This window comes from Schistocerca gregaria, chromosome 4 (assembly GCF_023897955.1).
Source record: "Schistocerca gregaria isolate iqSchGreg1 chromosome 4, iqSchGreg1.2, whole genome shotgun sequence".
Lineage (NCBI taxonomy): Eukaryota > Metazoa > Arthropoda > Insecta > Orthoptera > Acrididae > Schistocerca > Schistocerca gregaria.
Window position 1 is genome coordinate 519,355,612 of NC_064923.1, and position 121,896 is coordinate 519,477,507.

General features: G+C 40.5%; 1 protein-coding gene across 1 annotated transcript; it reads right to left on the bottom strand.

Moving 5' to 3' along the window:
* Window positions 1-48,280: 48,280 nt before the first annotated feature.
* On the bottom strand, window positions 48,281-121,373 carry LOC126267341 (ribosome-recycling factor, mitochondrial). The gene is made up of 6 exons (XM_049972463.1): window positions 121,237-121,373; window positions 98,394-98,638; window positions 97,680-97,817; window positions 75,473-75,683; window positions 73,224-73,380; window positions 48,281-52,040 (listed from the first exon to the last, which is right to left on the bottom strand). The coding sequence occupies exons 2-6, from the start codon at window positions 98,626-98,628 to the stop codon at window positions 51,963-51,965; spliced, it is 819 nt and encodes a 272-aa protein (XP_049828420.1). The 5' UTR covers window positions 98,629-98,638; window positions 121,237-121,373; the 3' UTR covers window positions 48,281-51,962.
* Between the last annotated feature and the right edge of the window lie 523 nt (window positions 121,374-121,896).

Below are 121,896 nucleotides of genomic sequence, written 5' to 3' on the forward strand. Positions count from 1 at the left end.
ATTAGTTATGTGATCTACCCATCTAATCTTCAGCATTCTTCTGTAGCACCACATTTCGAAAGCTTCTATTCTCTTCTTGTCCAAACTATTTATCGTCCATGTTTCACTTCCATACATGGCTACACTCCATACAAATACTTTCAGAAATGACTTCCAGACACTTAAATCTATACTTGATGTTAACAAATTTCTCTTCTTCAGAAACGCTTTCCTTGCCATTGCCAGTCTACATTTTATATCCTCTCTACTTCGACCATCATTAGTTATTCTGCTCCCCAAATAGCATAACTCCTTTACTACTTTAAGTGTCTCATTTCCTAATCTAATTCCCTCAGCATCACCTGATTTAATTCGACTACATTCCATTATCCTAGTTTTGCTTTTGTGGATGTTCATCTTATATCCTCCTTTCAAGACACTATCCATTTTGTTCAACTGCTCTTCCAAGTCCTTTGCTGTCTCTGACAGAATTACGATGTCATCAGCAAACCTCAAAGTTTTATTTCTTCCCCATGGATTTTAATACCTACTCTGAATGGGGGAGAGGCTACAACCCTGTCTCACTCCCTTCCCAACCACTGCTTCCCTTTCATGTCCCTCAACTCTTATAACTGCCATGTGGTTTCTGTACAAATTGTAGATAGCCTTTCGCTCCCTGTATTTTACCCCTGCCACCTTCAGAATTTGAAAGAGAGTATTCCAATCAACATTGTCAAAAGCTTTCTCTAAGTCTACAAATGCTAGAAACGTAGGTTTGCCCTTCCTTAATCTAGCTTCTAAGATAAGTCGTAGGGTCAGTATTGCCTCACGTGCTCCAACATTTCTACGGAATCCAAATTGATCTTCCCCGATGTCGGCTTCTACTAGTATTTCCATTCGTCTGTAAAAAATTCGCGTTAGTATTTTGCAGCTGTGACTTATTAAACTGATAGTTCGGTAATTTTCACATCTGTCAACACCTGCTTTCTTTGGGATTGGAATTATTATATTCTTCTTGAAGTCTGAGGGTATTTCGCCTGTCTCATACATCTTCCTCACCAGATGGTAGAGTTTTGTCAGGACTGACTCTCCCGAGGCTGTCAGTAGTTCCAATGGAATGTTGTCTACTCTGTGGGCATTGTTTCGACTCAGGTCTTTCAGTGCTCTGTCAAACTCTATACGCAGTATCGTATCCCCCATTTCATCTTCATCTACATCCTCTTCCATTTCCATAATATTGTCCTCAAGTACATCGCCCTTGTATAGACCCTCTATATACTCCTTCCACCTTTCTGCTTTCCCTTCTTTGGTTAGAACTGGGTTGCCATCTGAGCTCTTGATGTTCATACACGTGGTTCTCTTATCTCCAAAGGTCTCTTTAATTTTCCTGTAGGCGTATCTATCTTACCCCTAGTGAGATAAGCCTCTCCATCCTTACATTTGTCCTCTAGCCATCCTTGCTTAGCCATTTTGCACTGACTGTCGATCTCATTTTTGAGACGTCTGTATTCCTTTTTGCCTACTTCATTTACTGCATTTTTATGTTTTCTCCTTTCATCAATTAAATTCAATATTTCTTCTGTTACCCAAGGATTTCTACTAGCCCTCGTCTTTTTACCTACTTGATCCTCTGCTGCCTTCACTACTTCATTCCTCAAAGCTACCCATTCTTTTTCTACTGTATTTCTTTCCCCCATTCCTGTCAATTGTTCGTTTATGCTCTTCCTGAAACTCTGTACAACCTGTGGTTATTTCATTTTATCCAGTTCCCATCTCCTTAAATTTCCACCTTTTTGCAGTTTCTTCAGTTTTAATCTACAGGTTATAACCAATAGATTGTGGTCAGAGTCCACATCTGCCCCTGGAAATGTCTTACAATTTAAAATCTGGTTCCTAAATCTCTGTCTTACCATTATATAATCTATCTGAAACCTTCCATGTATACAACCTTCTTTCATGATTCTTGAACCAAGTGTTAGATATCATTAAGTTATGCTCTGTGCAAAATTCTACTAGGCGGCTTCCTCTTTCATTTCTTAGCCCCAATCCATAGTCACCTTCTACGTTTCCTTCTCTCCCTTTTCCTACTACCGAATTCCAGTCACCCATGACTATTAAATTTTCATCTCCCTTCACTACCTGAATAATTTCTTTTATCTCATCATACATTTCATCAATTTCATCATCATCTGCAGAGCTACTTGGCATATAAACTTGTACTACTGTAGTAGACTTGGGCTTTGTGTCTATCTTGGCCACAATAATGCGTTTACTATGCTGTTTATAGTAGCTTACCTGCAATCCTATTTTTTATTCATTATTAAACCTACTCCTGCGTTACCTCTATTTGATTCTGTATTTATAACCCTGTATTCACCTGACCAAAAGTGTCATTCCTCCTGCCACCGAACTTCACTAATTCCCACTATATCTAACATTAACCTATCCATTTTCCTTTTTAAGTTTTCTAACTTACCTGCCTGATTAAGGGATCTGACATTCCACACTCCAATCCGTAGAACCCCAGTTTTCTTTCTCCTGATAACGACATCCTCTTGAGTAGTCCCCGCCCGGAGATCCGAATGGGGAACTATTTTACCTCCGTAATATATTACCCAAGAGGACGTCATCATCATTTAATCATACAGTAAAGCTGCATGCCTTGGGTAAAATTACGGCCGTAGTTTCCCCTTGATTTCAGCCGTTTGCAGTACCAGCACAGCAAGGCCGTTTTGGTTATTGTTACAAGGCCAGATCAGTCAATCATCCAGACTGTTGCCCCTGCAACTACTGAAAAGGCTGCTGCCCCTCTTCAGAAGCCACACGTTTGTCTGGCCTCTCAACAGATACCCCTCCATTGTGGTTGCACCTATGGTACGGCTATCTGTATCGCTGAGGCACGCAAGCCTCCCCACCAACAGCAAGGTCCATGGTTCATGGGGGGAGGGCAGGTTTGTTAATGACACTGAAATTCATGTAGCCGTGCAACAGATGGCCGAAAAGTTAGCTGAAGACCTAAAACGACGATTTAGAAATATTGAGGAAAAGTCCATTATCGCGGAAACAGTTGTATTGGATCCCCGGTTCAAATTATATGGTTTTTCTGATAAAAATTCTGCTGAGAAGGTGAAATTAAGCCTGATCAGGCACTGTGAGAAATTTGTGACGAATATATTCACTTCTACTGCAACATTCTCAGTTCCAACCACTGAATCTACTTCCAGTCTCTGGCTCGAATTTGATGAAGTGTTTTCCAGGCTGCAGAGTAATCCACACCCGAGAGCTGCTGCAATAGTGGAAGTAGACAAATACTTACAAGAGCCCCTGCTACAGGGACAAGGCAATCCACTTCAGTGGTGGTCTGAACGGCTGTCAGTATACCCCTCGCTCTTTTAACTTGCAAAAATACGACTGTGTATTGTCGCAACCTTCACGCCCTGTGAAAGAGTGTTCTCGAAGGCAGGACATCTTATAACTGACAGAAGAAATCGCCTGACAGGGAAAAAAGTAGAACAAATCATGTTTTTAAACGGAAATCTCTGAAGATTCACCAAATCCGTTGATGTTTGTTCATAAATATATATGTGTATTTTTTAAAATTTAATTAGGACAATCCTCAAATTGACATTTAGTGTAATTATTTCAATAATGTGTACGAGATAAACATTCCTACATGAATTATTATCTTTCAAGCGTGGATTCCACGCATTCTTTAGTTCCAGACTCACAAGGTAAGCATTTTATTTTCATGTTGGCTGTGCGTGCTCACACAGCCAGCCTCTTCATTTGTATTTTAATATTCATTTGTCTGCAAACGCTGCCAACGGTAGCTTACCCGTAGACACGAAGTATAACTGCACAAATAGTCACTGGTAATGATGTCAGCACTGCAGGAAGCAGCTGACGATACCCTCCCCTCGCCCCTCACCGCCTCTGCCCCTCCTAACCCTATCGTTCCCCACAAACACCGCGCGATTCGTCGACAGGCAGTAGAGGGAGGACTGAAGTGAAGGGAGAATGATTGACGTAGCGCCGATGTACTGGGTGAGGGAGAGGGGAAGAGAGTGAGTGAACTAGAAAAAAAGTGTGGAGTGTGCTATCTGTGACGAGTTTGAAGTACCAGTTCTTTGAAATTGAGTGGTTAGTTCACACTTCACTGGAGTGAAGTGTTCATTTGAACGACTCATTCACGAGCTCCCCATCATTAACGTAGTGCGCTATTGTCGAGAAAGGTGGCGGATATTTGATGACGCTCGCAGCAGAGGACAGCAGACTGATCTTAGGCGACGCCAGCTCAGGGACGACGAAGATGAACAAGAAGATGTGGGTGCAGGACGACGTAGGTCACCACCGCCGCAAGCTAGCCGCTGGAGAGAATGCTCCTCAATACGCCATCAAGGTCTCCATCGCCGTTTAGAAGCTCCAGCCGATCACCTAGCTGCCACAACCTGGGAAACTAAATGGTGCGACCTTCCTTGGAGGTGAGGCCGCCGAAGAGAAAAATCCTCCGCCGTCGATCACTGCAAAAATTATAGGAAACTACGTCAACATCCCCATCGATGGCCGACCAGCCCAAGCTCTTGTGGACTCTGGGGCATCATATTCAGTCATTTCGGAGAAGTACCGTCGCCAGTTGCAAAAAACCATATCCATCGACAGAAAAACTTCTCTGCTGAAGGTAGCTAATGGGAAACATGTAAAATCTACAGGAAGATGTACCATTCGTGTGGGTATAAGTGGCCATACACAGCCATTAGAATTCATCATCTTACAAGAGTGCAGTCATGACGTCATTCTTGGATGGCACTTTTTGAAAGCTTCTCAGGCAATTATAAATTGTGTACACTCGAAGATTATACTAGACGAGATGAGATACTGTGGATAGGAAGATGCACATCCGAGTGTGTGGGGACTATGTGTGCTGGACGAAGTGATCATTCCTGCAGGCAGCGCTAGAAAGGTAACTGTCATGGATCTTATAGTGGAATGTAAGAGAAGCATACCACTGGAGAAAGTCATCCCAGCCTCTGTTGTCTCGTTTAAGAACGGAATCTTTGAATTGTGGATAGTTACCTGTCGCCTAGAACCACAGATCCTTCTAAGACCCATGTGCGTAGCAAATGCTGAGGCGTTAATTGCCGAACGGCTGAGTGTCATAGAAACCTCCCATGCCGAGTCTGTGGGCAAAATTAGCGCTACCACTACGAGACAAGATCTTCTAGCTCGACTATCACCAAAACTCACTAAGGAACAACAGAAGAATCTACTTGCCATTCTTCAGGAGTTTTCTGAATGCTTCAACCCACAGGTGAAGAGAAAATTAGACAAATCGATGGTGAAGCACCGGATTAGCACTGGAGACCATCAACCAATAAGCCAGAGAGCATACCGTGTGTCAGCAAAGAAACGTTGAATAATTCGCGTGATGAAGAATGACATCATTCAGCCTTCATAGAGCCCGTGGTCATCACCAGTGGTCCACATCAGGGAGAAGTATGGCAGTTGGCCTTTTGTATTAATTACAGGAAGCTTAATAAGATAACTAAAAAGAATGTTTACCCTCTTCCACAAACTGACAAAACAATACTTTTATATGGATATGGTGCCTGTTCTTTCAGACATGTCCGAAAGAACAGACACCATATCCATATTATTATTATTATTATTATTATTATTATTATCGTTAATTCCCTATTAAGGAGAGCATTAAAACACAATCAATATTCACAATGACTACATGGTACATTTCAAATTCATGGCACTTTTTTCTGTCTCTTTCTTTTCTCTTCCCAAAAACCTCTCATAAATTCACTGTGTTTCATCTTCCTCTCTTCTGTCCACTTCTTTCCTGATTTCTACTCTTTTGGTGTTTCTTTGAATTTCTGATTGTTGATTTTTTCTCTGTATTTTTCTCTGTTTGATATTTCTTCTGTGGAGATATTTAGATTTTTGAGGTCTTCCATGGTTTCCTTTACCCAGTTAGTTTTCACCTTATTCGTCACCACTATGTTAAAAATCTTCTTGGTCAGCCTATTTTCATTCATCCTATGAATGTGCCCATAGAATTTTGCCCTTCTTTTTCTGATATTGTTTGTAATTGTCTCTGCCTGTTTGTACAATTCCTCTTTTGGTCTCTTTATCCAGATCCCCTGTCTCTGAACTGGCCCATAGATCTTTCTCAGAATTTTCCTCTCTTGCTTTTCCATTTCCTTGATTTTAGTTCTTCCTCTGATTACTGTTGTTTCTGAGGCATACAAGGTCTGAGGTGAGACTACTGTTTTGTAATGTCTTAAGTTGGCATTGACGGAAATATTTCTTTTATTGTAATGGTTCCATGTAAGTCTGTATGCTTTTCGTAGTTTTGTAACTCTTTCTTCATTTGCTGTTGAATTCAGTCCTGTTTTCTGTATAATCTCTCCCAGGTATTTGTAACTTTCTACTTGTGTTATCTTTCCGTACTTTGTTATCAATGGGCTTCTGTCTGCAGATTCTGTGTCCACATACTGGGTTTTTTTCTTATGATATTTGTAGGCTTGTTCTAGCTGCGGTTTCATGTAATATCTCTAGGGCTTCTCTGGCTTCTTTTCTGTCATTTGTAATGATGGCTATACCGTCGGCAAAGGCCAGAAATTTTATGTTGACGGTTCTAATTTTCTCTCTCCCCATCTATACCCCATTGACTCCTTTGTCCCACGTCCTGGTTATTTTCTCTAAAACAGCCTTAAATAAAATGGGTGACAGGCCATCTCCCTGTCTCACTTCTGTCTTGATTTCGAAAGATTCTGAGATATCGCCCATGAACTTCACTTTTGACTTTGTATTTGTTAATGTTTCCTGAATTAGTTTTCTGGTCTTATTGTATACCTCCATTTCTTCTAGTGTATTAAAAAGTGTTTCTCTGTCTATGAAATCGTAAGCCTTCTTGAAATAAACAAATGTTACTGTGGTGTTTCTGGACTTTCTCGTTGTTAATAATGTTCTCAGACACCAGATCTGCTCACTGCATGATCTTCCCTTCCTGAACCCTCCTTGGTATTCTCTGATCTGTGGATCTATCTGAGGTTCTAGGCAATTTAACAGAGCTTTTGATAGAATTTTGTATGCCACCGGAAGTAACGAAATTCCTCTATAGTTATTAGGGTCTGTTTTGTCTCCTTTCTTGTGGAGGGGGTATATTAGGTCTGACTTCCATTCTTCTGGTATCTTTTCTGTTTCCCAGATGTTTTTGATTATACTATGAATTTTGGGTGTAATGTTTTCATGGTCTAATTTCCAGATTTCTGCAATCAGTCCATCTTCAACTGGTGCTCTGTTATTTTTCAATGTTTTTATTATTTTCACGATTTCTTCATATGTTGAGGGTTCGGAGTCCCGGTTGGGTTCTGGTTTTGTAAACTGTAATCTCTGTTTTCGTTTATCACAGTTATGTAACGTGTCAAAGGATCTGGCTAATATTTCACAGTTTTTCTTCGGATTTGTCTCCAGTGTTCCATCTTGTCTTTTGAAGCATAAGCTTGGTGGCGGATATTCTGTCATATATATCCATATAAGATACAATTCTAGCAATACCAGCCATGACCTTCTTTTGTGCAGATGCACACACATTTCCCGAACTCTTACAGGACTTGGTAAGAATGTCTTGCACGAGTAATGAGTGTGTTGGGGTGGGACACTACGAATGTAGTGTGTGGACATAAAAGGTGAGAATGTGGGTTTTGTGGGAGGTGTGCATGAGATAGCCCCTGCAGTCGCACTATCCTCTGTGCCCTCGGTGGCTCAGATGGATAGAGCGTCTGCCATGTAGGCAGGAGATCCCGGCTTCAAGTCCCGGTCGGGGCACACATTTTCACCTGTCCCTGTTGATATATATCAACGTCTGTCAGCATCTGAAGGGATTAATATAATTCTAATTTCATACAATAGATTGTCTGAAGGGGGCTAAGTTTTTCTCAACCAAGGACATGCACAGGATACTGGCAAATCAAATTACACATGTGGCTGATCGTGAGAAAACTGCATTCATCATATGGTTCAAATGGGTCTGAGAACTATGGGACTTAACTTTTGAGGTCATCAGTCCCCTAGAACTTAGAACTACTTAAACCTAACTATCCTAAGAACATCACACACATCCATGCCCGAGGCAGGATTGGAACCTGCGACCTTAGTGGTCGTGCGGTTGCAGACTATAGCGCCTAGAACCACTCGGCCATCCCAGCCGGCTGCATTCATCACTCCTGAGGGCCTGTATGAGTTTAAGGTAATGCCATTCTGTTTGTCAGATGCACCAGCAACTTTTAAACGGATGATGGATAATCTTCTACGCCACCTGAAGTGGACGCTATGTCTTTGTTATTTAGATGACGTTATAGTGTTCATAGAGACATTTGATGAACGTATAAAAAGACTGAGGGCTGTTCTTAAGTGACTCCAACAAGACGGACTGAAACTTAATCCAAGAAAGTGTCTCTTTGGAGCAAAAGAAATCAAAATACTTGAACACTTTGTGTCAAACGAAGGTGTGGGACCAGACCCAGAAAAAGTGAGAGCTATAAAAGTATTATAGATGTGAGAAGCTTCCTCAGATTATGTTCTTATTACCATTGTTTTATCAAAGACTTTTGTGTCAAAGCTGAGCCACTCAAAGAGTTGTTAAAAGCTGATGCTAAATTTATCTGGGGTGGTGCTCAACAAGATTCTTTTGATCTGCTGCGAAAAGCTCTGATGACTGACCCTGTACTTGGTCTGTATGATTAGAAAGCCCCTACAGAACTACATACAGATGCCAATAAGATCGGTGCTGTTTCGTGCAAATCTCAGATGGCAAAGAGAAGGTTCAGCCTATGCATCTAGGACACTTACAAAAGCCGACAGAAACTACTCAACTACAAAAAGAGAATGTCTTGCTGTGATCTGGGCCATGTGCAAATTTCGACAGTACCTCTATGGAAGACCATTCACAGTTGTTACAGACCATCAATCACTTTGTTGGTTGACAGGTCTTAAGGATCCATCAGGATGACTTGCCAGGTGGGAACTACGTCTTCAAGAGTATGACATTACCATAGTGTACGAAAGTGGAAGAAAACACAAAGATGCCAACTGTCTCTCAAGAAACCCTGTGCAAGACCATCAAGAGTTTGATAAAGATAATCATTGTCTTGCTGCACTCTCGGATCTCTCTGGTGAGCAGAAGAAGGACGCCAAGATACCTCAAAATATGCTTGCATTAAATCAGGCAGAGGATTTGAAAGGACAATTTAAGGTAGTTAATGGATTGCTTTGCAAGAAAAACATTGATCCCTTTGGAAAGAGGTGGCTACCAGTGATTCCTAAGCACACCTGCCTTTACATGTTCTACAGAAATTCCATGACACAACTGAGGCTGGACATTTAGGTTTTATTAAAACATACAATAGAATCTGCAAGAGATTTTTCTGACCAGGTTTATTTAGGAGTGTCTGTCACCATGTGTCGCACTGTCGAGAGTGCCAGAGGAGAAATACAGTTCCTCAGAAACGACCAGGCCGACTCAAACCAATTATACCAGTCGAAACGCCTTTCCAGCGTGTTGGGATTGACCTTCTCGGACGATTTCCAACGCCTGCTAGTGGCAATAGATGGATTATTGTTTGCAGTGAGGATCTGACACGCTATGCCATTACAAAAGCCGTGAAAACAGTCGAAGCATCCAAAGTAGCCAAATTCATCATGAAAGACATTGTATTAAAACACGGTGCCCCAAGGTCGTTAATTACGGATCGAGGGAAAGTTTTTCAATCGAATCTTGTGACAGAGCATTGGTGCAACATTACTCATCACAGGACGACTGCCTACCATCCGCAAACTAATGGGCTTACTTAATACCTTAATAAGACCTTGGCCGACATGCTATCAATATTCGTCAATGTTGAGCAAAGCAACTGGTATGAGGTGCTACCTTTCATGACATTTGCCTACTTCACTGCCAAACAAGACACTGCAGGATTTACACCATTTTTCCTGGTGCATGGGCGTGAGGCGACTACGACGATGGGCACTGTGTTTACGTTACATCCTTCATGACGTGGACGACGACTACATCGGTGAGGTGTTAACCAGAGCTGAGGAAGCTCAGCAGTTAGCTCGACTCCGCAAGCTGCAGGCTCAAGAAAACGATCGCCGAAGGTATGATACGAGGCGGTGCTCTGTTTTCTGCCAGCCTGGTGACCTCGTCTGGATCTTCACTCCTGATCTGAAGGTTGGTCTGTCTGAGAAGCTCCTAAGGCGCTACTTTGGACCTTATAAGGTTGTAAGACAGTTTTCTGATGTTACTTATGAAGTTGAAGATTTCGACCCCGACACAAGACGACGAAAGATCAGAGAGATACAGTCCATTTCCTTTGAATGAAGTCCTACAAGGATGCTGCAACCCAGGGTAAATTCAAAGCTCCAGCAACAGGCAACAAGCAGAAAGGTGACACAGAGCGTAGCGGCAAAAGAAGTTCTAAGAAGATCACCGCCAGCGCGAGCATCAGTCATTGGGAGTCAGAGTATGCAGGACCGATGACTTGTTCCCGAACTAGGTAGATGTTACACCGAGACGCTGTGCGCTTAAGGAGGGAGCAATGTCGCAGAGGAGCGCTGTGTTATGGTGGTTATGATACTAAACTGTTGCATGGAAGGTCATGAGTTCAAAACTCACCCGGACTGAACAATTTTAATTTCTATATTCAGTTCGAGTACATTCTAGAAGTATCCACAAATGTCTAGAACCATTGTATTGGAATGTCCTGTAGCTGTATATATATTGTATGTGTTCTGTGTGGAGGCAGTTTGCTCTGCACTCTTGTATGTGCAAGTGCTGAATAAACCTTCGTTAAGTAAAGTTAGTGTTCGTCATTCAGCTAATTACACCTTCTTCTAAGTGACAATATAATTACTAGTCTACATTACTTGCTAAAATAGCTTTGTTGCAGGTGAAAACCCCTACACCAGGCTTTAATCCGTATGAATTCATATAAAACACAAGTATTATGCTGTTTGAAACCCTCAATAGTGTTGTAAACAACATAAAATACTATTATTTTTCATTGAAAATACATTTTACTTTATGTCGGGCATAATGGTTACAGATGTGGCTACTTTGCCCTCTTTGCCGCCATTACATAAATTCCACACTACTGGCTAAACGAATCTAGCAATGTGTTACAGACATATCATTTTGTACCCTAAATACACCTCTTTTGAGATGTTACCATCAGTTGACTGTATTATGAAAGTTTGATTATAATAGTTAATTAGATACACTTACGTTACATCAGGACGTCGAAAAACACGAAAATATTCAATAACTTTTAAATAAGTGATCAGAACAACTTCCACCTTCAACACATCTAAGATGGGATACCAATGGAAATAGCTGAAGTGTCTGCCACTGTGTAGCAGCACCGTACAGTACAGTAACAGCCAGTGGCCACTATGTCCACCCTTCCCATACTTACATATTCAACAAATGGTTCAAATGGCTCTGAGCACTATGAGACTTAACATCTGAGGTCATCAGTAGCCCCCTAGAATTTAGAACTACTTAAACCTAACTAACCTAAGGACATCACACACATCCATGCACAAGGCAGGATTGAAAACTGCGACTATAACAGTAGCACGGTTCCAGACTGAAGCACCTAGAACCACTCAGCCACAATAGCCGGCCATATTCAACGTCATTTGCGAGTAGCAATCAAAAAAACTTATTTGTAGACATGCATTCAGGGCTTTTGTATACATCTGCTCACACTTCATTGCTTGTTCGTGTATTTTTGGTCGAAAAAAATGGCTCAGCCTCAACATTTGGCAGAAATAGCCCCACATGGCTTTTTTCTGTTGGTAAAAATAAAGAAAACTTTAAATGGTCGTTGTTTTACATGCAAAAATGAGATTAAAAATGTATCGCTGAGAGAGCTAAAAGCTATCCGAAAGATTGATTGCCAAAAGTGTTTTTAAGCTGAAAAAAGCGCTGGCATAAGTGTATAAAGTCTAATGAGCGACAGTTTTAGCAGTTAAGATTAAGTAGACGAATAAATGTAATTCCCAAACAAGGAAATCACGCTATTTTTTTGAACACACCACGAACATAGATGAGGCAGCACATCGAAGATCTACAGTGAACACCTCAATTTTGGTCAACAGCATTTAAACGATGGTGGTCGGTGTTATCCAGTTTGGCTTGTAATGGCAGATATTCGGGCATGACTGCACAGACATACCGATTCAGTGTGGAACAAAAAAGGCTTTCTGGGATCATCTCCTCAGCACAGTGTGGGGAATTTTACCTGTAATTCAGTCTGTTTGTCCTCTGACGAGCCTTACAATATCTAGCTATCATTTAATGCCAGTTATTTAACACAAAAATGCATTCTCAGAAAACTACCTAGAACAGAGAGTTAAGAACCCCACTCATGATGGAAATATATTGGATCAAATGGCTATAAATACACCTGACCTCTTTGAGGACATGCACATCAGAACTGCTATCAGTGACCATGATGCAGTAGTGGCAACAATGATTACCTAAGCACAAAGGACAATTGAAACAAGCAGAAAGATATGCATGTTCATCTCAATGAAGAACTTCGAAACTTTCAGCATAGGGCAGAAACATGTAGAGGAACTCTGGCTTGACTTTAAACTGGATAGGCATGTACACAATAGAACAATTCATAATGAAAGGGTACCTCCATGATTAAATTCACAGTAAAGAAGCTTCTCAAGAAACAGAGATTACTGCATAATAGCTGTAAAACAAAGTATAAGGCTAGAGACCCCCCCCATGAACCATGGACCTTGCCATTGATGGGGAGGCTTGCGTGCCTCAGCGATACAGATGGCCGTACCGTAGGTGCAACCACAATGGAGGGGTATCTGTTGAGAGGCCAGACAAATGTCTGGTTCCTGAAGAGGGCAGCAGCCTTTTCAATAGTTGCAGGGGCAACAGTCTGGATGACTGATCTGGCCTTGTAACAATAACCAAAACGGCCTTGCTGTGCTGGTACTGCAAACGGCTGAAAGCAAGGCTAAACTACAGCCGGAATTTTTCCCAAGGGCATGCAGCTTTACTGTATGGTTAAATGATGATGGCGTCCTCTTGGGTAATATATTACGGAGGTAAAATAGTCCCCCATTTGGATCTCCAGGTGGGGACTACTCAAGAGGACGTCGTTATCAGGAGAAAGAAAACTGGCGTTCTACGGATCGGAGCGTGGAATGTCAGATCCCTTAATCAGGCAGGTAGGTTAGAAAACTTAAAAAGGGAAATGGATAGGTTAAAGTTAGATATAGTGGGAATTAGTGAAGTTCGGTGGCAGGAGGAATGACACTTTTGGTCAGGTGAATACAGGGTTATAAATACAGAATCAAATAGAGGTAAGGCAGGAGTAGGTTTAATAATGAATAAAAAATAGGAGTGCAGGTAAGCTACTATAAACATTATTATTATTGTGGCCAAGATAGACACAAAGCCCAAGTCTACTACAGTAGTACAAGTTTATATGCCAAGTAGCTCTGCAGATGATGAAATTGATGAAATGTATGATGAGATAAAAGAAATTATTCAGGTAGTGAAGGGAGATGAAAATTTAAGTCATGGGTGACTGGAATTCGAGAGTAGGAAAAGGGAGAGAAGGAAACATAGTAGGTGAATATGGATTGGGGGAAAGAAATGAAAGAGGAAATCATCTGGTAGAATTTTGCACAGAGCATAACTTAATGATATCTAACACTTGGTTCAAGAATCATGAAAGAAGGTTGTATACATGGAAGTACCCTGGAGATTCTAAAAGGTTTCAGATAGATTATATAATGGTAAGACAGAGATTTAGGAACCAGATTTCAAATTGTAAGACATTTCCAGGGGCAGATGTGTACTCTGACCACAATCTATTGGTTGTCAACTGTAGATTAAAACTGAAGAAACTGCAAAAAGGTGTGAATTTAAGGAGATGGGAACTGGATAAAATGAATAACCACAGGTTGTACAGAGTTTCAGGAAGAGCATAAGCGAACAATTGACAGGAATGAATGAAGTAGTGAAGGCAGCAGAGGATCAAGTAGGTAAAAAGACGAGGGCTAGTAGAAATCCTTGGGTAACAGAAGAGATAGTGAATCTACTTGATGAAAGGGGAAAATACAAAAATGCAGTAAGTGAAGCAGGCAAAAAGGATTACAAACATCTCAAAAATGAGATTGACAGGAAGTGCAAAATGGCTAAGCAGGGATGGCTAGAGGACAAATGTATGGATGTAGAGACTTATCTTAAGAGGGGTAAGACAGATATTGCTTACAGGAAAAGAGAACCACTTGTATGAATATCAAGAGCTCAGATGGAAACCCAGTTCTAAGCAAAGAAGGGAAAGCAGATAGGTGGGAGGAGTATATAGAGGATCTATACAGGGGCGATGTTCTTGAGGACAATATTATGGAAATGGAAGAGGAGGTAGATGAAATGGGAGATATGATACTGCACGAAGAGTTTGACAGGGCACTGAAAGACCTGAGTCGAAACAAGGTCCCGGGAGTAGACAACATTTCATTAGAACTACTGACAGCCTTGGGAGAGCCAGGCCTAACAAACCTCTACTATCTGGTGAGTAAGATGTATGAGACAGGCGAAATTCCCTCAGACTTCAATAAGAATGTAGTAATTCCAATCCCAAAGAAAGCAGGTGTTGACAGATGTGAGAATTACTGAACTATCAGTTTAATAAGTCACAGTTGCAAAATACTAACGCGAATTCCTTACAGACGAATGGAAAAACTGGTAGAAGCTGGCCTCAGGGAAGATCAGTTTGGATTCCGTAGAAATGTTGGAACACGTGAGGCAATACTGACCCTATGACTTATCTTAGAAGCTAGATAAGGATAGGCAAACCTACGTTTCTATCATTTGTAGACTTAGAGAAAGGTTTTGACAATGTTGACTGGAATACTCTCTTTCAAATTCTAAAGGTGGCAGGGGTAAAATACAGGGAGCGAAAAGCTATTTACAATTTGTACAAAAACCAGATGGCAATTATAAGAGTTGAGGGACATGAAAGGGAAGCATCTACATCTACATCTACATCCATACTCCGCAAGCCACCTGACGGTGTGTGGCGGAGGGTACCCTGAGTGCCTCTATCGGTTCTCTCTTCTATTCCAGTTTCGTATTGTACGTGGAACGAAGGATTGTCGGTATGCTTCTGTGTGGGCTCTAATCTCTCTGATTTTATCCTCATGGTCTCTTCGCGAGATATACGTAGGAGGGAGCAATATACTGCTTGACTCTTCGGTGAAAGTATGTTCTCGAAACTTTAACAAAAGCCCATACCGAGCTACTGAGCGTCTCTCCTGCAGAGTCTTCCACTGGAGTTTATCTATCATCTCCGTAACGCTTTCGCAATTACTAAATGATCCTGTAACGAAGCGCGCTGCTCTCCGTTGGATCTTCTCTATCTCTTCTATCAACCCTACCTGGTGTGGATCCCACACTGCTGAGCAGTATTCAAGCATTGGGCAAACAAACGTACTGTAACCTACTTCCTTTGTTGTCGGATTGCATTTCCTTAGGATTATTCCAATGAATCTCAGTCTGGCATCTGCTTTACCGACGATCAACTTTATATGATCATTCCATTTTAAATCACTCCTAATGAGTACTCCCAGATAATTTATGGAATTAACTGCTTCCAGTTGCTGACCTGCTATTTTGTAGCTAAATGATAAGGGACCTATCTTTCTATGTATTCGCATCACATTACACTTCACTACATTGAGATTCAATTGCCATTCCGTGCACCATGCGTCAATTCGCTGCAGATCCTCCTGCATTTCAGTACAATTTTCCATTGTTGCAACCTCTCGATACACCACAGCATCATCTGCAAAAAGCCTCAGTGAACTTCCGATGTCATCCACGAGGTCATTTATGTATATTGTGAATAGCAAAAGTCCTATGACACTCCCCTGCGGCACACCTGAAATCACTCTTACTTCGGAAGACTTCTCTCCATTGAGAATGACATGCTGCGTTCTGTTATCTAGCAACTCCTCAATCCAATCACACAATTGATCTGATAGTCCGTATGCTCTTACTTTGTTCATTAAACGACTGTGGGGAACTGTGTCAAACGCCTTGCGGAAGTCAAGAAACACGGCATCTACCTGTGAACCCGTGTCTAAGGCCCTCTGAGTCTCGTGGACGAATAGCGCGAGCTGGGTTTTACACGACCGTCTTTTTCGAAACCCATGCTGATTCCTACAGAGTAGATTTCTAGTCTCCAGAAAAGACATTATACTCGAACATAATACGTGTTCCAAAATTCTACAACTGATCGACGTTAGAGATATAGGTCTATAGTTCTGCACATCTGTTCGACGTCCCTTCTTGAAAATGGGGATGACCTGTGCCCTTTTCCAATCCTTTGGAACGCTTCGCTCTTCTAGAGACCTACGGTACACCGCTGCAAGAAGGGGGGCAAGTTCCTTCGCGTACTCGGTGTAAAATCGAACTGGTATCCCATCAGGACCAGCGGCCTTTCCTCTTTTGAGCGATTTAAATTGTTTCTCTATCCCTCTGTCGTCTACTTCGATATCTACCATTTTGTCAACTGTGCGACAATCTAGAGAAGGAAGCACAGTGCAGTCTTCCTCTGTGACACAGCTTTGGAAGAAGACATTTGGTATTTCGGCCTTTAGTCTGTCATCCTCTGTTTCAGTACCATTTTGGTCACAGAGTGTCTGGACATTTTGTTTTGATCCACCTACCACTTTGACATAGGACCAAAATTTCTTAGGATTTTCTGCCAAGTCAGTACATAGAACTTTACTTTCGAATTCATTGAAAGCCTCTCGCATAGCCCTCCTCACATTACATTTCGCTTCGCGTAATTTATGTTTGTTTGCAAGGCTTTGGCTATGTTTATGTTTGCTGTGAAGTTCCCTTTGCTTCCGCAGCAGTTTTCTAACTCGGTTGTTGTACCACGGTGGCTCTTTCCCATCTCTTACGATCTTGCTTGGCACATACTCATCTAACGCATATTGTACCATGGTTTTGAACTTTGTCCACTGATCCTCAACACTATCTGCACTTGAGACAAAACTTTTGTGTTGAGCCGTCAGGTACTCTGTAATCTGCTTTTTGTCACTTTTGCTAAACAGAAAAATCTTCCTACCTTTTTTAATATTTCTATTTATGGCTGAAATCATTGATGCAGTAACCGCTTTATGATCGCTGATTCCCTGTTCTGCATTAACTGATTCAAATAGTTCGGGTCTGTTTGTCACCAGACGGTCTAATATGTTATCGCCACGAGTCGGTTTTCTGTTTAACTGCTCAAGGTAGTTTTCAGATAAAGCACTTAAAAATATTTTACTGGATTCTTTGTCCCTGCCACCCGTTATGAACGTTTGAGTCTCCCAGTCTATATCCGGCAAATTAAAATCTCCACCCAGAACTATAACATGGTGGGGAAATCTACTCGAAATATTTTCCAAATTATTATTCGGGTGCTGAGCCACAACAGCTGCTGAGCCTGGGGCCTATAGAGACATCCAATTACCATGAAGCAGTGGTTGGCAAGGGAGTGAGACAGATTATAGCCTCTCCCCGATGCTATTCAATCTGTATATTGAGCAAGCAGTAAAGGAAACAAAAGAAAATTTTGGAGTAGGTATTAAAATCCATGGAGAAGAAATAAAAACTCTGAGGTTTGCCGATGACATTGTAATTCTGTCGGAGACAGCAAAGGACTTGAAAGAACAGTTGTACGGAATGGACTGTATCTTGAAAGGAGGGAATAAGATGAACATCAACAAAAGCAAAATGAGGCTAATGGAATGTAGTCGAATTAAGTCGGGTGATGCTGAAGGAATTAGATTAGGAAATGAGACACTTAAAGTAGTAAAGGAGTTTTGCTATTTGGGGAGCAAAATAACTGATGATGGTCGAAGTAGAGAGGATATAAAATGTAGGTTGGCAATGGCGAGGAAAGCGTTTCTGAAGAAGAGAAATTTGTTAACATCGAGTATTGATTTAAGTGTTAGGAAGTCGTTTTTGAAAGTATTTGTATGGAGCGCAGCCATGTATGGAAGCGAAACATGGAGGATAAATAGTTTGGACAAAAAGATGGTTCAAATGGCTCTGAGCACTATGGGACTCAACTGCTGTGGTTATCAGTCCCCTAGAACTTAGAACTACTTAAACCTAACTAACCTAAGGACATCACACACATCCATGCCCGAGGCAGGATTCGAACCTGCGACCGTAGCAGTCACACGGTTCCGGACTGCGCGCCTAGAACCGCGAGACCACCGCGGCCGGTGGACAAAAAGAGAATAGAAGCTTTTGAAATGTGGTGCGACAGAAGAGTGCTGAAGATTAGATGGGTAGATCACATAACTAACAAGGAGGTATTGAATAGAATTGGGGAGAAGTGAAATATGTGGCACAACTTGACTAGAAGAAGGGATCGGTTGGTAGGACATGTTCTGAGGCATGAAGGGGTCACCAATTTGGTACTGGAGAGCAGCGTGGAGAGAGACCAAGAGATGAATATACTAAGCAGATTCAGAAGGATGTAGGCTGCAGTAGGTACTGGGAGATGAAGAAACTTGCACAGGATAGAGTAACATTGAGAGCTGCATCCAACCAGTCTCAAGACTGAAGACCACAACAACAACAACAACAACAACGCTAGAGGTAGAGAGATGCTGAATGAAACACATTTGGCTGTCAAGAGAGCAATGCATGGTGGCTTCCATGTCTACCACAGCAGAATATTGCCAAGTGATCTTTCACAGAACCCAAAGAAATTTTGGTCATTTGTAAAGGCTGTTAGTGGCACCGAAGTAAGTGTCACTGTTAGTGGCACCAGAGTTAGCGTTCAGTCCCTAACAAATAATACAGGAACTGAAATTGAGGGTAGCAAAGCAAAAGCTGAAATCCTAACTACTGTTTCGAATTTTCTTTTACAAAGGAAAACCCAGGGCAATTCTCCCAATTTAATCCTAGAACCACTGAAAAGATGAATTAAATAAGTTTTAGTGTAAGCAGTGTTGAGAAACAGCTGAAATCGTGAAAACTGAACAAATCTCCAGGCCCCAATAGAATCCCTATCAGATTCTATACTACATTTGCGACTGAGTTAGCCTCTCATCTCACAGTACTTCGTGTGCAGGCATTAGGCAGGTCCAGTGAGGCAGAATGAGTAACAAACAACTGGCACACATGAAAGTTTAAAAGATATACTTTGAGAAGGTCATAACTGCATTCTGTAATATGATGTCAAGTTAGTAATGTTTCCTTGTTACAGAGAATCAGTAGAGATTTAAACTAATCCAAAAGGGAACTAACTGTGGGATATACAAGTTAGTAGACTTCCCTTCATGGATGATGTAGTATTAATAAGTACTTTCAAAACAGGATCAATCTGAATTACACAAAATTAGTACAGAATCACTGACAAAACAAAATTACTTGTTAATAAAGAAAAGACAGGATGCCTGGTCATAAGTAAGGAAATCAGAAGTGATGCACCTTTGGCTGTAGATAGATTCTCTTTCAAAACTATTGACCACTTCAAGTACTCAGGGAATCTTGTTAGGGACAACAATACAACAGGTACAGGAATACATGATTGTCTAGCAACAGTGGACAGAACACTTTACAATTTCATTAAATGTCTAATGAAATGGTCAATTACCAGGGCACATTTAAATGTGTAAATAAACTATCTTGATGAGACTTTGTGGGTATGTAGAGATGTCAAAACAATGCAATAGATATTTTTTCACTTTTGCTGAATTTCACTGGAAGGCAATTTGGCATATTAGGTTAATGGAGAATATCTTCAAAATCATGATTTGTAAAATGGATGTTTGGTATAGAAGTTAAAATTTAATTAACATTCATGAAAATTGGATAAACAGCTTTTGTAATAATATTAAATTTTGGAAACTGCCCCACTGCCATTAACAAATTTTGAAAAATAAAATTTTTTGGTACAGTATAAATTAAAGAAGATTTCACAGCACACCCATCCATGTGTAATAAAGCTGGTTTATGAAATACCATTTTAGGAAAAAAAGCTGTGGCTCATGTGGTATCAGAGTATTTTCAACATAGCCAATTAAAATATCTAAATGTTCATTATTGATCTAGTTGTTTGTTTTATTTGTTTTTGTTGTGTGTTTTAAACTTATTTTTTAGTTTTAAACAGTTATTTTACCTTTTCAATTCATGCTCTTTCTTTTCTTTCTTCTTTCTTTTTACACATGTGTATTTTATTAATTGTAAATGCTAAGTAACTCAATATTATAATACAAAATCATTACAGCAATGATTATCAGGAAGTAAAGGCTAAAAACATAATGTTTCTGTACACCATATACATAAAATGAACAAACTTTCTTCACATAATTCACAAATACACCACCTCCATGTCCCATTATCCTATTGTTCTGATATAAGCTTAATTTTTCCCCAGAAATCTCCCTGCGTCACTTTCTCTACCAGTGAGCTTCATTGCTTTTCACAGGCACTTCAAACTCTTGACACTTTACTGCAAGAGCTTCTACAGTTAACCACTAGGATTTTAATACTCTTGCCCATGGGGGTTCATTTCTTTAAATCTTACACTGATAATTTTAGGTCTCCTACTGCTCTTGTTATCTAGACTCATTGGAGAGTCAGCTCATCTAGAAAACCTTTGTGTGTTCTTCTGATGTGTATTGTTCATCTGAGTCACTTAGGGGAGTCCTTCAGCTTTCAACCCTATGGCACAAGTCTAGGAGTCACAGCCTAACTTGTCACAGACTTTTGCAGTCTCTGGTTCAAGCCTTCCATTTGACTTAGAGCCAGGAGCCATGATCTGTTCTGGTACAATGCTGCAGAATGTGAGCCTCATCAAAACTCCACGAGCAAAGCTAGTATTCTCAACTTTCTCTGCCAGTCACTGGAATAATACAAGTATGTCCTCAGGGACCAGATGACAAACATTGTTTGTCCCAACATGCATCACAACCTGCAGTGGGTTACACCCTGTTCTCTCAAGGATTGCAAGAACAGCCTCTTCAATGCATGAAATGAGGCCCACAGGCATACACATGGAGTGCACGTGATGTTTCTTCCCATCCCCTGCTGCCAATTCCCTAAAAGGTACAATTATAAAATGTATGTTGGACTGTCGATGATTCATAGATCCTGACCCTCTTGTATTTGCCTCCTCTTTGCACAGGCCAATGCATGTTTCCCAACAGGTGATGTGAGCCTCACTAGCTCAGTTTCTGTGTCAGGTAAAGATAGCAACTCAAACTTTTTGCCTGGGGGATTCTGAGTTCTACCTGTTCCTGTTTATCCTGTATAGGACCCCTAGACCTGTCATTGACATGGCATTTGTGAAGTCTGCCTGCTTTATTCCTACACTGACAGTCCCCTGTGGCGACATACTGCATTCTTATACTGGCATGAAAAATGATGTAGCCCACAGTTGCACAATTGTGTTTACAACCCCCCAATATTACACAATTATATGGACAGTTTACTATTGGTAAATGTTCATAAGCCTCGTTAATAGGTTGCAGCCCACATCAGCATACTGCTACAATAGTTTGCTGTTGAACGTCTATGATCAGTAAAAACCTAGCCACACAGTTCATAGTTCTTGCAGAATAATGAGGTAGATGTGACATTATTTTTCAAATAAATTAAACAGACATTGTCATTAATTGTTCTAACATACAGCCCTGTTTGTGTTACACTTATTCCACTATTAAGTTGGTGCATTGTAGTTAATCTAAACAATCCATGTATCACTTCTGAAAATCGGTTGTGGACTGATCTTGGGACCGAAAATCAGTCCTTTATAAATCTTCATAATAATAGGCACTGAAATTATACACCATTCAATATGTAATTTCCATAAATTACAATTAAAACATAACTCATTCAATTAACTGAATACTTCAAAAAATTCCTTCTTTGGAACAGTTCCTTCTACCACAAAGGTTGGGCCAAATTATTTGTTTAAATTATGAAATTAACAGATATAGATATACAAACATTACTTTTGACAAACATGGTAATTCTTTTGGAATTAGTTAAGGGCTGATTTTGCAAATATGTTTTCAAACAGAGCAAAATAAATACTTTAAGAATCCTAGTAGTAGTTCTTACGAATGTTCATATATATGGAATCATATATATGGAATCTAAGTCACAAAACAATCACTGATTTCACTCTATTATGATCTGTAGCAAAATATATTAACTAGAAATGGTAAAAATAAATTAGAAAATTAATTACATACAAAAAACTAAGCACAAAATTAGAGCTGGTGCTATATTCCTTAAGACTGAGGGCTAACCTTTCTCTTTTACGGATGTGGAAACTACACTCATACGTGTTAATGGCACTTAGGTGAAAATGAAATTAAAATGTATTTAAGGGGGTAAATGTCAAAACAAGAGAGGAAGTAAAGAGATCCCAGGTTGCTTTGTCACTTTACCCCCTCATTGGATTGACTAGATAGATATTGCAAATGGCTAACTGGGCAATTCAGTGACCACAAGTGATCCCAGAAAGTGTGTGTAACATTCTACACACCAAAGAATATTACATAAAAAATCTCCTTATCAAAAACTACAGTACATATGTTTTTCACATTTCTACTAAAATGAACTGGCCATATGAAAATTCCCACATAAAATATTTACATGTAGTGTATTGTACAAGGGCACAAAACATCAACAAATTATATTTTTATAAAAATAGGCACCTTCGTCATTAGTGATGTCCTTTTTGGATAAACAAAGATTATATTGTAAGATACGTATCACTTTATACAAATCGTGTCTTGCTTCAAAGAATACATGATCACTGGTTGCAAAAGATTAAATAAATTTTACTGCACCTTGCAGTTCATTTTCAGACAGAAAATTTCACTTTTTCAATGTTTAGTATTTTGCACAAGCGTTTCCGCTCTTTTAATGAGCTTCAACACATTTTCTCACTGCATTAAATAGATCCAAGTGGCAGTTAGTAAGCTTCTCCTCCACCACAGTACATGAAAAAAGTAGGCAAAATAACATATTTTAGTACACTCACTTTTACTTCTAACTAAATATAAGGAAAAAAAGTTTCACATTAATGGTAGATAATGGTCATTACTTAATAAATAAATACATTACATAGTTCCCATAACATCACAACAATTAGCACTAAATTGACTATAGTACAAAAGGTGGGGACTAGTAAAAATTTAAAATCAAGTGCACATTACAATACAAAACATTACTCTAGGTCATAACTCTGTCTCAAACTAGTTAAACTTTAAAGATTTGGGTTTCTTTTCAATTTGCAAAATAACTAAAATTCCAAGTCCTGGTTTGAAGTTCACACCATTTAAGGACACATATCACCTTAATGTCCAAAATATGTACATTACCTCTGGCAAAAGCTCAAGATGTGCGGTAACATAGATTTACTAATTATGAAAAAGAATAGAGGAGATGGAAGTACCTACTCAGATCAAAAGTAAGGGGATGGAAGATTTACCAAATCATTGCCCTACATCTCCACTCAACTCTGAGTACTACTCTAATTCAACCAGAAAATTAAATCCTCACAAAATCACAAAAAGTTACCAAATAGTTGACCTGTTAGAATATTCACATCACTCTAACAACATAGGTATCAGTTACCAGAGAAATTACTTTTATTCATTTCAGTATTACCAATTTAAGCTCGTAATTCCTCAGAACACAAATATAAGTTTTCAGATAAATTATAGATCCGATAATGCAGAATTATATGACTTTACCCCTCACTAAAATATTGCTCTTTCTGATAAGCTCTCATTCCCAGCTGCAGTGTCACGAATTGCACGATATATACGTACCCAATGTTGCTTAGTTCAAAAATAGATCATCAATATAGTTACACCACATTTGTTTGTATACAGTTCTCGTTTTTATTACTCAATCATGTCTGTCAGCTCCATTATTTTACTAACATTTCTTACCTCCTTAGCTAGTGGAGTGTGTTCTCAAAAAATATCCCTACTGCAGAGACAAGCTACCTAAGCATTAAGACCCTAACATTATTCTTTACTTTATTATTCCATTATTGCTTCATCATCTGATAAATAAACTGGTACTCTGCTTATCCAATGCAAAGCTGATTATGCTGAAAAAAACTCCACAGTAACAGATCCTTACACTAAGGCAAAACTCTAACTTAGAAAAAATGTTACTTCACTGTATTCCATCAAATTGCTTAATATTCTAGCCTGAAGTGTGATAGACTTACAAATCTTGCTTATTCTTTTGAGACACATTACTCCAGGAAACCACGTTTATAGTTTTATTTCCTTAATGTTAGAAGAGGCTGCCAAGGCACACTGCTATAGGTAAATAGTTATATCAATATACTGATTGCACTGAACACAAACACTTTTATTGTTTCCAGAATGAGATTTTCACTCTGCAGCGGAGTGTGCGCTGATATGAAACTTCTTGGCAGATTAAAACTGTGTGTCAGACAGAGACTCGAACTCGGGACCTTTTCCTTTCGCGGGCAAGTGCTGTATCGACTGAGCTACCCAAGCACGACTCACGCCCCACCCTCACAGCTTTACTTCTGCCAGTATCTCGTCTCCTACCTTCCAAACTTTACAGAAGCTCTCCTGCAAACCCTGCAGGACTAGCACTCCTGAAAGAAATGATATTGCAGAGACATGGCTTAGCCACAGCCTGGGGGATGTTTCCAGAATGAGATTTTCACTCAGCAGCGGAGTGTGCACTGATATGAAACTTCTATTGTTGTTTTTGTTGTGGTTTTCAGCCCAGAGACTGGTTTGATGCAGCTCTCCATGCCACTCTATCCTGTGCAAGCTTCTTCATCTCCAAGTAATTACTGCAACCTACATCCTTCTGAACCTGCTTAGTGTATTCATCTCTTGGTCTCCCTCTGTGATTTTTACCCTCCATGCAGCCCTCCAATACTAACTTGATGCCTCAGAATATATCCCACCAATCGATCCCTTCTCCTAGTCAAGTTGTGCCACAAATTCCTCTTCTCCCCAATTTTGTTCAGTAGTTCCTCATTAGTTACGTGATCTACCCATCTAATCTTCAGCATTCTTTTGTAGCACCATATTTCAAAAGCTTCTATTCCCTTCTTGTCTAAACTATTTATTGTCCATGTTTCACATCCTCAGATGGCTACACTTCATACAAATACTTTTAGAGAAGACTTCCTGAAACTTAAATCTATATTCAATGTTAACAAATTTCTCTTCTTCAGAAATGCTCTTCTTGCCATTGCCAGTCTACATTTTATATCCTCTCTATTTCAACCATCACCAGTTATTTTGCTCCCTAAATAGCAAAACTAATCTACTACTTTAAGTGTCTCATATCCTAATCTAATTCCCCCAGCATCATCTGATTAATTAGACTACATTCCATTATCCTCAATTTGCTTTTGTTGATGTTAATCTTATATCTTCCTTTGAAGACAATGTCCATTCCGTTCAACTGCTCTTCCAGGTCCTTTGCTGTCTCTGGCAGAATTACACTTCTATTATACACAATTAATATTAAGACCTAGTATTCAAGATTTTTTTTACTGCATATTGTCTCTGCTGCTGCACCAAATTATACTAATTTCGTCCATGAACTGATTACTTCAGATGTTAATTACAGTTTTCTGATAAACTGCACCTTCTCCTCCACATATGCTAACACCTTTCATTTTCTGTTTTCCTTATCTATTTGTTTGACAGAAATTCTTTAGCCATGACACCAATTTACTTTCATCATATTTCATAAAACCAAAATAAACACAGTATTTCATAGATTTTTACCAAATACCACTGCTGTTTTTTTATATTGCCTTTTCTTCCATCCTCTTCCGATTCCATTACTTATCACTAACACAACATTATAAATAAATAACACTGGAGTAACCTTTTATAAAATATTCCTATAATAAAGTATCCAGCTGTACAAAATCACATGAAAATTGAAGACAGATAGAATAGGATAAGAGTCTGACTGCCTTAGGAAACACGAAAAATGAGACAGACAGATTGGGTAAGCATTTTCGCCGCATAACTGAATCCATCACAAAATGGTGAAACCCCTACTTGCTTGTAGGTCTTACTCCTGCTTCAATGCACGCTCTATTCTGCTAATAAAATCAATATTACCCAAATTCAGAAACATTTTAAACTATCGTGGATCAACATTCAAAAATCTAATTGGTGATACACAGGGTTCCAGGTCAATAATATTCTTTAACCAAAAAATCCTGTTAATCTTTGTGTAAGCCATATCATAAGAGTTGTCTTGAGCAGTGCATACCATTCTGAAAAGACCATGAAACACATGCTAATGGCTTCTTTATCTCATCATTTACTTTGCTAGATTTTTCTTTGGTTTTGACGAGGACAAGGTCACTTATTCTGAAACTAGTCCGATTCACTCCTTTGTCATGCCTTCTCTTCCTTCCTGCCATTTTCTTTTTCATCATCTCTTTAGCCAATCTGATATTTTCATCCTGTACTACTTCACTTACCTGACGGAAATCCACTTCTTCTCTCATGATGTTGCTGGGCCTTTCATCGAACATAAGCTCAAAAGGGTCACATTCTTTTGATTTGTTCCATCTACAATAAGTTCTGCACAGTCTATTAATCTCCTTCATAACAATATAACTCGTGTTACCTTGTGGAAAATAGGTAGATATCTTTGTGTGTTTTATCTTGTGTATTGCTATACAATGTCCAAATCTCTCAGAAACAAATTGCGGACCACTGTGAGACAAAAATGATTTTGATACACCTACATTGCAAAAGTAATGATTTCAACTTCTCAATTATAGTATTAGAATTTGCCTTGCTAACTGGAAACAGTTTTACATATTTTGAGAATATGTCTAAAACAACAGAAACATATTTACAACCTTCTGTAGATGCAGGCAACATTCCTAGAAGGTCAGCTGCTATGAGCCCTTTAGGTTCACCAGGAAGAACAGAATCCATTAAGCCTTTTTATGGCACACCAGTTGCCTTTACTCTCAGACATTTATCACACCTTTCTAGTCTCTGCTTAACCCTTCTCCACAAGTTGTTAAATAGTACTGTCTCCTGCATCTTTGCTACTATTTTCCTGGTCCCATAATGTCCATAAATTTCATGCAAGTAGTCAATAAATTTAAATCATGTTGTCAGGAAAGCATAACTTCCAGTCCTGATTTTACAAATTTTTCCTCCTAAACAACAACCCTTTATGTATAGTATAGTACTGTTTCACCTTTGGCATGTTGTCTGAATTGTAATACTGCTTAACCAACCTTAAATTTGGATCCTCATTCTGCCCCCTTCTCATTTGCTACCAAATTTTTGTAATGCACTTCTCATCCTTCACTCTCTGCAAATAAAATAACCTTTCTTGTTCTTCACGGTTCTCACTACTGTCAGTATTATTCTTCCCTGCTGGCATCCTGGATAATGCATCAGCCACAATATTGTCTTTTCCTTTTACGTACCTTACCTCCAAATCAAATTGTTGCAAATACAAAGACCACCTAGTTAACCTGTTGTGTTTCAGCTTGCATTTCTGGAGGTAACTCGAAGCCTTATGATGAGTATACACTATGGTCTTCTGTCCAAGCAAACAGTACACAAACTTTTGAAATTAAAAAATAATTTCCAAAGCCTCTAATTCTGAAATTTAATAGTTCTTTTCCTGTGGCTGCAATGTTCTACTAGCAAAAGCAATAGTTTTGTGTTCAACCCCAGTCTCAGTAGGTACTAATTGTTAAATTTCTACCCCCAAACTACAAAAACTTGCATCAGTACCCACACAGAATGGCAGTGAAAAATTTGCTTGTCCTAACATCTTACTATTTACTAGTTTTTTTTTTTTTCAAGCTCTGAAATGCCTCTTCCCACTCCTCTGTCCAATTCCACACCCCATTCTTTTTCAACAAATTGCCAAGATGAGGACTGATCTGATACGAACTTTCAATAGAAGTCAAACATAGATTTAAGATCCGTCTTCTTCTTGGGGGATGGGAAATCTGTAATAGCGGCATGCTTTTCTGCACCAGGCTGAATACCTTCCTCATTAATCCTGTGACCCAAATATGATATTTCCTTCTTTACAAATTCAGATTTACTTAATTTTATTTTCATACCTTCCCTATACCTCAGTACTTTATTCAGAATCTTACAGTGCTTGAACCATTCTGCACTCGCTACTAGGATATCACCTACATAGACTGTGATTTCATTGGTTAATATCTCACCTAGCACCTTGTAAATAGCTCTGATAAACACATAAACTGACAACTTCAGACCAAATGGCACCACAAAGTACTGGCAACACTTACCTTCATTTAAAAATGTTGTAGCTGGTGCGTAGATTCCTTGGCCAAAGTGATATTTCAAAAGCCACAAGACACATCAAAACAAGTCATAAATTTACATCAATGGTACTATTACATAATTTCATCAGTGTTAGCTGGTCTGTCACTCTCCCCTACTATGATTTCATTTAAGTTCCTGGCATCAGAACCAACCAGACACCAATGTTCTCCTTCTTTACAACTACAAGTGGGTTATTATACCTGCTGGTTGATCTTTCAATAATCCCCCGTGATACAATCTTCTGAATTTCTTCTCTCACAGCTTCCTTTTTTGGAAAAGTAATAATATAAGGCTTCTTGGAAAATGGTTCATGATCCTTAAATTTTAATTTGCACTCAAAATCTTTTACCAAACCTCACCTATCTGAAAATGCCTTACAGTTGCTCAAGAGAATACCTTTTAATTCCATCCTTTGATGACTTGTAATACCTTCCATATCCTCAAATCTCTTTATTATTTCCAACTTTACTCTCTCCTCCTCTTCTTCCTCAGTAACCTGCCCAGTGCTAAAACTCTTATTGGCAAATCTAATTCAGTTTGCACACATTTGTCCATACCTTCCAAAAATGATACTTCATACCTACTTCCGTTTCACTTAATACTAAACTTTCCAATTGCAAAATCAATATTTACACACCATTTCAACAGGAAATTAGTCCCAAATATTACATCAATGCTGAGACTTTGAATCACCAAGAAACTGCACTCCAACAGCTGTTCTGCCAATTCCACAGTTAATAGTACTCTAATTTCATACTCTTTATATACTCTGTGTTCTTAATAGATCCAAAAAAATGCTTGTGAAATGCCATCAATTCACTAACACCATCCAGTAAACACTTAACATGTATACCTTGTACATTTGCTGTTACTAAAGGATGCCACACTTCCTTTTTACTTACCATGTGATCTTCTTCATACAACAAATCCTCATTAATCCTTGCCTGAAGAAACTATCATCCTGCTTTCCAAAACAATTATCATACACAGTCAAATGACAGATAGCATGGCCCTCTTCCTCATTACCACTCTCATTAAACTCTAAACTTCATTAGGCCTAATTTTTTCCTCCTCCCTTCTTTCCTTGCTTAACACATTGCCATCATTATTAAGGATAAATTCAAATACCTCATCCTCATCACTACTGGATTCGCCATTGCTGTCATCATTACAACTACTGTCAGAATCAGACCCACTGTCACTTTTATTGTCCTCAAATACTTGGTTACTTAGTTGATCCTTCTTTCCAGTATTAGACAACAAAGTGAAACACCTGAATTCCTTATGTTCTCTTAAAAACTTATCATCCATTTTGACACTTTGGACATCCTGAGCAACAGCAACACAGTCTGTTTCATCATTTAATTTTATCATAGTAAATTCCTCCTCTCTTTTTACAGGATAAACATTGCTACACACACCACCATTCAGCGTCTCACTAGAATTAGAATTTACACTCGTCTTTTTACTATCATTTACATTACCCGTACCTGTGATTACAGCATATTTATGTGCTTGTGGCTCTTCATCACTGCCTACTCTAATGCATGCCAAAACTGGGGCATTGTCTAGTTTAAATAATATGATCCACCTGCAACAGTGGATTGAGTAGCTCATTAACTGTTGTTGCCCGTCACAAGCCTGGATAAAGGAGGGGGGTTGGTGTCAGGAAGGGCATCAGGCCAGAAAAAAACCCTGCCAAAACCAAAACAACGATGGTTACTTCTCAAAGTAAATGTTCCTGAGTAATAGTCTCCCAACTGGATCTCCGGGGGAGATGTTTTGTGAAGAATAGAACAAAAGAAGAGGGCGCAAAAGAAGAAATGAAGTGCAAAATCAGAGTAGGAACTTTAAACATTGGGGCATTGAAGGGAAAGAGTCAAGAGATTGTAGACATAGTGCAAAGAATGAAGGTAAATATCCTGGGTTACAAGAGACTAGGCAGAAGGGTGACAAAGACAAACCATTGGCAGAAGGATACAAGTTATTCTGTAGCAGTGCAGACAAAGAGTCCAGAAATGGAGTAGGGATTATTGTGAATAATGATCTAAAAGAGGAAGTCTGTGGAGTGGACAGAATCAATGACAAAATCATGAGCGTAAAACTTACTATCAGAGGAGATGTCAGTGTGTATGCACCCCAGACAGGGTGTTCGGAGGAAGAGAAGGATGAATTTTGGAAAATCCTAGATGGAGTGACAATGGAAATACCAGACAATGGACATGTTGGTGAGAGGAGTAGTAGTAAAGATAGAAGTCATGGTGGATGGAGTTGTCGAGAAAGAAATGCAACAGGGCACAAGATTGCAGAATACGCTGTATCTTTTGACCTAATGATCACCAATACCTACTTCATTCGTAGAAGAGAACAACTTATAACGTATAGGAGTGGAGATCATAAAAGTCAGTTAGACTACTTGTTGTCCAGAAGGAAACGCATAAAGGAAATAAAGAATACCAAGATTATAAACAGTGAAAGTGTGGCTGCGCAACACAAACTTGTAATGCCCAATTATGAAATGATAGTAGGGAAAAGACGTAAATGTACCAAGCAAGGAGAACAAAGAATAAAGTGGTGGAAACTGAAAAAAAGAGTTGCTGTGAGAAAAATTCAAGGAAACAGTATTAAGAGGCGAGAAATTACTAGAGGGTGTACAGGAGTGGTGGAGTTATAATACCAATGTCATTACCCAATGTAATTACAAAAGCTGGAAAAGATGTGCTGGGTGTAACAACAGGAAAGGGAGCACCAGAAGATGAGGAGGCATGGTGGTGGAATGAGGTTGTTCAGAAAGTGATAAAAGTGAAGAAAGATCCAGAAAAACAAGAAACAATGGGACTTATCAGAAAGACAGGAGGATAGGGAAGCCTACAAGAATCCAAAAAAGATGGCAAAAATAGTGGCAAAAGCAAAGGCTGAGGCAATGGAAGAGACGTATGAAGAGCTGGAAAGAAGACAGGATGGCAGGCAACTCCTACAGATTGCTAAAGCAAGACATAAGGCGACCAAGGACATAACATCAATGAGGCAGATAAAGGATGAATCAGGTCTAGTATTACATGCCCTTGAGAAAATCCTGAGTAGGTTGTGGGAGTACTTTGAAAGGCTAATGAATGAGGAAAATGTACAAGAGAAGTTGAAGATGGTGATATAAATGAAGGAATAACCCAAAGTGTAAGTAGGGAAGACACTGAACATGCGATGAAGAAAATGAAAAATGGGAAGGCCCTAGGGGCAGCCCAAATCCCAACAGAAGCATGGAAAAGTCTGGGAGAACAGGGAACTGATATTCTGTGGGGTCTAATGCAGAAGATCTGGAAAGGAGAAAGAATGCTGCATGCATGGAGAAGCAGTATACTGGTTCCCATATATAAGGGGATAGGGGATATCCAAAATTGTGGCAATTGTAGAGGGATAAAACTAATGTCCGACACAATGAAGATCTGGGAAAGGACAATTGAGGAGAGGCTGCATCTAGAAACTGAATTATGTGAAGAACTGTTTGGATTTATCCCGGGAAGAGGAACAACTGATGCAATATTTGCTCTAAGGCAACTGCTGGAGAGGCACAGAGAAGTACAAGTCGAAATGCGTATGGCCTTTATCGATCTAGAGAAGGCGTATGACAGAGTGCTGAGGCAAGAGATGTGGAGATGTCTGAGAAGTAAATGCCTGCCAGAAAAATATATCAGGGTGATAGAAGGCATGTATGAAGGTGCAATGACACAAGTTAGGAGCAGTGCAGGTGCAACAAAGGCATTTCCACTGAGAGTAGGAGTACATCAGGGATCTGCTCTCAGCCCATATCTGTTTGACCTTGTCATGGATGTACTAGTCAAATATGTGATACAAGAGGCACCTTGGAGCATGATGTTTGTTGATGATGATGTAATCTGTGAGCCCACCCAGGAGGCTCTTCAAGACAAGCTTGAACAGTGGAGAAAAGTAGAGGAAAGGGAAATGAGAATTAGCATGGTGAAAACAGAGTATATTTACACAAAATATGCCAAAGATCTATATATTAACCTGCAAGGAGAACAACTGATGGTGGTCAAGAAATTTAAATACTTAGGCTCTCACATTCAAAGTGATGGAGGACTGGAGGCCGAAGTACAACACAGGATAAATAGTGGATGGATTAACTGGAGGAAATTGAGTGGAGTACTGTGTGATAAGAAGGTTAGCTGCAGAATGAAAGGAAAGCTTTACAAGTCTTTGGTGAAGCCTGTGATGCTGTATACTGCAGAAACTTGGCCAATTCCAAAAGCCCAAGAGTAAAAGATGGAAGTGGCAGAAATGAGAATGTTAAGGTGGATGAGTGAGGTGGCACGAAACAATAGACTAAGGAATGAGTACGTCAGGGGAACAGTGAAAGTGGGGCCCATAGGGAAGAAGATCCAAGAAAGTAGGCTAAGATGGTATGGACATGTGCAGAGAAGAGGAGAGTACTATATGGGGGGAAGAGTTGAAGATCTAGAAATCGAAGGATCAAGGAGAGGAGGAAGACTGAAACTGAGATGGAAAGACAAGGTAGCAGGGGACCTACGGGAGAAACGATGGCTCAGAGAAGAAGCACTGGATAGACATTTATGGAACAGAAGGATCCAGCAAAGCAACGCCAACCCTACATGATGCGAGAAAAGGCTGAGAAGAAGAAGAAGATTATGATGATGATGATTATCTTGAATTACCATCTTCTCCTCCATTTCTGTTCCTTGAATTTCTCCTATCATTTCCATGCCCATTCTGGCTATCCTCCACCCAATAATTCCTTGAATTTCTACTATAATTAGTTCTGTTCATCCTATTTACCTGAAACTCTCACCCCGATTGATTATTAGGATTAAAATTCCTCCTATGATCTTCCACTGATGGATTCACTACCTAGCTCTTTGTCCAAATTTTTCAGTTTGCTTATCCAAAACTGACAGAAACCTTTCACAGTACCCTTCCTACAGTCAAAACTCTCTCCTCCCCAAAATTCATTCAAATTTCTCTGCTGTTTCTCTCTGGACCAATGTTCATCTAAAAATGCTTTCTTAAAGCCATTCCACAAAGTACAGCTATCAGTTATCTGAGCTGCCCATCCATAAGCATCCCCTTTCACAAAACCTCTCACAAATGACATTTTCTTTTTGTAATTCCTTGTTTCAGGCAAATCATTAAATCCCCTAATGGCATCCAGTGGATGCACATCCACATATAGTTCAAAATTATTAAATTTCTTACAACTAACAAATGAAGGACTGTTTGGGACACTACACACTCTATGCCTTATATTTTGTGCCTCTTCTACCTTTTTCTCCATTTAAACCAATTTTGAATCTACATTTTTATTTACTTTTACCAGTTTTCGTCTTCGGCTACTGCATACTTGGTTTCTACCTCCACTTCTAAATTATTTATAATCTGATTCAGTTCTCAAGTTTAACCCTATTTTCAGTATAAAATTTCCTGAGCGCTTTCACTCTATCTTTACACTGTTTTTCGGAAGCCTCCAACCTCCTACTACAATCATCACAAAGTTTCTTTCTGTCTTCTACACATTTACTACTCATTAATGTCAATTTCTCATTAGCATTCTGTACTACTTTCTTTACCTTTTCATCACATCTGAAAGATAAGAGCTAACTACCTTAATTTTCTTTCTAAGTTCGTGCTTCAGTTCATCTTTTACCCTAGCCATGTCAGTTTTAATACTATTAGTTTTATTTTCCACCCTAATAATGTCTTCTTTCATGCTCATGCTATTGTTTATGTCCATTTTGCTCACATCACCACACAATGTAGATGACACTTTTATCATCTCATCCATAATATGACTTGCATCCCCATCATTCACAGTTACAGTAATCACTGATTTATAACCACCATCATATACCCCCGCCCCTGAACCATGGACCCTGCCGTTGGTGGGGAGGCTTGCGTGCCTCAGCGATACAGATGGCCGTACCGTAGGTGCAACCACAACGGAGGGTATCTGTTGAGAGGCCAGACAAATGTCTGGTTCCTGAAGAGGGGCAGCAGCCTTTTCAGTAGTTGCAGGGGCAACAGTCTGGATGATTGACTGATCTGGCCTTGTAACAATAACCAAAACGGCCTTGCTGTGCTGGTACTGCAAACGGCTGAAAGCAAGGCTAAACTACAGCCGGAATTTTTCCCAAGCATGCAGCTTTACTGTATGGTTAAATGATGATGGCGTCCTCTTGGATAAAATATTACGGAGGTAAAATAGTCCCCCATTTGGATCTCCGGGTGGGGACTACTCAAGAGGACGGCATTATCAGGAGAAAGAACTGGCGTTCTACGGATCGGAGCATGGAATGTCAGATCCATTAATCAGGCAGGTAGGTTAGAAAACTTAAAAAGGGAAATGGATAGGTTAAAGTTAGATACAGTGGGAATTAGTGAAGTTCGGTGGCAGGAGGAACGACACTTTTGGTCAGGTGAATACAGGGTTATAAATACAGAATCAAATAGAGGTAACGCAGGAGTAGGTTTAATAATGAATAAAAAAATAGGAGTGCAGGTAAGCTACTACAAACAGCATAGTGAACGCATTATTGTGGCCAAGATAGACACGAAGCCCAAGTCTACTACAGTAGTACTACAAGTTTATATGCCAAGTAGCTCTGCAGATGATGAAGAAATTGATGAAATGTATGATGAGATAAAAGAAATTATTCAGGTAGTGAAGGGAGACAAAAATTTAATAGTCATGGGTAACTGGAATTCGAGAGTAGGAAAAGGGAGAGAAGGAAACATAGTAGGTGAATGTGGATTGGGGGAAAGAAATGAAAGAGGAAGTCGTCTGGTAGAATTTTGCACAGAGCATAACTTAATGATATCTAACACTTGGTTCAAGAATCATGAAAGAAGGTTGTATACATGAAAGAACCCTGGATATTCTAAAAGGTTTCAGATAGATTATATAATGGTAAGACAGAGATTTAGGAACCAGGTTTTAAGTTGTAAGACATTTCCAGGGGCAGATGTGGACTCTGACCACAATCTATTGGTTGTCAACTGTAGATTAAAACTGAAGAAACTGCAAAAAGGTGGGAATTTAAGGAGATGGGAACTGGATAAACTGAAAGAACAATAGGTTATACAGAGTTTCAGGAAGAGCATAAGGGAACAATTGACAGGATTGGGGGAAAGAAATACAGTAGAAGAAGAATGGGTAGCTTTGAGGAATGAAGTAGTGAAGGCAGCAGAGGATCAAGTAGGTAAAAAGACGAGGGCTAGTAGAAATCCTTGGGTAGCAGAAGAAATATTGAATTTAATTGATGAAAGGGGAAAATACAAAAATGCAGTAAGTGAAGCAGGCAAAAAGGATTACAAACATCTCAAAAATGAGATTGACAGGAAGTGCAAAATGGCTAAGCAGCGATGGTTAGAGGACAAATGTAAGGATGTAGAGGCTTATCTCACTAGGGGTAAGGTAGATACTGCCTACAGGAAAATTAAAGAGACCTTTGGAGAAAAGAGAACCACTTGTATGAATATCAAGGGCTCAGATAGAAACCCAGTTCTAAGCAAAGAAGGGAAAGCAGAAAGGTGGAAGGAGTATATAGAGGGTCTATACAAGGGTGACGTACTTGAGGACAATTCTGGAAATGGAAGAGAATGTAGATGAAGATGAAATGGGAGATACAATACTGCGTGAATAGTTTGACAGAGCACTGAAAGACCTGAGTCGAAACAAGGCCCCAGGAGCAGACAACATGCCTTTGGAACTACTGACGGCATTGGGAGAACCAGACCTGACAAAACTCTACCATCTGGTGAGCAAGATGTATGAGACAGGCGAAATACCCTCAGACTTCAAGAAGAATATAATAATTCCACTCCCAAAGAAAGCAGGTGTTGACAGATGTGAAAATTACTGAACAATCAGTTTAATAAGCCACAGATACAAAATACTAATGCGAATTCTTTACAGACAAATGGAAAAACTAGTAGAAGCCAACCTTGGGGAAGATCAGTTTGGATTCCGTAGAAATATTGGAACACGTGAGGCAATACTGACCCCACGACTTATCTTAGCAGAAAGATTAAGGAAAGGCAAACCTACATTTCTAGCCTTTGTAGATTTAGAGAAAGCTTTTGACAATGTTGACTGGAATACTGTCTTTCAAATTCTAAAGGTGGCAGGGGTAATATACAGGGAGCGAAAGGCTATTTACAATTTGTACAGTATGCAGATGGCAGTTATAAGAGTTGAGGGATATGAAAGGAAAGCAGTGGTTGGGAAGGGAGTGAGACAAATTGTAGCCTCTCCCTGATGCTATTCAATCTGTATATTGAGCAAGCGGTAAAGGAAACAAAAGAAAAGTTCAGAGTAGGTATTAAAATCCATGGAAAAGAAATAAAAACTTTGAGGTTTGCTGATGACATTGTAATTCTGTCAGAGACAGCAAAGGACTTGGAAGAGCAGTTGAACGGAATGGATAGTGTCTTGAAAGGAGGATATAAGATGAACATCAACTAAAGCAAAACAAAGATAATGGAATGTAGTCGAATTAAGTCAGGAGATGCTAAGGGAATTAGATTAGGAAATGAGACACTTAAAGTAGTAAAGGAGTTTTGCTAATTGGGGAGCAAAATAACTGATGATGGTTGAAGTAGAGAGGATATAAAATGTAGACTGGCAATGGCAAGGAAAGTGTTTCTGAAGAAGAGAAATCTGTTAACATTGAGTATAGATTTAAGTGTCAGGAAGTCGTTTCTGAAAGTATTTGTATGGAGTGTAGCCATGTATGGAAGTGAAACATGGACGATAAATAGTTTGGACAAGAAGAAAATAGAAGCTTTCGAAATGTGGTGCTACAGAAGAATGCTGAAGATTAGATGGGTAGATCACATAACTAATGAGGAGGTATTGAATAGAATTGGGGAGAAGAGGAGTTTGTGGCACAACTTGACAAGAAGAAGGTAGGACATGTTCCGAGGCATCAAGGGATCACAAATTTAGGAGGGCAGCGTGGAGGGTAAAAATCACAGAGGAAGACCAAGAGATGAATACATTAAGCAGATTCAGAAGGATGTAGGTTGCAGTAAGTACTGGGAGATGAAGAAGCTTGCCCAGGATAGAGTAGCATGGAGAGCTGCAACAAACCAGTCTCAGGACTGAAGACCACAACGACTACCAAGTCAGTTCCCCTTAAGTCTTTCTGGTCATTTAAAAACTTAACCTCTACAGCTTTGTTATCAATCACATCACTCCCCTGTTGCCCATTCTCCCTATTACACTGTCTTGTTCATTAAGGCCACTCAGTATGTATCACTTAATATAAAATGGCTTTTGTTATGAATTGCCTTATTTTTATTCACTCATCTCCTGCTGCTGCTGTGGTTATTCTCACTCATCCAAAACCTACTTGTTAACATCAGATGGGTTGAGTTCACCTGCTGCTCTGATTGGCTGCTGCAGCTTCTCTTCATAATGGCTACCTCAACAAGCTTGATTCCTGGTTGGCTGCTGCAGCTCACATCCATAATGGCTGCTCCGATGAGTTTGATTCCAGATTGACTGCTGCGTCCAACATTTGTAATGGCTGCCTCCATAATGTCGGCCAACAATTTTCTGTTGTTATGCTGTGTTGTTGATGCTTCCCACCTTATTAATCATTCAAGTGTGATCAAACTGTATTTACCTTTCCCTGTAAATTAGTCTGTTCACTGTTCTGAATAATACTGGTGCCACATGTACTTTAAATTCAGTCACTCCATTCAATCTGCACTGTTCACTGTTCAATGTTTGCAAGTCCTTGTTTATTGTGCTCACCCAAAAGGGCACTATATGTGATGTTTGGCTGCATTGTTATACTGGCTGAAAATTGGGTGGTGGAAGTTCAACACTGACCACTGTAAATAATGTAGCCAACAGTTGCACAATTGCATTTCACAGTTCTTTGTTTCCCAATACTACACAATTACATGGCCAGTTCACTATTGGTAAATGTTGGTAAGCCTCATTAATAGGTTGCAGCCAACATCAGCACACTGCTGCAATAGTTTGCTGTTGAACATCTATGAGCAGTAAAAACCTAGGCACACAGATCACAGTTCTTGCAGAATAATGGGGTACATGTGACACTATTTTTAAAATAAATTAAACAGACATTCTCATTAATTGTTCTAACATACAGCCTATTTGTGTTACACTTATTCCACTGCTAAGTTGGTGCACTGTTGTTAGTCTGACCAATACTTGTTTTACTTCTGAAAATCAGCCGTGGACTGACTGTCTTGGGACCAAAAATCAGTCCTTTATATATCCTCACAATAACAGGCACTGAAACTATACACTGCTCAATGTTTAAGGTTCAGAAATTACAGTTAAAATGTAGCTCATCCAATTAACTGAATACATCAAGAAATTCCTTCTTTTTAACAGTTCCTTCTACCACAAAGATTAGGCTGAATTATTTGATAAAATAATGAAATTAACAGCTGTAGTTATACAAACAACTGGCTTTACTAATAAGTTTTCAAATAGAGCCACATAAAAACTGTAAGTTCTTCTTCCAAATGTTTACAATTAGTACAGAATTTATATTTGCCGATAAGTCAACAAAAGAATCTGTCATCATGAAGAAATTACTGATTTAGCAAAGATATTAAGTAGGAATGATCAAAATAAATTAGGAAATGATTTACGCACACGAAGTAAGCACAAAATTAGAGCTGATGCTGTAAGTCTGTAAGAATGAGGGCCAACCTTTCTCTTTTATGGAAATGCAGATTATATGCATGCATGTTAATGGTAATTAGGCAAAAATGAAAATAAAATGAATTTAAGGAGGCAGACGGCAAAGCAAAAGAGGAAGTACAGAGATCCCAGCTTGCTTCATCATACACTCAAATCAAGTTGATGAGTAGTGATAGATCCTGTACTTCCTTCAGAAGAGACAGTATTCACAGGAGAGGTCAGTACTTGAGGTACTTTTGGCATATCTGGTACATGACTCTTGTAGCCCTCCCACCACACATATTCACAATAGCTTCTAATCACTTGACCATAGTCAAAGAGATTTCGAGCAGCTTATGAACAGCAACTAACTCATCCCTTGCCTGAGAACAGCACAAACAATGGGCTGCATTGTGTATGGTGCAATATTTTTCAGCCCAGGACACAAATAACTTTAAACTAAGCTTGGATTTCTTTTAGTTTTGTCGTTCTTAGATCTATTGCATGACCCATATATGTGTCAAATTTTGTGAGAAATGCTTTTCATATGAGTAACAGTATTTCTCAAATTAAATTTCTTTGAAGTTGTGCTATACTGATGTACCAAGTTGTATTTGTAGGAGAGATAAGCTGGAAACAGAAACTGTGGATGTAGATGATCTACAGTGAAAGCAGCTGACATACTGAATAGCAGAAAAAACTAAGAAGGGGACTTGTCACTAATATCCCCTTGACCTGGCCCACACGAGACACCAAACGTATTTGGAAAATACAAACAAAAACTTCAGTTTCATTAATTTTTCCTTGCTGAACTAACTCAGTCATTAATGCTCCCATTTCCTCCACAAATCATCTTAAAACTGAAGTTACATCTTTTTTAAAGAAAAAAGTTATTAAGTCACTTCGCACTTGCAACAAACCCTTCACTCGTCAAACAGCCAATGACATTTGAAGGCATATAACTTCTCACACATATGTTTTGTTCTCTACATAATTGAAAAACCCATTTCAACAAGCTTTCTTGAAGAGGTGGGTGTGAACCATCCACCACCACCACTGCTGTTGCCAGTACCTCCTACAGTCGCTTCAGTGTCCACTTCCTCTCTCCTTATGATATGTTTTCAGCAATTTTACCTTTTTGCTTCGGGATTGTTGACAGCATGGATAATGGAATCTTGAAACCTTTTGCTACAGCCCTTTTCTTCTTTTTTTTCTCCATATTATGTATGCTCAACAACCCACTTCTTTTCTGTGAATGTCAAACACTTACACTTCTTTGTAGTTATTTTTAAAACTGATTTATGTATTGTTTTTAAGTTATACATTGTTGAGAAAACAAAATGATCGTAATGAACAGTTGCAATGAAACAATTGCCACCACTTTGCTTTATTGAGTATACCACAAGACGTATGTTTTCTTCAGATTATCGATGGTTCATACATCATATTTGATTTATTCAAAAGCTCAATTTATAGAGTTTCAAGTTAGCAGAAATTGGCTTTATTAGAATAGAGCATGCAAAGCAATATTGCAATGCATTTTGCATATCTTGAGAATGCCATATGTAAGTCTACATTTCCAAGATATTGTGAGCAATAATACATCATAAATTAACTAGTTTGTAATCATCCAGTTAACTCCCAAATATTTGAAGCTACTGATGACATAAATGAAGGGACTTCCAGGGCACTGTGCACAGGAAGCAGTTACTTTCTTCTGTGACTGTGTAGTCTTACATGCTGGATCTACATCACTACCACTCTTTTCAGTTGTTTCCTCCTTTCTTTACCATGTATTTTATCCCAGTAAGGCGATCTCTGCATGTTTCATATATTGCTGTCTTTGAACTTGGTATTGGGTACCCTGTCTTTGCTACTGTGTTTTTAAAACAAACAAAAATACTTTGTTGTAGATAGGCACAACAAACATTCATCAGAATAGATAAAACACACACACACACACACACACACACACACACACACAAGACCACAGTCTCTGGCTGCCACGGTCAGACTGCGAACAGCAGCGCATGATGGGAGAAGCAGTTAAGTGGTGGGGGTAAGGAGGAAATTGGGGTGGGATGTGTGTGTGGGGGGGGGGGGGGGGAGGAATAGCAAGGTTGGGGGGGGGGGGGGGCAAGGTGGGAGAGGGTATCGAAGCTATGTGCAGTCGGAAGGTTAGATAGAGGATGGGGCTGGGAGAGGGGGGGGGGGAAGGAGGGGGAGGGGCAGAATAGAGAGAGAGCTAACCAGTTTGTGAGTGTGTGGTGCTGGAATGCAAACAGGGAAGGACAATGACTAATGAAGGTTGAAGTGAGTAGAGTTACGGGAATGTAGAATACATTGTAGGGAATGTACCCATAACACTCCTGGCCTCAAACTTGAGGCTGTTTACTGAAATATTAGTAAAAAGAAGCACTTATCTGTATCACTGGAAACAGTTATACTACAGTACGTGGCTGTTTACTCAAACATTACTAAAAATAAGATCAATAGCTACTTTTTTTGTATCTCTGGAAACACTATTACAAAGATGAATTGCTCAGTATATGTTTAAGTAATACAATGGTCTATAAGATAATAAGGAATGGAGAGCTGTTGCACAAGCTATAGTCATTGACAATCAAAATATCGACTTATGAACTGCATGCCTACTTGTCTGAGGCACATCCAAGAACAGGCCATACACCAAAATGACAACACACAATATGGAGGAACACCCACCCACAACAACCTTCAGGAAGCAGTGAGAAGATGATCCTGACAGCCATACCCCAATCTCTCCTCCTTGGGTGCGACATCAGCACAGCTCCTGCGAATCCTGAATTATGCCTCAGTGCATCAGGAATTGTCTATCCAGACAAATCGGAAAATCTGGATTGGTTCTAAGACCAAGTATTGTAGTGTTGTATAGTAGTGTAGTCCAGCATTACACTGCCCGCTCACATTAAGTGACCATCTGTCAAAAGCTTGAATAACTCTTTTTTTTGCAGTGCGGACTGCTATGAGACATACAAGAAGAGCGCCAGTGAGGTTATTGCTGGTACCGACAAGGATTTGGAGCTGTACCACTTTCAGTGCTGTGACAAGCTGCGCTAGGTTTTTTGGTTGAGGATCCATGGGCGAACAGCCTGATGGAGGTAGTCCCACAGATTCTCTATTGGGTTTAAAACTTGGCGAATTTGTTGGCGATGGGGGTATGGTAAGCTCATACTGATGCTCTCTCTGAACCACACACATACACCGCAAGCAGTGTGAGATGTTGCATTGTCCTGCTGGTAGATGCCATTGTGCAGAGAAAAAATAAACTGCATGTAGAGGTAGACATGGTCCCCAAGTATAGATTTATGCTTGTATTGATCCACTCTGCCTTCTTGAATGACAAGATCATCCAGAGTGTGCCACAAAAACATTCCCCAGACATGATTCACCTGGAAAGGCCACCTGTTGCCACTCAGTGGATGTCCAGTTGTGGAACTGGAATGCAAATTCCAGCCTTAGTCGCTGATGGGCAGCAGTCAGCATGTGTGCATGAAACAGGCAGCTATATACTTACGTGTACATTGGGTCTCAACATTGAAAAATTAAGGATTCAAAGCATTGCAGTCTTTATTTACTATGAAAAAAATGTACAAATCAGTTCTCTCTCTCTCTCTCTCTCTCTCTCTCTCTCTCTCTCTCTCTCTTCAGAATTTGCCAAGACGATAGGGTTTTAAAATACACAAAAATACTTTGTTGTAGATAGGCATGACAAACAGACTGTCAAAACTTTTGGCCAAACAGACCTTCATCAGAATAGATGAAACACACACACACACACACACACACACACACACACACACACACACAAGACCACAGTCTCTGGCTGCCAAGGTCAGGCGAGCAGCAGCGCATGATGGGAGAAGCAGTTAGGTGGTGGGGGTAAGGAGGAAACTGGGGTGAGGAGGGGGGGAGAGGAAATGCAAGGTTGGGGAGGGGGGCAAGGTGGGGAGAGTGTATCGAAGCTATGTGCAGTCGGAAAATTACATGGAGGGCGGGGCTGGGAGGGGGCAGAGGAGGGGGGCAGAGGATGGGGGCAGAGGAGGGGGCAGAGGAGGGGAGCAGAGGAGGGGAGCAGAGGAGGGGGGCAGAGGAGGGGGGGGGCAGAGGAGGGGGGGGGGGGCGAATAGAGAGATCTAACCAGTCTGTGAGTGTGTTGGTAGAATAGAGAGCTGTGTGGTGCTGGAATGCAAACAGGGAAGGACAATGACTAACGAAGGTTGAAGTGAGTAGAGTTACGGGAAAGTAGGATACATTGTAGGGAATGTACCCGTAACACTCCTGGCCTCGTACTTCATTAGTCATTGGTCTTACCCACCTGTTACCTTCTCTATTTCCATTCCAGCACTACACAGCCCTTTGTTCCACCTCCCCTACCCTCTCCCCATCTCAACTCTGTATGCTACCACAAGCAGTACTTTACCATTCCCCACACATAACCAGCTATCACTACCTGTCACCATTCCAGCCTACTCCCTACCCCCACCTCCCAGTTCCTTCTCCCATTGTGTGTTGCTGCTCGTAGTCTGGTTTTGATAGACGGAGACTGTGTTCATATGTGTGCAAATTGCATTTGTGTATTGTGTGTGTGTGTGTGTGTGTGTGTGTGTGTGTGTGTGTGTGTGTGTGTGTATGTTCTTATGATGGCCCGTTTGGTTGAGATCTTTGTTTGACAGTCTTTTTGTTGTGCCTATCTGCGACTCAGCATCTCCACTATATGGTGAGTAGCAATTATCCTTTGCGTAATATTGTCATTATTCCATTCTGGACTTTCCACTGTTTGACAAAAATCTCTGCACAATTGGAACTTATTCTATTCATGACTTGCATCATGGTAACTGAGATCTTGAAGCATAACTACTCTCAATGTATTCTGGAACATGGACCTTGCTTTGGCACAATTAATTTTAGTTTTATGGGGTAATGCTGCTGGTCTTCATCAGAACAGTCAAAATCTTCGTGTCTCATAGTCATGGAAATTTCTTTGGATAGCAGTACTGTGCCTAAAATTTTAGAAACATTTATTAAGTCATTAGCCAAATGATTTCTACAGTTTAAGCTTTAAAACATCATTATTTGCACATTATCCATGAATTAATGACAGGCAAACCTGTGAGACATCTAATAGTTGAACAGTCCAATATTTGGTTCTGATGTTTGACATGTAGTAGGCCATGAAAATATCACCAAGACCAATGCAACAATATTATGTTTAGGATACTTGCTATTCCCCACATAGCTGAGATGCTGAGTCACAGTAGTAGGAGTAGTAGCTTTATTCATCTGTAGCTCTCTTTTTACAAGGATATAGGACATGTTAAAGTATTTACAAGTTTAGACCAATTTAAAATAAGCTTATTCGTATACACATACATTTACAGACTTCTAGTTAGAGACAATCATTAGATTTACTCCTGGTATACAATACTTTTATCACAAATAACTTATTAAATAATGTAATGCCACACTATTCACTCATATCTCACTATCAGTCACTTCACACACTATACACACATTGTTTCATAACACTTCACACACACACACACACACACACACACACACACTGGTGATCTCTGGGACAGTTTCTGTACTGTATCCTCCCATTTGCTACCCTGAAAAACTGAGTCAGCGTCCCTCTGTAATGAGTGAGATGTTGAGCTCAGAGAGAGGAAGAGGTATTAGTATTGTGCTACGCTTAGCTTGGGGTAAGTATTTCTAGATAAGGAAAGTAGAAGGAAAAAACATAGTGTGAAGGTGATATCTGGAATTTTGGATTTTTTATAATCATTGTTATTATTTATTTGTATAACTTCTTTTTACCAAACCCCTCGTCTGTTTTATCTAAGTAATCCTTCAATGTATAAAATGTATTGCATAACAGATACTTTTTAGCTACCTTTTTAAATAAGTGTATTTTTGCAATTTCTTTAATCTCTTTTGGTAATTTATTGTTCAGTTTTATTCCTTGGTAGAAAATGCTGTTTTGAGTTTTATGTTTATTTTTTCTTGGTAAATGTAAGTTGTGTGCTACTGTTCCATGGTCATGCCCAGAGCTGTTTGTGTAGTAATTACCAATGTTATTTTTTAAGTGTACAACTGACTGGTAAATGTATTCACATGGAGCAGTTAAAATCCCCAGTGTTTTGAACAGATCTTTACAATGAGCTCAACTACTATTGTTGGTGATGATTCTTATGGCTCTTTTCTGGAGTTTGAAAATTATGTTCATATAACAAACAGACTGTCAGAGAGTGAGCTTTTGGCCAACAAGGTCTTCATTGGAGACAGGCAACATACACACACGTGACTGCAGTCTCTGGCTGCTGAGGCCACACTCTGAATGATACCTCAGTTCATCATCTATTAAACCAAACAATGGAAAATCCAGGATGAAATGTAACAATATTACGAGAAGGAAGTTGTTACACACCATGCATTGGAGATACTGAGTCACAGATAGTCACAGTAAAAAGACTGTCACAAACTAGCTTTTTGCCAGTACGGCTCTCATCAAAAATAGATCTCACGCGCGCGCGCGTGCGCGCACACGCACACGCACACGCACAGGCGCGCGCGCGCACACACACACACACACACACACACACACACACACACACACACACAACTGCAGTCTCTGACAACTGCAGCCACATCATCTGTTAGTTTTTCAAGGTTGTCCTCAACAGGCTGACGGTTACACATTCTGTAAACAAAAAGTATTTACATAAATTTCACTGGAGGAAACAGATTTTTTTTCTCAGCCAATTTCGGCTGAAAAATATGTGGAATTTGTTGTGGTACATCATGGAATATTTCTGCTTCAGGTCCTTTATTTTTATGAACTTTTTATATGTGGCAGCACTATACAAGGCCTTCAAAATGGTCTTAGTAACAAAGGTGCATTCCAAGCAGAGAGCTGTCATGGAGTTTCTTTTGCTGGAAAACCAAGGCATTGCAGATATTCAGTGTACTTACATACTGTCTGCGGAGACCTCACAATGAACAAAAGAATGGGTAGTCATTGGATGAGGCGTCTGTCATCATCACAACAAAGCCCTCCAAACTTCTCTGCTCTCTGACATGCTGGCTGGCCACACACACCACCTCTTCCCCGAAGAAAAAGTTCAAAGCTATACCCTCAGCCAATAACATCATGATGGAGGTCTTCTGGGACACTGAACGGGTTATTATGTGCAACAATAATTTCTGAAGTGTATTGTGCTACCCTCAGGACATTGAAGAAACGACTTCAGCATGTCCGTCACCACATAACTGCAAACGTACTTCTCCTTCCCCATGACAATGCTAGACCTCACACAAGCCTGCACACTCAGGAGCAGCTCACGAAACTTCAGTGGACTATTCTCCCTAATCCACCCTGCAGCTTGTATCTCGCATCTCCTGACTTCCATCTGTTTGGGCCAATGAAGGATGCACTCCAACAAGAAGCAGTATGTGGATGATGTGGGGGTTACTGTTGCAGCAAGACACTGGCTCCGACGTTGACCATTGGAGTGGTGCCATGCGAGCATACAGGCCTTCACAGTAAGATGGTGTAGGACTGACACACAGAACAGAGAGTATGTTGAAAATAGGGTTTTGTAGCCAGAAGTAGGGAAAATAATATGCTGTATTGGTATCCTGAATAAAACCAACCCACTTTCAGAACAAAAAGTGTTGAATTACTTACTGAATGCCTGTCATACATTGGGGAACCAAAATTTTATTACTACTGACTCGTAACATTTTGACCCACCTTTGCAATGCAATTTAGCTGCAATTCTGTATGGCATAGATGCAACAAGTCCTTGCTAGGTTTCTGTAGATATGGGGCACCAGATGTTTTCACACAAGTGTTTTGTGGGGGTGGATATGGTGCCCCACCGCATCCCAAATGTGTTCCTTTGAGTTCAGATAAGAGAAATTTGGTAGCTGAGACATCATTATTGCACATAAAATTACACAAGATCAGATATATTTGGCCTCTCGTTAATAACACTGACTGTCCTATAAACACAATTAACAAAGAGATAAACCAAATCTATAAGAAACATTGTGTGTTCAGTACCTCTTACAGTACCAAAAATAGTGATACCTACAAACATGAAGTGAAAGACTTTCTTGTCCTCAAGATGTAATTTTTGACCCAAGAACATTAATATGTCAATTGAGGAACTTATACAAATTTTCAAAGGAAATTTATTACACCATACACAATTATGTGTTTGTAAAATAAGAGAGCCCACCTTACCCTAAAATATGTTCTGTATTACAATTACTTATTATTTAATAATAAATGTTTTAAGCAAAAAGAAGGGCCTGAAGTGAGAAACTGTCTTGCAGGAAATAGATAATTGTTTTGATTTATCTTTTGTGCAATTTGAAGTTACCAAGTCAGCACTGGAAACCACTCAATTAGAGAATTAAATTTCATTCCTAATAAAAATGCACTAAAATGCTTTGAAAAAATGTGTGTCTCCGAGCACATAATAACCTTTGGCCAATTGGTACTGATAGAACACAATAATACCAAGTGGCTCTTATCTTATCTGTCTATGTATCACTCTGATTACAAATCATAAATAAAATATTTGTGAGTAAAATATAGTTCTGTCAGCTCTGCCAAGATGCTCGTCCTCTTCCACAGCTCCAAAAATCAGCAAAAATGTAAATCTCTACATATTCAAAAGAGGGAATAGATATAAGGTCTGCCTCAATGATACATAGTGATACCACATTAATATTGATGTGTAGCAATCACATATATACATTTGGCAAGCATTTATTTAGGTTGTCAATAGTACTTGCAATTGCCTCACAATACTATAGTATGGGAACAATAGTGATATCAAGAAATAGTAGATTTAATTTTGGCAAAGAGTGGAGTGAAGCACAGAGCGAAAACTAACATCAGCAATAGCTGTGCACACAAAGATTTACTGCATATAATAAGAGATGGATTCATGACGATCACTTCTTGGTAACCCACAAGGTGGTTATATTAAACTTTCACTACTTAAAAGGGCCCCATAATAAATGAGAGACTGTAGGAAAATGAATATTTTTGTAAACATTTGTAAGAACATATTGAGGAGAATTAACAAATAAACTATTGAAAAAAAAAAAAAAACATTTTAATTTCCATGTTAGAGGGTAACATTTGTTCATTGCATATCATGTTTATGTCCCAGGTTACAAACATTGCTCAGTGTGACAACCATCTGCATACGCAACAGCCTGTAATCTCACTAGAGATAACATTCCACAACTTTTTGCAGCACTTTTCAAACAGTGGACCATGTAATGTTCAGCTGTCATGACATAGCTTGTGCACTGCTTGAAGATCACACATTGTGTCCAGCATTCTAAGCCATAGTTACAGTAACATCTTCAACAATTTGTGGCACAATTGCTCATCAGCCTCTCCCCGGAGCAATTCAAGAATCACCAGTTAATTAAAACTTCTGAACCATGTTCTCCAAACCCGGTGTGGAAAGAGTACCTCTCCATATTCCTTTAACATGTTGAATTCGTGAAGAGTAGCAGCACTATTGCTTTTGGTTTGATAAAACAGCTTTAGAAGTAAAGCCCTGCTCACGTTGTCCAGACTCGTGTTGACTGACTGCAATTGTAATGCACACTGATGCTTGTGTTTCAATCCAATGTTGTCATACCAGTACTGGTGTCTAATGGTAAGTCATACACTAACACTACTAACTACACAAATCCTGCAGTCCACAGTCTGATCATCATTCCTATAAACGTGGGTACCCATAGGGTAAATAGTTTTCCATCTACACCGGCTCAGGTAGCAAAAATTTAATTATAATCACTCTGTATTAAAGAAAACAAACAGACAACTAGATTGCGTGTGAAAATAGTTTGAGAATATGAAACTAAGTAGCTAATTAGCTGTGACAGGATAGGTATTTTGATAGGTATGTTACCCTTGTCAAAATACTCAATAGGTGAACGACTGGATGTCGGTGTCCATCAAGCAGAATATTTCGGTTAATGACCACCTTGCCATCGTCAGGTGTGTTGATAACGGCAACGCGGTTGTTTGCCAAAAAATTCTGCTGCTGGACACCAACATCTGATCATTCACCTATGAACTATTTCAGTATGAATATGCTGAGAGAAACTGAAGAATCACATCAATGTTACCCTTACTTATTATTAAATACAATAAACTTTCTGAGTGAGTTTGTGATCATTTGTGAATAAAGTCATCTACATGGCTTAATATATTTCTTCATTTATTACAATGTTTCGGCTGCTCCCAGCATCAGATCAAAACTTAGAACATGTAAAGCAACCTTCAGGGTAAGTTTTAAGAAAACATATGCCTAAGCTGCTACATCCCCTGTAGGCATAGGTTTTATTGAAACTGACAATGATACTGTCTTACATGTTCTAAGTTTTGATCTGAATATGCCAGTAGGTAGTAACATCATAAGAAATATAAGCTACCCCAAAACACTTTTGACTAAAAGTGTAGGGCAGACAGACGGCATCAAACGAAGCAATTTGAGTGTAGAAATGATGGGCTGCAGTTGCATATTTTTGGCACTACATGAACATAACTGAAATCTGACATAAGCATATCTTTAGTCAAAATGAAAAGTAATTCACAGAAAATGTATACGTAAACAAAATGTTAGGACTAACGAATTATCCTGATGAGAAAAAAAAAAAAAAAAAAAAAAAAACTTCCAAGCATCACATAGAAGTACATCAAACTTCATTGACATACTACACAGAACTTCTTTAGAAATGGAAAAAAGTCACACGTTCATGTTTCACATTACTAAATGTCCTAAAAAGATCAAAGTAAGTGAAAAATTAGTATTCTTTTAGACACAGACTTACCACCACTTAATTAATGTAAGTACTTTATAGCAAATGTTCAAAATGAGCACCGTTTTCGAGTGGGCATGGATTATAGTGGCAATGCAGGGATTGGTGTTGGTGTGTTCCCTGAAATACACCAGCAGTAGTCTGGATCACTTCTGCTGTTGCCACAATGCAAGCCTCCAAGTTCTTACTCAACCAGTGTTGCCTGCATGCTGTTATTTCATGGTACCCTACAAGAAAAAATACAATGGTGTCACGTCTGGGAGGAGAGCAGCTACTACTTGTTGCAAAAATACAAGGTAACTGAGAGCATTAAGGCTCTGACATAACATTTAGAGGCCAGTGAGCGAATCATTCACAATTCCTGTCTCCACGTTTACAGAAATGCTCTTGATGACCATGGACATACATCGCATGAGGGTTCTGAAGTGCCCAAATGTTGCCGTTGTGCAATATGAAAATGCTTTCATGGGTAAAGAAAGCCTCATCCATAGCCAACACACATTCAGAGAGATTTGGCTATCATGCTACTCCCACTATCATCTTGTCTCTCCCATTTATCTGTAACTTGACACAAAAGTAGTTTTCTGAAACAGCCTGCGGTGTGGATAACGTTCCCGATAAATCCTAAGAGCTGCCCTCGCATTGCCATTAACAGTGTCGCAGACCACACGCATGTCACCTAGCCCATTTCTAATGAAACCATATTCCATGTTAATGCTTCACAACACTCACTCACTCATTGAGACCTGCACTAGTCAGACCATTGAACCTATTGAATACAATAAAAGTGCACTTGAAACCAATGTTCCACATTGCACATCAGTTCCACCTAGCAACAGCGAGAGTGTGCAGTATGTTTGTATCTGGCAAACACATACACACATTTCAGGCTTGAAGACTGTCACACAGCAGGAGATATTGTTGATACATGTAGTGTGTAAATATGTGATTTCAACACCCAGTTCCTAAACTCAAATTCCTTTCTTTGATGCTCTCTTCCTGCCCAACATGTATATTAAGTGTTGATCTACATGGTTTTACCAACAGAAAGTTCTTTCTATTTTGGTGGTCATCATACATGAATTTTGAGGACTTTTACCATACACTATAAATTTGTTGAGGAATAAAACTGACTTTTCAGGGAACATTATTCATTTCACAATAAAATACACTGCAGATGACATCATAGCTACATACATATTATACCAGTGGACAACACACTTGAGTTTTGCTAAACATGTTGTTTATCATGTAAGTAAAATAATTACAAGATCATGAAACCGTGCTAAAATTTGGAAGAAACGTATAAAAGCATTCTACAATTTGTTCAAAGATGCTCTTCACATGAGAAAATGTACAAAAAACACATATCTTTATATATAACAGGCATAAATATTTCACAGATGGCGCTCATGGAGTTAAAACTGTGAACTATTTGCTGATGCCCTCATGTTGTTATTATTTGACAATTATTTTTGAATGCAGTGCAGCTGCACATTACAAAAGTGAAGAATCACGACAGACATTAGTCAAATAATGGTATCTTATAACAAGACACCATAACAATGTCTCTACATACAGCACAATAGCTAAGATATAGTCAAGCCTTAATCTATAGATATTTTTCCTCATTCAAGACATCAAATAGATGCCTCTAACAACGCACATGGATAGGATAAGACAGAATGCCACAGTGCTAAATAAAATTTCAAAGTATGTTTTGTTCTAAAAAATAAGCATTTAGTTAATTACTTACTTTGTTATATGATACCTTAGGAGCAATTAATTAATACCCAAATATTTCTTTTAAGTTTATTTTACAACAAAAACCCAAGTGTGTACTAATTACACATTTATCAGTGTCTCTAGTCACATTTTTAATATCATTCAAAGACATTTATGCAACTAAAACATTCACACTAGACATCTTAGTTCTTCCTTATCGTAAGAGCTCAGATTCTTTGGCTTCGAAAATCTTTGTTGCTTCTGCCAAATATTGGTCTGCGAAAGCAGCAATCTGCAAATAAATTTTTTTATTAATTCATAGGTTTAGGGTGGAAAAAAATTAAAGCAAGTAATTTTTAAATGCTGATAGGTTTCCTTGCAAAGAAGCAGAGATTCATGTGTCAGACAGCAACTTCAAAATGTAAGATAAGAGGACATTTTTAAGATAATTTTTTAGAACATTTCTCATGCACAAAAACAGTGGTTTTGCTAAAATACTTTAAAATGAGTTAAAAACAGTCTAGACTATAGTAAAATATTTATTTCCAATGGTTATCAGTTTCAGTCAGAATGTGACCATCTTCGGACCATGAGGCAGGTGGTGGTGGTGGTGGTGGTGGTGAATGGAGCAGGTATTGCAACTCCATGAATGTCAACTAAGGTTGACATTTGTGGACTTACAACACCTGGTCTGTATTTTCATCTTATACTTTCATCATGTAACTTTATCCATTGTAGTTACTATAGTTCACTTTCAGTTTAACATCACTTCACTGAAACTTCACACTTGCACTTTGATGACAAATAATGGTACTGTATATGACAACACAGCAAATACTATTTTAGAAAACATGATCCTGTGTAGGCTGTTTGTCTCAAGTTATAATGTTTCAAGCAAATGTTTTGATTTTTATCAAATAATACCTCATTTACGACTCTTGTGAATCTTCTGGTATTTAAATGTTATAGTTTCCTCTGCAGCTTATGCTCCTGTAGTCCTTACACATTCATTAACCTTCACACACTGACTGAACATAAATGTAAAGCTTTATAAGTAAACGACACTGATTGGTGGTGGAATAGACATATTTTCATATTTTTTTTTAAAAAAATTATTTGGTGTCAGCCATTCACGCTGTGGTACTGCCCTTGTAAGTTGGAGGACTGAAACTAAATGTGTTTCAGTTGAAATACTCACGACTGTTCAACCTGATTAATCAACTGAAAACTCTATCACAAATTTCAAACAAAATTTGCAAAAGATGCAGATTTTGGAAATTCATAAGGCATGTGACTCAACTGGCTGGAAAATTGGAAATGATGTTATTGGTACAATGACAGAGGATGTGGAAAGTTATTCACCATTCTATTAAGTTCTCAAAAGTTGAAAACTGTTAAGCTTTGTTCTTCAGTTTTGAATAAACTCAAAGAATTACAGTGGCTTGATGGTATTCACCACAATACTGTTGTTTTGCTTTCAGTTTCTGGGGCCATGTGTATTGGAAAAACAGCCAAGAGTTTACAATTGAGGTACCCTAAAATGATTCACATTATTTGGCTCACTGAAATGTTGCAGTATGATTTTGGAAGGACCTCTTCCGCTCTGACTCCTGTTCATGAGGTTTGGTATGTAGTTAAGTGCATCTGCATACTGTGCTGATAATTTTTAACTGCTTTTTTGTGTCATACAGCAATTAGATACAGAAGTTGCTTCTTCAGATCCTATTTTGTAGAATTTGGATTCCAACATAAATTTTAAATTAAACTTTAGGTACTTCTGGTCTGCTTTTGACTGATGCAGTATCTGAGTTTGACATTGTCCTTACAGCATTCAGAAAGGTAATTTCAACTAAGTTTGGAAGGTAAACAGGGTTTTGACACCATATTAATGCTCTGAATGGTAATACTGCTATAATGCTGCATGGTGGATTAACAGGGAAATATCTGGGTTCATTTAAATATGCAGGGTTGACAATATGATACATCAAATGCACTTTTTCATACTACAAAGTTTTGTTCTGGGATGCTTATTTATGCACAAATGTGTTCGTCACCCAACACAGCACAGTCTCACAAAGTATGAGAGATTTTTCTGCTTTTTCTTTACATTTTTGTCACTTAGTTCTAGGAAGTCACTATTTAATAGGTGATTATTTTCAATTTTTGCCCATAAAATATTTCATAAATTTTCATCACAAAAAAAACTCATGCCTTCGTTACTATCAATACATTATTACTACCTACCTCCAATTTCTTGCAAGCCGTAATACCTTTAACTCAATTTTCAAATCTTTAATTAATTATCACTAACTCAGTTTTATCCCTGGGACCACTTCAAGAAATTTTAGTTACATTTTATTACTGGGTGATAACTGAAAAAAGGTATTTTTGAAACAGTCTTTCTTTAAATTCCACAAACCAGCCTCCAAATTTACATCTTGATAATTGATCTCAATCCAATTTTACAAAAAACAGCATTCATGTCACTCACTATAACAACATCTTCAATTCTACAAAATTACAAGTCAGTACTTACCTAAAGGTAAGTACTTACCTAAAGGGGACAGAATTCTAATTACTGCCTATAGGAACATGCAAAAGCAACTACCCTAGTTTACTGACTATTAGTTTCCTCCTCAGAGATGACACACCATTAGATTGGGGAAGGTTACTAAGGAGATGCAACTCACTTAAGAGCCACCAGTTGTGATGACAAGATGAGACAAAGGTGAGAGGGGATGTATCAGACACTTTTGTCTCCTCTTTGCCTCACAAATGGTGCCACTTGAGTAAACCTTCCCTTCCTTTGTGGCCTTCCTTGACTAATAAGTGTGTCCTCACTGAGAAAGAAACACACAGTCCAAAGATTAAGGTACTTGTTGCTTCTTTTCTTTGTTACTATTGTTAGTACTTAGAATTTCACTTTCTAACCTAAGTACCAGCCACAAATTCTGTTTCCTTGTAATTATAAAGCTTTCACAACTTCTTTTTTAAAAATTTTCATTTTCCTTCATTGTGCCAATAGTTTCTTCTCAGTCATCACAAATCATGACAAATTAGAATGCTCATTTCCACTTCTTGTCATTTACATTCGAATTATGATTGTTTCCCTTATTTTCTCAATATTCAACAGGTATTTTATACTATTTTCTGCAGATAATTCCATTTCTTGCAATGCCTGGCTGCCTTGTGCTGTTCCAGAGTGACTCGGTAATAAATGTGCGGAACTCATGACAATTTGATAAGCTATTTTATGAAACACCAAAAAGAAATCAACATTTGTTCTCCTCATTTCCAGTTGCATATTTTCTATTTCACCACACTGCTTAAGAGAAGTTACAGTTCATGATGCTGTCCTCTTCAGTTTAACATATTTTTACTCTCACCTTTCTTTAATTCCACCAACCCAAAACCCAAGTGGAGGACTATAGTTTATTAGTTTTCTAGGCAGTAGATTTTGTAACTCAACAGCAGCTCTGGAAGGTCTGGAAAAAAATTCAGTTGCCATGACCTTTCTGCTTGACTCAAAATGTTTTCAGCTTAGATGTACTGATATGCGAAAATAGGCAAAAGTCAGAGGATATCTTAGCAGACAGTTGTTCCAAAAATTCAGACTTTCAATCCTAGAGTTGCATCAGTGTCAAAAAATTGCTGCCTCAAGTCAGAAATATGGTATAAAAGTTGTAATCTTATTTCTTACAAACATGGCAAATAAGTTTTTATTTAGGATTATCTCTGATAGAATAGCGAAATTAGCCAACAGCAATAACAATAAAAATAACTCTCTGTAGATGCAATATCATACAGGAGATTTTTAACATAGGTCTCACTATGACTAGCTCTTCCGCATTGCCAGAAGGGTAACTGTCAACCACCTATCACAACAACAACAGTGAACAATGCTACAAGTATTCAGATCTGAAGCTTAGGCAAATTAATATGGGTCAATAGCTATGCAAGATACAAAGAGAAAAGTAAAGTTGTCAGGAATGCAATGAATGAGGGTAGCAAAGAACTTACTGGTAGACAGCACAATAATAGCTAAAGCAGTGAATAATAGCAAGAGCAATAGAAATAGCAGTGAATGTAGTGATAGCAGTTCTAATAACAACTAAACAAATTATCACTGCAGAATAGATCAGTACATATCATACTTTTTGAGACTTTTGAAAGATAATGAATGTAACACCAGTTTGGATGTCTATGGAATATCAAGTAAGATGTAGTGAAACTGTCCCTTTTTTTTTGACAGATCAAATATATAGAAATACACAATATATAAACTGTTGTCGTCCACTCCCCCCCCCCTCCCCCCCCCCCCACCCACCCAATGAACCATGGACCTCACCAATGATGGGGAGGCTTGCGTGCCTCAGCGATACAGACAGCCGTAATGTAGGTGCAACTGCGACAGAGGGGTATTTGTTGAGATGCTAAAGGTGTGGTTCCTGAAGCAAGGCAGTAGCCTTTTTAGTAGTTGCAGGGGCAACAGTCTGGACTAGTAACATCAACCAAAACAACCTTGCTCTGCTGGTACTACGACACAAGGGGAAAAGTACAGCTGTAATTTTTCCCAACCATGTGCAGCTCTACTGTATGGTTAAATGGTGATGGCATTCTCTTGAGTAAAATATTCTGGAGGTAAACAAGATCCTACATTCAAATCTCTGGATGGGGTCTAATCAGGAGGATGTCATCATCAGAAGAAATAAAAATGGTATTCTCTGGATCAAAGTGTGGGATGTTGGATCCCTTAATCAGGCGGATAGGTTAGAAAATTTAAAAAGGAAAATGGATTGGTTAAAGTTAGATATAGTGGGAGATAGTGAAGTTCAGTGGCAGCAGGAACAGGACTTCTGGTCAGATCAATAAGGGGTTATAAATACAAAATCAAATAGGTTTAATGTGGAGTAGGTTTAATAATGTAATAAAAGTAGGGACATAGATAAGCTACTATGAACAGCATAGTGAATGCATTATTGTAGCAAGATAGACACAAAGCCCAAACCTACCACAGTAGTACAAGTTTATATGAGGACTAGCTCCATATATCATGAAGAGATTGAAGAAATGTATGATGAGATAAAAGAAATTATTCAGATAGTTAAGGGAGATAAAAATTTAATAGTCATAGGGCACTGGAATTTGATAGTAGGAAAAGAAAGAGAAGGAAATATAGTAGGCGAATAAGGACGAGGGGAAAGGAAGAAATAGGAGGCTGTCTGGTAGAATTCTGCACTTATCCTACAAATTCTGCACTTAGTCTACAAATTGTGAAAGAAGGTTGTACATGTGGAAGAAACCTGGAAGGTTCCAGAACCAGATTTTAAATTGTAAGACGTTTCCAGGGACAGATGTGGACTCTGACCACAATTTATTGGTTATGAACTGTAGATTACAATTGAAGAAACTGCAGAAATGTAGGAATTTGGGGAGATTGGACCTGGGTAAACTGAGAGACCCAGCTTTTGTAGAGTTTCATTGGGAGCCTTCAGGAATGACTGTCAGGAACAGGGGAAAAAATAGAGAAAAAAAGAACGAGTAGCTTTGAGAAATGAAATAGTGAAGCCAGCAGAGGTAGGTAAAAAGATGAGGGCCAGTAGAAGTCCTAAGGTAACACAAGAGATATTGGATTTAATTGATGCAAGGAGAATATATAAAAATGCGCTAAGTGGAGCAGGTGAAATGGAACACAAATGTCTAAAAAATGAAACAGACACAAAGTGCAAAATGGCTAAGCAGGAATGGTTACAGGACAAATGTTAGGATTTAGAAGCATATATCGACACGGGAAGGATAAATGCCACCTACAGGAAAATTAAAAAGACTATGAGAAAAGAGAACCATCTGTTTGAATATCATGAGCGTAGATGGAAAACCTGTCCTAAGCAAAGAAGAGACAACAGAAAGATGAAAGGAGTATATAGTGGGTCTATATAAGGAAATGGAAGAGGGTGTAGATGAAGATGAGATTGGAGATATGATACTGCGTGAATAATGTGACAGGAAACTGAAAGACCTAAGTCAAAACAAGGCCCCCAGAGTAAATAACATTCCATTAGATCTACTGACAGCCATGGGATGGCCAGCCATGACAAAACTCTTCCAACTGGTGAGCAAGACGCATGAGACAGGCAAAATACCCTCAGATTTAAAGAGGAATATAATAATTCCAATTCCAAAGAAAGCAGGTGCTGAAAGCTGTGAAAATTACTAAACTATCAGTTTAATTTGTCACGGCTGCAAAATATAACACAAATTCTGTACAGAAGAATGGAAAAACTGGTAGAAGCTGACCTCAGGGAAGATCAGTTCAGATTCTGGAGAATTGTAGGAGCACACACGACAATACTGACCCTATGACTTCTCATAGAAGGTAGGTTAAGAAAAGGCAAACCTACATTTATAGCATTAGTAGACTTACAGAAAGCTTTTGACAGTGTTCACTGGAATAGTCTTTTTCATATTCTGAAAGTGGCAGGAATAAAACACAGGGAGCAAAAGGCTATTTACAATTTGTACAGAAGCCAGATGGCAATTATAAGTCAAGGGGCGTGAAAGGGAAACAGTGGTCGAGAAGGGAGTGAGACAGGCTTGTAGCCTATCTCCAGCATTATTCAATCTGTCTACTGAGAAAGCAGTAAAGAAAACAAAACAAAAATATGGAATGTGAATTAAAGTCCAAGGAGAAGAAATAAAAACTTTGAGGTTTGCCGATGACATTGTACTTCTGTCAGAGGCAGCAACTGACTTGGAAGAGCAGTTGAATGGAATGGACAGTGTCTTGAAAGGAAGATACAGGATTAACATCGACAAAAGCAAAATGAGGATAATAGAAAGTAGTCAAATTAAATCAAGTTACACTGAGGGAATTAGATTAGGAGATGAGACACTTGAAATAGTAGATGAGTTTCACTAACTGGGCTGCAAAATAACTAATGATGGTCGAAGTAGAGAGGATATAAAATGTAGACTGGCAATGGCAAGGAAAGCGTTTATGAAGAAGAGAAATTTGTAACACTGAATATAAATTTAAGTGTGAGGGAGTCTTTTCTGAAAGTATATGGAGTGTAGCCATGTATGGAAGTGAAACATGGATGATAAACAGTTTAGACAAGAAGAGAATAGAAGCTTTTGAAATTCAGTGCTACAAAAGAATGCTGGAGATTACATGGGTAGATCATGTAAGTAATGAGGAGGTACTAAGTAGAATTGGGGAGAAGAGGAATTTGTGGCACAACTTGACTAGGAGAAGGGATCAGTTGGTAGGACACATTCTGAGACATCAAACGATCACCGACTTATTACCGGAGGAAAACATGAGGCATAAAAATCATAGTGGGAGACCATGAGAGGACTACAGTAAGCATATGCAGAAGGATGTAGGTTGCAATAGGTACTCAGAGACGAAGAGCCTTGCGCAGAATAGAGTAGCATGGAGAGCTGCATCAAACCAGTCTTTGGACTGAAGACCACAACAACAAAATCATATATAAACTTTAAATTTGTCAGTAATAACTACAATGCTTATATAAATTGTTATTTCATAATCACTGGAAAAATATTATCTGAATAGATGAAAAATTCAGTTTTCGGTAGTTTGGGGTATCATAATATTGTAAATGCTACTGGTGCTTGATGTATCACAATATTCATTTCACATAAGTTTTGGTTGTGTAACAAGGTACTACTGTAAACATACTTCTGTACAAGATGTGCGTGGTCTAACCCAAAGGTCTGGATACAAATATACTGAAGATGAGTATGTTTGGACAAACTGCTCACCTGTCAAACGATGTTGATGATGATGATGATGATGATGATATGTATTTGACTGGGAGGATGTAATGAGAAGATACCACCTATGATCATTACAACATTACAGGGGACCATGTTCCATGTTGAATCAGCAGCTCTAGATTCCATATTCCACTGCCTGAACCTTACGTCATTGTAACTTGGATGAGAATTGTTACCACACCAGTCTATAATTTAAGGAAACTGCATGACCAATGCATAGACTTCCCATGCCACACATATCCAAAATCTACCAAGGACTCATCAAATCGATGCTATGCAGAATCGCTGCTGTGCTGTGTCCTAGAGATGGACTACTAGTAGTCATAATGTTTTGGCTCATCAGGTAAAGCATCTGACTTGAAAGGAAGTGAGTCAATTATTACATCATTTGCAACAAGTTTTGTATTACCAGATTACTACCATGAGATTAATCATGGCAAGCTGCATTATGAATCAGCTCTTATATTAGTTGTCTTTTCTGCTGTGCTTGCCATGGGATCACCAGGAAGAGTGCAAGAAATTTATCAAATTTACTTCATAATATTATGTACTTGGTTGTGTACACCATTTTAATTGTATTGCAGCGTCATTAATTCCACCGTGTGGATTGAAACACACAATCTGCCACAGTAATCTCATAGTCAACTGTTAACATATAATGAGATTGGATAATCTGACGCAATTCACGAAAATTATTACACGAAATAAAGTACAGACTGGCCTTCAGCAGGTCTCCCACGAGTGGGAGAAGAATGTTCAATATAAAGTGCTTAGTAACTACTTTATGTCTACTGTTCTCTGGTGATTTTCACACTGAAAAGCATGGAGCTACATTGTGTCCTATTCTGTAATAATATATCCATCCATAACAAATATTACACTACACTGCTGAGTTATACATCAGTTATCAATACAGCACTGCTTATATGTCATACATCATATAATGGTAACATGAAGACAAAAACCTACCAAAAAAGCAATACAAGATTATGATTCATGTATTTTAAATTAAATGATCTTCTGCTGACAGACCTGAGTAAGTCCGAGAAAGCCTCAAGATTTCTGAACACCAGAAGTCAGCTTAACTTAGTTTTACATTTAAAATTTATAAAAAAGATATACTACGTAATTTCAAACAAGCAATAATGACATTTTAGTACCAGAAGTAGACATTAGTGATTACACATTGGAAAAGGTTCAGTGTGTACTATTGCTTAGGGTCCAGCTGGATAACAGATTAAAATTGAGTCTAGTAATTGGGAAGCTGAGTTTGGCATGTTACACCATTAGAAGCATCTCACACTGTGTCGACCTAAAGACACAAGTGTTGGCTTATTTAATATATTCTCACTCCCTGTTCCTACTGGAATTATCTTCTGGAGCAGTGTACATAAAGTAAATAAAGTGTCTGTCTGGCAGAAGCGAGCAGTATTATAGTATTGTGTAAATGAAACTCTAACAGTAGAAAGTCCAGGTTGGAATATCAACAATTATGGAAAAGACTGACTGATAGTCACTGTAAAGATGACACTGAATAGCAGATGGGCACAATGAAAAGACTGTAACACCCTTATCTTTCATCCAAAGCCTTCATCAGGAAAGAAAAAACACACACGCATTCACATAAGCAAGCACACCGCACACACAACTGCTGCTCTGGTTCAACATAAAGCAAGAAATTGAGAATTCCTACAAGTTCAAAAGAAAATTAAAAATGTTTCTACAAATTATCTCAATATCTACATTCTGAGACTGCAAATTTCTGTTACCTACAAGGCATGTAGATGTTTTGGCTATAAAGCTGTTTCACAAGTAATAACATACTACAAATAGGACTCAGTATTTATGGCTGTAGAAACAATTTTCCTGAAAACTATCAATGTAATTGAATAAATATTAAGCTACTAACCACAGCCAAACTTCAGCCAAATTATAAAATTAAGGAAGCAGCAGCTTTGTCCAAAGTAGTAGCTTTGTAGCGACACTGCCGTGCGCTAATTCAAGCTCACCGTTATCTAAGTCGTTTAGCGACATAGGGGATGAAGGATTTAAATGCAGATTAGAAAGTAGTACCGATGATGAACATTTATCAAGTGATGATGTTCCAATACGGTCTTCGACACCTTCTCAAGAAGTAGTGGTGATGGAAATATGAGATGAATTGCAAAAGCCTGATTGCTCGAGTAAGAGAGTAATAGAACTGATTAAGAAGTTTGGTGGCAAAGGCAGCTTTAAGAAACACAAGAAAAATGAAGGTAATGTTGACAAGGTAGAAGAGCTTGGTGAAACGCAGCTTGCACCGAAAGGTCCAGATGAAGGTAATGCAATTAAGGATGGTACGACTGACAACAAGGCTAAAAGCGAGGCTCTCCTTGAAAAGAAGGCTGCCTGCTCTAGAAAAGAAAGCTCCGCATGGCTAACAAATGTCTCTGTAAAAAATCTTTAGCTATATTTTCTGAAATATCGAAGTCACCTGTGCCGTCTCGAAAGAGCGCCTCCCGATCTTCAAAAAAAAAAGCACCACTTGGCAGAGCAGAGAGGCACTGACTAAGGCTTCTCGGACGATGGAGACGCAGACGCCAGGTTCTGAAGCTATCGGAAGCTGCAGCAACGTGGTGCTGTTGGTGCAGCCGGAATACAGTGGAACCAATATGCTGGGCAGAGGATTTGAGCGGAAGCGCAGCATGCTGTCGATGTGCCTGCCGGCCAGTGAGCTGGAGGAATGCGAGGCGGGTGGCGGCACATCAGGTGCAGACGCGCTGCGGACATGCGCCTCGGCCACCGGGCTGCTGCTGCTCTCGACCGCGGAGCCAGTGCGCGTGTACGCGCTCTGCTCGCCAGACGACAACCACGCGGCGCTCACGCAGCTGGCGCACCTGCTGCACATGCCCGATCACACTGGCTCAGGTCAGCACAGTGGCGGCGTTGGACACCAGTGCAAACAGTACCGCATCTGTAGCACGGGCCGACCATGATTCACTCGTGGCCAAGGTTGAGCTCTTGTGCGCCCAGGTCAGTGCGCTGCTCGCACGTGACAACGACAACAATAGAAGAAGCCGATACAGATGGCGGCGTTCGAGAAGCAGATCTTCCTGCGGTACTACCACTCCGCAAGGCGAGGTACCGTTGTGCTGGTACCACTGACGATTCGGCGATCAGGCAAGGAAGTGCACATCGCCATGCTCGCACCCAAACGCCACCGGCGGTCGACAATAGGCGCAACCGACTGCCAGTTATCCTCCAAGCGCCTGTTTATTACCGATAGGAGTTCCGGCGTAAAGTTTTTAATTGACACTGGGTCGGACCTGAGTATCATACCACGAACAGCCATACATTGTTGCCGGCCGCCAACAGCCTTCCGTCTGACGGCTGCCAACAATTCTTCCATCGCAACATATGGCACATAGAGGATGGAGCTTAACCTCAGCCTACGTCGCGCGTACGAGTGGAATTTTACAGTGACTGACGTCACGGAGGCGATCGTCGGGGCTGACCTCCTGGCGCACTACCACCTGCTGCTGGACGTCGCGAACGCACGCTTGGTAGACAGCGTCACTGGCTTGTCAGTCACGGGTTTCCGTTGCAACACCGCAACCACCGCCCGCTTTGCCCACATTCACTTGGATGTAGTCGGACCACTTCCACCTTCGAATGGACAAAGATATCTGTTTACAATGATCGACTGTTTTACACGTTGGCCGGAGGCAGTGCCGTTGGATAATATCACAGCAGACACATTAACTTCCGCTTTTGCAATGACTTGGTTGGCAAGATTTGGGTGCCCACTACATATTACCACTGACCGCGGACGGTTGAATCAGACCTGTTCTCACAGCTGGCCAAGTTCTGTGGTTACACCCACCATAAGACCACAAGTTATCACCCATCAAGCAATGGAATGATCGAATGCTGGCACCGTTGATTGAAGGCCGCGCTGATGTGCCACGAAGAAACCTGGACAACTGCACTACCAGTGGTCTTGTTAGGCTTACGGACGACTTTCAAACCAGACCTGGGCTCGTCAGCGGCAGAACTGGTTTATGGAGAAACACTGCGCCTTCCTGGTGCCTTTGTAGATACTGATGCCACAGACACAGTTGCTACTGGCCAGCCGGATTTCTTGCGACACTTGAGGGACCATGTATCAAAGATTCGCCCTCCGAAATCCACACGTCGTGGCAAGCCGCCCACTTTCGTGCACCAGGACCTGGAACAATGTCGTCATGTCATGCTCCGCACTGAGGGCAGTAAACTGCCTCTACTAGCTCCTTATTCTGGTCCATATGAAGTGCTACGGCGCAGTGCCCACATCATGGATATCCTAGTGAACGGCAAAACCACGACTGTTGCATTGGATTGGGTTAAACCTGCGTATGTTTTTCCTGACATCCCACTAGCAGCACCTCATCGTAAGCATCCACCTACCGCCGTTCCAGACACTGACGCCACATCTCCGGCGCCAGCTCTTCAACATCCGCCACCCAACGCAGCACAACATCCGCCTCCTGACGCTGTTCCTCCTCCTCCGATGAGGACGACCCATTCTGGAGGTCGGGTGCACTTTCCAGCGCGGTATCTCGACGCCGATGCTCCGCTTCCGCCCGGGGGGGGCGGGGCTGATGTAGCGACGCTGCCGTGCGCTAATTCAAGCTCGCCGATGTGTGTGTGTGTGTGTGTGTGTGTGTGTGTGTGTGTGTGTGTTGTGCACGTGTGTCAGTGCACTGTTATGCGGTCGTAATTACTGTACACGATGTCAGTGTAGTTCCGCACCCAGCCTCTAGAGGCGCTGTGTTTTCTAACTTTTATATATGTTCTGTTTTTTATTATTATTATTCCTTGTTTTTTGAGTTAGTAGTTCCGTGCCTCCTGGCTTGTGTGGACGAGTACTGTTTTCTCTCCTAACTACGGAAGTTTTCCGAGGATTAAGGATCCTTCTGTAGAGGCCGGAAGCAAAATTTTGTAACTCCGATCGGTCCATGCATACCGGGCGTCATCAGATACGTGCTCGCAATAAAGTTATTGTTGCTCAACTGAAGGTCTTCATTCTTCTGAATCACGTTAAGCAAAGGTCGGACAGCCACCAGTTATCTGAACCCGACAGCTTCTTTACTAATTTACTCCATCAAACTTAGATAGCACAAGCATTAGCAGCATTAAGCAGTGCAGTGATAGTTTATTGTTAATGCAGCAGATGGATTAACTTTCTATGACCTCTTTGTCTCATGTAAATGTATGTCTTCAAGTATTCCTCATCTCTGAAAGTCTTCCTACTTAATCTATTGAACATGAATGAATGAATGAATGAATGAATTTTTAACTTTTATTACACTGGAATATTACACGGGATGTAACCTGTCCACACAATCAAGAACAACAGTTGTTTCCATCAGGATACAACATTATTTAACATGTAGCTTGCCTGCTGTGCTTATATAAGGAACAATCAAATGAAAGCAAGAGAGATGGGGGAAAGTTAAGTTATCTGTTTATTATTTCAAAAGTAATCGCCATAACTGCTAATACATTTATCCCAAGTTGAGACAAAACAGTGAATGTTTTCATGGAAAAATATTTGTCGTTGTCTACAGAACCAGGACTGTACTGAGGCATGCACCTATCCATTCGAAGTAAATCAACGACCATCAGCGTCTTTCTTTAGGAGTCCAAAAATATGGAAATCACACAAGGAGAAATCAGGGTAGTATAGAGGATGTGTAAGGGCTTACCATATTCATCACCCATCCAACCTACACAACATTCTGTTCCATCCCTATACCAGTCCCACTCCCACTTCCTGTGGAAAACTCAGGTGCATGACTTGCACAATCAATCCACCCAGCACTTCCTACTCCAGTCTTGTCAACAGAGCCATCTGTGAAAGCAGCAATGTATTATATCAACTGTAATGCAATAACTGCAGGCTTTTTGACAGCCAACCAGTTATCCACTGCAATGACTTGCCACCATCAAACTGGGGCCAAGAACAGAGTTGACTACCCAGTCACTCAACATGCAGCTCAACACAACATGGAGCTAAGCACAATATGTTCAATTTCAATGGCTGCTTCACAACACCAGCCATGTGGATCCTTCCGGCCACAACTAACTTTTCTGAACTACACAGATGGGAGCTTTCCTTGCAATGCATCCTTTGCTCCCATAACCCTTCTGGTCTCAGTCTCCACAGTCTCATGCAACAAAGACTAACAGAAAATATAACTTAAATGGTTAAATAACTTGAATGTGTTTCACTGAAATTGATGAATATTAAATTCCAGTGTTGATACATTTTATTTGAAGCAATATTGCATGAAAAGAAGTATGAAATCACAGTCATAAGATCATCATTAGAGTTTACATTTCACATAAGTGAATTCCACGATTATACAAAAAAGAAATAGCATCACTGCGAGAATGAAAATTCAGTGTGATGCAGGCGTTTTGATAAGTAAACACTCCTTTAACCATTCTAATGCATATCAATGGCACAGTTTTGGCATGGAATGTTCTACAAGAGGGATTTACTACATGGGCACAATGTAACTGAAGGTACCAACCAGAAAAAAACTGAAGAATATCATTTAAGGAAAAAGACAAAAAAACTTTTGCTGTTGTCGTGTTGTTGATGATACTGATGATGATAAAATACCAGACTGTGTTATCTGTCCAAATCATGACTTACATATGAATATAGTAAAAACACAGAGAAGAAACAAGCAAAATTCCCAAATATACATAGAGTTATAAGTAGTTCTCTGAAAAACAAACCATGCAAGGAGTAAAAACTGAAATTTTATGTGTCATGGGTTAAAAATTATTAACTGGTTGCTTATCACTTAGCATGGTTAGCTGGAAGACACCGAGGGAAAATTCAGTCATCTAATTGAAATGATTTTTCTTTATTTCACAATAACTGAAAGTTGTACGTAAAATATATTTGTTGAGTGTAAGTTATGTTTTGGCAGATATCAAAGATGAAGATATATAATACCATCATCTGCCCAGTAATACTGCATGGTTCAGAAAGCTGGCCACTTGCCAAGAAAGAAAGAGAAACTGAATGTTTTCAAAAGAGACGAGATGAGAAAAACTGGAAACCTGTGGTGGAGAATGACATATGGAGAGTTCAAAAGAACACTGAAACTTATCAGTTCATTATCATCTAGAAATTAAAAAGTAGGAGACTGCAATGGGCTGGGCTTGTGGCTAGAATCGAAACCAACAGAATTCCTAAGAAGGCATTTGAGGGCACTCTCCAAGCAACAACCTCACACAAGGCGTATAGGTGACACGGAGAGGAATGTTGCAGCATCAGGAATCGCCACAGGGTGGAGAGAGACAGCGACAGTTAGAAGAAGATGGAAGCAGATCACTGATGTAGCACATGGCCAACAGGACTTGTGATCATTGAAAAAAATAAGAAGAAGAAGAAGAAGAAGAAGAAGAAGAAGAAAAAGGATGTAGGTGACAGCAAAATGTGTGTGAAGTGTGTTGTCATGTTCATGTTGTTTGATAATGAGAGAACGGAGAGGGTGAATCCCAACACCAGTATGTAGCCTAGTTCTCTCAAAGAGCATCAAAGATGCCTTTAGAGCAAAAGTCCCCCAAGTGACAGATGGGCCACCATCAACAGTGTCACATTCCCTAAATTCATGAGACTGTGCAGCAAGGCTTGGAACTTAATCCAGGATATTGGTGCAAAGTTGGATTCCAGGAACTTTACTCCACCACCTCTCCTTTCTTTGCCAGCAAAATAATGGTAGCGGAAAATTTCTTCGACCATCACGATGCAAAATACGTTATCTGTGAGTTAAATGCCGTCACATAGGCGTGAATTACCAATATCAGCTATGGAGGCAGTAGAAACCAGATTTCTCAAAGTACTGGAAAGGTGCAGAGGATTAGACAGCATTACAATTTATAATATTATGAATCTATAAATTATAATTCAGCAGCCAGTCTCCCTGACTGCTATGTAGAGGATCCAGCTTCAATTACTGGAACAGTCAGGCATTTTCCTTGGTGGAAGAACATAAATGTGCTGTTGATGAACATGCCATTAAACTCATGTGTGAATGAATTCCAAAATTATTCTCAGTTATAATTCTAAAAGTTTGTTGTTGAAGAATAATTATAGCAAGATTAATTTAACAGCATAAAAAGTAGTACAGAAACACTCACTTTTCTATGTTATACCTGTAAATAACAGGACAGCTCTTATGGCTTCCATGAAAAATATTTAAATTGGTTCAAGTCGTGTCTCAAAAATAGGAAACAGAGGGTAGTCATACAACATAAGGGTGAGAAAGCTTGCTCTAGTTGGAAGGAAATACAAGCAGGTGTACCCCGGGAGTCCATACTAGGACCATTACTATTTCCATATTATATATATGACATGCCCGGGAAGGTGACTTCAGATACGATTCTGTATGCAGATGACTCAACAGCAGTAGTCTTCTGTAAAAACACTGAAGAATTAGCACAGAAAACAAAGCAGACTCTTCAAGAACCAGAAAATTGGATAAATAATAATGCTATGAAAGCAAAACTTAACAAAAGGACCAAACAAACTGTTGAATATTTAACATAGTTAAGTTATAAAGGCAGAGAACTGCAGAATCATTCAAATTTCTGGGGGTGACCATAAACAAAACCTTGTCATGGACTGATCATGTGGATTGCTCACTAAAGCAGTTAAATAGTTTTGTTTAGGCAATGAGGGTTCTGAATAAGCAACTGGCTTAGCTGTTAGGAAAGCTGTGTATCATGCATATTTTATATCAGTTGTAAGATATGGCATAATATTTTGGGGAGCTGATAAAGGAAGTCTCCTCAGAGTGTTTAAGCTACAGAAAAAAATTATCAGAGCTATGACTGGAACAAACAATAGACAATCATGTAAACCATGTAAGCCTTTATTTGCAGGCCTTGACTTACTGACAATTCCTTCCATGTTTATACACAAAACACTTATCTTTGAGTTAAAAATCCCACATCTTTTTGAGGGAAGTTCATTTACACACGCTTATGAAACAAGTCACACATAAGATTACATGTTACCTTGTCACAGACTAACATTATTTGAAAATACTCCATATTACATGGTTTTGAAGGTTAGCAATAAGATCTACATCTACATCTACATCTACATTTATACTCCGCAAGCCACCCAACGGTGTGTGGCGGAGGGCACTTTACGTACCACTGTCATTACCTCCCTTTTCTGTTCCAGTCGCATATGGTTCGCGGGAAGAACGACTGTCTGAAAGCGTCCGTGCGCGCTCAAATCTCTCTAATTTTACATTCGTGACCTCCTCGAGAGGTATAAGTAGGGGCAAGTAATATATTCGATGCCTCATCCAGAAACGCACCCTCTCGAAACCTGGACAGCAAGCTACACCGCGATGCAGAGCGCCTCTCTTTCAGAGTCTGCCACTTGAGTTTGCTAAACATCTCCGTAATGCTATCTCGGTTACCATATAACCCTGTGACGAAACGCGGCACTCTTCTTTGGATCTTCTCTATCTCCTCCATCAACCTGATCTGGTACGGATCCCATACTGACGAGCAATACTCAAGTATAGGTCAAATGAGTGTTTTGTAAGCCACCTCCTTTGTTGATGGACTACATTTTCTAAGGACTCTCCCAATGAATCTCAACCTGGCACCCGCCTTACCAACAATTAATTGTATATGATCATTCCACTTCAAATCGTTCCGCACGCATACTCCCAGATATTTTACAGAAGTAACTGCTACCAGTGTTTGTTCCGCTCTCATATAATCATACAATAAAGGATCCTTCTTTCTATGTATTCGCAATACATTACATTTGTCTGTGTTAAGGGTCAGTTGCCACTCCCTGCACCAAGTGCCAATCCCCTGCAGATCTTCCTGCATTTCGCTACAGTTTTCTAATGCTGTAACTTCTCCGTATGCTACAGCATCATTCGCGATAAGCCGCATGGAACTTCCGACACTATCTACTAGGTCATTTATATACATTGTGAAAAGCAATGGTCCCATGGTGCCAAGCCAGAGGTTACTTTAACGTCTACGTCTCTCCATTGATAACAACATGCTGTGTTCTGTTTGCTAAAAACTCTTAAATCCAGCCACACAGCTGGTCTGATATTCCGTAGGCTCTTACTTTGCTTATCAGGCGACAGTTCGGAATTGTATCTAACGCCTTCCGGAAGTCGAGGAAAATAGCATCTACCTGGGAGTCTGTATCTAATATTTTCTGGGTCTCATGAACAAATAAAGCGAGTTAGGTCTCACACAATCGCTGTTTCTGGAATCCATGTTGATTCCTACAGAGTAGATTCTGGGTTTCCAAAAATGACATTATACGTGAGCAAAAAATATGTTCTAAAATTCTACAACAGATCGACGTCAGAGATATAGGTCTATAGTTTTGCGCATCTGCTCGACGACCCTTCTTGAAGACTGGGACTACCTGTGCTCTTTTCCAATCATTTGGAACCTTCCGTTCCTCTAGAGACTTGCAGTATACGGCTGTTAGTAGGGGGGCACGTTCTTTCGTGTACTCTGTGTAGAATCGAATTGGTATTCCGTCAGGTCCAGTGGACTTTCCTCTGTTGAGTGATTTCAGTTGCTTTTCTATTCCTTGGACACTTATTTTGACGTCAGCCATTTTTCCGTTTGTGTGGGAATTTAGAGAAGGAAATGCAGTGTGGTCTTCCTCTGTGAAACAGCTTTGGAAAAAGGTGTTTAGTATTTCAGCTTTACGTGTGTCATCCTCTGTTTCAATGCCATCATCATCCCGGAGTGTCTGGATATGTTGTTTCGAGCCACTTACTGATTTAACGTAAGACCAGAACTTCCTAGCATTTTCTGTCAAGTCAGTACATAGAATTTTACTTTTGAATTCACTGAACATTTCACGCATAGCCCTCCTTACGCTAACTTTCACATTGTTTAGCTTCTGTTTGTCTGAGAGGGTTTGGCTGTGTTTAAACTTGGAGTGAAGCTCTCTTTGCTTTCGCAGTAGTTTCCTAACTTTGTTGTTGAACCACGATGGGTTTTTCCCGTCCCTTACAGTTTTACTCAGCACGTATCTGTCTAAAACGCATTTTATGATTGTCTTGAACTTTTTCCATAAACACTCAACATTGTCAGCATCGGAACAGAAATTTTCGTTTTGATCTGTTAGGTAGTCTGAAATCTGCCTTCTATTACTCTTGTTATACAGATAAACCTTCCTCCCTTTTCTTATATTCCTATTACCTTCCATAATCAGGGATGCTGCAACGGCCTGATGATAACTGATTCCCTGTTCTGCACTTACAGAGTCGAAAAGTTCGAGTCTGTTTGTTATCAGTAAGTCCAAGATGTTATCTCCACGAGTCGTTTCTCTGTTTAATTGCTCAAGGTAATTTTCAAATAGTGCACTTAGTATAATGTCACTCGATGCTCTGTCCCTACCACCCGTCCTAAACATCTGAGTGTCCCAGTCTATATCTGGTAAATTGAAATCTCCACCTAATACTATAACATGCTGAGAAAATTTATGTGAAATGTATTCCAAATTTTCTCTCAGTTGTTCTGCCACTAATGCTGCTGAGTAGGGAGGTTGGTAAAAGGAGCCAATTATTAACCAAGCTCAGTTGTTGAGTGTAACCTCCACCCATAATAATTCACAGGAACTATCCACTTCTACTTCACTACAGGATATGCTACTATTAACAGCGACAAACACGCCACCACCGGTTGCATTCAATCTATCCTTTCTAAGCACCGTCTGTGCCTTTGTAAAAATTTTGACAGAATTTATCTCTGGCTTCAGCCAGCTTTCTGTACCTATAACGATTTCAGCTTTGGTGCTTTCTATCAGCGCTTGAAGTTCCGGTACTTTACCAATGCAGCTTCGACAGTTTACAATTACAATACCGATTGCTGCTTGGTCCCCGCATGTCCTGACTTTGCCCCGCACCCTTTGAGACTGTAGCCCTTTCTGTACTTTCCCGAGGCCATCTAACCTAAAAAACCACCCAGTCCTCGCCACACAACCCCTGCTACCCATGTAGCCACTTGTTGCGTGTAGTGGACTCCTGACCTATCCAGTGTAACCCGAAACCCCACCACCCTATGGCGCAAGTCGAGGAATCTGCAGCCCACATGGTCGCAGAACCGTCTCAGCCTCTGATTAAGACCCTCCACTCGGCTCTGTACCAAAGGTCCGCAGTCAGTCCTGTCGACGATGCTGCAGATGGTGAGCTCTGCTTTCATCCTGCTAGCGAGACTGGCAGTCTTCACCAAATCAGATAGCCGCCAGAAGCCAGAGAGGATTTTCTCCGTTCCATAGCAACACACATCATTGGTGCCGACATGAGTGACCACTTGCAGATGGGTGCACCCTGTACCCTTCATGGCATCCGGAAGGACCCTTTCCACATCAGGAATGACTCCCGCCGGTATGCACAGGGAGTGCACATTAGTTTTCTTCCCCTCTCTTGCTGCCATATCCTTAAGGGGCCGCATTACGTGCCTGATGTTGGAGCTCCCAACTACCAGTAAGCCCACCCTCTGTGACCGCCCGGATCTTGCAGACTGAGGGGCAACCTCTGGAACAGGACAAGCAGCCGTGTCCAGCCGAAGATCAGCATCAGCCTGAGACAGAGCCTGAAACCGGTTCGTCAGACGAACTGGAGAGGCCATCCGTTCAGCCCTCCGGAATGTCTTTCGCCTCCTGCCACACCTCGAGACGACCTCTCACTCTACCACAGGTGAGGGATCAGCCTCAATGTGGGCAGTATCCTGGGCAGCCACAGTTGTAGTCCGATCGGGGGATTTGTGGGACGAGCTGGCCGTCCCCGACAAACCCCCATCCAGACCCCCACAGTGATGCCCATTGGCAACAGCCTCAAGCTGTGTGACTGAAGCCAACATAGGTAGTTGAGCTTTTGAATTGCAATGTGACCACAATTTTTAGTTAACATGCAAACGTGTTAACAAGATGACTGGTAAACAGTGAAATGCAAATTTCTTAATTTCACAGTCTGTCCTGGAAAAACTAATGGCACAACTATTGTCAAAATATTCTTAATTTTCACAGAATCTGTTTTTACCAAAATGCATCTTTATTGCTGTTGGGTGCTTTTTTTTAACACACAAAAGTATGAAATGTTTTCAATTTTATGTAGCATTTAGATACGTGTATAAAGCAATGCAGACTCACAAATGGAATTGAGACAACTGAAGGAAGCTTCTGTGACTTGGCACTAACTGAAACCTTCAACAACAAAACTGCAACCTTTCAACCTAACCTAAAACTTGGGCAACATTACAGCTCAGTAGTGCACCACAACTAATATTACACATTCACATTCATTGGTTTCAATAGCTCACAACCAAACTGGTCACCTTTCAAACTAACATACTTCGGCTTATGCTACAACTAGTCTGACATCACAATGTATACTCCAAAACACAATATACAAGCAAAAAATATTGTGAATGTTTTGTTCTCTTTATGTTTGAACACACATGATGTCACATGCCACATCATCACTATATCAAGTGGGAAATCTGACACCTGGTATCAGTAGGTTCAGTTGACCCAGCTTGACATAAAGAATAGTATCTAACTGTAAAAATAAGCTATCAACCAAATAGCTGAGAAGCAAAATAAATACATGAAAATGGTACAAACCTGTTCTTGAACACTGTGAGATGTATCCTCTGAAATATCTGCAAGAGTTTTCACCTTTTTAATATATCGATTTTGCACATCTTTCACATTATCACGGCATCTGATAAAAAGAACTTTTGCATTTTTTGCAAGAGTTTCTCTGTATTCCTTTGTTACCCTGAAAATAAAAACTGTGTTTTGTTCTACCATAACAAGCATACATTTTATCTACAACAAAAAAGGAAAAGGATTGCAATTTCCTGTAACGAGTTTCTGATGCATATTTTAAAATGTTAACAACTTATAGAACACTATTCTTAGATGCAGAACAACTTAAGTCACATGGCAAAGATAAAGACCTCGAGTACAAAATATGAAATCCAATAGTCATCACAATCTTATGCCATATATTTATTATCAGCTCTCTTCATTAATCTTGAATCCACAGGACGAGGAAGGCTTTGCAGCATAGAGTCTTTACCAACATTAACAATGAAGAGCCCAAGAAACTGGTACACCTACCTAATATTGTGTAGGGCCCCCGCAAACATACAGAAGTGCCCCAACATGACACAGTATGGACTTGACTAATGTCGGAAATAGTGATGGAAGGAACTGACACCACGCATCCTGCAGTGCTGTCCATAAATCCGTAAGAGTACGAGGGGGGTGGAGATCTCTTCTGAACAGCAGGTTGCAAAGCATCCCAGATATTCTCAATACTGTTCATGTCTGGGGAGTTTGGAGGCCAGTGGGAGTGTTTAAGCTCAGAAGTGTGTTCCTGGAGTCACTCTGTAGCAATTCTGGATGTGTGGGGTGTTGCATTGTCCTGCTGGATTTGCTCAAGTCTGGCGGAATGCACAATGGACACGAATGGATGCAGGTGATCAGACAGGATGCTTACATGCATGTCACCTGTCAGAGTCATATCTAGACATATCAGGGCACCCATATCACTCCAACTGCACATGCCCCACACCATACAGAGCCTCCAACAGCTTGAACAGTCCCCTGCTGACATGCAGGGTTCATCGATTCATGAGATTGTTTCCATACCCATACACGTCCACGTCCATCCGCTCGATACAATCTGAAATGAGACTCATTCAACGATGTAACAAATTTCCTGTCATCATAGTCCACTGTCAGTGTTGAAGGGCCCAGGAGAGCTGTAAAGCTTTGTGTCATGTGATCATCAAGGTACATGAGTGGGCCTTCAGCTCCAAAAGCCCATATTGATGATGCTTCATTGAATGGTTTGCACGCTGAAAGTTGTTGATGGCCCAGCTCTGAAATCTGCAGCAAATTGCGGAAGGGATGCACTTCTGTCACACTCAACGATTCTCTTCAGTCATCGATGGTCCCATTCTTGCAGAATTTTTTTTTTGGCCGCAACAATGTTGGAGATTTGATTTTTTACCGGACTCCTGATTTTCACAGTACACTCGTGAAATGGTCAAACGGAAAATCCCCACTTCACTGCTACCTCGGAGGTGCTGTGTTCCATCGCTTGTACATCGACTTTAACACCAAGTTCAAACTAACTTAAATATTGATAACCTGCTACTGTAGCAGCAGTAACTGATGTAACCACTGTGCCAGACACTTGTTATCTTATACAGGTGTTGCCAACCACATGCCATATTCTGCCTGTATTTGAATACACATGCCAGTACCAGTTTCTTTGGCACTTCAGTGTATAATCAAACTTGCAAAGCACAGTAGTGGCTACTGTGTCACTGGGGAATTGTGCACTTCATTTGTTGTCCTGTATATTGAGTTATGAGGCAGTAATGGCTGCATTTGTTGACTCTGCATAGCTCTTCTAATTTGACTAGTGGTTGGTGTTCCCATAGATCCTATTTCTTTTGCTGCTGAGGTGGCAGAGATCCCCCCCCCGTCATCAAAAGTTGTTCCATCCTACACAGAAAGTATATTTTTCCTCCCTCCCCCCTTCCCTCCCTCCCTCCCTCCCTCATAGTATCAACAATGATGGGAAGAACAATTCAAAGTGGCAGACACAGTTTCAACAAAAATTCTCATCATGTAACTTAAAAATTTAGAATTCATTCATCAAGCAGATGATGGCACTGAACTACATACCCTAATTTGTCCAAAAACTTTTGATACATCAGGCAGAATCCTTTATTAACTGAACAGCAACATCCTGAAGTCTCCTGTGCATTCTTATAATCAATTAATGAAGTCACTGTACTAGGCTCACACCATGAAATAAAAAAAAAAAAAAACAAATGATGCTAAGTTCTTACACTGGAACAGGAATATACAGTGTTGTTCCATCTTGCTGTGGATTGAGATTCATCCCCGATTTCTGTATTGACTGAAGCACTGACGGAATGGCCTGAGGAAATGTTGAAACATCAATAATTACAGTTTTTGGGTTCTTCCTGATAACTTGTGCAAGTTCCTGCAATGTGAAATCCTTTCCTTCGAATCGTACTTTGAGTGACTCAATTGAACCTGGAATATTAACATGAAATCATAGATATTAAACAGTTCAACTGAAACTGTTCCTCGAGTTTGTACAAAGTAGAATCAATTTGACACTTGCTAACATAAATTATTCAAAATATTTAATACACAAATTTGCTATGAGAACTATAAAATAATGGCCCTTTACTTACCTCCAGGAGAAAAATTCCAGGATTGCCAATAAACACATTAAAACTAGACAGAACTATTCCCAGCTTTTGGAACTATTAATTGCTTTGTCAGGGAGGTTGAGATAGGTTGGGGAAGGTTAGAAAGAAGGAAAGATCACTCAGACCTCAGGATAGAATGGACCTATCTGCAACAAGGACAACAGGAAATAAAGATGACAGGACAGGTATCTTGAAGATAAGTACCGCCCAGCTATTCTGTCTCTCTGTAATTTTCCAGAATCATTATATATTTGACAGAACTGGTTTCACTACTATTCTGCATTTTTATAGGGTACTTGACAATTAAAATGGATTGCAAGTACTGTAATGAGGCAGGGACTTTCATACATCAATCAGTTTACAAATGTGCCTTATACCTATGAGTGTGACACCACTTGGTCTCTACTTTCCTTGAGTTTTCACCTGTATTGCAAAATGTTATGCCCCTCTAGCACTTTAAGATGACAGAGAGAAGGTGAATAGCAGCACAACAACCATGTCACCCATACATCGTATTCTGTAGATCCTATCATAAAGCAGAACATTTACCAATGCAGAACACATCAAGCTCCGTATTAAAATAGTGAAGCAACTGTCAGAAACTGCATTAACAATAATGTATCGTTAAACCCCTATAGATTACCTGCACCTAGTAAAGTAAATATGGCCAAATTATAGGAAAGCTGCTGCTTACTCAGTTATAATCAATAGTTGCAGATTATCTACTGTTAGTAGCTTAGTATCTCCAAGGCTACAGTGATATTCATCATATAAGAACTGTAATCTACATACCGTAAGGATAATGACTCGTTTACAATTAGCATTATTGTCTGAGTCAGCAGCTTCTAATGGTATCTTATACGAGTCGACTTACTTGGTGTATACACCTGATCATCTTCTCTGGATAGCCAGCTTCTGGGATCTCTATAAACTTCTTTTCCAAAGAATGATGCTAGTCACAGGAACCTTAAAGACTCTCTTACCACTTGCGAAATAATTTGGTACTCGAAGAATACTTTTCAATGACTATTGGTACATTTGAGCTTCATAAGAACAAAATTCACACTTCGCACATAAACATTTAACTTCTCGTGAGTAACTCGTATCATCTCACATTAGAAACAGACTTAAGTCCATTTAGAAAAGAGCTGGCTTAACAACCAAGTCTTATCTACAAACATATCATAAAATACACTCCTGGAAATGGAAAAAAGAACACATTGACACCGGTGTGTTAGACCCGCCATACTTGCTCCGGACACTGCGAGAGGGCTGTACAAGCAATGATCACACGCACGGCACAGCGGACACACCAGGAACCGCGGTGTTGGCCGTCGAATGGCGCTAGCTGCGCAGCATTTGTGCACCGCCGCCGTCAGTGTCAGCCAGTTTGCCATGGCATACGGAGCTCCATCGCAGTCTTTAACACTGGTAGCATGCCGCGACAGCGGGGACGTGAACCATATGTGCAGTTGACGGACTTTGAGCGAGGGCGTATAAAGGGCATGCGGGAGGCCAGGTGGACGTACCGCCGAATTGCTCAACACGTGGGGCGTGAGGTCTCCACAGTACATCGATGTTGAGCGAGGGCGTATAAAGGGCATGCGGGAGGCCAGGTGGACGTACCGCCGAATTGCTCAACACGTGGGGCGTGAGGTCTCCACTGTACATCGATGTTGTCGCCAGTGGTCGGCGGAAGGTGCACGTGCCCGTCGACCTGGGACCGGACCGCAGCGACGCACGGATGCACGCCAAGACCGTAGGATCCTACGCAGTGCCGTAGGGGACCGCACCGCCACTTCCCAGCAAATTAGGGACACTGTTGCTCCTGGGGTATCGGCGAGGACCATTCGCAACCGTCTCCATGAAGCAGGGCTACGGTCCCGCACACCGTTAGGCCGTCTTCCGCTCACGCCCCAACATCGTGCAGCCCGCCTCCAGTGGTGTCGCGACAGGCGTGAATGGAGGGACGAATGGAGACGTGATGTCTTCAGCGATGAGAGTCGCTTCTGCCTTGGTGCCAATGATGGTCGTATGCGTCTTTGGCGCCGTGCAGGTGAGCGCCACAATCAGGACTGCATACGACCGAGGCACACAGGGCCAACACCCGGCATCATGGTGTGGGGAGCGATCTCCTACACTGGCCGTACACCTCTGGTGATCGTCGAGGGGACATTGAATAGTGCACGGTACATCCAAACCGCCATCGTACCCATTGTTCTACCATTCCTAGACCGGCAAGGGAACTTGCTGTTCCAACAGGACAATGCACGTCCGCATGTATCCCGTGCCACCCAACGTGCTATAGAAGGTGTAAGTCAACTACCCTGGCCAGCAAGATCTCCGGATCTGTCCCCCATTGAGCATGTTTGGGACTGGATGAAGCGTCGTCTCACACGGTCTGCACGTCCAGCACGAGCGCTGGTCCAACTGAGGCGCCAGGTGGAAATGGCATGGCAAGCCGTTCCACAGGACTACATCCAGCATCTCTACGATCGTCTCCATGGGAGAATAGCAGCCTGCATTGCTGCGAAAGGTGGATATACACTGTACTAGTGCCGACATTGTGCATGCTCTGTTGCCTGTGTCTATGTGCCTGTGGTTCTGTCAGTGTGATCATGTGATGTATCTGACCCCAGGAATGTGTCAATAAAGTTTCCCCTTCCTGGGACAATGAATTCACGGTGTTCTTATTTCAATTTCCAGGAGTGTATGTCTTGCCTCCAGCAAGTCCAAGACATGAATTAACTGGAAGTCTAATCCCATTTCTTCTTTTTTTCTTAACAATCACCACAGTCACTAAACCAGCAGAGAATAGCACAAGCTCTTCTCTACATATACACTGAAACTCTATGGATAATACAGCAGGTACTTGCCGGTTGCCGTTCGGCCGCCACATCCACATTTCACTCATGACTTTTTTTAGACCTGCACACACAAACATGCAATGCGCAGTAGGCCAGATTCGTCTCTCTCACACTTATATTAAAAATACAGTGGGTTCAAGACGGAGGAAGGCCAATTGGTTCTAGAATTTACGTGGAAATTCTCAAAGCACTACAAGTTCTGCAAGGACTTAACTTTTGGAAAACACAAGTAAGAGTGAGGTGGGTCTGTAATTTTCTCATATTTCTTTCTATAGACATGTGTCACCAGTAAGTCTGTCAGGAAAATCCTTTGAGTTACTGACTTATCGCAAACAATGAGAATCTTATACAGAGCAAAATGTTTTAATCCACGTGGTATATGCTTTTCAGCAAGAAACTGATGTGACTAAACCTAATTCTTTTGTATAATTTCTGTACTATCACATACAGCAAGCTAACTTCATCTATCCTTCATGGAATCTGGATATCTGTCACAAAAGTACATTAGAAAGCATTCTGGTTAATTTATTTACTGCTTCCAGTAACAAGCTGAAGCTCCTGAATACGTGAGGGAAGATGTCATTAACAGTTTAGATATACAACCATTAACATTATCTAGCAGTTGAATCCAATTATAATCTGTTTGATATGGCATACAGAAAACCACACTACCAAAACTGATCAGAAGAAACTGTTCTACAGTATTCTTCAACTTTATTTTGGAATGTGTAGTTTGTGAACTAAAGGGTTTCAACATTTAAAAAGGCTAGGTTCTCTGATGCACATTTTCCACTCAAAATTTCTAAATGCACAGAGCACAATACAAAGCAGACAGCTCAAATGTCAAGATTTTAATATTAAATTGATAAAGCACTAGCACCAATGTCCCTGAATTTACTGTCCTCCAGAGAAATTGTCATGTTCAAATTATACTGAGAACCAAGTGCCAATGAAACCTGAATTAAAAAGCTCAGAAATATTTAAAAAGGAATGGAACATATATGGAAATGGCAGTTTAGATATCATAGGAGGGATAGGGTTCATAGCAGTCAACAAAACTATTGTGTGTGTGTTAAAAGTTGAAATTGAGTTTGGCTGTGAAGTCATCCTGGCATAACCACCCTATTATGAGCTCATAAAATAGAAAGAAACTTCCACATGGGAAAAATATATATTAAAAACAAAGATTCCAAGACTTACCAAGCGGGAAAGCGCCGGCAGACAGGCACATGAACAAAACACACAAACACACACACAGAATTACTAGCTTTCGCAACCGATGGTTGCTTCTTCAGGAAGGAGAGGGAAAGACGAAAGGATGTGGGTTTTAAGGGAGAGGGTAAGGAGTCATTCCAATCCCGGGAGCGGAAAGACTTCCCGTAGGGGAAAAAAAGGACAGGTGTACACTCGCGCACACACACACACACACACACATATCCATCCGCACATACACAGACACAAGCAGACATATTTAAAGGCAAAGAGTAAGGGCAGAGATGTCAGTCGAGGCGGAAGTACAGAGGCAAAGAAGTTGTTGAAAGACAGGTGAGGTATGAGCGGGGGCAACTTGAAATTAGCGGACGTTGAGGCCTGGCGGATATCGAGAAGAGAGGATATACTGAAGGGCGAGTTCCCATCTCCGGAGTTCGGATAGGTTGGTGTTGGTGGGAAGTATCCAGATAACTCGGACGGTGTAACACTGTGCCAAGATGTGCTGGCCGTGCATCAAGGCATGTTTAGCCACAGGGTGATCCTCATTACCAACAAACACTGTCTGCCTGTGTCCATTCATGCGAATGGACAGTTTGTTGCTGGTCATTCCCACATAGGAAGCGTCACAGTGCAGGCAGGTCAGTTGGTAAATCACGTGGGTGCTTTCACACGTGGCTCTCCCTTTGATCGTGTACACCTTCCGGGTTACAGAACTGGAGTAGGTGGTGGTGGGAGGGTGCATAGGACAGGTTTTACACCGGGGGCGGTTGCAAGGGTAGTAGCCAGAGGGTAGGGAAGGTGGTTTGGGGATTTCATAGGGATGAACCAAGAGGTTACGAAGGTTAGGTGGACAGCGGAAAGACACTCTTGGTGGAGTGGGGAGGATTTCATGAAGGATGGATCTCATTTCGGGGCAGGATTTTAGGAAGTCGTATCCCTGCTGGAGAGCCACATTCAAGGTCTGATCCAGTCCCGGGAAGTATTCTGTCACAAGTGGGGCACTTTTGGGGTTCTTCTGTGAGAGGTTCTGGGTTTGAGGGGATGAGGAAGTGGCTCTGGTTATCTGCTTCTGTACCAGGTTGGGAGGGTAGTTGCGGGATGCGAAAGCTGTTTTCAGGTTGTTGGTGTAATGGTCGAGGGATTCAGGACTGGAGCAGATTCGTTTGCCACGAAGGCCTAGGCTGTAGGGAAGGGACCGTTTGATATGGAATGGGTGGCAGCTGTCATAATGGAGGTACTGTTGCTTGTTGGTGGGTTTGATGTGGACGGATGTGTGCAGCTGGCCATTGGACAGATGGAGGTCAACGTCTAGGAAAGTGGCATGGGATTTGGAGTAGGACCAGGTGAATCTGATGGAACCAAAGGAGTTGAGGTTGGAGAGGAAATTCTGGAGTTGTTCTTCACTGTGAGTCCAGATCATGAAGATGTCATCAATAAATCTGTACCAAACTTTGGGTTGGCAGGCTTGGGTAACCAAGAAGGCTTCCTCTAAGCGACCCATAAATAGGTTGGCATACGAGGGGGCCATCCTGGTACCCATGGCTGTTCCCTTTAATTGTTGGTATGTCTGGCCTTCAAAAGTGAAGAAGTTGTGGGTCAGGATGAAGCTGGCTAAGGTGACGAGGAAAGAGGTTTTAGGTAGGGTGGCAGGTGATCGGCGTGAAAGGAAGTGCTCCATTGCAGCGTGGCCCTGGACATGCGGGATATTCGTGTATAGGGAAGTGGCATCAATGGTTACAAGGATGGTTTCCGGGGGTAACAGACTGGGTACGGATTCCAGGCATTCGAGAAAGTGGTTGGTGTCTTTGATGAAGGATGGGAGACTGCATGTAATGGGTTGAAGGTGTTGATCTACGTAGGCAGAGATACGTTCTGTGGGGGCTTGGTAACCAGCTACAATGGGGCGGCCAGGATGTTTGGGTTTGTGAATTTTAGGAAGTAGGTAGAAGGTAGGAGTGCGAGGTGTCGGTGGGGTGAGGAGTTTGATGGAGTCAGGTGAAAGGTTTTGTAGGGGGCCTAAGGTTCTGAGGATTCCTTGAAGCTCTGCCTGGACATCAGGAATGGGATTACCTTGGCAAACTTTGTATGTAGAGTTGTCTGAAAGCTGACGCAGTCCCTCAGCCACATACTCCCGACGATCAAGTACCACGGTCGTGGAACCCTTGTCAGCCGGAAGAATGATGATGGATCGGTCAGCTTACAGATCACGGATAGCCTGGGCTTCGGCTGTGGTGATGTTGGGAGTAGGATTAAGGTTTTTCAAAAAAGATTGAGAGGCAAGGCTGGAAGTGAGAAATTCCTGGAAGGTTTGGAGAGGGTGATTTTGAGGAAGAGGAGGTGGGTCCCGCTGTGATGGAGGACGGAACTGTTGCAGGCAGGGTTCAATTTGGATAGTGTCTTGGGGAGTTGGATCATTAGGAGTGGGATCAGGATTGTTTTTCTTCGTGGCAAAGTGATATTTCCAGCAGAGACTACGAGTGTAGGACAGTAAATCTTTGACAAGGGCAGTTTGGTTGAACCTGGGAGTGGGGCTGAAGGTGAGGCCTTTGGATAGGACAGAGGTTTCGGATTGGGAGAGGGGTTTGGAGGAAAGGTTAACTACTGAATTGGGGTGTTGTGGTTCCAGATTGTGTTGACTAGAAATTTGAGGTGTAGCCTAGGCCTTCGTGGCAAACGAATCTGCTCCAGTCCTGAATCCCTCGACCATTACACCAACAACCTGAAAACAGCTTTCGCATCCCGCAACTACCCTCCCAACCTGGTACAGAAGCAGATAACCAGAGCCACTTCCTCATCCCCTCAAACCCAGAACCTCTCACAGAAAAACCCCAAAAGTGCCCCACTTGTGACAGAATACTTTCCGGGACTGGATCAGACCTTGAATGTGGCTCTCCAGCAGGGATACGACTTCCTAAAATCCTGCCCCGAAATGAGATCCATCCTTCATGAAATCCTCCCCACTCCACCAAGAGTGTCTTTCCGCCGTCCACCTAACCTTCGTAACCTCTTGGTTCATCCCTATGAAATCCCCAAACCACCTTCCCTACCCTCTGGCTCCTACCCTTGCAACCGCCCCCGGTGTAAAACCTGTCCTATGCACCCTCCCACCACCCCCTACTCTAGTTCTGTAACCTGGAAGGTGTACACGATCAAAGGGAGAGCCACGTGTGAAAGCACCCACGTGATTTACCAACTGACCTGCCTGCACTGTGACGCTTTCTATGTGGGAATGACCAGCAACAAACTGTCCATTCGCATGAATGGACACAGGCAGACAGTGTTTGTTGGTAATGAGGATCACCCTGTGGCTAAACATGCCTTGATGCACGGCCAGCACATCTTGGCACAGTGTTACACCGTCCGAGTTATCTGGATACTTCCCACCAACACCAACCTATCCGAACTCTGGAGATGGGAACTCGCCCTTCAGTATATCCTCTCTTCTCGATATCCGCCAGGCCTCAACGTCCGCTAATTTCAAGTTGCCGCCGCTCATACCTCACCTGTCTTTCAACAACTTCTTTGCCTCTGTACTTCCGCCTCGACTGACATCTCTGCCCTTACTCTTTGCCTTTAAATATGTCTGCTTGTGTCTGTGTATGTGCGGATGGATATGTGTGTGTGTGTGTGTGTGTGCGCGAGTGTACACCTGTCCTTTTTTTCCCCTACGGGAAGTCTTTCCGCTCCCGGGATTGGAATGACTCCTTACCCTCTCCCTTAAAACCCACATCCTTTCGTCTTTCCCTCTCCTTCCTGAAGAAGCAACCATCGGTTGCGAAAGCTAGTAATTCTGTGTGTGTGTTTGTGTGTTTTGTTCATGTGCCTGTCTGCCGGCGCTTTCCCACTTGGTAAGTCTTGGAATCTCTATTATGAGCTCATATTCATAATCCAATTTGTTTTTTATCAGCCAACCAGTTCCTTTGTAACAGTTTTACAATTATTCAAAGAATGTCTACATTCAGTAGGAAAGACATGCCCTGATCACGCAATATTAATTGGAGGCAACATTCACCTACTGTATACAGGGTGTTACAAAAAGGTACGGCCAAACTTTCATGAAACATTCCTCACATAAAAATAAAGAAAAGATGTTATGTAGACATGTGTCCGGAAACGCTTAATTTCCATGTTAGAGCTCATTTTAGTTCCGTCCACCTACGCTCAATGGAGCACGGTATCATGATTTCATATGGGATACTCTACCTGTGCTGCTGGAACATGTGCGTTTACAAGTACGACACAACATGTGGTTCATGCGTGATGGAGCTCCTGCACAAGTGTTCGTAGACTTCTCAACAACAGATTCAGTGATCGACGGATTGGTAGAGGCGGACCAATTCCATAGCCTCCACACTCTCCTGACCTCAACCCTCTTGACTTTCATTTATGGGGGCATTTGAAAGCTCTTGTCTACGCAACCCCGGTACCAAATGTAGAGACTCTTCGTGCTCGTATTGTGGACGGCTGTGATACAATACGCCATTCTCCAGGGCTGCATCAGGGATTCCATGCGATGGAGGGTGGATGCATGTATCCTTGCTAACGGAGGACATTTTGAACATTTCCTGTAACATAGTATTTGAAGTCACGCTGGTACGTTCTGTTGCTGTGTGTTTCCATTCCATGATTAATGTGATTTGAAGAGAAGTAATAAAATGAGCTCTAACATGGAAAATAAGCGTTTCCAGACACATGTCCACGTAACATATTTTCTTTCTTTGTGTGAGGAATGTTTCCTGAAAGTTTGGCCGTACCTTTTTGTAACACCTTATATATGGGATGTCTATGGATTTGATGCATGTGGCATGGACAGACATTCTTAGGTAAAAGTTCTGAACACTTTTTTTTGAAAACTGTCTTTCACAACTACTGGGATAAACCACATACAAAACATTTTACCCCTTGTAGCTACAAACAGGCCTGAACTTATCGACACTGTCAGTGCAAAGACTAGTGATCGTCATCTCACCATAGCAACCATGGTTACTAAAGTTAATACAGCCATCACAAACTCCAGGAGAGTTTCTATGCTGGAAAGAGCAGATAAGAAGTTGTTAGCATCCTACTTAGGCACTGAATAGATCTCTTTTCGTTCCAGTATGATGGGCTTCAAAAACTGTGGTTAAAATTTAAACCGATTGTTGCTTTAGAGAAGTATTTGCTGATCAAATGTATTAAGAACAGTAAAGAACCATGGCAGTTTAAAGACAAAATTTGGAATATTGGTGGACTGTCAGTTCAAAAAAGAATGTAGAAATGTTGACATGCAAAATTTAGCAGATATTTTTACGTCTACAAAAAGATCGATATATGAAGCGTACAATAACTTCCACTATAATTTGTTAGTGAAACATCTTTCTGAGAATCCCAAGGAAAATATCATCCTGCATGGAAGACACAGAAATCCCTGGCATTGAAAAGCAGCTGAAAGAGTTGAAAACAAGTCAACTGGGCCAGATGGAATCCAAAATTGGTTTTACAGACACTGGCTGTTTATACATTACAGACAGACTCTTCAACATTGGCCCCTTCCTAAGACTGTTTTTATCACGAAATTCTCACCCAGTGGAAAGTCGCAAGTGACTGGAAAAAAGTGCAAGTGGCCATCACATATAAGAAGGGAAAAAGAAAGGACTTACAAAATTAATAAGCGATACCTTTAACATTGGATTCCTACAGAATTCTTGAGCATATTTTAAGTTGGAATACAACAAATTTCTTGAGAAAGAAAAGTTTCTATCTAGAAACCAACACGGATTTAGAGAGCGTTGCTCATGCAAAACTCAGCTTGCCCTTTTCTAGCACAATATCCTGTGAACCATACATGAACTGAAACAGGTAGATTCCTTATTCATAGATTTTCTGATCATGTTTGACACAGTGCAACACTGCAGACTTTTTGCAAAAATCCTAGCATGCAGAATAAGTTCTCGGATATGTGAGTAGCACAAACACTTTTTAAGTAATGGAACCCAAAGTATCATCCTGGGCAGCGAGTGTTCTCTGGAAACAGAAGGATCATCAGGAGCGCCCCAAGGACATGACATAGGGCTGCTCTTGTTTTCTATAAACATAAACAACATGTCAGATCTACATCTATATTCTGCAAACCACTGTGAACTGCACAGCACAGTGTAAATCCCATTGTACCAGTTATTAGGGTTTCTTCCCGTACCATTCATGTATGGATCATGGGAAGAACGAGTATTTGAGTGCCCCTGTGTGTGCTGTAATTATTCTAATCTTATCCTCACAGTCCCTATGTGAATGATATGTAGGGAGTTGTAGTATGTTGCTACAGTCATCGCTTAAAATCAGTTCTTGAAACTTTGTTAGTAGACTTTCTTAGGATAGTTTACATCTATCTTTAAGAGTTGCCAGTTTAGTTTCTTCAGTATCTCCCTGACACTCTCCCATGGATTAAACAAACGTGTGACCATTCATGCTGACATTCTCTGTATAGAAATTCACTGTATATATTCCATATCCCCTGTTGGTCCGATTCAGTGTGGGTCCCACACACTTAAGCAATATTGTAGACCTGGTCGCAAGAGCAATTTTTATGCACTCTCCTTTGTAGACTGATTGCACTTCCCAGTACTCCACCACTAAAACAAAGTCTACCACCTGCTTTCCATGACTCAGCCTATGTGATCATTCCATTCCATATGGCCACATTGTGTTACACCCACATATTTGTATGAGTTGGCCAATTCCAACAGATTTATTGACATTATAGTCATAGGATACTACAGTTTTCCTCTTTATGAAGTGCAGAATTTCACATTTTTGAACATTAAAGCAAGCGGCCAACCTTTCACCATTTTGAAACTTATCAAGATCTGAGTGAATATTTTGGCAGTTTCATTTGGATAGTACATCATTATAGACAACTGCATCATCTGCAAAAAGTCTCAGGTTATTATTAATATTATCTGGATGGTCATTAATATACAACATGAACAGCACGGGTTCCAACATACTTTCCTGGGCACACCTAAAATTACTTCTACATCTGACAATGACTCTCCATCCAAGATGACATGCTGCGTCCTCCCTGTGGAAAAGTCCTCAATCCAGTCACAAATTTCACTTGATCCCCCATAAGATTGCACTTTTGATAATAAGCATTGGTTTGGTACTGACTCAAATTCTTTTTGGAAATCAGGATATACTGCATCCACCTGCCTGCCTTGATCCAAAGCTTTTAATGAGTCGTGTGAGAAAAGTAGGAATTGAATTTCACATGACTGATGTTTTCAGAATCCACGTTGGTAGTCACAGAGGAGGTCATTCTGTTTGAGATGCCTCATTATGTTTCAGCTCAGAATATGTTCTAACATTCTACAACAAATTGATGTCAAGGATACTGGAGGGTAGTTTTGTGGACCACTTCTACCACACTTCTTGCAGACACGTGTTCCAAGAACTGCGCACTATTTTTTGTTCAAGAGATCTACAAGTTCAGGGGATCTACAATAGATTATTTTTAGATGGGAGGCTAATTCAACTGCAAGTTTGGTGTAAAATCGGATTTCCAAAAGGAATTTCTAATAAACCCTAGAGCTTTGTTCAGTTTTAATGGTTTCAGCTGTTTCTCAACATCACTAACATTAATACTGATTTTGCTCATCTTTGTAGTGGTACCAGGACTAAATTGGGGCATTTATCCTGGGTTTTCCTTTGCAGAGGAATATTTGAAAAAGAGATAAGCATTTCAGCTTTTGCTTGGCTTTCCTCAACTTCAGTTTCTGTCTCATTTGCTAGGGACTGGACACTAGCTTTGGTGCCATTAACAGTCTTCACATTCCACAAGAATTTCTTTGGGTTTCGTGAAAGATCATTTGACAATATTCTGCTACGATAAGTCACTTAAGGCTTCACACATTACTCTCTTGACAGTCAAATATGTTTCATTCAGCATCTCTCTATCTGTAGCCCTATGATTTGTTTTACACCTATTATGCAATAATCACTGTTTCCGTAGAAGTTTCTTTTCAGTGACTGTACACCACGGAGGGATCCTCCCATTATGAACTGTTCTACTGCCTACATGTCAATCCAGTTCATGGTCAATTATTCTTTTAAACTTGAGTCATAGTTCTTCTACATTCTCCTGCCCTATGTTCCCCCTTGAGCTATGACACTACTGATATTTTATCTACTTTACTGAGCATATATATCTTTCTCCTTGTTTTAGTTGTCCTTTGTACTCCAGTAATCATTGTTGCCACAACTGCATCATGGTCACTGATACCAATTTCAATGTAGATATCGTCAAAGATATCAGGTCTATTTGTCGCAATTAGATCCAATTTACTTCCATCAAGAGTAGGGTTGCGAATTATCTACTCTAGGTAGTTTTCAGAGAAGGGGTTGGGTTGTTTGGGGGAAGAGACTAAACTGCGAGGTCATTGGTCTCATCGAATTAGGGAAGTACGGGGAAGGATGCCGGCCATGCCCTTTCAGAGGAACCATCCCGCCATTTGCCTGGGGCGATTTAGGGAAATCACGGAAAACCTAAATCAGGATGGACGGACGTGGGATTGAACCGTCGTCCTCCCAAATGCGAGTCCAGTGTGATAACCACTGCACCACCTTGCTCAATATTTCAGAGAAGGAACTTAGTAAAGTTTCACAGGATGTCTTATCACAACCACCACTAACAAAACTGTAATTTCCCCAACTGATTGTTGGAGGATTAAAGTCTCCACTGATGATTACAGTATGACTGGGGAACCGCATAAGTGAACTGAGGTTTCCTCAAAAGTTTTCAGTTACATCAGGAGATGAGTCTGGTGGGCAACAGAATGATCAAATTATCATTTCCTACCTACCCTGATACTGAGTCTTGAACAAGCAATCTCACATGCAGCTTCAATTGTTATCTTGATGCATCTGAGTTTGTCTACTGTGACAAATACACCACCTCCATTTCCTATTTGCCTATCCCTTCAATATACCCTTAAGGTTTCCCCAAAAATCTCATTGCTATCAATTTCAGGCTTTGACCAGCTTTCTGTACCAGGGATATGACCATTCACCATTTGTTTGAACTGATGATGATTAAAAGCACCCACTCTTTTCCATTTGCCTCCTCTTGGCACCGGACAAAATGGGTGAATGAGAAAGACAGCACCTCAAATTTGTTGGTTTGGGGATTGATACAGCAACATGGTCCCCATCTATGCCATACAGGATGCCTACCTCAACCATCGAAATGCCACTCACAGTCGAGTAGATAAGTAATGACAGATCCAACATTTTCTGCAGAGGAGACAGGATAGTACTTGAGGAATCTTTGGTACTGGTACACAACTTCAAGAACTCTTCCAACAAACAACACACAGCAGCTGCCAATCATCTGACACTAGTCAGGGTGATTTCCAGCTGCTTACAAATGTCAACCAACTCATTCTGTGTTCAAGAACAGCATTCACAGTACGACTGAATTTTAGCTGGTGCAATGTACTACAGGACAGTGCACAAATAACTTTAAATTAAGTCCACTGATTACCTTTGAATCTGTTGAGCTACAAAACTGCTAATTCCCTTTAAGAATTTAAGCAAATACACAAAATGAGAATTCTATTAGGGCAACAGAAAAAATTACTAGTTTCCTAAAACTTTTTGAGAGTAATTATAAATATTAGCAAACTCAATAAAAGTAGATAATATATATAGGGCTTCTCCTCTTTAGAGGGAAAGTTAGACTTAATACAATATGTTGTTTAGAATATCTGCTACAGTAACTAAATCACGCACACTGATTTACAACAAATTTGATTATGCAGAAGACAATGGTAGCTTCTGAAAATTATCAAAAAGGCATGTTTATCTGTGTTGATATACAACAAAATTCAGAAGTGATCTATTGTTTGGCAGCAAATGTGAACCACAAATGCTGCCTTGCTATAAAATAAACTACGTATCCAAAACACTTGTACCAGAAACTTAAAAAATATAGTTTTGTAGATAGGGTGCGCAGCAATCGGGAACTGTTTTCTGATGATAATGTAATGTGCAGAAAAGTATCATTGTATCATCGTTAGTTACTGTAGGAAGACACAGGATAACTTGGACATAATTTCTGTTTTGTGTGATGAATGGCAGCTTGCTCTAAATGTGGGAAAATGTAAGGTAAACCAGGTGAGCACAAAAAAACTAACCAGTAATGTTTGAATATAATATTAGTGGTGTGTTGCTTGAGGAGGAAGGGACTTAAGGGTACTAAACAGCGAGGTTACCAGCAATGCTGCTCGACACAGTCACGATGATTAAATATCTAGTGGTAACACTGCAATCATCATGAAATGGAATGAGCACATAAAATCAGTTGTACGGTTGGTGGACAGTCAAATTTGGTTTACTGGAGTAATTTTAGGGAAATATTGTTCATCTGTAAGAGCCCATGTACAGAACGCTTATGCAGCCCATTCTTGAGTACTGCTCAGTGTTTGGGACCCCCATCAGGTCAGATTAGAGAAAAACATGGAAGCGATTCAAAGACCTGCTACTAGATTTGTTACTGGTAGCTTAGGCCAAATTGGAAGAATTACAGAAATGTTCTGTGAACTCAAATGGGAATTCACATGGGGAAAAAGACATTCTTTTTGTGAAACAGTACTGAGAAAGTTTAGAGAACCAGTATTTGTGATACACTGCAGAACAATCCCTATGCCACTATAATACATCTTGTGTAGATACACAAAAGACAAGACAAGAGAAATCAGGGCTCATGTGATAGCATACAGTCATTTTTCCCTCACTCCATTTGCGAGTAAAACAGGACAGGGAATGACTACAATGTACCCTCTGCCATTCACAGTATGGTGGCTTGTGGAATATATATGTAACTGTGTGAATGTGGGCCAGTAAAAGTGTAAGTTGTGTGTATGTACAGATGGTTAAGGGTAAAACTGTTGGTAGACAACATGGGCATTGAGAAATAAGACACAGGGTTAAATAGTAAGGGAAGCTGCAAGTAACATTAAGGATACACACACAAAACTATCAAAAGTTTTATAATAATTATAAGAGTAGTTGCAAAGGATAAAGCTAACTGACATGAAAGATATGCCTGCAGTACAGATGAAGTTCCAATGGGAAACTATGAATAGATGAAGAGAAGGGATGGATCAGACAGTGTTTGATTCTAAACAAATGGCAAGTAAACTTACTAGAATCTAAGAAGATTAGAAACACAAGAACACGAATCAATGTACACAATATATTGTGAAACATGTCCTTAATTATTTTTTGAAAATAATTAGTGCTTAACTGTTGCTTTATTACTAATACCAAAGAAAATCTCAGCATCACAAAATATTTTCCCCCTTTTTTTTATGGAGTCATCAAACCTACCAGCTTTTACACACATCAGACATAAAATTAGTACCACAATTACACTTGGAATATAAATGTTTAAAAAATACAGTATCTTATGTGTACTTTAATAAATATATAAAGTTCATATTCAAGTGCTTCAAACTGATTAATAAAACAGGCTGAAACATGTAATAAATAAGAATTTCCCTCTAAAATTCTTAGAAGGACTGTAATGATAATATTATGAAAAGGAAAGATTGCTACTTATCGTATAGTGGGGATTTCAAGTTGCACACAGGCACAACAAAAAGACTACTAAATAAGTAAGCTCTTGGTTACAGGGCCTCCTTCTGGATTGGACACACACACACACACACACACACACACACACACACACACACACACACACCAGACCACTGTCTCTAGCTGCCAAGGCCAGAGTATCCGGCCAGACAATCTGGCCTCGGCTGCCAAAGACAGTGGTCGTGTGTGTGGGTGGTCTTTGGCAGCGAAGGCCAGACTGTCTGGCCAGATAATCTGGCCTTGGCAGCTAGAGACTGTCGTCGTGTGTGTGTGTGTGTGTGTGTGTGTGTGTGTGTGTGTGTGTGTAAATCACTACACTTATTTGCTCCATTTTTCTGGCCATTAAAAAGTGTAACAAATATATTGTTAAAATTTATGCCTTACAAACATAAGTATTCAAGCTTTATGAACACTTCATAGCAATATCCTCTATGACCTACTCGATAACTCTCATTGCCCTTATCTGCAATGGAAATATTCAGGTGAAGTGTATTTCTGATGCAAAGCCCAATAATGGAATCCCACAGTAAGCAGAGGATACATAGTCTCATAACATACAGTTACCATTATTAATTTCTTCAGTTCCTCCTGGCATATTTATTGACCGAACAGTCCCCAAGTGTACTGTAGGCTCATGTGTCCAACAGACACAATATTTCAGTGATAAGACATGTTGCCATTATCAAGTATGTTGACAAACTGAGCTCCTGAGGGCATTGTTCCACCGTATTATATACCCTCTGCCCACAAGCCGTTCCCTCTCTGGTCTGCACTTGCAGCCACATGTCAACGGTTGCAGAGACACTAGCATCAGCATCTGTAGTAGCATTGATGTAGGTGCTCTGTCCACTCTGATCACCAGATCGTTTTGTTTGTTGACAGTCTTCTTAATTAAGCTCAGTGCTTGTTCCCAACCCTTGATAAGATTATAGCCACACTCTCGGTTGATGAGATCATTCCTGGTGCAAATGTCTATGGCCTCTCTAAAGACGCAATCCCATTATTTAAAAAACTTGTGTAGTACGCATTTCTGCCACTAGGCATCTATAGCGCAACTCATTTCCAGTTCAGGCCTGCATTGTTGACCTGACTAGTTCTGTTCATCTGCAATGATTGTTTCATTTTTCATGATGGCAAGTTTAAGTGAACAACGTGCAGCTGTGAAATTTTGTTTTCTACTTGGTGAAATTGCTCTTGAAACTGTTTTAACAACGTAAATAGCTTACCAAGATGACACAATGGGAAAAAGTCAAGTACAGAAGGGGTTTGTTCCATTTAAAAATGGTGATACATCGACTGATGACAAACCTCATTCTTGACATCCGTCAACTGCATGAATTTATGAAAATATTGAAAAAATTTGAGAGCTTGAGCTCAAAGATAATTGATCAACTGTCAGAGATTAGTGCACCTTGGAGCTCGAGTAAGTGAAGAATTTTAACGGAAGATTTGGGCAGACAGGAGATTGGTTCTTCCCATCACAACAACATACCTGCACACACAGTCCTATCTCTGTTAGACAGTTTTTGGCTAAAAATGACATGTCTCCATTGGCCCATGCAACTTACTTGCCTGACCTGGGTCCGTGCAACTTTTTCTTATTTCCACACACGAAAAGGGGCATGAAAGGACATCGATTTGACAACATTTTTGAAGTCAAGAAAGAAACGAGAGAGAAGCTGTCAGCCATTTCTAAAGATGACTACAAAAAAACATTTTGAACAGTGGAAGTACCGGTGGGACAAATGTATTAGTTGTAATAGAGTGTCTTTTGAAACATAAGGAAGGCAAAAATCAAGGGAGATATGTCACCTATGTTTGAATTAAATAAAGATTTTCAGAAATTAGCTAGAAGAAATAAAAATATATTCTTTAATGAACAGTGCAAGGAAGTTGAAGATAGTAACGGAATGGGGAGGACAAGAGATGTTTATAAGAAAATTAGAGAAATTAAAGGAAAATTCTAGGCAAAAATTGGAATGATAAAAGATAGAAACGGGAAAGATCTGAGTGAAGCAGAGAGTGTTAAGGAAAGATGGGTAGAATATGTAGAAGACCTATACACGAAAGAACTGCATAATGACAGGGCTCCTACTGCTGATGTTAATGTTAATTTAGAACTAGAGCCAAATATTTTGGAGAGCGAAATCGAGTGGGCCCTTGAAAATATGGCTAATAACAAAACTAGTGGACATGATGAAATACCAGCAGAATTGTTTAAAGTCACTGGAAAGGATGCAGTGAAAGTGCTGCACTCAATATGTCAAAATACATGGATCACGCAGCAGTGGCCAGAAGACTGGAAAAGATCAGTATTCATCCCCATTCTAAAGAAGAGAAGTTCTAAAGAATCCTCAGATTACCGAACAATAGCACTTATTTCACATGCTAGCAAAGTTATGTTGAAAATCTTACAAAATAGACTTCACCATTATCTAGATCGAGAGCTACCAGAAGAACAAGCTGGATTTAGGAAAGGAAAAGGAACTAGAGATCAAATTGCTAACATTTGGTGGATTATGGAATAAGCAAGAGAATTCCAGAGAGATGTGTACCTCTGCTTTATTGACTACGCCAAAGCCTTTGACTGCGCTGATCACAACAAATTATAGAACGTACTGAAAAACATGGGTGTACCAGATCACCTCATTCATCTGATATGGAGTTTATACCTTGACCAAGATGCCATGGTGAGAACTACACTCCTGGAAATTGAAATAAGAACACCGTGAATTCATTGTCCCAGGAAGGGGAAACTTTATTGACACATTCCTGGGGTCAGATACATCACATGATCACACTGACAGAACCACAGGCACATAGACACAGGCAACAGAGCACGCACAATGTCGGCACTAGTACAGTGTATATCCACCTTTCGCAGCAATGCAAGCTGCTATTCTCCCATGGAGACGATCGTAGAGATGCTGGATGTAGTCCTGTGGAACGGCTTGCCATGCCATTTCCACCTGGCGCCTCAGTTGGACCAGCACTTGTGCTGGACGTGCAGACCGCGTGAGACGACACTTCATCCAGTCCCAAACATGCTCAATGGGGGACAGATCCGGAGATCTTGCTGGCCAGGGTGGTTGACTTACACCTTCTAGAGCACGTTCGGTGGCACGGGATACATGCGGACGTGCATTGTCCTGTTGGAACAGCAAGTTCCCTTGCCGGTCTAGGAATGGTAGAACGATGGGTTCGATGACGATTTGGATGTACCGTGCACTATTCAATGTCCCCTCGACGATCACCAGAGGTGTACGGCCAGCGTAGGAGATCGCTCCCCACACCATGATGCCGGGTGTTGGCCCTGTGTGCCTCGGTCATATGCAGTCCTGATTGTGGCGCTCACCTGCACGGCGCCAAACACGCATACGACCATCATTAGCACCAAGGCAGAAGCGACTCTCATCGCTGAAGACGACACGTCTCCATTCGTCCCTGCATTCACGCCTGTCGCGACACCACTGGAGGCGGGCTGCACTATGTTGGGGCGTGAGCGGAAGACGGCCTAACGGTGTGTGGGACCGTAGCCCAGCTTCATGGAGATGGTTGTGAATGGTCCTCGCCGATACCCCAGGAGCAACAGTGTCCCTAATTTGCTAGGAAGTGGCGGTGCGGTCCCCTACGGCACCTCATAGGATCCTACGGTCTTGGCGTGCATCCGTGCGCCGCTGCCGTCCGGTCCCAGGTCGACGGGCACGTGCACCTTCCGCCGACCACTGGCGACAACATCGGTGTACTGTGGAGATCTCACGCCCCACGTGTTGAGCAATTCAGCGGTACGTCCACCCGGCCTCCCGCATGCCCACTATATGCCCTCGCTCAAAGTCCGTCAACTGCACATACGGTTCACGTCCACGCTGTCGCGGCATGCTACCAGTGTTAAAGACTGCGATGGAGCTCCGTATGCCATGGCAAACTGGCTGACACTGATGGTGGCAGTGCACAAATGCTGCGCAGCTAGCACCATTCGACGGCCAACACCGCGGTTCCTGGTGTGTCTGCTGTGCCGTGCATGTTATCATTGCTTGTACAGCCCTCTCGCAGTGTCCGGAGCAAGTATGGTGGGTCTGACACACCAGTGTCAATGTGTTCTTTTTTCCATTTCCAGGAGTGTATGTATGGAACAACGAAGTGGATAAAGATTCAGAAAGGGGTCCGGCAAGGCTGCATACTGTCACTGCACTTATTCAATCTGTATGCAGAACATGTTATGAGGAATGTGAGGCTAGATGAAGGAGAAACAGGAATTAAAATAGCTGGAATAAATGTAAACAACCTCAGGTACGTGGATGATACGATCCTGTTGGCAGAAAGTGAAGAAGGATTGAGAACACTCTTGATGAAGGTGAAAGACGAAAGTGAAAAGGCCGGTCTTAGGCTGAATGTGAAGCAAACAAAAATTATGGCAACTACACCTACCAATTCGTGGGATATAGCAGGAGAAACCATGGAGGTAGTGACCACATTCAATTATCTCGGTTCCCAGATCTCTGATGATGGCAACTGCAGCCATGAAATCCGAAGACACCTGTTGCTCGGTAGACAGGTGATGTCAAACCTTGACAAATTTATAAGGTCCAGAGATCTAACACTAGCAACAAAGATCCATATTGTGAGGGCTATGGTCTTTCCAGTGGTGATGTATAGATGTGAGACCTGGACCATTAGAAAGGCTGAACGGCGAAGAATTGACTCCTTCGAATTGTGGTGTTGGAGGAAACTTCTTAGAGTTCCACGGACTGCAAAGAGAACCAACAGATCAATATTGGATCAAATAAAACCAGATTTCTCCCTGGAAGGTTTAATGTTAAAACAAAAGCTGACTTACTTTGGACACACAATGCGAAGGCATGCCTCGCTGGAAAAAACCTTAATGCTGGGGAAGATTGAAGGAACTAGAAGAAGAGGACGTCAGAGGATGAGATGGATCGATGGCATCACAGAAGCAATGTTTTCCAACCTGGAAGCTTTTAAAAAATTATTCTGATTTTTTGACACCCCCTCGTAAACCATCCCACAATTCGCAGACAAACAGTGTCCTGCAACAACTGCCTTGTCAGGATACATCAGTCGAGTGTGTCTCTGATGTTCTTGGCAATGATCTTCAACAGTTCATACTGTCTGTCGAATTCATGTCTTTCCATACTGACATGAATCTGGTATATGCTGATATTCCACAAACCTGAGATCATCTTTGATCCTACGAAATAATGCTCATGTTTTATTGGCCGGGCAAAAGACAGTTTTATTGGGTGATATTTCAACATGCATTCAATTTTTTTTTCCAATAATTCTCCAGTGTGTGATATAAAGGCAGTAGGCACCTCTTCCTCCATGACTTCTTCCATCTCCATAGGTTGTACTGTTGTGATGGGACACAAGAGTGTGCCTAATTTTTCATTCTGGGTACCCGTTTTTCCAAAATACTGCTGTGAGGTGTTCCAGTTCCTGGAGCAGAATCTCTGCATCTGAGGTGGTGTGTGCACTGTGTACTAGTATTTTTAGTACCCCATCTCTCTGCAAAGGTTGGTGGCAACCATCTGCATTTAAATACAGATCAGCGCGCATTTTCTTCCAATACACGCCATGGCCCAGGGTGCCATCAGCTCTTCTCTTGACTATGATGTTCAGGAATTGTTATCTTCCTTCTGTTTTGGTATCCATAGTGAATTTAATGTTGGGATGTATGGAGTTCAAATGTATAAGGAAGTTAAGGAGTTTGTCCATTCCATGGAGCCAGATGACGAAATATGCCACCCACATAACAGAAAGAACAACAGGTAACTGTAAATTCAGGTTGTGTACATGAATCTTCGATGGGTAAACCACCTTAATTTTAACTGAAATTGTATTGGTCAGAAATTACCCACATTGGTGTGATGAGAATTTAACGCATTAAATGTTAATAACTGGGACTCACTAATCTTCACCTTCAGGCCCTCATCAATTAAGCATTTAGTTATCTACATTAGAAAAATTACTTAAAAACGATTCCTTAAATGAAACAAGAATACATGTTGCTAAGTTAAATTACATAACATCAAAGTCATATTGTGAAAATAAATAAATAAATAAATAAATAAAAACTATGTTACCTGTTGTTGAACGAAGAGAGAGATTCTTAATATACTCATCCTTCAGAGTATCTACTGCTTTCTTCATCTGAGCTTTCATACTTTCAACATCTACAATTTCTCCCAACATGGTCTCATTAATTTCAATCTTTTTCTTTCCTAGAAATATATTTGTAGCATATTTGATTCATCCAGTATAATAGATGAATACAGAAGGTACCTTCAATTAGTAAGCAAAGACTGGTAATTAGAAATATATGGGAAATGAGGAAGGAAATTTCTTAGTAGTATATTCAAGGCAATATTATTTTTACTGGGCACAAATGTTAATTAAACAAGTCTATGTAGTTTCCGACTCAAATACATATGAAATAAAACGACACACATGCTCATGAATGTTCTTTTAATTAAAATCATAATTTTTCATTTCATCCCATTTAATTTTTTTGGTTTAATACACAAAAATTCTTCATTCTTCATAAAAATAAATATAGATATTTCTCTTTATTTTCAAACACAGCAGCAGTTAAATTTTAAACTTTAATCTTTGCCAGAGACAGGTATAAAAGTTATGTAAAGTTCTGCAGACTTCTAATATAACACTTTTCTCTCTCTACTTTACAAACGATATGTTATATGATACATACTTCAAAAAGACTACTGAAGCAGTTGACCATTTGCAAATGCTACATTATATGAGCATAAATTGCAGAATAAACATTGAAATTTTGTCACCTTTCTTCTCTTTCTTCTTGTCTTTTCCTTTAGCATAGCCTCTGAACGGCACAAAATTTATGCAACACAGAGGCAAGGAGTGGTTTTGTATCACTGGTATGCTGCAAAATCGCAAAACTGGCCAGTAGGAATTATATGCAGCTATTTGTTGTAACTTATGTGGCAAACTCAAAAATGATCCTAGACGTCTCCCATGGAAGAAGCCAGAAGCCAACATCATGCACGTCCACCTCATAACAGACAATCTGTAATCACAATATATGTTCTCACTATGTTTTTAAAAAAACTGATAACATGTGACATAAAATACATGATGTACATCTCTACACATTCAAGCTTCAAAGGAGAGAAACATTAATTAAAAAAATCATCACTTAGTTTCACTACAGTTAAAAGCTACCCTGGCTCTTCATACAATAAACTTTCTCCAAAGCTAAAACAAATCCTCCAAATGATTAGTATTAGATTTTAAAACAAATCAAAACCTCGTTGAATGAGACACTAATTGCTGACAACATCTTCCCCATAATTAACACTGGTTTACCAAACACAAGAATGCGAAAACCAGTAACCCTGTTTCACTTGTTATAACAGTCTTAGTATTTCCAACACTGCTGTACCCATTTTAAAACACTGTAAGGTCGTAAGCTCATGTCGCTCTTGTGTCATTCAGATGACACTCTTTATTTTGCAAAGTGCACACAGATACAGTACACACACTGCCAAGACCTTATTAGTAATTATGATCAGATTTGGTCAAGAACAAAGCATATTAGTAAAGTCAGCCAAACCAGTAATCCACACAAAACCAAGTTCTGTATGTGAGGATCACTGTTAAGCAGATGGCCACAGTCATTTAGAGAAACATTAGCACTAGACACAATGGAACCAGCCAGCTGTGGTCCTATTCTGCTCCTTTATTCAACCTGGCAGGTCACAGATTCATGCAATATGTAGTGACACGATGGTGAGAGCGGTGTTGCCATCAGTGCTGAGAAGTGCAAGATGGTGGCTTTGACAGTTGCAGTGTGTGGCGTCGACAAGTATGAATGACAATCTCCATCACTGCAAGTTCTTTGAATCTGTTAACCTAACAGCCACACCATCTTGCTTGTGCAGTTCCCTGTAAGAATTGTCGTAATGTGGACATCTGTAATGAAACACACCGAGTCTTACAGAAATGAGTGTGTTTCCTTGGGCTACAACACAACCAAAATCAGACAGTAGTGACCCTGAGTAAGAATTCGCTTGCTGTTTCCTTGTATTGTAAGTATTTTCGTGTCTACCGCACTGGCATTGTTTACACCTTCATTCATTCCACTTGGTCACATATCCTGCCGCACAGCATGTGAATACCGAAGCTCCTGCACCTAAAACAGGATATTTCATCACTTCATCACCACCTGGATTCTACAACAAGTTTCCTGCAGGTTCATCACCTTAAGACTTTCGCCATTTGACAAAGCAACATGCGACTGCAGACTCAGGCTTTGCCTCTCCCGCGAGTGAGCATCAACACGTGCATTACAAGAACAATAACAAGGACAGCAAAGTTCCTACATTTCATCAAGCTGATGTGGATACTGCATTTCATGCACACAGTACTATCAGACACTGGCCACCCAGGCAACCATTACAACAGTGCTGTGTGCAACCTCACCTTTGTCAGGAGAGGCCACTTGTACCGATCGTGCTCTCGTGATGCCCAAATGCTTAACTGCTTCATTGATTTACAAAGTGGACAATGCCCAGTGAATATTATGAACATTTCCAGGCCGGTTTCCGGCCCCAGTGACCGTTCAGCCCCTCAGTACACTTTACAGGCCCCCACCTGTTGTGAACAATGTGCCACATAGTGACACTTATTGAGGTTTCCGCCCCTCCAAACACGCTCTGGCGTGTCATGTCGACAGCCCAGTGGAAACATTTATTATGTTGCTCCGTGCATGTCCACTCTTCCTACCAACCTGCCACCGCAGGGGGTTTTGGCTGCATCTTTTCACCTGCCTGCTTTTCTCATGGCACCCGCAATGCCTTCCGTGTCAGATTTCCGCACTGCGAACACTTGCATCAGACACTTCTACAGCATACTTTCTTATTGCTTCGGTGCTGTTCTCAACTGCTTTGACAGACAGCTCGCTCACACTCTCCGCAATGCCATCTCTGTTGACCACACCAGTCCAACATCCACATCAAGAGTGATACAAAGGACTCAGATACAGAACTGGCAATGCCTCCCGGTCAGCAGCAGATAATGCTGGATGAAACTCAGTGGTCGCTGTGGTTGTCGAAACAAACTACAGATCTCCAGGTTCATTTCCTTCCCCACGCCCTGGAATCCATTGGCTTGCGACTGTGGATGGCTGATCAGATGTATTCACTCACACACCAGCAGGAGCTCACGCAACCAACCCATACTACAGTCTGTCCATGCCTCTGTTCCGTTGAATGGCTGCCTTTAAGTCACAGACTATTCTTCGAGTCGCAACTTCCTCGTGGACACCAGCACTGACATCTCAATCACACCTAAATCGATGGTCACATGTCTCCTCACATGCACATACTCTCTCCTGCGAGCCATGAACTCATCTACACTCCAGACCTGGGGCTCCGTCGAGCTTCAGCTCCGCCTCTCTAATGGCCTCTCCTTCCCCTGGATCTTCCATGTGGCAGGTATTGCAAAACCGATCCTGGAAATTGACTTCTTATTACACCACCACCAGTCTCCAAATATTGTTCAAGGTTCTCTGTTTCACCACACCTCCAACTCACATCCCATGTGACCATGTTCTGCTACCTGCTCCGAGCGAAAATGCTGTTAACTGTCTAATGCAGCAGTCTGTGGCTCTTGCAGCCATGAATCACGTCCTGGCGGAAAGTGCCAAGACACACGCCCTGCAATGTGAGAAAGCCGTTTTGAAAAACTGCATTTCACTTGCCGAGGACAAGTTTGCCGTGATCACCATGAATTTGCACCGCTTGACAGCACCGACACCCGAGCCTTCATCTGCCGCACCTGACAGCTCACACAGGTTGGCAACATCACACCTATCTCATGTGACTCCAGTCTCAACCACACAGTGTGTTCCACTGAATGTCTCTCTCACCTATTTTGAAAACTGACACTCGCGCACCTCATTAAAATCCAGCCGTCCGGGCTCCAACCACACCCCCACCCCCACACACGTGCCTGCTTAGGAAGTTGATAAACATTCCCCCCTCTCGTGCATCCTCACATGGCTCGCTCGATAGCACCATGCACGCCAGCAGCACCGCTACCACCAAGTGCACCTCTCTAATGCACTATGGACAACAGACAGCCTCTACACGCACCGCTCAAATGTAGCCTCATGCTCAGCACTCGCAAACTGCCATCCGCACCAGCGTAAACATACCAAAAATGTAACTTTGCCACTGCCACTCCCCTCTTGAGCAGACAACTATGCTGCTTCCAAGCCATGCGCCCCTAATAAATCAACTGACACCACGCCCCGGCCACACACTGTCATCGAACATTCAGTTTCCACCATCACAAACAGAACTGTTCCTCACATCATCACGTCCGAGGGCCCAAGTTTTTGCCACAAGGCTCGCCACCTTAATATACTTGAGTTGCGCTCAGCTCACCAGAAAACACAGGAACTTCTTGAGGCAGGAATTTCACAGCCCTGTGACTGTAACTGGTTGTCACTCATACACCTCACCCCTAAACAAGACGGCTCCTTTCATATGTGTGGCAATTACAGACACTTGAATGCTACTATGATGGACAGTTATCCTATACTGAACATTTCTGACTTCATCCACCTCCTGCAGGTGCTCCAATTTTCAGCTTACTGGACTGTGAACACGCTTATCACCAAATCCCAGTTGCAAGTTGCACCCAAGAAATTCCAAAAACGGCAATTATCATCCCTGTCGGTTTGTAGGAGTACCATTTCATGCAATTTTGGTTAAAAAAACGCCAACCAGATGTGGCAACACTTTACTGACTCTCTCTTGCTCCAGTTCGACTTCCGTTTCGAATAACTCAACAATACTCTGATCTTCAGCAAATCCACACAAGGTCACAAACACCACACCACGATAGTAAAGGACACTCTCTCAGCAAATGGAGTCAAGGTCAACACCGACAAACTGCAACTGCGCCAACAATCTGTCCAATTCTTGGGGTACACAGTCTCGGCCACCAGTATACACCCCCCTGAATCGAAGGTGCAATCAATCTTATGCATGGCACTCCCTACCACATACAAAGAGCTCCATTGGTTCCTGAGAACAATAATCTACCAATGTCATGATTTCCCTGCTTCAGCCAACACCCAGGTCACCCTCGCCAGCAAGCAAACTTCAGGGAAGTGCCCCGTTCCACGGATGGAACCAATGCGCGCAGCCTTCCAAGCCCTCAAAGACTCTCTCACATGAACTATCACCCGTGTTCATCCAATCTCGAATGCTGAACTCTTCACCACCATGGATGCCAGTGACTACATGCCAGGCTTGGTCCTACAACAACACCAGAATGACATGGTCATGCCATTTCAGTTCTTTTCGTAGAAACTTGGACATGTCCAACAAAAATACTAGCCTTCGACCACACACTTTTAGCAGTTTATGAGGTGGTGAAACACTACTGCCCCAACGTCGAGGGCTGACCTTTCCACACCCTGACTGACCATAAACCAGTAGCAGATGCCATATGCAACCCCCCCAGCGCAACCCTCCCCCCCAGTCACTTTCAGCATTTCGATTTCCTCTCAGTTCTCTACTGACATCCTCCATATCAAAGGTGCGACATTGTTGTAGATTTCCTTTCCCTTATCAGCACCATCTCAATGGTCGTCGACCTTTCCAACCTAATGCCCCTACAGAACCAGGACGAGGATAACACTTCTCAACAGCACCCCTCTTTGCTGTCTTTCACCAAATCAAAATTCGTGGGCATCCGAGAGGAAGTCTAGTGCGACCCCTCCATTGGCACTCTCCATGCCCTCATCCCCAACCCCTCTGCCATTCAGTGTTTGACACACTACATTCTCTAGCACACCCCGGAATAAAGTCATCGTCACACCTCATGTCCAAACGACTCGTGTGGCAAGACATGATGTGTGACTGCCAGACTTGGGCCTGGAACTGCATCACCTGCCAATGCAACAAAGTCACCAGGCACACTGTTCCACCTCTCCTCAAATTCAACATTCCATCTGGCCGCTTTCACCATATACACTTACACCTCTTCAGCCCCCTTCTGCCCTCAGAGGGCTTCTGTTACATTCTTTTTTGCACCAATAGTTTATCTTGGTGGGTAAAGACTGTGCCTCTCACCAACATAACCACCCAAACCATGGCTAAGGCTTTTGCATCTTCCGGGATATCCTGTTTTGGCTGACTCGCTACCGTCACCACTGACCAGGGCTAGCTGTTTCAATAAGCACTCTTCGCCCAACTCTGCCAGCTGTGTGACATCAACAAATGCTGCACGACTGCCTTTCACCTCCAAGCAAATGGACTGGTAGAACAGTTGCATCACACTTTCAAGAAAGTGCTGTGGTGCCATAACAGTCTTTGGACCAAAGCGCTCCTGTGGCTACTCCTCGGCCTACAGTCATCGCAGAAACCAGATATCGAGGGCAACACGAATGAGTTTGTCTATGGTAAAAATGCTGTCCTCCCTGGGGAGCTGTTACAGCCTACCTCCCCCAACAATTACACCCTACTTTCCAAACTTTGTAAGCCGGATCCGAACGCATTTTGCAAACATTTACCTGACCCCCCCCCCCCCCCCGTCCACCCCCACCCATTTAGCCATACTCCCCCTTGCTCCTACGTGCTCTCCTTTCATGCAAGTTTGTTTTTCTCCACAATGACACCATCTGGGCTCCACTTGCCCCACTGTATTCAGGACCATACGAGGTCATAAACCCCACCCTACACATCCAGGTTAAAGGTTTGCCGCTCACTCTTTCTCTCCATCACATGAAACTGGCACACCTTGACCCAGCGTCTTTCGTGCCAGACGACGTTATGCAGCCTCCCAGCAGTGAGGACTCGCACTCAAGCTATGACCACTCAGAGGTGCCGCCGCACCCCTTATCTGAACATGTGTCTGTGTCACCATCAATGCCATTCCTCAGGTACTCGCCTTTTCTCTCTACCTCCTCCCCCAGACCTCCACTAGTGGTTCTGCAAAACTGATGTTCTGCCCAAATGTGTGGAGGACGTCATCATCCTCATCGACAACAACCACATCTTCATCCTGCTGCAAGGCAACTTGCCCCACCTGATCGCAGACCCGGTTTGTCAGTCAATTGCCAACTCCTGACTGCTCCCGCACGGGGACGACCAAACGCTCCTCCGAGCTATGGTAATCCCCCTGGGAAGGGTTACAGTTCGAATGCTGCCAGCCGATCATGCAGGGGACACAGCCCCACCCCACACCGCTCCATCCTCACGTGTGGGCCGATGCCTCTTACCTACAGGAGTTCCACGTCAACCTTCCAGCTTGGTCCCTGTCGCAACAACCTCCGGAGATGGACATCCCCATCACTTCACTGCTGTCCCTCTCACCACTTTGTCCGCCGGACACAGCCCCCCTTCCACTGCACTCAAACCGTACTCCGCACTGCGGGAGGGAGGGAGGGGCTGAGTGGCATCGACAAGTACGAACAGCATATCTCTGCCACCCCAAGTTCTTTGACTCTCTTAACCTAATGGCCATGCCATCTTGCTTGTGCAGTTGGCTGTACGATTTATTGTAATGTGGACATCTGTAATGAAATATACCAAGTCTTACTGAAATGAGTGTGTTTCTTCGGGCTACAACCCAATCGAAAGCCCACAGGTGTAACATCGACTCCACAAAAATATGATACTCGTGTGGTTAATAGTGATGTTGTGATATAATTGTCAGTTCTATGAGTAAGTTAACACACAGTCTTCTATGGTGAGAGCTCCTCAACAATGATCAACGACTGTGCGGAGGTGTAAAATTAAAGCTGAGGGCATCTGCTAGACAAAACCAGGTGGCTGGCTATACAACCAGTAGCCTACTGTATGAATGCGGGGTGGTGCACCATCAGTGACACGTGGGCAGACTTGGCGAGCTGGCGGTTACATTGAACCAGTGCAGACTGCCACTGCTGGTGGCACCTGGCTCAATTGACGCAACATGGCTGGTGAGGGACTTCCCCCACTATCATCAGCTTCCTCACAGCAAATAACATGGAGAGGGAGCAAGATTTAATGAACACACCCAGCGTGGGCAAAATGTTTGAGGAAATTATGAACTTTATTGAGTAGAAGCTTTCAGACCTAAGAAGATACTATGACAGAAGAAATGAACAAAGTTGCCTTCTGAACATTTCAACAAGCTACCATAATACAGATGTTACATCAATGGGAAAGTGAGAACATGATATCCGATTTACAGAAAACAACCACATTTTCTTATGCTATTCTCACAGCTTGATGGGCCATTCCTCTCGAAGAACGAGCAAATGTAAACAACTAAATTAACATAGCAATTAAGAAACAAAGCAACAGTACTTTTATAATGCCTGATACAAATGATGATGCAATAGTGGTACAGCAGAAATTAACTGCTGCTGTCAACCCGGGGAAAAAAAAGGAAATCTGAATAAAGCAGATGAGTAAAACTAAAAACAGAAAAACAGAGTTATCAATGAAACAGCTTCTGAAGATGATACTGCACAATTAATGACTGACACTAAACTGTAACCGTCTTACTTGCAACCTACCATGAAAGAGAAAATCTCTCTTCATAATGTACAATGTCCCTTCTGATGTGGAGGTGCAGCAACTAAAAAAGATAGAATATGAGCAAATTTTTGAAGGGGACTAGAAAAGGATTATTTAGACTCACAGTTTATTCTAAAACTCTAAGACTGAAAGAAAGGAAAGTAGTTCATTACATACTGTAGTTAAGATCTAACATGAGGAAAGCCCTTCTAAGCATGCAGAAGGTATATTTAGGCTTTGAAGTTATAGTTGTGAAGGATTACCTAGAAACAGACCACAGCAATAAGTGTCAGGATTATAATCATGTGGCAAAGAACTGCACCAGAAGTAGCAATTACGTGTGCTTACTGTGGGGAAAATGGGCACAAGAAACTAGACTGTTTAAATAGCAAGTAGAGCCTCAACACATCAGATGTTTCTAGACAGACTTATCCTACACGTAGATTATGCATAACAGACTAATGATACCTGATGATGGAACACTACGAGATGAGAGGATAACTTGTCGAATATGTAGGAGGTGGAAATCTCCATTCAGGGGAAAGCAAGATGCAGAAAGAGCACGGAATTTCTGGCAAAAAATAGATAATAAGACGCAGTTACACAGATGGAAGAGAATTGCTCACAACCAAGTCACAAAAATGACTGGAGTCTGTATAATATTTGTCAAAACAGGAAATCTGTGTTTCACACAGAAAAAGGGCACAACAGCACCCCAACATAAGAAGGTATCAAAATTCAGTACAATGAGGTGTGAAGCACACTTGGTAAAAATTGAAAACATCAAAAAGCTCAATCACAGTGCCGAAAAGTACTCGTAACGGAACAGAATCACCTCAAAGAGAAATATCAAGCTGGGGAACAAAAAAAGAAAGAAAGAAAGAAAGAAAGAAAGAAAGAAAGAGAGAGAGAGAGAGAGAAAGAGAGAGAGAGAGAGAGATGCCAATGCAGTTTAAAGTCTCAGATCAGCACACTCAAGAGTTCATAATACAAACATTGAGACAGGATTGACAGCAACAACTTTAACTGAGAGTAAAACATGCATAAATATGCAACAAACCTAGGAAGAATGTGAAGATGCGCTCCACCTTGCCAGATTGGAAGAACCTTCAGTCCTGTTACCAGCATTGAGGTATATATAATAAGAACCAAACGCCCAAAAAAAAAAAAAAAAGAACAAAACACCCAAAATGAAAATATGTCTGCAGCTCGTGGTCTAGTGGCAATCATCATTGCTACTTCTGGATCATGGGGTCCCTAGTTCGATTCCCTGCCGGGTTGGGGATTTTCTCTGTCTGGGGACTGGGTGTTTGTGTTGTCCTCATCATTTCATCATCATCATCATCATCGTCATCATCATCATGATCATCATCATAATCATCATGATCATCATCGTAAAACTTGGACCGTTTAAAAATTGGATCCTTGTACGGATGCTGATGACCGCGCAGTTGAGCGCCCCACAAACCAATCATCATCATCAAAAGGAAAATATTTAACATTTCCTCTATACACAACGTTGTAGATTGTGTTCAATTATGATTGAAGATCCTACCTTCTGGTTCGCAGCTTTTGGAGAACTTAGAGCTTAAAGTTTATCATAGAAGAAATGTAGTATAAGACATTGAGGAGTTGTGTGAGCAGTTTGTTATATGGTATGATAGAACAGCACTTGACCCTCACATCAATGGAGGTCACACTGGTACTTTCACATATACTATACATAGACAGATTTCCAAAAATTAAATATGCAAATTAGCTGACGAAATGAAGTTCAACATTCTACATGTACCGGAACCATACAAAAAAGGACAAAAAAATCCCTGGAATGCCAGTTGCAGCTCAGGTCATCACACACGGTCAAAGACCAATGACAGCCACAGTCATATTTAAAAACAAAATCTCAACTGTAAAAATAGAATAATATTCTATCGAACATCTTGAAGTTCCGACAGCCACAAAAATTTTATTTTTACCTCATTGTATTTCCATTTTACTGACACCACAGATGAGTACATGGTGCAATCTGAAGACATAAGTCATCTTTACCAAAGGAAGCTATGAATGCTAAGTCATATTGTGGTTTAGTTCAGTAAAGGACGAAAGAGTCATTATACTAAGAAAGAAATAATGGAATTAAATATGGGAGTGGCTAGCAGAAGTGGAAATTCATCCATGTATGAAGCAAAATCTGGTGCACAGTCCGATACAGACATCACAATAGTTAAGGAATGTGCAGTCAGAATGACCATAACCTGGAAAGCTGAAAGAGGTGTCACCACAAGTGACCACAACGTTATAATCTTTAAGTGACTATAAAGTTATAATCTTTAGAACTGACGCATGCAGAAATGAACTCAGGGATGATAATGCATCAGGTATGTTAAAGACACAATACAAGATAGTGAAAGCCAACTGGAACCATGTCAGGAGTGTTTTCCACAGTCCAGAGCCAGTGGAAGTAGATAAGATGAACACAAAAGCTCAAGAGAGCATGAAAGGCGCAACACCAATCATAAGACAAATGGGCTGGAGTTCACAGCTATTATGGGACAAGGGGGCTCCAAAAGCTGAAGCCAGAAGACAAAAGGAAAGGAAGATTCTACCAAAAAGGTCACAATGCAGAAGAAAGAGCTCACAGACTGGGCAGATACAGGTGCTGTAAGCAGCAATTTAAAAACCACCTGTGGCAAGTAAGAACAGAGTGCTGAAACCAAACTGTGGCATAGAAGCTAGCTCTTGATCCATGGGGTATGCCAAATAAAATCGTTTGTGAAAAGATAAAATATCCAACAATGTGTTCAATTACAAAAGGAGTAAACGGCAGCATGACAATTCCAGATGGACACATTCTTTCCAGATAACACTGCAGAGGACAAATTTGATGAACACAGATAATTGTAGGACAAAAGTAGGGAAGCGTACTGTGGAGCTCAAGTTTCATAAGTGTTTAAGATTATATCTGTGCTAACTCTATAACACATGTTTATTGCAGGGAAGCATACCCATATGGAAGAAATCAAATGTAATTATCTTAAAAAAGGTGAACACTAGGGTTTCCTTGCTCCAAAGTCCTATAGATCAATTTGCCTTCTCAATATGCTATGGAAAGTGCTGGAAAACTACTATGCAGTAGACTACAGAAGAAAATGACTTCTTCATGGAATGGACTCCCAATAATATGGGTTCAGAAATGTAAAGTCAATGGAAAATGTTGTTAATGAGGCGATAAGACTTACAAAATTGCTAAGCATAAATATTGCAGCCATAGTGGTGAATACGCTTGCACTTTTTGACTGCCTGAGGGACTTCAACTGTTCACAATAGAGATGGGCCAAACGATTATTCTGGAGTAACAGTTATTATTCTGGAGTAACAGTTATCATGGTTCCAGTAATTTTTTTATAGCCATTATTTCACTACTGAATACTCCAACGGGGTTACAGTTACATAACAGCATAGGTGGAATCCATCAGTTTAGTTATCAGTATAACTGCAAGAAGTGCAAAATGGCAGGAATGTCGTATGACTCATGCCATAACCTTACCTTATGATCTGCAGGTACATTTCAGTTGATGTTTGAATGATTATTAGTGTTTCATATCATATGTATGTAGGTTATCAGTCACTATTAGAAATATTATCCTCGCAGCTGCAACAGGAAGTATGCGGAACTATGCCACAGCACTGTTTAAGTAAAATGTTAACAACTTGCATTTTTAAGTATGAAGTAATAGGTAAACTGAATACTGTAGGTTGAATTCGAAGCTTAACTTCTTGTGCCGTTCACTTAACAGGATAAGTGTACAGCCCTGTAATACAACACAAAAACATATGTAATGTGATAGATTTGTTTACTTTTGTACAAGATAGTCCTATAGGGCAAAGTGTGAGTACACTAATCCAAGTTTTATGTGAGATTTGGAAAACTGCTCGATTTCTCCAGCTACAACATGTGTATGACATATGAAGACATGCAGATCGACAAGATTGACAGTGTTCATTTCTGGGATTACAACTTGATAATAAATTCAGCTGGGAAGGGCATACCACAGAATTCCTGAAGCACCTAAACAAGTCTGAATTTGCAGTGAGAATGATCAGATGTAGGAGACATAAATATAAAAAAACCTTACATATTTTCATTCTATTATGCCATAAGGGATCATATTCTGGGGTAACTCATCAAATTGAGCAAAAGTTTTTACCATATAAAAGGATGTAATAAAAATTGTATGTGATATAAATTCAAGAATATCATGTAGAAACCTGTTCAAGGAACTTCATATTCTAACCACTGCTTCCTAGTATATTTATTGCTAAATGAAATTTGTTGCAAGTGTTTCCTACAAATAGCTCAATACACAATATCAATACTACGAATAAGAACTACAATCTACATAAAGACCTAAAATCACTTACATTGGTCCAAAAAGGTGTCCAATATTCAGGAACACACATTTTCGATAAATTGCCAGTAGGTCAGCAACTATTAAAAACTTGGTTTTTGATAATGTACAGTTTACAGAGTTTGAAAGACTTTTTGGTAGGCAACTCCTTCTACTATATAGATGAATATCTTAACAGGAACTCTTAGACCAGCTTAAGTAAAAATTCTGCTATATTTCAGTTTTGACAGCACTCGGGCACAACAGTCAAGATCAAGTATCCTGTGTACAATAAATTTATTAAAAAGGGCATAACTATGTTTTATTATGGCAGTGTATTAATTTTGTAAATGTTAGAAGCTCCAATTTACTGTAATATATTCAAATATTTTGACAATCTCCTGACAAATGATGAGGAGAATAAGTATTATATTAAAATGTTTTATGTTATGCTTTCTGGCATGTTATTGGTAATCACCCTCCCCGATGGCCAGTGGCTGTTTCCGTAGCAGTACGAAAATATTTGTTCACTCCAGTAACAATCCTCTCTGGAAACATCACCATATCACCTTTAACTGGAGCCAGGAACACAGTTACTCAGTTACCAACTTCCATGTTACCTGTAGTGGTAGCCCGTTAACTGTCACAGAATGAGAACTGTGACCAAAAAGCGTTAACTGCCAGAGAAAAATACCGACCTCTGTCAGGTACTTCCAGTCACTCGAATTCCTTATGGTAACACTATTTGTACTACCTGCCAAAACTAAATTGACAAATAAGGCAGGGGCTCAAGGGAACGACCGTGCATGTCGATGCCTGTACTGCAGCTCCTCTCAGCCACCACTCTGACATTAACTTTATTTGACTGTTTGTGCTGAAGGCAGCGAAGGCTCACAAAATAGTGCACAGTTCTATCAACAGATAGCTCACAGTTATTTTCAAGACCTATACAACACCCTCCAAATGGTCTATCCCTCTCCTTTGTAGCCAGATCTCCGATGAGTTGAAGCAGAAGCACAGTACGATCTTCGGTCAACAGATGGTGCAAGGCACTGTTAGCAGTTATTGAAATAACTGCCAGTATCAGATGAGCGATTATTACAGTAACTGTTACTCCTCAGTAACTGTTTATTTCAACTAGTTATTTCTATCAGTTACATTATTTTTTGCCACATCTAGTTCACAAGCATTATACCATATTTTGAGAACTATTGTCAAAACAAAGAAGCAACACTGTTGTGCCCAGGAGAGACTCTTACAAAAGAACTTTCAAAAGGCTGCCCACACAGCTGGTCTTCCGGAATCTGGTACTTGACCCAGTATTACGAAAGCTGCAGGAAATAAAGCAGTTGTAGGGGTAGCGGCACATGCCAACGGCCGGATGATCCTTGTGAAGGGAAGCTCCAGATGTGACCTAGAAGATGGCTTTTACACAATTCTTCACAATTTCATCAGTTCAGTAATTACATTGACCATTGCAACTAAAATGACCATATATAAGTTGTTAAAAGTGACCCGACCGTGAAATTAAGCAGGAGGTCCACAACAAGAACGTACATCAACAGCTATTTAGTTATCTTCTCGGATGAGCAACAGAATTATAGGGCACATGTTGAAGAAGTAAGCAAGAGAAACAAGAAAATGAAAAAAAGTTATCCTAGCCAGTTATGTACACTATAAATACTAATGCTGACAACAAGAACATAACATTATCGTAACTGCAATCATGGGATATTGTGCGGGATATTGTGCAAGTGCTTCAGGTCATCGACTTCTGTTCATAACACTAGCAAGGGTAGTTGATAGTGTACTGTGGGGAATATATCTTCTGTTGACAGGAGCTTTTGGTACTGTGTCGGCTGAGGTGTTGCTGGTAATACCTAGAATATGTCACTCAATCTGTTGATATGAAAAAACAGTGATGTATTGGCTGAAGAAAGAACAACACCATAAAGCCTGAATTTAATAGGAATATGGGCTACAAGCTTGTCACTTGTCACCTGTGGTAGGAATAATGGGACAATGTCCAAATGTTGAGGCACACTTATGGTTTTCTCCCAAATCTAAAACAGAGACTAGACATGAGGCACTCAAGTTCTTCAAGAGACCTGACACTCTTCTTGGTGGGTTGCTTTATGCCTTGTACTGGCACTGAACTGATAGAAGACAAACCTTCCAATATACCTGCAGTGAAGAAGATACAACAGAACATACTACCTGGGGATGTCTGCTGTATGGTGATGTTAATGTTTAATATCCTGTTGAAGATGAGCTCTACACAGATGGAGAACAAGTTTAGATTCAGGAAGGATACGCCTATTCAAAGGAACCGTCCTGGCATTTGGCTTAGGCATTGTAGGAAAATTACAAAAAAAACCTAAATCCGAATAGCTTGACCGAGATTTGAACTGTTATGTAGTACACTTAATTCCATTTATCATAGTTGATGTACAATACATGTATGTAATAAGCACTAAAATGTCTGTCACAGATATGTCTATTATGTAACAGAGCTTTCCAGGATTCAACTTGCAGTTTTAGTTACATATTATGACAACCATGTCAAATAAAGAGTGGGCATATAGACCTCTGATTAAGCAACATGTCATACTCTCATCTCGACCTTTAATTCATATTCACATTTGTTATTTGTTGGCTTCGGCAACTAGCAACCAAATTGTCACCTGCCAACCCAACTTACACTTCAGATACAGCTACAGATCAGTCTGCCACACACAACCTAGATTTCAAAGGGACACATCATCACACTCATACCATAGATGAGCATTATTTTGAAGATAGAAGGAAAACATTTATTTATTTACATTTTCTTTGCGTGGAGCCATTGTAATGATGGCTTTTGCAAATGTCAGACTTAATACTATGATTATACTTACACTTATAAAATACACTATATTCTGTAGCTGTTGCTTCTTATGTCTATTTTTTACAATTATCACATTACAACTGATATGTTAATGCCTCATGTTACAATCACTATCTTAAAATTCGTTGAAAGAATATAAACATTTTACTATTAGAATGGATTTTAATTTTGTTTTAAAAACATTTCTCATGTACATTCTTAGAGCATTTAGTAGCTTGTTATACCAAATCAAACCACTGATATATGGACTTCTATCAGTAACTTTTAATGTTGTTCTGTTATGGAAATAGTTACACTTAGTTATAGTGTTGTAATCATGTATATCACTGCCCTTGATAGCTTCTGTTGGTTGACATATAAAAAATACAACTATTTTGAAGATGTACAGAGAATATATAGTCAAATATTTGTGCTGCACAAACACTTCACGACAAGAATCTCTACTATGTCCCATCCCATGTATATGTCTTATTGCTCTTTTCTGTAGTAGTAGTATTCTTTTTAAATGTATGTCAGCTGCACAGCCCCATAGTTCAAATTCCGTGACTGAGAAAGGGGTAAAGTGATCCACAATATACCAATTTCAGTGCTTGCCTAGGAACTCTCTTTGCGAGCTGGCTGAGGAGATATATGGCACTACTGACTTTTCCACATACGAAATTAATTTGGTATGTCCACCGCAAATTTTCATCAACATACTCACCCAGGAATTTACAGTTACCATTTTCTGTTGCAGAGATATTAAACACACTATTCATATTGTTGTGGTGAGAACTTCCTGTTTTAAATGTCAGTAGTTGAGATCTGGTGATATTCACCTTGAGTCCCTGATCATTGAAGTATTTTGTTACTTCTGTTACACCACTAGTAGCAAGAGATTCTAGCTCATTAGATTCACTCCCATAGAATAAGAGTGATGTGTCATCTGCATAGCCTACATTATGTACATGTTAAGCTGTTGAGCATGCTTCTGTAGCAGCATTCAAATCATAACCAGGCAGTACAGATCCTGGTAGTACAAGTAAATGTCACCACCATATCAGCAGTATTTGATTGACAATGAGATAATAGATGATGGCATCAAGTTCCTGGTCACCAGACCTTGCATCAATAAAACTGAAGCGGTCCACAATCGAAATGTTGGACTGAACAGTACAGTGACGTTATGGGCATGGTCTGATTGAAGATGGTATGAACACACCTTCGCCCAACTTTGAATTTAGCAAGCAACAATTTTAACATGGATACCAAGCCATAGTGCAATTTGACATTTCTCACATGCATAATATCTTCTGTTTAAACTCAAAGCCAATCCACAGAGCCTCACGAAAAGAGAGCATGTGACACTACTGATAGTAGTTTATCTGTTAAATGTGGACATTAAACTCAGCAGCCTCAGTTAAGATATTCAAGAGGAGTAATGTGTGTGCCATCACCAGATATCACTCTTTCTCACTGCCATCAACAACTTAAATATGACACCATAACACTGTACACACTCATCAGATCACAATACAAACATATTTAAAACAAAGGAAAAGTGCCATAGTGAATGAACACGGCCAAGTCTAGCCCTCAGGGTCTCCCACACAGTAATGCTGTATTACTAACTTCCTTTTTTATATATTTAATAACACACAACTACTTGCTATGCTGATGGCACTACCTTTAAAAAAGGACACGAGGTGTTTAAAAACATGTGTCAGAAACTTCAGGATTTATGCTTGACATCAAACCGTTCCAAAAAGTCTGATGAACATTGGTCCAAAAATTCTTCATTAGGAAGGTGTGGTAGGACTTTCCTGCAGTGACTTTTGAGTGTGTAATGTGCCTTGAACATGCATTTTTACTCACTTTCTTGTTTACAGTTGGTCATTCCATTTGTTTTGTTTTGTATGATTGCAGGCCAAATTTGTTATGTTTTAGAGTAACTTCCCTCATAACACTTCAAAAAGAGGTATTCAGTGTCTGAAATGATAGATATATACTACAAGTATGGCCTCAGAGGTGGGAATGCAGATGCAGCACATCAACTTTCTGCCGAACATTACCTGTGGAGGCAGTTTCCTTGAGCAAGGATGTCACTCTACCAACACTTGCAAGACACAGGCTCAATTTGAGAACAGAGTTGCAGGTGGTAGGAGACCATGTGGTGTACAAAAGCCTGAGATTGAAGAATGGATTCTTGTGTTGTGGGTGAAACTCCATCAACTACAACAAGAATAATTGTGAGCAGGGAAGGCATTAATCAGATGGCTTTTCACCCTGATGGGCACTTCAGTTATCATAACAGTCATGTCTAGGGTTATGAGAACACTCATTAAGTGTAATGAGATAGACATCAACAGAGGTTCAGCCTCAATATATGGGATGGAATCTTTCATCATCATCTTACTGCATTCTACTTCTTTCTGCACTGTCTCACTTAACAAACATATCTACAGTTCTTTAGGCATAAGCTACCTCATTTACCTGACAATGTACCTCTAGAAGTCATCCGATGAATGTGGTTTATGCCCCATGTAGCACCATCCCAGTGTACATGGGTAGTTAGCCAAAAGCTAAATAACCAGTTCCCAAACATGTTGGTCAGTCGAGAGGAATCTATTACATGGCTTGGCTGATCACCAGATCTCAATCCGATAGATGTTTCCCTTGGGGGACATTTAAAATCATTGGTTTATTCAGTTCAAGTAATTAATGTTTGTGTTCTGAGAGAGTGTATCCACAAATGGATTCAACCAAAAACAGAACATGCCATAAGTTTTTTACATCATACGACAATGCATGGAATGCAGGGTCAGGGGATGCAGGGAAATAGGAAGTGGTCACTTCAAGCAGTTTTTGTAAATGTAAATGTATCATTTTTGTACTGTGAATAACAAATCCTTTCACATCTTACTAGCAAAGGATTTTTGGACTCATGTGAATATGAACTTTTAGTAATGTTTTGATGTCAAGAACAAATTCCTAATGTTTCTGATACATATTATTACACATTGTGTATAGGCCCTACAATAATCTGTGATGCTTTCATAGTCAAGTTTAGCTCTATTTACAGTTTATGACAGAGATGCATTTAATGTATGATGAAGAAGAATGTAGTACTCAGAAAGCCAAACAAACGTATCGTCAAAGATCTGGGTAGCTCAAAGCATTGAGACACAGCGTTTTTGGGATGGATTGCGTGTGCAGAGGGCATGTTGGAGAAATTGGTGGTGCACTCTAGTGTGGGATGTTTATACATCTACATTGTAAGTGATGCTTCTGTGGCACTGAACTTAGAACTGCAGTACCAATGTTTTGGAAATTTGTTTTTATTCCCTTGACAGTGAGTTGTTTTAGTTTCGGTAATTATTAGCTACTGATTTGTGTGCAGTTTTGAAATTGTTGTTCTGTTATGTTGTTAATAGTTTGAAAGTTACTTTTTGGTGTTTCATTTGATACTATGCATGGATTTTACATCGGAAGTTACTAGTCACTGGGGTCAACAGAAGCGCCCGATTCCACCCGTCTGCTTTGAGCCATTGTGTAAGGGTGTTGTGTGCGACATCATTACGGCGTGGGGTTTGAGTTGGTTCTGTTTGTAGATGTCATCTTGTTGTGTTTTGTGGTGGCAAGTAATTGGTTTTTAAGTCTATTTTTCACGAGTTTTAATGTTTTGTGTATCTATTGCGTACTGAATGTGTTTTCATCTATGTAGGGATGTTTGACTTTTGAATTTTTGATGTGCTGTGGTTTTGTTTTGTTTTTTTGTAGTTGTAGGTGTTGGTTTTTTCGTATCAATAGTTGTGGCTGACCTATGAAGGTCAAGTGAAATGACTGACTCCAATTTTCGTAGTTTTACATGTAAGTATTGGTGTTTTGGTATTGTCAGCTGTGGTCAAGGGAAATGTCTGATTCCAATTTCTGTAGTTTTTGCTGTAGGCATTGGTGTTTTGGTATCATCAGCTGCAGTTGGCCTATATAGGTCAAGGGAAGTGTCCAATTCCTATAGATCTTGTAATTATTTTTTTTTACAATTAACTCAATACAATTAAATTAATACCCTTAGCTGAATTCAGGCATTGATATACAATGGGGACAGTTGAAAATGTGTGCCCCGACCGGGACTCAAACCTGGTATCTGCTGCTTACGTGGCAGACACACTATCCATCTGAGCCACAGAGGACATGTCTGAAAGAATTGATACCACCATCATATATACAGTTAAGGCTCATCGGCCATTTGACCATCTTCTGTGCAGATGCACACACATTGCCCAAACTCTTACGGAAATCGGTAAAGCCGCGAGTAATGAATGTAATGGGCAGGGGCGCTACGAATACTGTGCAGGACAATAAGTTGAGAATGTGGGTCTCAAGGGAGGCTTGCTAGAGATAAGTCCCTGCAGTCACACTATCCTGTGTGTCCTTGGTGGCTCAGACGGGTAGTGCGTCTGCCATGTAGGGAATAGATCCCGGGTTCGAGTCCCAGTCGGGGCACACATTTTCAACTGTCCCCATTGACATATATCAATGCCTGTATGCAGCTAAGGGTATTCATTTCATTGTATTGATTTAATTGTAAATTCATTGTAATGAGCTGCACGGTCACCATTGGTATCTGTTCTTTCACACTTGCCCGAAAGAACAGATACCATCTTTATATATATATATATATTTTCGTCATTCTGTGTGTTTTGGGATTGTGGTGGGTTTTTTTTCTGTTATGTTTAGCTTGTCCCCTCCCAAAAACCCCCAAATTCCCACAGGTGTCCCGTTAGTTTGATTGTATTTTAGGAAGAAGATGTTATTGTCTTATTTATACATATTTTCGTCCACCATACTGATGACGCCATGGGCCAAAGCAGACTGAGAGAGAGAGAGAGAGAGAGAGAGAGAGAGAGAGAGAGAGAGAGAGAGAGAAGCTTTTGTTAGGTTTATTCTCAAGGAATTTGTGTGTGGTGTTTTTCAGTTTTGTTTGTTTTGGAATGGTGACATTATTCTCAGAGTTGTATAGTTAGCTTGTCCATGACTTAAAGGCACCTACTTCCCGCACTTGTCCCAGTAGTTTCATTTTATTGCTGGAATGAAATATTTCGTGTCAAATATCTTTGTTGTTGTTGTTGGTGGTGGTGGTGGTGGTGGTTAGTGTTTAACGTCCAGTCGACAACGAGGTCATTAGAGACAGAGCGCAAGCTCAGGTTAGGGAAGGATTGGGAAGGAAATCGGCCATGCCCTTTCAAAGGAACCATCCCGGCATTTGCCTGAAATGATTTAGGGAAATCACGGAAAACCTAAATCAGGATGGCTGGAGACGGGATTGAACCGTCGTCCTCCTGAATGCGAGTCCAGTGTGATAGCCACTGCACCACCTCGCTCCGTAAATATCTTTGTTCATGGGTATATTTTGTGATGTTTTGGTCACCATACTGTATACACTTGAAACAGGGATGTCTGCTATCTCAATTGCGTAATTGTGAAAGCAGACAGATGGAATTTGAATTTTAGGTATTTGCTCTGGTTGCACAGCAAAATTTCAGGAAATGGGTATTGGATAATATCGTAGGTTACTCATCCATTGAACTGCCTGGGAAATACACTCTCTGAAACAGACAATGTGGAGATTATGTTACTGGTGAAGCCACAATTACACCCACATCACAACAAATGCCTGCAACCAATTAGGCCAAATGATGTCATTCTATCTATAGATTATCTTAAAATGCATGCATTGTGACTGGTGGGCATTACTATGAACAACTAAAGTTGATGACATACGATGGGAGTTGTCCATATAAAACTAAATAGGCATTTCTTACTAATAATTCCTTATCAGAGTTCCCAGCTTATGATTTTATATGATTTGTATAATTTACATCCTATAGGTTTGGGGATCTTGATAAGTAAGTATGATGGTGTCTATTTGCATAGCCCTATAACAGCTATCTTGAAACTACAGATATTGTGGGTACTGTGTACTGGGGTCAATGGAAGCATCTGATTCTATCCCTCTGCTTGACTCGTGACGTAATGGTGCTCCTGTGTGTGACGCCATTAGGGCGTGGAGTTTGAGTTGGTTGTGTTTGAAGGCATCATCTTGTTGTGGTTGATGGGATGGTACCCTCTGGTGATGTTTTGGCGGTGTTTGCAGTTCTGGACATAAGGATTGGAAGATTTTTCAGTGAATTCTCAATTTTTTTTTTTTTTATGTGTTTGGTGTTTTTGTTAAGTATAATTGGTGCACTGTTTGTGGTGTGATAAGACGTTTAATTTACTGTGTATCTTCTGTTGTTCTGTTGTTAGGCATGGATATGATGATGAAATACAAGTGTTACATTTTTTATTTTTGTTGTGGGTGGTTGGGGGTCTTTTTGTTTGTGTTTTCCTTGTTTGTTTGTGTGGGGTATGTGGATGGTTAGAGTGGCCGATCTAGCTTGCAGTGCCGAATATTGTTGGTGGTAAGTAAATGTTTCTTTGGGTCTATTCGTCTAGAGGTGTAATGTTTCGTGTATTTATGGTGTACTGATTGTGTTTTAATTTCTATAGGGAAGCTAGATTTTTGGGTTTTTGAGGTGGTCCTGTGTTGGTTTTATTTTTTGTACTTGTAGGTGGTGTTTCGGTATCGTCAGCTGTGGTTGACCTACGTACATTAAAGGATATGTCAAATTCCAATTTTCGTTGTTGTAGGTGTTGTTTTTGTGGTATCGACAGCTGCGGTTGAGCTCTAGATCAAGGCAAGTGTCCGACTCCTGTGGATTTTGTTTGGGTAGCGGATGTCGTCATTGTTTTTATTTTATTTTTTTAGTTCATTTTGTGTTTTTGGGATCGTGGTGTGTCTTTTTTAATGTTATATTTAACTTGTCCCCACCCTAGAACACCCAGTTTCCAGCTGTTGTCCCGTTAGTTTGATTGTATTTGAGAAGAGGATGTTATTGTCTTATTTATATGTATTTTCGTGTTTGTTGCCGTGTGTACGTAGTGACGGATAAGCACCATCTTGGAGACGCTGACAATGGATATTTCCGCCATATTGTTGAAGTCATGGGTCAAAGCAGACGGGTGGTATCGGACACTTCTGCATGTTATAAATTCATTACAGTACTAACAAGGTTCAAAGTGCCAAAGAAGTAAGCCTATAAATTGGTACCTACTCCTTTACTTTTATTTTGACGTTTGCGAATTACTAAAACAACGTCTGATATAAGTGTGTCACTTGATGAAGCACTTGAATACAGCATTTAACCCAGCAATTTGGGCAATGACACCATGTCTGTTTTCTTTTTACAATTTCAATTATATATATATATATATATTTATTTATTTTTTATTTTTTTTTTTTTTTTTTTTTTTTTTTTTTTTACAAAATCGCTCAACATTGCAAGCTAGGATGTGATAGTGAAGCCTGCTCGATATCTTGGCTGTGGTGACAAATTTCACTGTTGTTTAGTCCGAACTTCAGGTAAATTTGGAAGATGTTAATTTGATTGTGCTTCGGCGATATCAATGAATGTGAATCCGCAATAAAGCTAGTGCTAACAGATTGATTTGAGGTGCAGCTATTACATTTTGTGCATAAACTACGAAAACTGTAATGTGGTAAGGGATTTCACTACGTAACTTTTACCACATAATAATTCTTGCAAGCACATGTGGCCAATGACACGTAGCATCTGTGCACTTATTTCTGCATACAATTTTAAATGCCTCACTTTTTTTTGAAAGAAAAAAAAAATTATGACACATGACATATGCCGGGCCTTCTATCATAAACATTAGACTGCCAAGAGACAAAAACACACAAAACACCATATCGTAATCCACAAACCTTGGGAGCTGACTTGTTTTGCAACCCGATTTTATTCGCCGTTTGAATGCAACGTCAACCACTTTGTAATGAAACAATGCGTACCGGCGTCAGTATATGTAAACAAATTAAAGATGTTGCCAATGAAGTAGACTCAGTCTTGTATCTTTGATTGTAATCCACCTAGCGCGCTACCACATGCATTGAACAACCGCACATGCTTGCACCCAACAGGAAAGCCTTCGTATGGTAGTGCGTGCTTAGAATTTTTACTGCTATAGTTCTTACGATGAAATCAACTGAAATAATTCGTGCAATAGTAAATGCAGCTTTGAAGATTGCAAAACAACAACTTCAAAAACAGTAATAAAAAAGACGTGTGAGATGATGTTTACTATTTATAACATACTGAATGTGCATTGGAAAGTAAGGCTCTTAACTGGAAAGTACTGTTTTGTTTTTATTCTTAATATCCACCAGGGGTCTGTAATGTCACAGAAGCTGAAACAATATTTTTACCGTACTCAATCTCGTAAATTAGTACTAGTCAGTAACGCAATTCATTTTTCAGTGATTGCATCAATAACAATACTGTTGAGTTTATATGGTTTTCATTTCAGCTTATGAGCAGCTCTGTGGAGTCACAAATAAGTTTTATATTTTCATTTCACTTTAATCGTT

Bases quoted from the DNA above. Each gene is read 5' to 3' on its own strand.
- LOC126267341 (XM_049972463.1), bottom strand. From the start codon at position 98,628: ATGAGGTGGACGTGCATGATGTTGGCTTCTGGCTTCTTCCATGGGAGA. The intron at 73,381-75,472 runs GTAAGAACTTAG...TTTTATTTTCAG, and splicing joins CTGTATATTCCTGTTCCAGT to GGTAACAAAGGAATACAGAG. The intron at 52,041-73,223 runs GTTTGTACCATT...ATTTATTTGCAG, and splicing joins CTCACAGTGTTCAAGAACAG to ATTGCTGCTTTCGCAGACCA.